Here is a 105,488-nt window from a genome sequence, read left to right on the forward strand (position 1 = left end):
AATAATCATTTTTTAAGTGTTGTAGAGAAAATAGGTTCCAGCTATTCATTAGAAAATGCAAGGCAGTATATGGAAGAGACAATACCTATGCAATTTGATAAAACTGAAATTCAACCCGCCTCTACTACTGAAATTAGGAAAATAATAAATTCACTCAAAAGTAAAAGCTCACATGGAATTGATGGCATTTCCAACAGAGTACTAAAAGCTTGTTCCCAACAAATAAGTAGGATTCTCAGCTCACTAAAACAGGAAATTTTTCCAGATAGACTGAAATATGCTATTGTTAAATTATTGCATAAAAAAGGGGATACATATGATGCTAACAACTGCCGCCCGGTTCACTTCTGACAGCTTTATCCAAAATTATTGAAAAAGTAATGTATTCAATAGTGCATCATAAATTTGCAAAAATGAAGTACTAACAAAATGTCAACTTGGTTTTCAGAAAGGCTTTTCAACAGAAAATTCTATATATGCTTTCACTGATCAAATACTAAATGCAATGAATAACCGAACATCAACCATTGGGATATTTTGTGATCTCTCAAAGGCTTTTGATTGTGTGAATCATGAAATTCTTCTAGATAAGCTTAAGTATTGTGGTATGAGTGGGACAGTGCACAAATGGTTTAACTGGAAGAATGCAGAAGGTTGAAATTAACAGTACATATAGTCTACGAAAACCAGCAGAGTCCTCTAACTGGGGAGGTATCAAGAATGATGTCCCACAGGGCTCAGTCTTGGGTCCCTTATGGTTTTTAATATATATTAACGACTTGCCACTCTATATTCATGAAGATGCAAAGTTAGTTCTTATTGCTGATGATGCAAGTATAGTAATCACTCCCAAAAGCAAGAATCAGCTAGGAATTTGCAAATAATGTCTTTCAGAAAATTATTAAGTGGTTCTCTGCAAATGGACTCTCACTAAATTTTGAGAATACACAGTTTATACAATTCTGTACAGTAAATGGCATAACACCACTGATAAATATAGATTATGAATGGAAGTCTGTTGCTAGGGTAGAATACTCAAAATTTCTGGGTGTGTGCATTGATGAGAAATTGAATTGGAAGAAACACATCGATGATCTGCTGAAATGGTTAGGTTCAGTTACTTATGCTATTAGAGTTATTGCAAATTTTGGTGATAGACATATCAATAAATTAGCCTACTTTCATTCACTGCCTTCATATGGCATCATATTTTGGGGCAATTTTGTCATTAAGAGAGAAAGTATTCATTGCACAACAGCATGTAATCAGAATAATAGCTGGAGCCCACCCAAAATCACCTTGCAGACATTTATTTAAGGAACTTGGGATATTCACAGTATCTTCGCAATACATATATTCACTTACAAAATTTGTCATTAATAACCCATCCCAATTAAAAAAATAACAGTGAAGTGCATAGCTATAACACTAGAAGAAAGGATGATATTCACTATTCTGGATTAAATCTCACTTTGGCACAGAAAGGGATGAATTATGCTGCCACAAAAATCTTCGGTCATTTGCCAAATAGTATTAAAAGTCTGACAGATAGCCAACCAACATTTAAAAGCAAATTAAAAGAATTTCTGAATGACAACTCCTTCTACTCAATAGATGAATTATTAATATGAAGTAGTAACTGTAAAAAATAATATAAAATAAATAAATAAATGATAAATAAAAATTAATTAATTATTTTGTTAAATAAAACTTATGTTACAAAGTGACACATTCCACATCATTACAAAATGTCGTATTCATAATGTATGGAACAAGGATTAGTGTGTGTGTGTGTGTGTGTGTGTGTGTGTGTGTGTGTGTGTGTGTGTGTGTGTGCGCGCGCGCGCGCACGGCACGAGAGTCATTCATATGAGTGCTAAACGGAATACATTAAATTTTGGTTACATGGTAAATCAATGAATTCGAAATGCCGTTAAGTTCAACTAAATACCTATGAATTACAACTTTAATTAGAAAGAACACACGAAAAATGTTGTGGGGAAGGCAAACCAAGGACTGTATTTCATTGGTGGAATACATAGAAGAGGCAACAGATGTACTAAAGAGACTGCGTGTCCTACACTTGTCTAAACTCTTTTGGAGTACTGCTGCATGGTGTGGATTCCTTACCAGATAGGATTAATGCAGTACATCGAGAAAGTTCAGAAAAGGGCAGCATATTTTGTATTATCGAGAAATAAGGGAGAGTGTGGCAGACACAATAAGGGATTTGGGGTGGTGTTTCTCGTTGGGGTGGGATCTTCTCATGAAATTTCAGTCACCAACTTTCTGCTCTGAATGTGAAAGTATTTTGTTGACTTCAACCTACACATGGAGCAACGATCATCATAATAAAATAAGGGAAATCAGAGCTTGCACAGAAGGTGTTAATTTTTTCCGCGCGTTCGAGAGTGGAGCAAATAGAGAACTATTGTGAAGGTGTTTCAATGAACCACTTAAGTGTGAATTGCACAGTATCCACGCAGATGTAGATTGAAATCTGCAAAGGCTAAAAATATATTTAATCTTGCCCAGTACCTCAAAAACAGTGCAAGCAAAGAGCATTACTCAAGAATGTTTGGCACGGATGCATAAGTGGATTCACCTACAACCAGTTGGGACTATGAAACAGACAATGATGAAAATAGTGATGGATATAAAGACTGATGTTTTGATTATATTGTAAGCTATATATTATATTTTTCATCCTCTTTTTTTAAAATATACAATTGTTTAACCAAGTCTTAAGATTTACTTCAACCTGACAATAACATCCACTCACCATGTGGTGGCAGGAGAATACACATATAAAGAAAGGTTTTACGTATGCAAGCTTTCAGAGCCAGTGGCTCTTTCTTCTGGCAGAAAGGTTGATGGGGAAGGGAGATGGGTAAAGGAAAAGGACTGGAAAGGCGTAGGAAAAAGGTTAAAGTCTGGAGAGGTCACCCAGAAACCCGAGTCAAGGAAGACTTACCGTTAGGGATGGGAAGGAAAGACTGATTATTGGGGACTGTACCTGACGAGATTTGAAAACCTGAGAGCTTAAAGGTGGAACACAAGGTAATATGGAAGATTACTGTTATAACATCATGCAAGAGTTAATAATACTGACGAGCTAAGTGCACTGTATGTAACAGAGGTGGGAAGGGCACGGCAAAAAATAGACAGGTAAGAAAATGAAAGATGTAATTATTGTGAAGAAATGCTGAGCAGAAGAAATAAACGTAAATTAAAGCCAGGTGGGTGGTGAGAACGGAGGACATGTGCTAGTTCCTACCTGCAGAGCAGATGTCTGGTGTCAGAGGAAAGATTCCAGATAGTGCATGTGGTGAAACAGACACCTAGGTCACAATTGTCTTGTTGCCATGTTGTAGAGCATGCTCTTTTGCCAGTTACAGGGCTGGTATATGTGGTGATAGGGGGATACATAGGACAAGTCTTGCAATGGGGACTGTCACAGGGGTAGGAGCCATGGTGTAGGGAGACAGGTGCAGAAGAAGCATAGGGTCTGACAAGGATATTGTGGAGATTGGGAGGGGCAACAAAAAGCTATTCTAAGTGTGGTGGGCAAGATCTCAGACAGAATGGATCGCATTTCAGGGTATGATTTTACGAAATCATGGCCTTGTCGAGATATCTGATTAATACATTTAAGACCAGGATAATACTTAGTGAGACAAGTTGTGTGCTGTGAAGTTGTTTTTTGGACAGATCAGAAGCAGCAGGATTGGCTGAGGTGACCCCGGAAATCTGCTTTCGAACTAGGCTGTTGGGATAATTATGTCCAGTGATGGATGAGGTGAGAATGGTGGTGTAGTGCTGTAAGTAGTCTGCATCTGAACAAATAATTTTGCCTCGAATGCCCAGGGTGTATGGGAGGAAATGTTTGATGTGTAAAAGAATGGCAACTGTCAGAATTTAAGTACTGTTGTTTGTTAGCACATTTAATATGGACAGAAGTATGTAGCTGGCTTTCAGTGAGGATGAGATTGAGATCAAGGGATTTGGAATAGGACCTTGTGAAATTTAACTGGGAGAAGGTATTTAGAGATTTCAGGAATTTTGACTGGTCAGCCTCAACTCTCAACTGTGAGTCCATATGGCAAAGACGTCCCTTAGCAGTAACCTCTGTCTTGCCTATTACCCTGTCTTTCACGTTTAAGCTCTCTGGTTTTCAAATCTCATCCGCTGCAGTCTTTCCCCCTCACCCCGTCCTGTAATTCTCCATTGACCTAGGGTTATGGATGACTTTTCCAAACTGTAACCCTTTTCCTAAACCTCTCCAGTCCTTTTCCTTCACTGCTCTTCCTTCCCCTTAAACCCATCTGCAGGAACAAGCCATTGGCTCCAAAAGCTCGCATACATAAAACCTTTCTTTACATGGGTTCTCCTGCCAGCACTTGGGGAGTAGATTTTTCATCTACCTAATTACATTATAATGTCAAAAACTGATTATTTTTGTTATGCCAATAATGTCTGTAAGGTATACAACTAAAATATTGTTACGGCATTTTTATTGAATTCCCACTCTTCTAAACCATTGTCCTCCTTCACACCCAGAGAATATAATTTGGTATTACTCAGTTCTGATAACGTTCCTTATGTCTAGAGGAGATTTAGACGAAACAAAAACAAATTAGCTTCTTATGTGAAAGAAGATATACAGTTTTTTTTGTTTTCACAAAACTGTGATTTTCTGGCTAGTGGGGTTTTTGCACATCACCTCAGTTGTATTTCATCTTTCAATGAATTATTCTATGACCTCTCTCTTTTCTCAACTTTGTACTCAAAATCATAAATGACAAGTCTGGGAGGTAAACTGCGAAGATGAACAGAACAGCAGAACAGTCTTTATTGTATGGTCAGTAAGTAATAAGCTCTTAATGGAAGAAATATAATTATTTTCTACACCGAGATATTATTTAACACATTGACTGCCATGATGAAATTTGGACCATGCATTGCTATGTCACATTGAAATCATGAATATTACTTCTAAAGCCAAATTGATTTTTTGCATCACATCATCTTTTGAACATGTAGAATTAAGTTACTTGATAAAATGGTAATATATGAATGAACTGGACTGATAACAGGTGTGAGCCATATATGGCTAACGTAGCCCAACAACAACAACAACAACAACAACATTTTAACACAATTATAATCTGTGGCCACATGTGACTCAAATTATTTGAAACCACAATAGGCATAAAAAAATCGTTTTTCAAGAAACGATTCAAACACTTAGTTTATTTGATTATATTAGCTACATACAAATATAATATTGTTCCATAAAAACACGGGAGAACTGCCGGATATCAGTAACTTCCTGCCACGATATTTCGGCGCAGAGTCTTCCGGCCATCTTCAGGTGAATGCCACTGTAGTGGTACTGGCGAGTACGCGCTGAGCTCCGCTATTTAAAGCCTTCTGAGGTGACATTGCGCATGCGCCGCTCAGTGCGCGCGTTCATAACGGCTCCGTGCGCTGCGCCTCGCGCCCTCCACCGTGAAAGCCTGGCGTATCGGTGTCAGGTCGATTTCCATCTTTATGCAGATAACTACGTCGACTACGAAGTTTCTCTATAACAGGATTCCAAGCAGAGTTCAGCTGATAACCGCTATCTCGATTGATGAGAGTCTCGTTGTCAGACAATCTTATTTCCACAGCTTCATTGATAATCGAGCTCCAAAAGTTGGATGTATGGGCTAAAATTTTTGTGTCGTTGTAATTCATGGAATGGTCTGTGGAAATACAATGTTCGGCGATTGCGGACTTGGTGGGTTGGAGAAGGCGAGTATGCCGTTGGTGTTCCACAATGCGTTCCTGCACAGTTCGTGTTGTTTGCCCTATATATGATTTGCCGCATTCACACGGAATTTTGTAGACACCTGGTTTACGCAGGCCCAGGTCGTCTTTAACGGATCCCACCAGTGACGAAATTTTGGAAGGAGGGCGAAAGATGACTCTCACTTGATACTTTCTCAATATTCTCCCTATCTGTGAAGAAATATTCCCAATAAATGGTAGATAAACAGTCGACCTGAAGGCCTCTTCCTCTTCCTTGTTCCGTCGTTTGTAGGTCTTCATCACTCTGTTCACTTGCCTAGGTGAAAAGCCATTCTTCAAAAATACTTTTTGCAGGTGTTCCAGTTCCGCTTGAAGACTGTCGGCGTCAGAGATAGTATGGGCACGGTGGACAAAGGTTTTGAGAACGCCCATTGTTTATGCTGGATGGTGGCAACTAGTAGCTTGTAGATACAGGTCTGTATGAGTGGGCTTTCTGTACACCGAGTGACCAAGTGTGCCATCACTCTTCCGTCGCACCAAGACGTCTAAAAATGGCAGACAACCATCTCTCTCTATCTCCATGGTAAACTTTATGTTTTCATGTATGGAGTTCATGTGACGTAAAAATTCTTGGAGACGGTCCAGACCATGAGGCCACACTATAAAAGTGTCGTCAACGTACCGCCAAAATACTGTCGGTTTAAAAGTGGCAGAGTCGAGTGCTCTCTCCTCAAAATCCTCCATAAAAAGATTGGCTACCAGGGGAGACAAAGGACTCCCCATGGCGACACCATCAGATTGTTCGTAAAATTCGTTGTTAAATATAAAATATGTAGAGAGAGTGTGCTCAAACAACGCTGTAATGTCTGCACCAAACATATTGCCAATGAGGTGTAGTGAGTCCACCAAAGGCACCTTTGTGAACAGTGAAACCACATCAAAACTGACCAATAAATCACTACTTTGCAGTTGTAGTGACTGAAGTCGACTGATAAAATCACCAGAATTCTTTATGTGATGTGCACACTTGCCTATCATTGGTTTGAGCAAAGATGCCAAGAATTTTGCTAGGTCGTAGGTGGCTGCTCCAATGTTACTCACAATTGGACGTAATGGCACATTTTCCTTGTGGATCTTAGGCAGTCCATATAGCCTAGGTGGAACTGAACTGTTTGGTTTCAGTCTCTTGATGACCTCCTTCGGTAGAGAACTATTTGATAAAAGTTCTGCTGTTTTTCGCACTACTCGACTCGTGGGATCCCTATCGATTTTGCGATACGTTGAATCACATAATAAAACATTGATTTTATTAATATAGTCATCCCTTGGTATGAGGACAGTAGCGTTTCCTTTGTCAGATTTCAAGACTACTGTATCCACATCTGCTCGTAAGTTACGGAGGGCTATCCTCTCCGTGGGCGAGATGTTATTATCTGCATAAAGATGGAAATCGACCGACACCGATACGCCAGGCTTTCACAGTGGAGGGCGCGAGGCGCAGCGCACGGAGCCGTTATGAACGCGCGCACTGAGCGGCGCATGCGCAATGTCACCTCAGAAGGCTTTAAATAGCGGAGCTCAGCGCGTACTCGCCAGTACCACTACAGTGGCATTCACCTGAAGATGGCCGGAAGACTCTGCGCCGAAATATCGTGGCAGGAAGTTACTGATATCCGGCAGTTCTCCCGTGTTTTTTATGGAACAATCAGTACGCCGGGAAAGCTTTAAACATCACATCAAATATAATATTACTTACAATTGTTTTACTTGGTCTGACAATGTTCATGAATAAAGATCTTAGAATATTCTACTTTTTCAACACAAAATTGCGAATGTCACTAAAACACTCGTTGCACATAAAACTATCACATTTATTGGATTTAATGCACACCCTCTTCACTTTCTTAGCAGCATCCTTTGGTTCTTCACGGGTGCTTATAACAGCCCGATCATCATCACTGACTGCACTACTTTGGTCTCTCTACTGTCACAGGGCGATAGCTGTTATCTTCGTGGAATGGTTGTAGAGTTGCTCATGGTTGTGGATCTTTGGCATTCAATAGCAGTAGAGTCACACACTACCTGAAAGGAATTATTTGTATGCAAGACTTGGATCCTTTGTTTTCCAAGTTGTACAGCACTTGAGCATTTACAACAGATGTTCAAAAATGGATTCAGAAAATGATCTTTCTTTACCATTTAACCATACGTCGAAGCGCTGTTGAGTATGAACTCATATTATCGGTTACATCAATAAATGATTTGGCAGCATTGTAGTCCATGACTGCTTTGTGTTTCAAAACTTCCATGCCATTTTTACATTTTACAGGCACCATATCATCGTTATGTTTGGTAGAAATCATCAAAACATCCCGTTTATCTTTTCATTTGATCACAGAGATTTTTGTGTTGCTCTGTGAACACAGTGTTTGCCCTTTTTTCAGTTTAGCAAATATTACAGTTTGTGGGTTACCTTTTCTGTTACTACTATGAGTGCCAGCAAGGTGGGTAGAGGTATTCATTAGTTCTGTACTCAATGATACATTACTGTACCAATTGTCACAATACAGGGTCCTCCCATTGTGCAACAAAGGGTCAAGTAACTCCATAACTACTTTTCGTGGAACACAAACACCTGTAGTTGCTTCCTTAGCAGCACAGACTTTTTGAGGTTCCACGTATGGCCAGATGGAAGGCAAAGTTTTAAGACTATTACCCCATACCTATGCCTTTTGTTTGGTACATATTGCTGAAATGACAGACGTCCTCTAAATGGGATAATAGTCTCATCAATACACATTTCCTCTCAAGGACAAATTGTGTCCTTGAATTTTGGTACTATCAAGTCTAAGACAGGTTGGATTGTGGAGTCTATCCCTTCATGTCTGGTTACTAGAAGCATGAAATAATCTGAGTATTTCAAACCAATTATGTGACATAATGGAGCTAACTCTGTTAGAGTAAAGCATCGACTTGTTCCAATAGGAAGCTCAATTTGCCATTTTTACCAAGCCCATCCACATTATAATGCCACAGAAATGTTTCATCTCTGCTATACTTGTTTCTTTCCATTCCGTTAGTGTGGAATTACAACTGAGTTGAGAATCAATTTTTTGTTTTGCATATTGGTTTGTTTCAGCCACAAGAAACTCAAACACGTCATTATCAATGAAATGAAAATATGCTTCCTCTGGTGAACAACTGCTCAACATATCCAAAACATCATTTGATAAAGCAGGGGGAAAGCATGTAGGAAATATCTTTGGCTCCTCAGTAGCATCTGCCCATATTAGATCTGTGGCATTTACTGTAAATTAAAATTTTTCTTTAAATTCAAGTTCAAAGTTATCATACATCCACGGAACACTTCCCATGGCCTGTGTGGCAGAATTTCAAGCCAGAAGTGGTTAGCACCAGTTAGGGTTGCTGACCGCACTCTCCATGGGCAGTGACTGAGGCAACTAATGTGTGCGCCTTGGAGAATGTGAGCAGTGTGTGTGCTGCTCACTTTCAGCCTCCTGACCGACAACACATACCTTTCCCCCCACTCTCATTTCCTATTCTGTGGACTTTGGCTTATCTCAGCTCAGCCATAATAGCTCCTGGCATGTACACTGCCCCGTGTAATATTCCCCTCTGGTGTTTCATTGGTGGCATTTTCGGAATTATAGCCGTCATGTATAACACTCACATCCACATTATTTTGCAACAATGGATGTTTTCAATAATTATGGTCAGCAGAGCAGGAAGGGTCTTGTGGGCCTAGTGTATATTGCGAAGAGCTAGACCTGATAAGAAAAGTATTACCTGGATTAGACGTATTACAGATATTCAGTTCCTCAAAGTGACTCTCTTCGTCATCACTTTCAATAAACTTCTGTTGCTTTGTACGGTCTCTAACACAACATTTATTATCAGGCTCGTAATCAGGGTTGCTGTCTGTGTTATCAACAATGTAACTTTCACAACTTGATAAGCTATCTTGCGTAGCTGTTCAAGTTCTTCAAAAGTTTGTCTTCTTTTGGCCATAATAATAAACTAGAAAACTAATCAAATACACAAACGTAACCTCAATTAACATACATGACCAGTCAGGAAAATTAACGAAAGACTACTATAGTTGAGTCGTCATTAAGTGTATCTCTGACGGTTTCAGTTAGGAATCACCATGGCTACCAACTGCAAAAATATGAGAGTGTTCAGCGGAGCCACCACTTTTACACTCATAGTTGAAATGCATTATCTGTGAGCCCTATGAAGCTCAGGAGACCTCTAAACACAACTCTGCGTGTGAGCCAGTAATAGCTCACGTGGCCCACAGTACAATGTATATGTGAACCAAATATGGCTCACGTGGCAACACCACCCGTGTAACTGTGAACCAACATGGCTCAAATGGCAGTCAATGTGTTAACAATGGTAACATAGTGTCCTCCATGGAATATAAAAAAGGCAAGGAGGAAAGGTAACAACTCCCCTAATAATTGAGGTGCTGAGTCACTGAAAGGACGGACACACACACACACACACACACACACACACACACACACCAGCACTGCAGTGTGACTGAGTGGAAGGTGGATGCATGAGTTGTGTTAGATGAAGTGCGCGAGGGGAGAAAGGAGCAGGAAGAAGGGACAAGGATGGCTAACAGCTAGTAGGAAGCAGCAGCAGGTGCACAGGATAGGAATGCAAAAATGGTAAGTTTGCTCAGACCTCGAGCAGAGAGCGTTGAGTGCAGTGTCCAGTGATGGGGAGGAGTAGGTTGGGGATAGGGTCGGGGGTATGGGACAGAGGAAGAGGAAGAGGAATACTGCAAAGGAGGAGGAGATGAGTGCAGTGTGAGTTAACCCTTTACTGGGCAATGTTGCCCACAAGCAACATCAAAATTGCATATAATTTTTTTGCAACCTGTTTCAAATTTCGTCCTGGATGAGTAAAGATGCTTCAACCAATGTTTAAACACTCTGATCCAGTGACATTTTCTTCCCTTCAGTCAAATGTTTCTGAATACTGTGCATCTTAGGCAACAGCGAGCTAGGTTATGTGAACATCAGTTACCTGTAGCAGTTTCTTTTGATTTTATGACGCCGTTTTACATTTTGTGATGAAAAATGATTATAAACAGACACAGGAAGTCTTGGAAATGACTTATTTCACTAATATGACAGCAACTTCTTACCTGAAGGTTATAAAAATGAAATGCGAAAAAAATGTTGCCGGTACGCAACAATGCCCCTATATTGAACTTTGTGAACACGTGTTTTAATACTGATATGAATTTTACAGTGAATGGAAGACCCCGAAGGGGGTGATAGAATACTAGAAAAAAATTAATAACGAGGAGTAATAGATAAGAGTGTCATATATTATAAGTGATGCAATATATGAGGTGGACCACGGGCCAGTGTACACCCCAGGAGCTATTGCGGCTGAGCTAAGATAAGCCAAAGACCACAGAATAGGAAATGAGAGTGGAGGAAAGGTGTGTAGATGGTCAGGAGGCTGAAAGTGAGCAGCCTATTAAAGTCACACACTACTCACATACCCCAGAACGCACACATTAGTTACCTCAGTCACAGCTCACGAAGCATGCTGTCAGCATCCCTAACTGGTGCTAACCATTTCTGGCTTGAAATTCTGCTACATAGGCCATGGGAAGTGTTCCGTGGGTGTATGACAACTCTGAACTTGAATTTTAAAGCAAAATTTTAATTTACAGCAAATTATCAGTAAATCACTTCTGGTATGCTGTCCGAACAGGTGACAGCCTGCACAGAATACTCATTTACAGGATACTGGAGACAGAAGCAGAGACATTTTATAGAAGAAATAAAAACCCTGCATTATCTTACCACCAAAAGACTGTTGCCTCTGATTGTGATGGTGACTGTATAAAGTATATTTGCTATCTTTTTCTTCACATTGGACTTAATACACTCCTGGAAATTGAAATAAGAACACCGTGAATTCATTGTCCCTGGAAGGGGAAACTTTATTGACACATTCCTGGGGTCAGATACATCACATGATCACACTGACAGAACCACAGGCACATACACACAGGCAACAGAACATGCACAATGTCGGCACTAGTACAGTGTATATCCACCTTTTGCAGCAATGCAGGCTGCTATTCTCCCATGGAGACGATCGTAGAGATGCTGGATGTAGTCCTGTGGAATGGCTTGCCATGCCATTTCCACCTGGCGCCTCAGTTGGACCAGCGTTCGTGCTGGATGTGCAGACCGCGTGAGACGACGCTTCATCCAGTCCCAAACATGCTCAATGGGGGACAGATCCGGAGATCTTGCTGGCCAGGGTAGTTGACTTACACCTTCTAGAGCACGTTGGGTGGCACGGGATACATGCGGACGTGCATTGTCCTGTTGGAACAGCAAGTTCCCTTGCCGGTCTAGGAATGGTAGAACGATGGGTTTGATGACGGTTTGGATGTACCGTGCACTATTCAGTGTCCCCTCGACGATCACCAGTGGTGTACGGCCAGTGTAGGAGATCGCTCCCCACACCATGATGCCGGGTGTTGGCCCTGTGTGCCTCGGTCGTATGCAGTCCTGATTGTGGCGCTCACCTGCACGGCGCAAAACACGCATACGACCATCATTGGCACCAAGGCACAAGCGACTCTCATCACTGAAGACGACACGTCTCCATTCGTCCCTCCATTCACGCCTGTCGCGACACCACTGGAGTCGGGCTGCACGATGTTGGGGCGTGAGCGGAAGACGGCCTAACGGTGTGCGGGACCGTAGCCCAGCTTCATGGAGACGGTTGCGAATGGTCCTCGCCGATACCCCAGGAGCAACAGTGTCCCTAATTTGCTGGGAAGTGGCGGTGCGGTCCCCTACGGCACTGCGTAGGATCCTACGGTCTTGGCGTGCATCCGTGCGTCGCTGCGGTCCGGTCCCAGGTCGACGGGCACGTGCACCTTCCGCCGACCACTGGCGACAACATCGATGTACTGTGGAGACCTCACGCCCCACATGTTGAGCAATTCGGCGGTACGTCCACCCGGCCTCCCGCATGCCCACTATACGCCCTCGCTCAAAGTCCGTCAACTGCACATACGGTTCACGTCCACGCTGTCGCGGCATGCTACCAGTGTTAAAGACTGCGATGGAGCTCCGTATGCCACGGCAAACTGGCTGACACTGACGGCGGCGGTGCACAAATGCTGCGCAGCTAGCGCCATTCGACGGCCAACACCGCGGTTCCTGGTGTGTCCGCTGTGCTGTGCGTGTGATCATTGCTTGTACAGCCCTCTCGCAGTGTCCGGAGCAAGTATGGTGGGTCTGACACACCGGTGTCAATGTGTTCTTTTTTCCATTTCCAGGAGTGTAATTCATATGAAACAGTTACAAATCAGATCAAAAATCTGTCTTTCCGACAACGAGAAAACACTCTAGAAGCATGCTCATGTGGCAGTTTTTACTACACAAAGGACAGAAATTCTGGGATCATAATTGTACGGTGGGCAGACAAAAATGTGCGTCTGGCAAGCTCTTTCTGTGGTATTCATCCTCTTACAACCATAAAGAGACAGAATATGGAGGAGGAGAAAAAGACAGAAGTGCCTTGCCCCAACACTGAAAAGCAGTACAACAAGCATGGGAGGGGGAGAGCTGTAGTGATTTGAGAATTTCTGTGTAAATTCTATAACCACTCAGCCTTCTACCGTCTCGAACACACAATATTCTGGATATGGGTGTGAGATGGTAGAATCCCACCTACTGCACGTCACATGTTTGTGTGTGCAGGCTTAAAATCAGCTGCAGGAAGAAAGAAGATGCAGCAGATGAACAGCACCGACAAGTACCTGACAGGCAATCCATAGATGTTCTAGTGAGTGTGTAAGGAAGAGCAATGGAGTTTATATGCAGCTCTGTGCTTATTGGGTCACTGGCCATTGTTATTAAAACAAAGACAGTTGAAAAAGAACTCTTGACGTAACCTTGCTATAGGCAAGACTTATTTTCTGATTTATATAAAGAAAAGTTATGGCATCAAAGCCAACTTTCTTTTAACTATAATTTAATTTGTTTCTGATATTCAACTGTATGAGGGACTTACCGGAAGTTATATATTTATGTTGAAAGTGCGAGTTTTGTTGTGTATGAAAGTCAAATACATCGTTAATTGACAAAAAGCAAAGTTTGTATGTGTGCTTATTTCATAAGTGGACAGAGTCTAAAAATTCCTGTACCTAGCGTTATTCGACAGAGAAGAAGTCAAGAGGGTTTCCAGCAGCCAGTTATCCAGTAAAGAAGAGTGGCTGTAAATTCCCAGTAAGTCACCTCATAAAGAAGTGGGAGGTGGTTTGGGGGAATAAACCGAAATAACCCAGATTCACACACACACTTTAAGTCAGTAGCATTAGAGGGCGAAGGGAGGAGTGGACTTGGCAGGAATGGTTACTGGACTGTCCAGGAGATCACTGAACTGAAAATGATGGTATCTTTATCTATTTGGATTCTCTTTAGATTCCTGTGTTGTGAATGCATAGCACTTATATCACTGAGACACAAATGACAGCAAAATCTCACTGAAACAGTTCAATGGGTGCACAGCAAATGGACTGATGTTTTCTGAGAAGAGGAAGCCTAGCAGGCCATCACAGGACACACAACCACTACAGAAGAAGGAGAATATGAGGAATAATAAGAAGAAGATGCTTTTGTTCCAGTGAATGATTTACAGCATGGTTATAATTAAACTTTTGCTACTTGAGCCGGTGCAGGCAGAAAACTATTTACTTTATAGGAATGATGTTCAGACTGTGAGCTGCAGGGCTGTGTTGTTTGTAGTGTGTGTCATAACTTGCTGTTAGACGCCAGGACTGTATGGCGACATGAGATTGAGACACAAGCATTTGCAGAGTCAACATGGGCCTGGACAAGGCAAACAAAGCTTTACTCGTAAAGCTGTTTTATCAAAATAACAGCAATAGTGATGCCACTCTTCATGAATATCAGCATATTAAAGGAGCACAGGGAGGTCCTTTTCCCTCACTGTAATAATAATAATTGATAATAATTAAATAAATAATCAATCAAAAGGAAATGTACTAAATGAAAAGCAAAATGAACCTAAATATCTCACAAGCACACATACATCACATTCTTAGTCTCTATAACGTAAATTATTTTTTGTCTGAAAATGCATTCAATATTATCAACTATGTAAAAAAAATCACTCCTTAGTTAATACTGTTCCTTTTTTACCTTTTTTATTGTTTGAAGTGTAGCTCGGTAGACTCGTGGCATGCTGAAAAATGTTTAATTTGGGTTTCTATAAACTCAGGGAAATTACTAACTGTCTTCTCGCCTCGCGAGAAAATTCAGAATATTTAATTTAATTTCGTGGGCATTGCGTTGGCAACGTAAGAAAAAATGTAGCAGAGTAAAATCTTTAACATTTATAAATTGGGGATTGATGATCGTTACTATGAAATGAAAGCAGAAATGCCAAATTAAACAATTATTATTTAACAAAAGAAGCTTTTTATACAGACATCTGACATCTCATGCATTAATCTCACAGTTTTGAACAAAACAAAGAATTTTTTGCTGTATTCCGGCTAAATACGTGGAAATTACAATAATCTTAGCCGAACTCTGGAGCGAAAGAAAAAAGTATTCATAGTAAAGTCATAACAGTAATCGCAACTGGCGATAATAATGGCACAATTAAACAAATTCCTAACAGGAATACAATTTCAGTTCATTTGAACAAAATAAAAGAAAATAAGAGTCTGTTAGTGTAAGATGCTGTCAGATAGGCGTGTGACTAAAGACGAAGAGAGAGAAAAGACGAGTGCGCATTCTTATATAGAACAAAATACAGATGATAATATAACGACGCTCTCATTATCCTGGGCATACATATTCACTGACTTGCAGCGCAGTTCATTGACTAAGTGGTTAAATTATAATTTTAACTCTTGGTATTTTGATAGGAAATGAAAATAGTATGTTATTACGTCACGGGCGGAGTACAATATTACACTGTGATGGAATAACAAAATTCAGAAGTTCAAAAATTAACTGGTGATTTTGGAAGTGCTACTGGGAGAAGCCGATGGCCAATTACGTCACAAATTGTTAAAGAAGTGACCGTTTCGATGGCTGGGAATTCGGGACACAATGTGCAATCTTCAGGCAGTGCACAGGTTGTTGAAGATGAGCATAGCCAGGGAGGTATCCAACATCCCACTTGAGATGTTTCAGGCAGCAGAAGAGCAAATTCCAGTGCGCATCCAGGCTGTTGTGGATGCATTGAGCAATGTTTGTAATCTTGAACGTAAACATGGCATGCAATTACACACTACCTTCTCACCTGGAAACTGAAATGGGTTTCTTTCAATGGTTTATTCATTATTTCTCTTTAGCATGTCCTTACAAATGTCTCCTCAATGTTTATTGTCCTTCGATCACTCACTATTCATGGGCAGACACTCACGCAGTGAAATTTAATCGTAACCACCCCCTGCCCTCGCGGTTATTATACTGTAAAATGTGGAACTGTTCTTTGCTTTATTCCTCCATTAAGACTCACAAGGAGAGATCCTCGTGGTGGGATCAACTTTTTGAAACCATATGCTTAAGGTCAAAGGTGTCACACCCTACAGCCATTCACTCCGGTGGGCCATCACCGAAAAAAAAAAATCTGGAATTTCAAGTGATGCTTTAAAAATAGAACATTAAATATACCGATTGCTTAGCAAAGGTTTGTTGTTTAGAATCTTGTCAGGTGCTTGACAGGCTTATTTTTATTCCATTAATTGGTTTAAGTGTAATTTTTTATCTCTGTTCATTTGTCATGTCATTTTAATCATCGTGTTTACGATTTCAATTACTCTCATTTTTTTCTCCATATTACTCTGTTTCCACTTGTAATCTTTGTGCATGTGAATTAATTATTTTTATTTACCTACTACAATATTTAAACATTTGGAATGACAAGCTGTCAGTTAAAAAGCAAAAGATGAAATAATCTTTATACTGACTGTACAATGGTGCCAAAAATGCATTTTTCATTACAAGAGGTACTTTTTTGTATGGTAATTGTCATACAAACATAAAAAAAATTATTACTGCACTATCTACAAAATAATACAGAAGAAGATTTAAATGAAGGTAGGAATTATAAATAAAATGAAATTCCTCTTCCTTATGAAAAGGAACCAAAAAGATCAAAATCAACTGTCTTGCATTTGCAGGTGATTTTGCTATACTTTCCGAAAATGTGGCGTCTGCTATAACACAAATAAATCTCCTGGAAGAAACAGCCAGCAGAACTGGTTTAAGAATTTCTGCAGAAGAAACAATATTTGTAACAAATGTTAAGCATGCTCCAAAATTTCTGAAAACGATATTGGCCAAATAGAGAGGGTCAGAAAATTCAAACATCTAGAAGAGATAATACAAGAAAATGCATTGGAAAAATCTGCAATAGGCAGAAGGTTGCATAAAATAGAGAGAGCATATGGTATCACCAAACATCTACACAGTAAAAAGTGTCTATCCAAAAATGCAAAAATAAGGCATTACAACACAGTTGTGAAGCCAGAATGTCTATATGTCAGCAAATGCCTAGCATTAAACTATAATTTAGTTGTAAATTACAAAGTAATGCTGAAACATGTCAAAATATAGAAAACATTTCAAATGTAATGAGAAAAAGAAGACTCATGTTTCTTGGACATCTATTTCAAATGCAAGACAGTAGATTAACTAATAAGATTTTCAAATATTTGTGGGACAAGAAGTCCACCACAAGCTGGGTCAACGAAGCTAAAAAGGACTTAGAAAGAAACAATACAAAAAATAGAAGATATAAACAACAGAGAAGCCTTTCGGGAAAAAGTACTGAAAATGGAAGGATTCCAAGGCTGTGTAGCTAAAAAGACTGGTTCAAAAGTCTGAAAACAGAAAGAAGAAACATAGTGAACAGATGAAGGCATACAGGAAGAAAAAAAAACTAAAGAATGAGGAATTGAAATTGGAATGTGGTCACCAGATGGCCTATTAGCGGTAAAAAAATTCCAGCAAAGTGAGTAGTAGTGTAAAGAAAGCAATAACATGGACAAAAATATATGGCAATAAAATGGAAGAATTATATCAAAGTTAATACATAACTGGTTATAATAGAGGGAAACATTCCACGTAGGAAAAATATATCTAAAAACAAAGATGATGTGACTTACCAAATGAAAGTGCTGGCAGGTCGACAGACACGTTTGTGTTCGTTTGTGTGTCTGTCGACCTGCCAGCACTTTCATTTGTTAATACATAACTGAAATCACATGAAGAAAGATTCCAAGTGGAAAAATGATAGAAGAAATGAAAACAAATGAAAAAGTTAATGGAAATTAAAAGAAATACATTTAAACCAACTGACTGAATAAAAATATGATCAAAGTAATTTTGATAAATATTTAAAAATAAGAAATTTCAAAGCATCTGATGAGATTGCATTTGAGGACTGCACCTTAACCATTATGCTACACCACCAGTCTGTTTAACATTTCTATTTTCAAAGCTGCAGAGCATCACGTGAAATTTTGATTTTTTTTTTTTTTTTTTGTCATTTACTTGCAAACCAGGGACCACCAGGGTGAACAGTGGCATGGTGTTATACCTTGGACCTTAACCTACATAACCGTATAGATGGTTTCAAAAAGTTGATCCCACCACTTGGGCCCTCTCTCAACATGATGGCTCATTCCGCAAGTGTCTGAGCCTGTTATGGAACCATGATGCTAGTGCATGTTCATATTCCCAAGTTTTTCATGAGATCTTTATTGAAAAGTTTTTGAGTATCTTGAGAAAGGCACTTTCACTCCCCATCCCTAATAACACATACACCATGATGTATGTCATGGATGAATGCTGCCAACTCCACCCCTTAGCCCTTTTAATACCTGTATCATTCTTCCTGTTGCTGGTATAGCCTTTAAACCCATGGATGTACAGAGTTTTGAAATACATCTCTTGTACACATATGCCCAATGACCTCTCCTTTTTTAAAGCCTTACTTCCTCCACTTATGTTCCTAATCTGTTTTCAGTCCACTGCAGTACAGAAGCCATTAATCAAAAGCGGATTTCTTTGGATATATCTGTTTTGGTGGTACATTTTGGCCAATGAGTGAATTAGTAGGACAACTTGCCTATTCTTCACCATATACTTCCAGTTTCACTCCAGAGTTATCAACTGTTATTACAGACCTCTTTGATACTTTCATGGCAGGTTTCTTTGCATTTTGTCTTTTGTTGTGATGCACGCTGTATAGTACATGTTGAACTACTGTTCACCTCTAACTCTTTAACTGAGATCAGTATCTTCAGCTGCTACCAACCTCTGCTAGAACTGGTTTCGAAGCAGCAGTAGGATTATTACCACGATTCTTGTTGCAAATACTTATGTTTAGCAAACTCTATTACCTGTGTTTGTGTGGCAGTGCTGATTTTTACTACAGCTTTCCCAATGTGAGAGCAAAGAAGTTGGGAAGAGAGAGGTTTTTTGCCCTGGTATATAAAATTCCAATTGCCATTTTAACTCTTGTTTCTTCTAAAAATACAAGGCAAATACAGCTCCAAGGAGGGTGATTACCTGAGCAGTTTACAGAGAACCTGGAATTGAACACAATGACACTGCTTCTTGGGCACATTTCCTGTATGTTGCCTTGTCATTACACCCCAATACATTGTGACCACATCTGTGGCACTTGCAGCACTGCATCAGATTACATTAAAACAGTTTTTTTCTTTCTCTTCCTTCTTCTTCATTTTTCCCCCATGATGAAGACATCAGTATTTTACAGTTCACTACCCACATTCCTCCTCATACTTTGACTTCTGTTACACCTTCCATTTCCCATTTATTTCGTAGTTCAGCAGAGTCAATATCAACGATGTATTTACAACTTATGGAACATTCACAGAAGTTAAAGAGTATTGTGTTTTTCTAGTGTTACAGCATACTGACCACAACCACTTCCAATCATAGTTCTCAAATTTTTAATCCTCCAGAGAGAGGTACTTTCTTGAAAGACGTGAAAGACGTCTGTTCTCTCTTTATCACATAAATAGCATGCTGTGCCTCGTAGAATAACTAAGGTTTGATTTCCCTGACACAGTTCCAAGGAGAATTCCACCTCACTAAAGTGGAGAGAGAGAGAAAGAGAGAGAGAGAGAGATAGAATAACATTTTTTAAATAATTATTCTTAACTGAAAAATTCAGTTATCTTGAAATGATATGTAACACCAACTCTGGTCTCAAGCTGATTACAAATTTTATTTTTTCATCTTCATACTGTACCACACATTTATTTTTCAATCATTACAAAAAAATGTTATGTTTATAAAAAATGCTGTGATAATCATTATCAAGAAAAACAAACTAAATCATGAACATGTAAAACTTTTTGGGATGTTTTACTGCATATTCTAAAAATGTACTACCAACTTATATATTTTATAAAATAACTTAGCTACATCTTAAGTCAACAGCTTTAAATACTTTTCTACAATTCTGTATCACATAAAAATAGCAAAAAAGATAAAAAAGTGAAAGTCTACAGACTTCAATTACCTGCGCAACTCTGAGCTATCACTACCTTCAGATTGTAGTCATTGTGATAATCTCTGTGATTATGTACAAAACTTATTGTCACAAACCTTGTCACACATGTCTGATAACAACAATACAGAAACAATTTACCAGTACAGATAACTTTCAAAATCCTGGAATAATTCTTCCTTTCTTTGCAGCTTTTTTCAGTTTTGTAAGTTTGTTTTGTTTCTTCCTTGCTTGGATATTTTCCATTCTCTTATTCTGTTTTTCTTGCTGTTGCTGTTTCATTTTCTCATTTCTTGCATCCCACTTCTTTTTGCTCTTGCGCTTTTTCTCAAGTTCTTTACGCACTGACTTTTTGAGTAAGTTTGGATCATCTTTGACCTTGACTCCTTCAGCTTTTTGCAGTGCTGTTTTCCAAGCTGTCCTTTCTTTTATAACTTTTGCCTTTTCAGTCTCACCTTCTGATTCCAAATGTTTAAGCTTCTCATTCTGTTTCTCTAGTTTGTGTAGTATTTTCCTCGGGTCTTTCGGCTCTTTAGCCTTCTTAGAAACAGCGGCAGGTGCTGATGCAGACTCTGAGAAATCAAATTTATTAAAAACAAGCTTTCCTTCTTCATTATAAATTTGTTTTACTGGCTTTGATGTACTCCCCACTTCATTCTTAAGGACAGCTTTGTTCAAGTTCCTCTTTAACAACTTCTTCTTGAGGGTATTCTCTTCTTTCTTTCTTTTCTTGTTGAGTCTATTCTTCAATCCCTTCTTAATGAGTTTGTCCTTGTACACAAGGCGTTTGCCTGAAAAAGCCCATTACAAAAGATTTATTTTAATGAAAGTGTTAATGAAAGTTTCAGGCTTACTTTTCAATTCAAATGCTGAAACAACAGAGTTATAAAACAGTACATCAAAAACACACATCAATTACATTCTTGTCACCGTGCAGAGTAGCCCCGCGGTTTGAGATGCCATATCACGGAGTGTGTAAGTCTAGGGACCGATGACTTCAGCAGTTTGGTCCTTTAGGAATTCATACACATTTGAACATTTGAATATTCTTGTCAGGTGGTTCAGCAAAATGAAATTTCAAGTGAAGATGGTGGCCAGATGGACTGCTGAAATACTGTGTCAAAATGACTAGGATCCAGCTGCAGACCTGACAAGAATACAATGAATCAATGTACGGTACCAGAAAGTTCACACAATCATAAATATACAAGGTCATTGTTAAGCACTTTAACCTTGAATGGATTAATCCATAAAATCCAGACTGAGTTAATATTAACTATGAGGTTCTTTGCAGAAATCTGTCATTTTTTTAAATATAAAAACCAAGCAATTAAGTTGATAAAAGCCAGAAGGTTCTCATGGGCAGTATCAAAAACTTGAATAAAACCTTTTTGGGGTATTAGGTTTTGAAAAACAACAGGATTTTATTAAAAACCATCCAAGTATATTCAATGGATAACTTGGATGGAACAACAAATGCTATCACTTGATCATGAAAGAACACAGAAATAATTCACTTACAAAAGTGTTCAACATCTTAGGGTTAGTGAAGTAAAAAAAGAGAAAGAGTGTGTCAGTTTGAGTAAGTTCAGAGAAAGAAACTTCCTATGGTCAAATGTTCATATGGGACAACCATGATAATCTGAAATCTGTCTGTCTGGATCAGGATTGAACAACAGCCCTTTCTGATCACAAGCACAGCTTATTATCACACTCCCACTCTATGCATAGCTACATACAAGGTGACTTTGCTAAATTGGGATGAATTGCTGGAAATGATCCCTAAGAGGATAAGGAGTAAAACAGGTCATAGGAACATACAGCCAGAGATGTATTCCAAAAGAGAAAAACCCACTTGAAGGTGAAAATAAAAGATCTTTGACAGCATAGGCTTCAATGACTGAAAGTACACACGAGAACATATCACGGAAGAGGGAATGTTTCGTCGGTACTAATATTTTATCTCCACACTCTTAAGAGGGCAGTAATGTTGATCATGATCACTACCACAATGGTATCACTTACAATACAAGCAGATCTTATTACCTATTGACTTGCCTCTGTGGCGACTCTGTGGCATAGGCACCATGCGTGTCTGAGTGTGGATTTCAACTTGGGGCAGAAAACGCTGGATAGCATATTGAACACATTTTATGTCAAGTCTCATGACAATCAGAAATCAATGTCATTTTACTTTTTTGCTGGTTTCAGCCTCCAAACAGTTAAAAACAGACTTTTCCCAACCAATGTGGTACGACCTCGGTGTGGTGGATGGGCTTAACTTACTAACAGTGCCACAACTGTTGACTGCCAAACTTGTGCAGTCATGCACAATGAACAGTATGGATGGCATAATGTGCAACTCAAACCATAGCCATCAGATTGTGATTCATCTGTCATTTATAGCCACCCTCATTTACCTTACGACATTTACATCATCATCTTTTGGTAAAATTTTCATTAAATTTCTTTATTATAAGGAAGGATAGGAATACAGCAATCAGTCAAAATCTCATTGATTTTTTTTTTTTATTTTTCTTGTATATCCAGATTCCAGCTATAAATAGCCATCTTCAGTACATGTCACTGAGTTATAATCCAACAAACTCCCGGCAGTACATGTCATCATACAAATTTATTGGTGTACAGACACTGAACTTCCTCCTGCCTGTACAACAATAAAGTCATATATATGGTGACATGTATTGATGGGTGTTTGTTGAATTATATCTCACTCAAATGAACTGAAGATGGCTATTTTTAGCTAAAATCTAGATATGCAAGAATAATAAAGAGAATCTTAGGGATTGCGACTGATTACTGTATTGCACAGCGTGTGTGCACAACAATTCCATATAGAGTCAAAGTCGGTAGAAATTTTGTTTTTGTTCCACAACATTTTCTCTCTCTCTCTCTCTCTCTCTCTCTCTCTCTCTCTCTCTCTCTCACACACACACACACACACACACACACACACACACTAGCTTGTGGAGCCAGTAGTGGCTACTTCCTCTGGCTTCTGGCAGAAAGGTTAAAAGAAAGGAAGAGGGATGAAGAGGTGTGTGTGTGTGTGTGTGTGTGTGTGTGTGTGTGTGTGTGTGTGTGTTTGTTTAGAGTATATGGGCACTCAACACCAAGGTTATCAGTGGCCTTACACATATTAAAAGAAATGAATTTGGGTAAAATGACTAAAATTGTTGTCACACAGTAAGGAGAACACCTATAAAATGACTCTTATTCACTCACTCCCACCTCACTCTCATTAACCCACACAATTACTGCAAGTTGGACAGATCACAAAACCTTAAAACTCTAACCACATTTGTTTTAATGTCACTTAAAACAGAGGGCAGATCTGCTGGTAAATCTGCTGCTCACCTCTTGTCCAAAACTAAAACACAGTCTTGTGGCACACCATGATCTCAATGCAACAAGCACCACATATTGTAAGGTTGTCACAATGGAGCAAGAAGCCATGCATCAGAGGACTGTTGCCTATGCGAAGATGAATAAGAAAGACCTCATTTGGGTGAAAGGAGGTACATCATGGATGCATAGTGGGCTTTACTAGATGCAGCTTATTGTTAATCATTTCAAGCCACTTGTCTTCCATTAATTCATAACTCTATACCTCAACAGCGAGGTGATTGCATGCACGGGGTAGCACACTGAAATGACTGAGGATCACTACATGCCTCCTTGGCTGCTACATCCACCCTTTCATTTCCTGCAATACCCATGCGCTCTGGTAGCAAGCAGAAAGACACCATCCTCTTTCCCAGTCATTGTAGTTGGAGAAGGGCATCTTGGATATTCTGGACTACTTTCTCTGCTAGGTACAAATGTTGCAGAGAATGAAGGGTAATCAGAGAATCTCAACAGACAAGGAATTTAGCACTCTAAGGATGTATCATTTGCTCCAGTTCTCACAAAATCAAATACAGTTCTGTGTCGAAGACAGTAAAGTCCCGAGGCAATCAGACCCTGAAGACAAGATCAGGGAAAACAATAGAGCAACCAACAGAGGCCCCTGTTTTGACCCATCTGTAAAGACAGCTGTAGAGCTGTAGTGCTCAGTTAAAATGCCAAAATGTAATGTATTAAAAACATATGCAAGAGTGCAGTCTCTGCTGTACTGCAACAAATCTAAAATTACTCAGGGCCTCTGCAGTATCAGGTTGGCAGACAGTTAAAATCCTGGCTTTGGGGTTGTACATGCTCCACACCAACAGACTGCAGCACATGCTGTACGCGGATCCCAAATGGACTTGCTGCTTGTGGATGATTGGAGAAAAGGCATTCCTTAAACAGACGAGCAACAGTAAGATATGCAGGTGGAGCCGGAGCTGCAAGGCATGAGGAGCTGCCGCCGGATGGTGAGTGGTGGTTCCCCAGCCACAGCACAGAAATGCATGTGGGGCTGGTCCTGCAATCACCTATGGCCATCCTAATCCCCGCATTGTGGATACTATCTATGATCTTCAGGAGGGAGGGCCTCACCGACCCAAACACTGTGTACCTATAGTTTAATACACAATAGCCTTATAAAACTGAAGCAGATGTGCCCTGTCTGCTGCCCAAAACCTGTTGCCACAACACTTTAAGACAATCAGTGTCTTCTGGCTTTCAGGTCTCTCAGGTGTGGTAACAACAGTTTGGAGTCACAAATGAGGCCCAGAAATGTCACTTGAGTCTTTAAAATGTGGAATGATATCCCTCATATGCAAGACAGTTCGTCCAGAAATAAGAAGTTTTGTACAATAATCCTTACAGTAGATGGGATACTGTTTATGGCTATGGCTATGGCAAAGAGGGTCGCACTTCAAACATTGCCTTGAGGGATGCCATTCTCCTGCTCAAATTAAACTGACAGTGTCACCAACTCAGGACGTAAAATTTAACCATTTAGACAGGAAAGACTGTATGAAAATGGGGAGGTGGCCACAAGAGTTTCACGGATGCAGTTTGCATGAGAACACAGTGTCTGCAAGTAGTATCGTAAACCTTACTGATATCAAAGAAAGAATATACCAATACAGTGATACTTATGTAAGAAAGCCTGCTGAATAGCTGCCTCTAGCAGGGTTACATTATTGATGGTGGACTGATACTTCTGGAATCCACTTTGAGAGTGGCTAAGGAGTTTCCTGGTCTCTAACAAGCAGACCAGACAACGGTTAACCATTCGCTGCAAGGTCTTTCCTACACAGCTCATCGTGGCAATACTCTGGCAACTACTGGGACATGCACAGTCTTCTCCTAGTTTGAGGAGAGGTATCAGAATTGCCTCTCTCCTCGAGTTGGGGAAGTGACCTGCCTGCCCTATCAAATTAAAACACATGAGGAGTATTTCTTTTGGCACTCCTGATGCATGCAGTACTGGATTTGGTCATGTTCAGGTGCAGTATCACGAATCTCAGACAGTGCCAATTCCAGCTCCCACACGGAGAAAGGGTAGTTGTAAGAGAGAGAATTTTGGGATCAGAAGTCAAACTTGCCCCTGTCTACAGTCACACGGTAGCGACGAAATGCCAGATCCTGGCTGGTATTGGCAGTAGTTTTTGCAAAATGCTTGCCAGCATCTGACCAATGTCTCCTGGTGCTTTATGGAGACATCCCTGTTTCACTTCTGCTACTATTGGTTAACAACCATGGTTAACAACTGTGTTAACCAGATATCTTTCTGATGGCTTCCTGTACTTTTGTAGAACAAGTGGAATAGTTGATGAAAACCAGGAATGCTTGCCATGACCTTTTCTTGCTCTCCTTAACTACCTGTTGAGCCTTGGCTTTGCGACCCAAAATGCTGTGAAGTGGGCTGCCTTTAGGCAGTCCTTGAATCATCAAAGAGCCACATGCCTGGCCCAGGTTGCTGAGTGGCGCTCACCAGTCGTCCAAGGTACAGGTTGCCTCCTAAGGTAACCAGATGACTTTGTAATGGGTAAGTCACCAGCATGATAGATCACTCGTGTGATGTTGTCCACCCATTCCTGGATGACATCATGGTGTTCAAACACAGCCAGCTGGTTGAACAGCATTCAGTTAGTCCTGCTGGTCATCCATTTTGGTGGCTTCTGTTCAAGTAATGCTAAATCCAGTAGGTGAATGCAGAGGGGGAAATGGTCATGGGAATGAAGTTGTCCATAACTTTCCACTGAACAGGATCCACAAGGGCTGGAAAGCAGAAAGAAAGGTTGATAGCTGGAAATGACCCAGTAGTAACAAAGAAAAGAGTGGGAGTACCTGTGTTGAGGATGCACAGTTCATGAGATGTTATGAGGCTCCCCAAAACCTGACCCTGAAGGCAAGTAGAGGTTCAGTCCCACAATACATGATGGGCACTGCAGTCTCCCAGTAGGAGAAATGGCAGGGGAGTTGTTCCAGAAGATTTGTGAGGGTCTCAGAGTCTATTGCATCTTTCAGAGTAGATACACTGAGCAAACTGTGATCCTCTGACACAGAAGAATTTCAATGGCAACTGCTTGGATGTCAGTCACTAGGGGGAGAGAAGAGGGGTTGCGTGCGTTATTGGCAAACACAGCGACTCCACCATTGGCCTTTTCCCCAATCAGGTTATCCTGGCGATAGAATGTATAGCCCCACAGTACAAGGGCATCAAAACTTTAAAATCCATTTCCTGCAAACACAAGCACAGGGGACATTCCTGTGCTAGGAGTTTCATTTCCTCCATGTGTCCTGAACTCATTAATGTTCCACTGTAGTATAGGAGCCACCTATCACAGGGGTAGCACTTCCATCCTGACTTTTTTGTTGGGGAGGGGAGCCTGCAATGGATGGAGGCTCAGTCTTGGAGCGAGATGAATGCCCCAGTCAGACATGAAAGTCCATCACCTGCGAAGAAGATTTGAGAGAGACGTCAGAGAGGATGACACTGACATCAGTCTGACTGTGTACTTTCCATACCTGCCAGTGGGATATTCTTTGTCTTCGACACTGATTTTTTGTTTGTTTGGGGCAGCTTCAGAGCCACAACTCTGGAAGTGATAGTGGCAGTGCTGACAGTGGACAAGACTTGACCTTTGAAGGGGCAGGGAGTCCCACAAGGTCAGCAACTATAGACTTTTCTGAAAGGGAGAGGAAAGGCAAGCTTTGAAATGCCTGAAGCAGCACAAGTGCATAGATAAATGCTGGTACTAGTATTGATACTAGCAACCTCTGTTTGTGTAGCAGCACTGGCTTTCTGTACTCGTTGTTTAACTAAAGTAGAGGATTTGGCAAACGTTCAGGGCAGCACAGCTTTATACACCTTTTTTGTTTCATTATACGGGATGTGCTTTATAGTCTTAAGCTCTTGTAGCTTTCAGTCTTCAAGACACAAGCTGTAGTCCCAACTACAGGCTGGATGAGCACCAAAGCAATTCACACACTTTAAGGGAGGTGAAGAAGTGACTCCTCCTTGAGAATAGTAGGCTCAAACCATTGGCATTTTAAACAGTGCATTGGGTTGGGTAGATAAGACCACTTGTTGAGGCAAAGGAAACCTGCTCTAATGTGCTATTGAAGTTTCGTGCTGCTGAATATCAGGATTAAGGAGTTGGATTTGACAAGACTGCCATCCACTCATTTTGTGATATTCTGCACATTGACTATTTCTTCTTGGGCTCACTCAACTTTCAGTTTTTCTTTGGGTATGTCCACCAGATCTTTGCATATCACAACATCTTTGCTATAATTCAAAGTGGTGTGGAGCTCAGTTACCATGCCATACTCTCCAAGGCATTTGACTTTCTACAGGTCATTGCTTGCTGGGAATCAGAAGTTTTGTCCAATAGTTTCCCACTTCATAATCACTTGATTGATTTTAATGTCCCTGCGATGCCCTCTAAACCCTTTGGAATGTAAAACGGGGAGACTTTCCAAGGGTTTCCCTATCAATAATACCTTCTGTCCTGCAGCATGCATTCTGTTACTAAATACCAAACTACTTTTAACAGCTCCAGAATCTGGAGGGCTTGTCATAGGAGGCCTCTTTTGCGATTGTGTGTTGGTACCTCCAAGCAGTCTACCCATTCCACTGGGAGGAGGAAAAGATTTCAAGGGGCCCATCTTGGTCCCATGAGCAGCTATGGTAATACAAGTCCACCTAAACACAGCCCTGTGTGCCTCGCAATCTGGGTGTTCAACCCAAGACCCCTGTTCCCTGTGGCACACACAACTTTAATTTACTAAATAAGCAATAGAGTGGAAAGCTAAAACCATTATATAGGGTGTAACAGAAATATATGGCCAAACTTTCAGGAAACATTCCTCACATACAGAGGAATTAAGTGTGTTACATGGACATGGGTCCATAAATGCTTTAGTTTGATGATACTGCTCATTCTCTACTTGTTCTCATAATCACATTAATCTTGGGAAACATGCAGAAACAGAATATACCAGCATTACACGAAACATTTTCTTACATGAAATGTTCAAAATATCTCTCGGTTATTTTTTGTTAGAATGTACAGTAAGTTGTAATTCTTAGTTTCACCACCAGTGTTTGTTATTCCAATGGAACAAACGTTATTTTTACATGTGGTGCACTTCATTGTTCATGTTGTCATGCAGCTAACCGCACTGCTCTACTCACTTGCATCTAGCATGTAGCATCAACTGTTTAGTGTTCATCACTGACTTGGTTTCTGGTACAGTGCAATTGAACTGTAATCAAATGCAGAGTTGGCAGATGCTGATTTCAATATAGATTAGCAGGTGGTAATAGCCATGATACTTAATGTTTGTATCGGGAGAAATTTCCAGAATGACAGTGACCTGACAGGAGGACATTTGAAGCAACTGACCATTGTCTTTGGGAGCATGGGACATTTAAGCCTGCCACTTGCAACTGGGGGAGGCCTTGAAGGATGAGGACACATCAACTGGAGGGGAAACTTCTTCACTCAGTTGACAATAGCCCCAGTGTCAGTGTAAGACAATTAGCTGCAACAGGAAATGCTGATACCATGACTGGAGAGTACTATACGAGAACCTGTTGTACCTGTACCATGAACAGCGAGTGCAGGCACTATCAACAGCTGATTTTCCCACACAGGTACACTTCTGCAAATGGTTCATTCAGCAATGCATCAACTCTCACTTTAATGCAAATGTGTCATCCACTGATGACACTTTGTTCCAGTGTGATCATATTGTAAATTTTCACAATCGGCACGTACAGGCTATCAAGAATCGCCATGAAATTGTGCAAATCGGCATGTACAGGCTATCAAGAATCACCATGAAATTGTGCAATCATGTTATTAAGAAAGATTTTCTGTCAAGGTTGGGGTCACATTTGTAGGCAAATGTATGAGAGGACCTCATGTTCTCCCAGCCAGACTCAGTGGAGTAACTTACCATGCTTTCTTACAGAACACACTGTGTGTTCTGCTAGATGTGCCTTTACAAGTGCAGCAAAATGTACTTCATGCAAGATGGAAGAACTCCCAATTTCAGTGTTAATGTTCATAAGTTTCTAAATAACAACTCCATAACAACAATCATACAATGGAAATTCCAGGAACGAATACAACAGTGTAGGAAAAGACACATTGCTACTTACCGTAATGAAGACATGTCTAGTTGCAGACAAGCACAATTAAAAGACACTTACCTAAATCTTTCAGCTTACATAGAGCTTTCATCAGTAAGAGAGAGAGACACACACCATTCGCATACACAAGCAAGCACACCTCACGCACACACGATCACCAACTCCAGCGTCTCGGGGCGGAATGCAACATCATGTGGGATGCAAGCAGCAAACTGGAGGGTGCATGGAAGAGAAAGGTATGGTGTACAGGTAGGGACAGAGACAAACACTGTCTGGTGGAACGTGCAGGGACTAGAATGCCAACAGGTGCAGCATCAGGAAGTTATGGGGCAGGGAGGTGGGGAAAAAAATGGAGCAAAAAAGAAGAGGAGCAGGGGAAGACAGGCGGCTGCATTAGCAGAGGGTTGCAAATAGATGGGAGATAAGAATGGGGAGGAGATGGTAGGACAGAGGGGTGGAAACTGTAAGACAGATGGTGTGGGGACAGTATGTTACCATAGGTTGATGCTGGGATAATTACAGGAGCAGAGAATGTACTGTAGAGATAACTCCCGTCTGCACAGTTCAGAAAAGCTGGTGTCATTCCTTTCACACCAAAAAGTCTCTCCCATAAAGCCTGGCCACCCAGGGATGGTGTATCTTTAGTGACAAAAACTCCCTTGCTCAATATGCTGAGGGTCTCACCAAGGTCTTCACAAACAGGCACTAGCCCCAAGACCTCATCTGCAGACAGATCTCCCATGCCATCCCCCCCCCCCCCCCCCGAATCCTCCCACCATCTCCAAGAACCAACCCTGAACGAATGTTCCCTTTATCACCCAGTACCATCCCAGACTGGAACAGTGAAAAGACTGGAACAGTGAACAGCAGTGTGTAGCTGACTCTTGGTGAGCACGAGGTCAACATAAGGCGTAAGATACAAAACAGGATCATACGAAATTTAGTTTAAGGAATGTGTTTACAGATTTCAAAATTTCAATTGGTCATCCTCACAATGAGCCCATATGGCAAAAATGTCATCAATGTATCTAAACCAACAAGTGGCTGAAGGCTTAGAGATTCTATGCAAGTCCTTCTAAGTGATCCACGAAAACATCGGGATACAGAGGAGCCATCCTTGTTCCCAGGCTGTGCCCTTGATCTGTTTGTATGCCTGTCTCTCAAAGGTAAAGTAGTTGTTTGTCAGTTATGAACTTGATGATGGTGAGCAGGAAGGATGTCATAGATTTGGAATCATGAGAGTGTCGGTTAGGATTCTGTTCAATAGCAGACAGACCATGTACAGGGGTAATGTTGTACAGAAAGAGGTGGCATCAATAGTGACAAGTAAGATGTGTACTGGGAGTGGGATGGGCACACATTTCAGAGGTCTAGGAAATTGTTAATGTCTTTAATGTAGGAGGGGAGTCTTTGTAATATTGATTGCTAATATTGACCAACCAAGCCAGAGATATGCCTCCTCACCTGTCTACCTTGTATAATGGAGTTATCTTTCCACTTTTATTGGCTCTTTTATGATGTTTTTTTCAGTAACCTCTGCCTTGCTTATCTTCCACTTTTAAGTTCTCAGTTTTTCAAATCTTGTCTGTTGCAGGTACCAAAATCAGTCTTTCCTTCTCATCCTGTGCAGAAAGTCTCCCCTGACCTGGGATTCTGGGTGCGTTTTCCGTAACGCTTCCCATCGCCGAAATCTCACCAGTCCTCCTCTTTTACCCTTTTTCTTTCCATTAGACCTTTCTGCCACAAGGAGCCACTGGCTTCAAGAGCTAATATGTTTTCACATCTTTTGCATGTGCTCTCCTGCCACCATTTGGTGATAAGATGGTATCTATCCATATACATATATAACAAAGCAATTAACATTGCTACTTCCAAACACAGCAAGTGTTGAGTGTAGCAATCTACTGTAGTTATTCCATTGTGGATTTTCCACCTCTACAAACACTGGTGTGTGTGTGTGTGTGTGTGTGTGTGTGAGTGTGTGTGTGTGTGTGTGTGTGTGTGTGTGTGTGTCACATCATCCAACCACCTCCTTACAGGTACACCACTCTTAACATCAATCTATAGGTTATCACTAGTATACCAAATAGCTCCAAAGATATTTCAATTGCTCATGATAAGGTAAAATAGTTACAAATACAAAGTAGGAGTGCTATAAGAATGAAAATACTACACTATACCATACTGGAGGCAACTAGTTCGTAATTTGTACTGATATGCATATTTTCAATAACATTGTAACACAAGACATTTGGTTTATAACAAAATTCTGTTAAGAAAACAGCGTTACGTTAGTGGCACGATTTGTGATATGGTAGACATGGACCCCTTAAATCAGTGATCACCTGACAGTTTAGTGGTTGTGGCAGTGCCCTGCATTATAATATCAGATAACAATTCCGTTAGCTATCTTTTTCTCAGGCATTAAGGTGCATGTCATGCTTTAAGTATCCAGAGTTTCAAAACACAGAAATCTGCATACTATTAATCTCTCTCTGAAATAAGTAGTAGCTTATTCAGTTATTATTTAATTCCACAGGCTTTGTTCAACAATGAAATTATGTCAATGCATGATCAAAATCTATACTATTCTTCCTTACCAGCTGCAATGTAATCGAGAAATAAAAGGTTGTATTTGATGAAGCTGTAAAATGCTGCAGGAAATTAAGTGTATTAGGATTTTCTAATATTTTTCAGGATGTGCTACTAATCATATCAAAGTTTCTTTATAATTCAGTTTTCCATCTCAGCACAAATTTTAACAAAACTGTTTATAATTACATTAGATATCATTGGTATTTCTCTATGGTTATGAAAGAAATTTAGATGTCTTCTTGCACATAATTTTCATGCGTCTATTTTTTCTTCAGAGCTGTTTTTACAAATCTTATAAGAATCTTGATGCAACTCAGAAGCACTTTTATTCTCATTTGTGATAAAGGTGAACTTCTAGGGTCCATTGTTTTCTATTTCTTGCTTTTCAATGAAAACCTACACTCCTGGAAATGGAAAAAAGAACACATTGACACCGGTGTGTCAGACCCACCATACTTGCTCAGGACACTGCGAGAGGGCTGTACAAGCAATGATCACACGCACGGCACAGCGGACACACCAGGAACCGTGGTGTTGGCCGTCGAATGGCGCTAGCTGCGCAGCATTTGTGCACCGCCGCCGTCAGTGTCACCCAGTTTGCCGTGGCATACGGAGCTCCATCGCAGTCTTTAACACTGGTAGCATGCCGCGACAGCGTTGACGTGAACCGTATGTGCAGTTGACGGACTTTGAGCGAGGGCGTATAGTGGGCATGCGGGAGGCCGGGTGGACGTACCGCCGAATTGCTCAACACGTGGGGCGTGAGGTCTCCACAGTACATCGATGTTGTCGCCAGTGGTCGGCGGAAGGTGCACGTGCCCGTCGACCTGGGACCGGACCGCAGCGACGCACGGATGCACGCCAAGACCGTAGGATCCTACACAGTGCCGTAGGGGACCACACCGCCACTTCCCAGCAAATTAGGGACACTGTTGCTCCTGGGGTATCGGCGAGGACCATTCGCAACCGTCTCCATGAAGCTGGGCTACGGTCCCACACACCGTTAGGCCGTCTTCCGCTCACGCCCCAACATTGTGCAGCCCGCCTCCAGTGGTGTCGCGACAGGCGTGAATGGAGGGACGAATGGAGACGTGTCGTCTTCAGCGATGAGAGTCGCTTCTGCCTTGGTGCCAATGATGGTCGTATGCGTGTTTGGCGCCGTGCAGGTGAGCGCCACAATCAGGACTGCATACGACCGAGGCACACAGGGCCAACACCCGGCATCATGGTGTGGGGAGCGATCTCCTACACTGGCCGTACACCACTGGTGATCGTCGAGGAGACACTGAATAGTGCACGGTACATCCAAACCGTCATCGAACCCATCGTTCTACCATTCCTAGACTGGCAAGGGAACTTGCTGTTCCAACAGGACAATGCACGTCCGCATGTATCCCGTGCCACCCAACGTGCTCTAGAAGCTGTAAGTCAACTACCCTGGCCAGCAAGATCTCCAGATCTGTCCCCCATTGAGCATGTTTGGGACCGGATGAAGCGTCGTCTCATGCGGTCTGCACGTCCAGCACGAACGCTGGTCCAACTGAGGCGCCAGGTGGAAATGGCATGGCAAGCCGTTCCACAGGACTACATCCAGCATCTCTACGATCGTCTCCATGGGAGAATAGCAGCCTGCATTGCTGCGAAAGGTGGATATACACTGTACTAGTGCCGACATTGTGCATGCTCTGTTGCCTGTGTCTATGTGCCTGTGGTTCTGTCAGTGTGATCATGTGATGTATCTGACCCCAGGAATGTGTCAATAAAGTTTCCCCTTCCTGGGACAATGAATTCACGGTGTTCTTATTTCAATTTCCAGGAGTGTATATGTATAGTTACTTAAATGGTCACTTATTAGCGTGGGTCAATGTTCATCTGCCCTTACACTACCATTAATAACACCACCATCAAGTAGCGTTCACAAAGGCATATAACAGAAAGACCAAAGATAAGAAACAGACAAAATTAAGAAATTTTAAGATATATAAGAACATATTTCTTAATGCAGGGACTGACAAGGAAGATAACATTATTATTTAACCAATAATGATATAAGCCACTGAAACAAATGGATAAAAAAGTGTCTTGCTTTTAGCAATTATTGTATTTACCATTTATAAGATGAGCATTTTTCCCCAAATTCATCATTCAAAAAATACGGGCTTGTCTCACATTCTCAGATTGAAGTACTGCTGCTGAGGTCAATGTTTTTATGCTGTGTTATAAATGAATAGAAGGGTGTTCCTATGTTTGTGGATGAAGCTTTGGCAGTTGAGATCAAATGCAGATTTATTTTGAAGAATTCAGAAGGGATGGAGGGGGAACAGTGACACCAACTGGGTTGAGAACTGTGATGAACATAGGGACGGGAGTGGTTGGTGGCCAATAAATTTTATCATGCTCCAATAGTAGGAACGTATACCACCTACCTTGGATTTTTATGAACATCTATAGCATTTAAACTGCAGCTTGCCTGAAGCCATCTTAAGTCTGAATTGAATACTTTAAAATTGGACAAATACTCAACAACAGTGGATGTTTCTGCAGGAGACAGTAATAGTCTAGATAGTGGCAACTAGCATACTTATATGTTTTGTGCAGCTATGGTGTCAACATCCACCATGTGGTATGACGGGAACAAAAGAGGGTGTATCAGTTGCTGGATCCCTGCAGCCAATGGGACAGCCACAGACAGACAAAAAGTCTGGAAGCTTAAGATGAAGGAATATTGTTGCATTTTCATACCAAAATAGATGTGAAATCCACTATGTATTTTGGAAGAAAACAGCTGTGTTCTCAGGTCTCACTTTAACCATAACCTCAGAAATAGCAGCATATTTGGAGTAAACTGTCAAATATTGGTGACAACCATGATTATAAATTTCATTGCTCTATGTATATAGAAATATGTTGCCTCGTTTCTTGCCTCTCATTGGTTAGGTTAAACTATCATTTCAGATAATGACGGCGACAATGATGTTGATACAAGAGACAACTGACTTATTATGCAAGAAAGGAAATGAAGATAAATATTAATGTAAACTATTTCTTTTACTTCTCCTTGTATTATCAAAATAAAGAACATCAATAAATGACATATGTTTAGAATAGGTATACTGTGAACTTTTTCAGATAGATATTTTCTACCAATAAAACAAGATTGTAATTTTGATTAATTAGAATATGTTAAAAATAAAATTTTCTCAAAAAGCCTCTTAAGGAAATAAAATTGGTGTGGGGGGGGGGGGGGGCGGCATCTAAAACCAGGATAAATACAATATATGTATGACCATATTATGGAATACTAAGAGATTTAAAACATTTTATAAGGCAGTGGGTATGGGCATTTGGGGCAGGGGGTAGTGTGAAGCAAACGTAAATAATGAGCAAGTTTTACTTTGTTCATCAAAATGCAAAATTACTCAATAATGACAGATAATAAGGAATGATATTGCAAGATACTAAAACAGAAGCACAAACATTCAAGCTGATATTTCTCAATACTGGTCAGATCACAAAGAAAACTGCTTGGTATATAACATGTGAAACATTACATTTAACCAAAAACAGCTGTATGTTACCTTTCAGGCTATCCAGTTTCTCATGGAGTTCTTGCAAACTTCTTGCACGTGTTGTTTGTTCACCAAATGTAGCAAATTTCACTGGAATAAAGCAGACTATTTAGAAAAAAATGCCTTTAATCATAATAATTGCAAATAAAGGGATGTTACTAATTTTTTTTTAACAGAAAGTTATCTTTTCTAATCTGTAAGCAATGTGCCCAACTCCATTACAAATCATTACTATGGTCTCAGAAAGCTATTGAAGAAGGTAACAATACTATAATTAGTCTCTCATTCAAAACAGAACCTTCCTAATATTAAAATTTCACTTTTAAGAATATATTTTTTTATTATAACTGACTAAATCAAAGTATTGGGTGCTTGGATAATAGTGTTGCAATGTGTTTATACCATCCACCCATAAGAGTATGGATGGTGCTCTGAAGGTTGTTTCTTCCTGATCCTACACTACAACTAAGAAAATTGAGCTCAATTTTGTAGCTCATAATACGTGACTACCCCTACCCCATTCAAATAAAACTCTAAAATGACATTAAAATTTCCATCATTTTCCATTTTCTTATTTCAGTATAAAAAGAATTTTCAAAAAATCAAAAGCTTGTGCAGACTTTTTTTTCCTCCAATGTTCTTACTCATGAAAAATTCTGAACAGCACTTGTGATACAAGCAAATGTAGCCTAACATTATTTCCTCAACGTCAGTATTTCAAGTACCCAACAAAAAAATTTCTCATTGATTAGTTTTCTTCTTCCATGTTCTGGCAACAAGAAAACCATTTTGTACATATGTTGGAGGAAATAAAACATTTCTTCACTTCTCTAGGAACATGGGCTCTAAAAATGTTAGGAGTAAGATCTTTTTAGGATTCCGTACCTCAATTGGTAAAAACTGAACTCTTATCGGATTGCTTTGTTGTCGGTATATCTGTCTATCTGCCTACCTAATTATTTAACACACTTTCTCAGGAATTAGTAGTGCATATCAAGTTGAAATTTAAGTCACATACTGAGATCTACAGCTCTTGGCAGTGTAATACATTGAAGCTTCTAAGTCAAAGCAATCAAAATGTAAGGCCATCAATCAAAAGGTAAGGCTGTTTATGTCATATATTGTAATACTTGCAAACTCACTTGTTAAAACCTATACAGTACTTCCTGTTGGCCTAGAATTAAGCAATTTGGCAAGAATCAAGGAATCACAGTACAATCAAAGGAAAAAATCCAAAATCTATAAATGTAATTACATGTGGAAAAAAGAAATTGTCATTTGTTGTCAGACTGACTGACTGTCCCGTTCGTCTGTCTGTCAACGCCCCTTTTCCTCAACAATGGGACGATGTATCAAGTTGAAATTTATGTCACATACTAAGGTCTATAGTGCATTGGTGGTATAATGAACATTAGCTTTTAAGTCAATGCAATCAAAAGCTAATACCATTTATGTCACTTATTTGATACTCGCAAACTTACTCATCAAAATCAAGACTAAGAAGTATGCAATTTGGCAAGAAGCAAGGTTTCAAAGTACAAGTAAAGGAAAAAATCTGAACATTGTTAATTTGTAATTACATCAAACAAAAAAATATTTCTTCTGTCATTTGTTATCCAATGCCAAACATGAAATTAAAACAAGAAGTTCCGCATTCTGTCTGATTCAGTTGCAATGGTAAAAGTCAAATATCAGACAAGGAATGACTTTATTGCTCATATTTTGCATGCAGTTTGAAAAGTATATTTTGCATACAGCTTGAAATGTCACATCTACATGTAATAATTGCTCTGGATATCTGATGATGGATAAATTCCAAGCCACATCATAAGAGCAATAAAGCCACTCCTTGCTTTATGTTTGACTTTCATCATTGTAACCCAGTCAGCCTGAATGGAGAAATGCTGATTACTATAAAAATGATCGCCTGCCTCCTGCATTTGTTATCCAATGCCAAACGTGAAATTAAAACAAGTAGTTCCGCATTCTGTCTGATTCAGTTGCAATGGTACAAGTCAAATATCAGGCAAGGAATGACTTTATATTACTGAAATTAAAACATACTCGAAAATCTTGGAATCCCTGGGACCAATATCTTGCCAGTATCAATGCTGGTAACAGACAAAAATTATTGAGGTTCTCAATTCCCGGAATGAATGAACTATCTATATACATAATGGGTGAGTCCTACTCAGTTCTGGACAATTTTTTTAGTAATGTGCTCATTGTGAGGGGTAATCAAAGTTTTAATAACCACCAAGAAAAAATAAAGTTACATAATTTGTTGTTTGTCTGCAGGTACAGTTTGTAAGTTGTTTTGTACGTGAATTACATTTTCTTATGATCTTGTAACTAAATTCATGCAGTTTTTCCACCTTAAATCGCTCTGGACAGATACTCCTACAGACTTCATGGATTTCTGATTTCAGTGACTGACTGCTATTCACATTATTGGTTGGTTAGTTATTTCCATATGCAAGTATCAAAATTCTGATCTTTTGCTATGATATCAAACAACATACTTTTCTGTTTATACACATTAAATTACATTTATCGTGGTCAATCTTCACATAAGAAACTGATAACTGCACATCATTCTACATTCTTTAACCTCTATACGCCCTAGTGCATTACCTGCAGACAGTCGCTTAGAGCTACAGACCTGCTAGGTCATAGTAAGCAGTGGCAGTACCAGGCAGGCCTCTTTTCTTCTATTTTCAGGGTTTAATGTCCCATCATTGAGTGTCATTAAAGACAAGAGTATGTGATCAACAGGAGAAGATGGTGGTGAAAATTTTCTGTGTTCTTTTGAAAGGAAACATTACAGCATTTGCCTTAAGATGTACAGAGAAACCACAGAAATCCTAAATATGAATGGCTGGAAGGGGTAACTGAACCTTCAATCTTCAAAATCAAAGTCAAGTGTCTTAATCACTGTATCACCTCATTCAAGTTTGTATAGGTTGGCAATGGACCCATTTTATGTAACCAATGGAGAGGGAAATTTTTGGGAACTAAAGAGAGATTATGACTGCCAAAACAAACAATTAAATGATAGATTAGCTCAATGGTAGATTAGCTAGATGTGTACTAGGCAGGTGTTATCATTCTTGCTTCTAGTGCACTTCTAGCTTATCAACACTAGTAATTCACACTTGTTTTACTAATTCTCATTTTAAAATGACTTTCTCTCAGACTCAATTTTACATTGTGAATATTCTTAATCATATATTTGTGATTTAAGAATTGTCAACTTTATATTATAATGTAGTCAACAGTAGTCTTCAGTTCAAACACTCAAGAGTGCACACATGTTTACAATGTAAGGGAGTGCCCAAAAATAACCAAAATTGAACTGTTGCGAGTCCACACTTTGTTGTTATGTGTTGTGCCACTAGGTGGTGTTAACTTGTGGCCTCCCACATCACATTAAAGCTGGTGTCAGTCAGAGTTCAGTGGTTTGTTTGTGGTGCTCTGTTGTTTATATTCCTATTTCAACACTTCGGGATTTAATGACATGGCCAACAACAATGAGCAAACAGTCTGTGTGAAATTTTGTTTTCTGTTACGGAAAACTGAAGCCAAGACTACTGGGATGCTTTGCAAGCCTATAATGATGATGTTTGGGGGAAATCACAGGTCAATGGGTGGTTGTCTCATTTCAAATCTGGCAACATGCCAAGTGAAGATATACCATGCCCTAGTTGCCCCTTGACAGGAAGAAATGACGAAAACATTGCCACAATCAAATGTGCAACTGATGGGGATTGTTAATGGGCAACTGACTACATTTCTGAGGAAATGAAAATGTTGTTGAGTATGGTCTAGTGAACTCCAACCAAAGATCTGTACCTGCGACAGCTGTCAGCAAAATTTGTTCCTCGCTTGCTCACAGGTGCCCATATTAAAAAAACGCACGAATGTTTGCTGCGACTTGAACAGTGAAGGACAGAACAATCCAAATTTTATTAACAGGATTGCGACTGGTGATGAAAGTTGGTGCTACTGGTACAATCCAGAGTCAAAGCAAGTGTTGAGGCAGTGGAAAACTCAAATGTCACCACGACCCACGAAAGCATGTCAGGTGCAATCCAATGTGAAAATAATGTTGATTAGTTTTTTCTGATGCCAATCGTGTGTCCATAAGGAGTTCGTTCCTCCAGGACAAATCAACATTTTTGCCTGGATGTGTTATGAAGATTACAAGAAAATGTGTAACGGAAATGACCAGAAATGTAGAGAAATGGGAACTGACTGCTGCACCATGACAATGCTCCAGCCCACACAGCTCTGAGAGACTAAGAGTTTGTGGCAAAAGACTACAGGTGCTTGTGCCTCTTCCACCCTACTCACCCGATTCAGTGACACAGATGATATCAAAGAAAACATGCTAACAACTTTGAACAGTATCCTGCCTCAAGACGTCCAGAACTGTTTTCAGAAGTGGTAGAAGTACTGCAACAAGTGCATTAATTTACATGGACAATACTTTGAATGGGACCAGTACTGTGAATATAGTGTTCCATAAAAATGCAAAACAACAAAAGTTCGTTATTTTTGTGGCCTCCCGTCCATGAGGAGCTTTCCAGGCCTTTTCAGTTGAGTTACTGAGCAACATTTTATTAAAAACAGTTCATCTGATGATGACTAGGTTGGCTAGGTGATAAGTTGAAACCATTTCTGCTGAATTTTACTATGTTTTTCTACAATTTTTATTTGTATCTATTGTGTTACATTGGCACTAACTGGAATTTTTGAGTGTTTCTAACTTAATTCATACATAGTTTGGAAGGAAATTCTTTCATGTATCATTGTATTCAGTTATAGAAGGTTTTTCCTCATAAATCCATTAATCTTCAGTGATAAGGAGTCTGTCTGCAATTAGAAATGCACCACAGGCCTGCCTTATTTTTGAGTCGTCAGTCTTCCGATTGGTTTGATGTGACCTATCACTAATTCCACTTGTGTGATGACCTCTTCATCTCAGAGCAGCACTTGTACCCAACACTTTTTCTAGGTTGACAAATTGTAATAGCAAGTCTTAATTTTTCCTTCAGTCTTGCTTCCATTACCAAGTGTAATGTCTGAACCATCTCTCTGGTGCCTTTACCTTTCCTAAAACAAAACTGATCACCACCTAACAGATCGTCAATTTTCTTTTGCAGTCTCCTGTATATTACACTTATCACCAGCTTGGTTGCATAAGCAGTTACGGAGACTGTGCAATAGTTCTCACACGTATCTGCCTTTGCTATCTTTGGATTTATGCAGATGAGGTTTTCTAAAAATCTGATCGTACATCACCAGTCTCATATATTCTGCACACCGACTTAAATAGTCATTTGGTTGCCTCTTCACCAATGATTTTAGAAATTCTGATGGAATGTTATCTATCCCTTCTGCCTTATTTGATCTCAAGTCTTCCAGAGCTTTTTTAAATTCTGTCCCTAATATAATATCCCTGTCTCCCATATTGACTCCAATTTCTTTTTCTATCATGCTGTCAAACAATTGCTCCGCCTTACAGACATTTTCAATGTCTTCTTTCCACCGATGTGCTCTCTCCTTTGTGTTCAACAGTGGAATTCACATTGCACACTCAATGTTACACCCTTGCTTTTAATTCCCACCAAAGGTACTTTTGACTTTTTTATATGATGAGTCCTCCTTTTTGACAATCACTCGATTTTTTCACATTTTTCCTGCAGCCACTTAGCCATGGCTTCCCTGCATTTTCTATTTATTTAATTTTTTAGTGATTTACATTGCTGTAGTCCTGTTTTACCCCAAGAATTTGAGTACTTCTTTCTTTTATCAATCAACTGAAGTATTTCTTCTGTTACTCAAGGTTTCTTTGTAATTACCTTCCTTGTTCCTATGTTTGTCTGTCCAATGTCTGTGATTGCTTGTTTTTATAGATGTCCACTCCTCTTTAACTGAACTGCCTACTCTGGTATTCCTTATCGCAGTACCCATATCCTTAGCAAACTTCAAATGCGTCTCTTCATTAATCAGTACTTTAGTGTTCCCTTTCCTTCCATACTGATAATTCCAGACAATTCTCTTAAACTTCAGTCTACTCTTCATCATTACTAAATTGTGATCCGAGTCTATACCTACTTATGGGTGCGTCTTACAATCCAGTATCTGATATCAAAATCTCTGTCCGACCATGATGTAATCCTGTTGGAATCTTCTCGGGTATTTGCCATGTATACCACCTCCTCTTGTGATTCCTGAACACAGTATTGACTATTATCACCTGAAATTTATAACAGTACTCAATTAGTCTTTTTCCTTTCTCATTCCTACTGCCAAAACCACAATTTCTTGCAATCCTTTCTTCTATTCATTACCCTACAAACATGTTACAATCCCCCGTGAGTATTTGATTATCAACTCCCTTTACATACAGAATTGCAGAACTCAATTAGTTTTTTCCTCTCTCATTCCTATTGCCAAGCCCACATTCTCCTGATATCCTTTCTTTTATTCCTTTCCCTATAAAAATCTTGCAATCCCTCATAATTATTAGATCAACATCTCCCCTTAAATACTGAATTATACATTCAGTATCCTCAAGTACTTTCTCAGTCTCTCTATTTTCTGCTCGCTACATTACATACATACCTGAAATATTGTTGTCAGTGCTGGTTTGCTGTCTAATCTGATGAGAACATTCCTTTCACTGAATTTTTCCCAGTAGCTCACGCTCTGCCCTATTTTCCTATTGATTACAAATTCTACTTCCATTATACAATTTTCTGCAGCTGTTGATATTACCCTATATTTATCAGATCAGAAATCCTTATCTTCCTCCCAATTCACTTCAGTGACTCCCCCTATATCTAAACTGAGCCTTAGCATTTCCCTTTTCAGATTTTCTAGCTTTCCTGTTATGTTCAAACTTCTGACATTCCATACTCTGAGTCATAGAATGTTATCCCTTCATTCAATATTCCATCTTTTACTGACGATCACCTCTTGGCACTTTTCAGTTACAGGCCACATGTCCTGTGGATACTTACTACATGCCTTCTGCAGCCTCATGCCATTGATCACTGTAGATTCTTCCACCTTTCAGCAGCAGTTTCACATGCTAAGGGCAAGATAGTGCCCTGAACCTCTGTTTGCTCCTCCTCCTTAGACAAGGCCGCTGGAAGAACAAGCATGACTTCATATGCTTGGAAGTCTTCGGTCACCATTGCTGATGATTTTTATTCAAAATTTAAGCAGTTGCTGGGTTTGAAGCCAGGACCCAGGACTTTTGATTACTAGTCAAAGACACTACCCCTCGGCCACAGAAGAGGCCTATTTAGTAGTGCAATTAACATTAATGTGTTTGTGTTTGTCTGGTCTATAGATATTAGTGGCATTGGCAGTTTGTTTCTAGTCTGAACTCTGTGTGTAGTGTACAGAAATTATGGATTATGTTCTAAGGCTATATTTAGCAATTGTATTTTGCACTTCCCGTGCTAACCATACATAAATGAACAGAGTCATTCCAGTCTCTGTCAATAAATTCATTTTCCTGTCTTAAATCATTGCATTTCTGGTAATTATGATATGCAGTGGTTGGACAAAAATGTGGAAACACTGCAAGATATGCATACTCTAACAGAAACGCAGATGCTAGCCAAGCCTGCAAGCTGCGCTGTTGTATTTGAACATGAACAGCACCTGTGCAATGTCCTCAATAAGTTGCACATGTCAGTCAGTCAGAAAAGTATCCTGCATAGCTGTGAGTGCATTATGTCAGAGCCAAGTGAATTCAAAAGAGGGCAAATTGTTGGTGCTCATATGGGCTTTTTCCCATAACCAAGGTAGCTGAATAGTTTAAGTGTTTGGTGTTTCAAGAGGTACCATGTCAAAGACTTACACTATGTGCAAGGAAAGCTAAAACACATTGTCTGCCATGTTACAATGCAGACAAAGTGTATGCTGAGTAATAATGATGGACCGTCACTGAAGAGGATTGTGAGTTTCACTGCAGAACTGGATGTTGCATTTGTGAACTATGGCAGCACCGAACAACGCAGCAAACTGCAGGAGGATGAGCTGGAATTCGAAAACCACTCATCAACAATGCAAAATGTAGTACCAAAGCCATGAAACCTGGACTATGGAGAAATGGAAGGAGGTCATTTAGTTGGATGGGTCTTGTTTCACTCCGTTTCCAACTTCTGGCCGATTTTACCTGGCAGTGGTTTGGTGATTTTGGCTGCCATATCACAGTATTCCATTTGCCTCATGGCTACTCTGCAAGGTCACATTACTGCTCTCTAAGGTCACATAACTGCCAAGGATTACATACTACTTTGGCTGACCAGGTCCATCCCATTGGTACCATGTTTGTTCCCCAATGGTGGTGCTGTGTTCCAAGACGACAGAGCCCCTGTTCACAGCTCATATCAGCCAAGACAAGTTTGGTGAGAACGAGGAAGAGCTGTCACATCTCCCTTGGCCACCACAGTCACCAGTCACAGTGTAAGATTCCCTCTAAAACCATACAGGACCCCTGTTTATCCCTTCCAAGATGACTGGAAGCTGTTTTGAACGCCAATGATTAACAACACCATATTAGGTATGGTGATGTGTTCCGCTTGTGTTGTTTGCATATTTTTGTCCACATCACAGTATCATTACATTTAACACTGCACTCATACACACAACATTACTTATGTTTAACAAAGGACATTTGCTTTGTTGTAAATTATTGACTTATTTAATCTTTTGAAAGAAGTTTCGCACTATTTTGGTTTGTCATATGGACCACTTCAATGTCATTAGCAGCAATTTCAGATCTGGCAAGAATAAAACTTGTCATTATTTGTTATAACCTCAGTTCACCCTAGTAACTACAGAACTCATAAAAGTACTTTCACATGTTATAGGTACAGATGAGTCAACCACTGTAACTGTGGTGTCTTCTGAAGAACGAGGTATCATGACAAAATTGTTACCTCATGACAGAACTGTAAGAAAGCACAGTCATTACCAGATGCAACAATGAACAGGAAATGTCAGCTTAGAAACATCCTCAAGCCTTTCTATTCACTGGCACTGCTGAAGAACTGCTTACATCAGAGCAGAGTGCTGTTCATCCTACTTCGCCAACATCACAAAGAAGACAGCAGTGCCTCACTCCAGAGCTAGCAGTGTGAGAGTTTTATTACACAAAACTATATAGCAAAGTTTATAATCGATTGTAAAGTATGAGAAGTGACTATTATTCTGTTCTGTATCAAGTGATGTGTTAGTGTTCAGTTACAGAATATAGCATAGCCTCCGGAAAAAAGAAGGGGTGCAAAATTAACTTATTGATATTCAACAATAAAGAAGCACTATATGCGCTCTTAGAATTGTATTAATTGTAATCTTTGTCTCGTAGTATAAAAGAAAAGCACATTTTTGTTTCATTGTCTTCTGTGTGTTCTTGGTTCTGATGTCCTAGCTGACAGACACGAGTAAATCACGGTCTGTAATTAATACAATTATCTGTAGCATTATTATAATTTTTCTTGAACATATATCCAAATAATTACTGTAGAGTGTGTTTTTGTTAGTAGCAAGAAAGCACCTTCCCTATCCACGATTTAGTTATGTAATAATTAAATGTTGCCCTGGCCATTTTGTGTAAGTAAATTGTTGAAGCAATGCCACTAATGATAAAATGATGAAAACCTGTTTAATAGTCATTTAACTCTGAAAGTACTGAAGTGATTAATCTCAATAAATACAAAACAGCATCTTGTAATATTTTCCAATTCAATTTCTAGGCCAGAGGTACAGTTTTATTAAAAAATATTTTCTATAAATGTATATGCTGGCATTGCACATAGGCAGCTATACTGGAGCATCAAGCCTCACAAAAAAGGAATTAATTAGCATTGTATTTAATTGGCTTATCGCGTAACAATAAACAATTTTTTTTTTCATTCATCATGAGTAACATGGATGTCTTCATGTTGGAATACGTATGATATTTTTGGCGATAGCGCCATGAGAAAAATTTGTCGTGGCTTTTAACAAACATAAAAGAGAATTTTTAACAAAATATTTTATTCCAAATTTAACAGAATAATTTATTTCATTCACTTTTCAAAAAGTTACCGATAAGAAACAATCCTGTGGACATGGATTACGTCAAAGTTAAGTATTTCATCCATTTCAAGTTACAATAAAGTGATGTAATATTTTGTGTAAGTTGTAGTCTAATTCGCCTCCTCCAGAAGTAAATCTGAGAACCCACCACAATGTCGATGAGTGTTTCCCCCTCCAACCAGCGCAACAAATGCAACCAGCACAACAAATGACAAGTCTGGTCCCTTGCACGATTACGAAGTTGGTATTGATAAGCACACACTATTCCGATGATGAGCCCACCATGGTTTGCCTTACGGTTATCTCTAGAGTTCTATTAGTCAGTGGCCAAATATTCCTAGTGTATTCTGATTCTTACTGTGTATCCTATAAAATGTTTAACCATGTCTGAGCCACCATGGGAAAAGTCTCTTAAATGAAGTCTTTCAGTTTCAGGTGCAGCAAACTGAACAACTGCTGCTCAGTGAACAATAGATGGCTACATTACTATCACAACGAGCTGCACCACTGCCAGATGCTGCACTCAAGCTTTGTCAGTTTAAAAGTAATGAAGAAAATTGGTCAGAATATTGTGCGCAACTGGACGTTCACATCACCACTTACAACAGTTACAGGTATGGCGGGTATTGCTTTTTTTCTGTTAACAGTCAAAGCCAAAGTGTACCATCTATGTTTAAAACTGTGACCCAATTCTCATCCAGAAGATGTTGCTTATGATGAGATAGTTTGTATGCTTGGTGAACATTTTGAGATTCAGTTTCACATCACTGCAGTGAGGTTTAAATTTTTTTGTCACAAGAAGAAGACGGAATAGACTTTAAAACAGTGGATAACTGAACTTAGAGGGATTACAAGACACTGCACGTTCAAGTTTTCTTGTGGACTCAATTACAGTGATGTTATGTTATGTGATAGAATCATGCGAAATGTGATGGATGCATGCATTCACTCTTTTTTTTAAAAAAAAAAAAAAAATCTGCCAGATCCCAGTCTGCCTATTGTGGTATCCGGAAGTATTGTGGCACAACTGAAGTCAATTTTGAGGCTCCATCGAAGTCTCTTGTTAATAGTGCACAAGACACTCAGTCTGAAGTTCATGATAATATTAAAGTGAAGTTAAAAAGGCCTCAGATTAACAGTACACATAAAAGTAAAAACTTTCAGTCCCATGGTAAATGATGTGTACTACAGAATAGGATGAGGAAGTCTTATCGTTAGTGATTTTCAGACAATGACAGGAAAACTTGAGCTTGTTGTAACGTAACATGTTTCCAGTGTGGTAGGCAAGGTCATATCAAAACAGCCTGTTTACAAGGCAGTTAGCACAAGCACAGGTCTGACACACGGCTTCAGTGATGCTTTCAGGAAATGCATGTCCTGTCGGCAATACCACTGGAAGCAACACATATGAAGGCCACATTTTCATCTCACGGAAACCTTCTACTCTCATCCATGGACAGAAGAACAAAAATTTTCTCCAATTAAGAGTGGCTAAAAAACCAAATTTTAGTTACAAAAGGTGTATCTATTTCCCTTATACATGAATACGCATATGAAAGGATCTGTAGCCCATGACTACAGAAGCGTACTTCTGTTTTTTCTGCATACAATGGACATGAAATACCAGTACTTTGTGCGTGGAGTATGCCAGCAACTTTTTGTGATGTTACAAAATATGTTTCATTTCATATAAACAGTTCAAGGAACAGTGCAACATTTTTTATTTATACGTCTTCATTTGTTTAACCTGTGCATCCACAACAATATGTTACTAAATCAGTGCCTCATACTAATGTTTTTGACTTGTCTAATAAGCACAGTGAACTGTGTGAAACAGGTTTAGGATGGCCTAAGGACTGCAGTATTTGATGAATACGCATAGCGCACTGCTGACGTCAGAGACTGCATGAAGGCAGAGGGGAGGGTTGTGGGTTGCTGTTGGCAAGAATCATGCAAGGCTATCAAAACAAATAAGGTATAACAGTATGGAAATATGAAACAGATACATTATTACTGTCATGGAGTAAGTTGCTCTCCATCACTTTTGGCAAGTAATCTATATGCTATGTAAAAGCACTAGCAGGTATTTATTAATATCATTAACTTATTTTTATATTTTATTGTTAGAAACGTGAACCGAACTATGTTTTGAAGCGGTAGAAACTTTGACAAAATTCTAGTGATTCACTTCCATCTGTATCAGATGCATGAGGAATGTTAAATGGGATTCAGATGAACCTAATGATATTACTACTTATTCAGATGAAGAATCAAATAGAAATATCTCTGATTCACAATGTATTATTATTATTATTATTACTACTACTATTTCTTTTCTTTTCTCCCTCGTTCTTTTCTTTTCATACATATAAGATCACATAAAATAATAATAATTTTGTACCACAGATAACATTAGCATAGAAACGAAACAAGTAGAGATATGCTCTTCAATTTTTTGATTTCTTTACATTCATCTGTTCGTCTCGATAAGTGATAGCAGGTGGATGTATTGCGAGCTCCACGGAGTTAATATTGCTAAAAAAAAATCTGTTTGTCTCTATTGGTGGTAGCAGGCGGACATATGAAGAGTTCCGCCGCATTAATATTGTTCAAAAATGTGTATTCTACTTGGACATTAAAGCAGTGTTATAAGCGTTATTTGGGACACAAAGTTTATTAAAAAAAACCATCTGTTCATCATTTCGCCGACGGCGAGAATCCTGCAGCAAGAGGATTGAAGCAGACAAGAAGAATTTGCGGGAGCAGAGGACGGGCGATCCAGAACCATTATTGTCATACCAAGCTCTATGCACAACACAAGCAACAAGAAAAAGAAGTACGTAAAGTCAAATGCTGAATATATGTTTTAGTGCCTCAAGAATTTCGGGGTAAATTCTAGAGACACTTGGTCTTCCACCATCTCGAACACTCGATATTTTACGTATGAGTGTGGGAGAGTGGAGATGTTTATACCACACCATCAGTCTTTTGTGTGTGCAGGATGGAAGTGAATCGAGAGAATACCGCAATTGTAGCGGTCGATCAGTACAGACAAGTGTTTGCTGCTTGTGCCATAGAAGCTGTATGTGACGTACAAGGAGCAAGCACACATTATTTTTTGACAGAGTAATGATTGTAATCGTTATGAGCAAAGGAAATATGATTTGACTAGACACTTTTAATTCGGGTGTTAGACTTGCTAGAAGAATGAACTGTCTTTGAATTTCTGGTGGTTATTAAACTCACCACATTGTAAATATACTTAATTTTATCTGACGGTTAAAGATGCAATTGACTTGCAAGAATTTGGATACTTATGTGAGACTTGTGGAAATATACCAGAACTGAACTGCGAGTATTATGAGAGTACCTAGTTATTTCAAGAGCAGAGACAGACAGAGAGAGAGAGAGAGAGAGAGAGAGAGAGAGAGAGTTTTTTTATTTAATCACTCTAACCAGCATTATTTCGTCGGAGAAGTTGTGGAGATTGATGCAGCCGTGTATCCAGAGAAGGGGATCTGCTGAATGTTTGAAGTAAGTCAATTGTAATAAGAGAAAAGGAAAGTGCGCAATCCAGTTTTGTTCTGCTTCTCTTGTTACCAAACCGTTAGAATGTATTGAATATTGAAGGTCTGTTGATATTAGTGGCAGTTACAGTCCACTCAGGATATATGTACTTTCCAATTTCTTTCAATTATTCTTTCCCTTTCCCTTTTCATTATTTAAGCAGCAAAATTTTAATCAGTTTTACAATATATATTACATCTTATCTCTCCTCTCCCCTCCCCTCCCCCACCACTATTCAACAAATAAAAGAACATTTGAAACATATTTACTTTAAATGCACAAAAGATGTTGTTGTTGTTGTTGTTGTTGTGGTCTTCAGTCCTGAAACTGGTTTGATGCAGCTTTCCATGCTACTCTATCCTGTGCAAGTTTCTTCATTTCCCAGTACCTACTGCAACCTACATCCTTCTGAATCTGCTTAGTGTATTCATCTCTTGGTCTCCCTCTACAATTTTTACCCTCCACGCTGCCCTCCAACACTAAATTGGTGATCCCTTGATGACTCAGAACATGTCCTACCAACCGATCCCTTCTTCTCATCAAGTTGTGCCACAAACTTCTCTTCTCCAAAATCCTATTCAATACCTCCTCATTAGTTATGTGATCTACCCATCTAATCTTCAGCATTCTTCTGTAGCACCACATTTCGAAAGCTTCTATTCTCTTCTTGTCTAAACTATTTATCGTCCACGTTTCACTACCATACATGGCTACACTCCATACAAATACTTTCAGAAACTACTTCCTGACACTTAAATCTATACTCGATGTTAACAAATTTCTCTTCTTCAGAAAGGCTTTCTTTGCCATTGCCAGTCTGCATTTTATATCCTCTCTACTTCGACCATCATCAGTTATTTTGCTCCCCAAATAGCAAAACTCCTTTACTACTTTAAGTGTCTCATTTCCTAATCTAATTCCCTCAGCATCACCCGAATTAATTTGACTACATTCCATTGTCCTCGTTTTGCTTTTGTTGATGTTCATCTTATATCCTCCTTTCAAGACACTGTCCATTCCGTTCAACTGCTCTTCCAAGTCCTTTGCTGTCTCTTGACCTGATGTATTTTGTCTTGAATTAACGTGACCTAAACATGATTTTAATTCATGCATTCGTAAAGTTATTGGACACACAACTGATGATATGTAAACTAACAATAATAGTTTCCAATGGGCTTTTGACTGGAAATTAAAAGAATTCAGTACGTAATATTGGAAAATGACATGTTTTTTGTAATTTTCACAAGAGTAATATTTCTAAACCACAATTATTATAAGCACTATGTTCTGAATGTTACATAAATGAAATTGTTAATAGGAAAGCTAATAATGTATTGAATGAAATAACTATGTACACACACACGTCAGTATCAGACCTTCTATCCAGTCAACTTATTCTCCAAGTTAAGATCATTATACTTTTCAAACAATTGAAATTAGATGTAAAAATGTTAATAATATGTTTGAAATAATGTTGGAAATGAGTTCAATTCTTTTTTGCAATGTATGTTTAAAAGCAACATTTGGAGAAAGAATACATGTAACATTTGTTAACAAATGTATTTATAATATATCTAAAAACAAAGATGATGTAACTTACCAAATGAAAGTGTTGGTATGTTGATAGACACACAAACACAAACACAAAATTCAAGCTTTCGCAACCCACGGTTGCTTCATCAGGAAAGAGGGAAGGAGAGGGAAAGATGAAAGGCTGTGGATTTTAAGGGAGAGAGTAAGGAGTCATTCCAATCCCGGGAGCGGAAAGACTTACCTTAGGGGGGAAAAAAGGACAGGTATACACTCGCGCACACATATCCATCCGCACACATACAGACACAAGCAGAAAATGTAGGAATTATAACTCTACTAATTAAAATTGTTAATCAGAACAAGAAAGTACAGATTCCTTGCATGGTTATATATCCACATTATCAAAAAATATACGAACTCACTATTCAAAATAGAGAATTTTATACAAGGCAAATAGAACCACTCCAAAAAACCAGAATATTTCATTAATTTCTGCACTGTGTTCAAATTCCAAAGCAATTGGACACACATCTTCTGGCAAGATAAATATCAACACCATTATAAAATCATTACAGTTTTTTTATAGAAAATTCACAAAAAAACAAAAAAGATGGTAAATTCATCTTTGTCTTTCTCAACAAGGCAGGAAGTAATAGTGAACACATCCACTTCATTCACAACTGCAAACAATGTAATGGATCATGCAGATGTGTCTTCCAATACAGCATCGCTTCTATCTTTGGTCAGGTCGAATTTACAAGGGTCATTGGGCTGACACCGATGGAGAAATCAATCTCCTCAAGTATTTCTTTGCAAAACCAAGATGGATAGGTTTCTTTGTCAAGGTCAGACAAACCAGAAAATGTATTCATGATTTGTCAGTTTTACAATGGACAGAGAATCAAAATGTTACCACACAATGTTTGGTGTGAAGCTAATTTAAGGGAAATACAATTGTATGTGAATTTGGAGAATCCCAATTCGAAAGTGACTCAAGCAGTCCAGAAAATCAAACAATGGAAAACCCAGGATGGAATGTAACATAATTATGAAAAGGAAAGTTGATACCATGTAGCAGAGACGCTGAGTCGCAAACAGGCACAACAAAAAGACCTGTCACAGATAAATAAAGCTTTCGGCCATTAGGCCTTCATCAACAATAGATATAGGCGCGCACGTGCCCACACACACACACACACACACACACACACACACACACACACACAAACGTGACTCACGCACAATGTGGTCTCAGTTGTGTGTGCGTGTGTGTGTGTTTTATTTGTTTGCGACAAGCAGCCTGGATTATTATTTATTTTATTATTACAGGCAACCAGACTATCCATAGGATCTCCTGGGAATGACATATCAACTAAATAGCAGTCCGGTATTTGATAACCAGTACACGAATTTAGCTGGACAATATAAACCCAGATCAAATTACCAAAAATACACGTTTTCAGGACTAGTTAATATTGCAGAAAATCAAGTTACTGTTCTAATTAACAAGATACAAAGTACATTATTTCGGAGGAATAATATTTCTTTACATACTTGAAATGTTAATATTTTTTCAAATGTTACAAAACATATTCAAATTATGTCAAGTGACTTTTCTGAAGGGCAATTTTATAATTATCTTTTGAATGCAAAGGTAGTACATTTAGTATATATTCAAGCATATACACAATTTGATTCCTATTACTTCAATGAAAGAGAATCTTTAGATATAATTAAACATTTACTAGAATCAATTTGGAAGTGACTGGGTTGTTGTTGTTGTGGTGGTCTTCAGTCCTGAGACTGGTTTGATGCAGCTCTCCATGCTACTCTATCCTGTGCAAGCTTCTTCATCTCCCAGTACCTACTGCAACCTACATCCTTCTGAATCTGCTTAGTGTATTGATCTCTTGGTCTCCCTCTACGATTTTTACCCTCCACGCTGCCCTCCAATGCTAAATTTGTGATCCCTTGATGCCTCAAAACATGTCCTACCAACCGATCCCTTCTTCTAGTCAAGTTGTGCCACAAACTTCTCTTCTCCCCAATCCTATTCAATACCTCCTCATTAGTTACGTGATCTACCCACCTTATCTTCAGCATTCTTCTGTAGCACCACATTTCGAAAGCTTCTATTCTCTTCTTGTCTAAACTATTTATCGTCCATGTTTCACTTCCATACATGGCTACACTTCATACAAATACTTTCAGAAACTACTTCCTGACACTTAAATCTATACTCGATGTTAACAAATTTCTCTTCTTCAGAAACGATTTCCTTGCCATTGCCAGTTTACATTTTATATCCTCTCTACTTCGACCATCATCAGTTATCTTACTCCCTAAATAGCAAAACTCCTTTACTACTTTAAGTGTCTCATTTCCTAATCTAATCCCCTCAGCATCACCCGATTTAATTTGACTACATTCCATTATCCTCGTTTTGCTTTTGTTGATGTTCATCTTATATCCTCCTTTCAAGACACTGCCCATTCCGTTCAACTGCTCTTCCAAGTCCCTTGCTGTCTCTGACAGAATTACAATGTCATCGGCGAACATCAAAGTTTTTACTTCTTCTCCATCAATTTTAAATACCTACTCCGAATTTTTCTTTTGTTTCCTTTACTGCTTGCTCAATATACAGATTGAATAACATCGGGGAGAGGCTACAACCCTGTCTCACTCCCTTCCCAACCACTGCTTCCCTTTCATGCCCCTCGACTATTATAACTGCCATCTGGTTTCTGTACAAATTGTAAATAGCCTTTCGCTCCTTGTATTTTACCCCTGCCACCTTCAGAATTTGAAAGAGAGTATTCCAGTTAACATTGTCAAAAGCTTTCTCTAAGTATACAAATGCTAGAAACGTAGGTTTGCCTTTTCTTAATCTTTCTTCTAAGATAAGTCGTAAGGTTAGTATTGCCTCACGTGTTCCAACATTTCTACGGAATCCAAACTGATCTTCCCCGAGGTCCGCTTCTACCAGTTTTTCCATTCGTCTGTAAAGAATTCGCGTTAGTATTTTGCAGCTGTGACTTATTAAACTGATAGTTTGGTAATTTTGACATCTGTCAACACCTGCTTTCTTTGGGATTGGAATTATTATATTCTTCTTGAAGTCTGTGGGTATTTCGCCTGTCTCATACATCTTGCTCACCAGATGGTAGAGTTTTGTCATGACTGGTTCTCCCAAGGCCATCAGTAGTTATAATGGAATGTTGTCTACTCCCGGGGCCTTGTTTCGACTCAGGTCTTTCAGTGCTCTGTCAAACTCTTCACGCAGTATTGTATCTCCCATTTCATCTACATCCTCTTCCATTTCCATAATATTGTCCTCAAGTACATCGCCCTTGTATAAACCCTCTATATACTCCTTCCACCTTTCTGACTTCCTTTCTTTGCTTAGAACTGGGTTGCCATCTGAGCTCTTGATATTAATACAAGTGGTTCTCTTCTCTCCAAAGGTCTCTTTAATTTTCCTGTAGGCAGTATCTATCTTACCCCTAGTGAGACAAGCCTCTACATCCTTACATTTGTCCTCTAGCCATCCCTGCTTAGCCATTTTGCACTTCCTGTCGATCTCATTTTTGAGACGTTTGTATTCCTTTTTGCCTGCTTCATTTATTGCATTTTTATATTTTCTCCTTTCATCAATTAAATTCAATATTTCTTCTGTTACCCAAGGATTTCTATTAGCCCTCGTCTTTTTACCTACTTGATCCTCTGCTGCCTTCACTACTTCATCCCTCAGAGCTACCCATTCTTCTTATACTGTATTTCTTTCCCCCATTCCTGTCAATTGTTCCCTTATGCTCTCCCTGAAACTCTCTACAACCTCTGGTTCTTTCAGTTCATCCAGGTCCCATCTCCTTAAATTCCCACCTTTTTGCAGTTTCTTCAGTTTCAATCTGCAGTTCATAACCAATAGATTGTGGTCAGAATCCACATCTGGCCCTGGAAATGTCTTACAATTTATAACCTGGTTCCTAAATCTCTGTCTTACCATTATATAATCTATCTGATACCTTTTAGTATCTCCAGGATTCTTCCAGGTATACAACCTTCTTTTATGATTCTTGAACCAAGTGTTAGCTATGATTAAGTTATGCTCTGTGCAAAATTCTACAAGGCGGCTTCCTCTTTCATTTCTTCCCCCCAATCCATATTCACCTACTATGTTTCCTTCTCTCCCTTTTCCTACTGACGAATTCCAGTCACCCATGACTATTAAATTTTCGTCTCCCTTCACTACCTGAATAATTTCTTTTATCTCGTCATACATTTCATCAATTTCTTCATCATCTGCAGAGCTAGTTGGCATATAAACTTGTACTACTGTAGTAGGCATGGGCTTTGTGTCTATCTTGGCCACAATAATGCGTTCACTATGCTGTTTGTAGTAGCTAACCCGCACTCCTATTTTTTTATTCATTATTAAACCTACTCCTGCATTACCCCTATTTGATTTTGTATTTATAAATCTGTAATCACCTGAGCAAACGTCTTGTACCTCCTGCCACCGAACTTCACTAATTCCCACTATATCTAACTTCAACCTATCCATTTCCCTTTTTAAATTTTCTAACCTACCTGCCCGATTAAGGGATCTGACATTCCACGCTCCGATCACTAGAACGCCAGTTTTCTTTCTCCTGATAACGACGTCCTCTTGAGTAGTCCCCACCCGGAGATTCGAATGGGGGACTATTTTACCTCCGGAATATTTTACCCAAGAGGACGCCATCGTCATTTAATCATACAGTAAAGCTGCATGTCCTCAGGAAAAATTACGGCTGTAGTTTCCCCTTGCTTTCAGCTGTTCGCAGTACCAGCACAGCAAGGCCGTTTTGGTTAATGTTACAAGGCCAGATCAGTCAATCATCCAGACTGTTGCCCCTGCAACTACTGAAAAGGCTGCTGCCCCTCTTCAGGAACCACATGTTTGTCTGGCCTTTCAACAGATACCCCTCCGTTGTGGTTGCACCTACGGTACGGCCATCTGTATCGCTGAGGCACGCAAGCCTCCCCACCAACGGCAAGGTCCATGGTTCATGGGTTATTTTTATGATTTTATATGTACACCGTATAATGTATTAAACAAAACAAATGGAAAATGGAATTGCACTCAGTTAATAGGTCAACCAAATAGTTTCAAATCTATATTTGCCCATTTAATACCAAGTGCTATGATTAATACTGGTTGGTGTAATTAAAGATAATAAACATTTTACTTTTGGGTTGATTGAATGTGCAGTTAAATGTTTAATATGTATGGATAAGTTTCCTTTACTTCATGTCTATTTTTGTCGTAAGACTACCGGTTTTGATCTATAATGATCATCTTCAGATTTGTTTTATAAAAACATGTCCTAATATACTGGAGCCATAGTGGCATCATCAAATGTTAAACACAAAGTCAGCATTAACATTTTACAATGCAACTATGGCTCCAGTATATTAGGACATGTTTTTATAAAACAGATCTGAAGATGGTCATTACTGACCAAAACTGGTAGTCTGATGACAAGAATGTGTGACCATAGACATGAAGTAAAAGAAATTTATTCTATATTTGGGTCACTGTTTAATTCACGACCATGCCGCAGCTTGTGAAAATATGTATGGATGATCCTAATTTTGACCCTGGATCATTTAGACAATGAAAATGTATTTTTAGTGGTGATTGTACTAATATTCAAATAAAATGTTTTAAAATTGCGCATAGAGCACTGCTGACATCAGGGTTGACATGGAGGGAGGGTTCATGGGCTGCTGTTCGCAAGTGACGAGTCAAGGCTATCCAAACAAATATGGGTATAAAAGGATGGAAATATGAAGCAGGTGTTCAGTTGTATTTCAGTGACAATGGGGACATAATGCCTAAGTCGAAAACATGGAAAGACAAAAAGACAGGTGCAACTTGTTCTTCGTGGACTGTAATAGGAAGAATTCATATTACAAGATCAGCTACATCTGCTACTCATGCTACTGCTGGTGGTGTTTGTGAGAATTCTATTGCAGATAAAGTACTTGACACCATGGTCAATCTGTTTACTAATTAAGATGATGAACCACAAGAACCATGAGATATTATTTAAGAAGCATATGACAGTGGTGAATTATATGCTCCACCTGTTGAGGAAACAGATAAACATTTTGGATTAAAATGGAAAGCTGAAGAAGATCCTCAGCCTGGTCTGGTAGAATATAAGCAACCATGTAAAGATACTTCAGGTAACAGAGTAGAAATGGCTGAAGAACATTCTACACAAATTTGTTCTTCTGGAAATAATAATAGTGGTACTGATGGTGGTGCTGACAGCATGGATCAATTATTACACTTTTACGTGGAAAAGTACAGAGGCTATTAAAAATGGTGATATACATTTTATTAATACTCATCTATTTCAAGTGTGAGGTTATGGACACAGGTGGCAAGATGTTAAAGATGCTCAAGGTAATGTTTATGGTAAACATTATATTACATCTGCATCCCAAAGGTATTCTAAGCAATTACGTCAATTTTTATCTAAAGCTCAATTTCACAATCCACCAGATTATTGTTATGTTAAATTTATTTCTACTGATTTAATACCGGTTGGATTAGAAGCTTCTTTTACCACAAGTAGTACATTAAGTGGATTAGGAACTATAGCACATGAACCATTTGTAATTTATAATAAAGGTGGAAATTTAGCTATTGTTCATGAAATAGTGAAATAAATAGTACAGATACTAATCCCAGGTGATATCTTTCTTATACAACAGTAGTACGTAACTGGCCTAATTATGATTCATGGATTATACCATTTGATAATAGTGGTTCGGATGGGGCGGGGGAGAATAAAATATATTCACAAGGTAGAGCAAGCCGTGCACTCCCAATCGCCCCACATAATTTTATCTAAATCTTTTTTCTATTAACACTACTAATTACCATTGGATTTGTACTTTTACTATTTATTTTAACTGTTCCTGGAACAATTAACAGCAAAATTCCCCTCATGCACAAACTATTTGGACACTACTGTTGTCGCAAGTTGTACACTGCAAATTTGAACTACTTCCTTGAAGTTCTTTGCGGGTAGCTTACAGTGCAACAAGGAAAACCACACCTTGAATACTACGGACACACATGCACTGGGTGTTCATCCCGCTAATTCACACTTTTCAGGTAGTAATGAAGTGCTGGTACCACGTAACATTAACGAGCTCCAAGCTGTCATTGGAAAGCTTAAATATTACATTAAGTTCATTGCAAACATTGCACACTGCTCCACTGAACCATCTGCACTGGAATGGTGTTCCCACTGTATAGTCTCAAGAATGTCAGGATGCATTTCAGCAGTTAGAGGACATGTTATTAAGTCATCATTGTCTGATTCATTCTGATCCAGCTATGCCTCCTGAGTTAGCTGTGAATGCATCTTACCAAATCTGAGCTTGCTCTCCAACTGAATTAGTTCATCTGATAGGCCAATTCTTTTTGCCTTGAAAACTCTCAACAAAAGATAGTACAATTACAGTCAACTTGAAAAAGAGGTACTCACCATTATCTGCAGTGTTACCAAGTTCCACAAATATTTGTATGGTCAGAAGCTCTATTTGATCATATATAATCAACCTTTAACAGCTTTTTTGAATCATTCCAAGCCCATCCCACCACAGACAGCACAAAAACTTCAATATTGGGCTATGACGTCTGATTATCAACAGAGTTGCTGTACAGGACCACTGCCCAACTCTGAAGCTGACCTCTTGATTCTGTTACCAATCTGTACCAACATGGCATTTGATTCATCTGAGGAATCATATTATCAAGTTAATATTCAGGGTTTTGAAATTCTTCAAAATTTTCCTCTCAATTTTTGCCATGCTGCTGCACCAACTACTTTTGACCCAGCTCTTCAGATAGTTTTGCAATAAGTGTGCCATGGGTGGCTCTGTAGTTCAAACTAAATTCTTCCTGAGTGGAGCATCACTATTTTTCGCATTGCCACACACAGGTGTTCTGCTGTTGCATACAAAGTATGACGATTCATGAGTTGTGATTTCTCACTCCCACCAGCACAAAGTTTTGTCCTTGTTGCACCTATGTCACGGCATGTAGTTCCCACAAAGCAACTCACGTGGTGTCATTGTACTTGGCTGTGTGTAGATGCCCAGATTGAGCAAACGACCTCTTATTATAATGTTTGTGTGGAACATTGACCAGCTCCACTAAAATGTTTTTTTGTGAGGTCACTTTCGTCTAGATAATGGCAACTCAACCACATTGATTTTGCGGGGCCATTCTGGAACACACGATGGTTGTTCCTGGTAGATTCATACGATACATTTTCTTTTATTGTTACCATGACATTGAAGGTCTTCCATGGTCCTTTTCTCAGACAACAGACTGCCATTAACGTCAGCCAATTTTCAACAGTTCTGTACCACCAACGGCATACAACATGTTACAACTGCTCCTTTTTTTCGTCCTCAGTCTATCGGTAAAGCTAAATGGTTCTTTTGAACATTCGAAAGTCATATGGAGAAACTCCGTTCCTACCATACATGGAAAAAAGCCTCATGACTTTTCTTTCCTCCTACCTCTCCTTGCCATGTGACGGGAAGTCATCGCCAGAATTATTACATGGCTGTCATCACCATTACATCTTCTGCACCAAATCCAGAATCAATTTGTTCTGCTGGGTCAGACAAAGTCTTCTTTAAACATTTTGGCAAGAAACAGAGTTGGAAGCATTGTGGCATCACAAAGGTCTTGGCGCGTTCTTTTTACATCGTTTACGGTTTTGCTGGAATGCAATGGTGTCACCAGAAACAGTTGCACTGCTCTTATGTCAGTGATTCTGTTGCAGAATTTTTACCCACAACCCAGCATGCCACTGGGGTTCGCACAGCAGACCTCTCCACGTCTCTTGGCCAGCAACCATTCAACATGATGCCAATGGATACTGACACTGTGCCACTGCTGTCATCGTCCATCCTGCAGACTAAGCTACTGTCTATGGAGATGCTGCCCGAGACAGCCATCACACTGGCCAAGAAGTTCCAATTGCTTCAACTTGATCAAAGCATCCTTGTCACTGGATGTGGGTGTTCAACCTATGCCCATTTTTTTGGCCGCAGATTGGGAGCTGCCATTGGCTGTCGTTCCCCTCTCTGTCTCCTTATCTACATCTGCATTCAGGAGTCTCCCCCACCCCACTACCCCTCCCTGCAACTGTCACATGATGCAGCACTACACCATGATGGTGTGGAGGTTTGAGCAGGGGGAGGGGGGAGGGAAAGAATGTGGTGGCATTATCTGAACAATAAGGTACCATGACAAAGATGGTCCCCACAACGAAACCACAAGAACACACAGTGATGAATGAGAGACAAGAGTACCGTATTTACTCGAATCTAAGCCGCACTCGAATCTAAGCCGCACCTGAAAAATGAGACTCGAAATCAAGGAAAAAAATTTTTCCGAATCTAAGCCGCACCTGAAGTTTGAGACTCGAAGCAGAGAGAAAAGTTTTAGGCTACACCTCCAACTCGAAACAAAGTTGGTCAATTGTAATATGAGACACAATTTAGGTCGAATAAATGACGATACAGCTACAGTAGTTTGGTTGTCGTAAGCTTAGCAGTTAAGCTTTACCAGGTAGGCATTGCTATGCGTCAGGCGCTCCGTCCGTATTTATACGGGTACCCTTCCTTTTTCACGTGCTTCGTCTGGTTTGAATTGATTGCTTATTTTTCTTTCATCTGATAAGTGCCGTTCTCTTTGTTATAGGAGTTTACGTCACTCGAAGCTGAAAATGCATTACTGTACTGTGTCACGCATTGTTCGTCGCATTCTGATAATGAGTGTTTACGGCCTGTCGCCGCTCGCGGCATGGGTTGCGTTTGTGCGCGCTACCGCCGCTTACGATTTAAAAAAAAGAAGAGAGAGGAATCGTCTCATTAGCGAAACAATGGCAAGAGACTGCTATTTTTTGTTACTTACACTGCTGCTTTCTTTGATAATGATCAACAAGAACCAAATAATAGGCTGCGTATGATGCAAGATGTTCTGAACGAGAGTTTAGTGAAAACTTTTCTCCGTTTGAAAATCTTTGCAGACGCCTCTTTAGTAATTATATTCTGCACAGAAATTAGAGTCATCTTAGATTTAAAAATCTAGTCAATTCCCGTGCTTCAATTCTGACTGTATCACTATTAGGCATAAGAATAATACGAATATAAACATGACATGATATGTATATTCTTCCGCGTTTGCTGTTGTCGCACTCTAGTTTCGTAGTTTATTGGGCAGAAAGGATTTAAATAACATAGCAGCAAATACGAAAGAATACATGGCAAAATGCTTATATTCGTATTATTCTTATGGTGAAGAGAATACTGCGTGTGATTCACAATTCATAAAAGTTCCTATTAGCAACCATCCCTTCTCACAGGTAGGAAAAAATTCAGAACGTAGAGTTGGCCATGTTGACAAACATCCCAAACGGTCTAGCCAGTCGGATTTTCGTAGTACATTAAAATGTTGCTACATTCGAAGATGAACAATACGGAATTTGTATTTACTTCGTTGGATTATGTATGAAAATGAAGTGGTCGAAACTCGGGGCGGAGAAAAAAGCTCGTCTTCCACCTTTTTTTAATTTTTTTTTACTGACGCAGAGGTTTTGCCTCCAGTATTTATCTGCATGCCTGTGTAGCGCTACATATATTCGACGGCAGAAGTTAGTTGTGGCGGCACCTACCAACATTTTTCAGAACTTCCGCTTACTTTGCACTCGATTCTAAGCCGCAGGCAGTTTTTTTGGTTACAAAAACCGGAAAAAAGGTGCGGCTTGGATTCGAGTAAATACGGTATAGACACGACCTCAAAAGTTTTCATACACTGCTGCTGCTGCTGCTGCTGCTGCTGCTGCAGACCTACTTGCATCAGAGTGGAGTGCATCTTAGTCTACTCTGCAATCATTGTGCGAAGACAACATCATTGTCTCACTGCAGAGCCAGCAGCATGAGAGTTTTATTAGACAGAACTATGTAGCAAAGTTTGTACCTTGAGTGAAGACACCATTATTCTGTACTGTATAAAGTGACAAGTTAGTGTTCTGTGAGAAGAACAAATATACATAAACTGTTTTGTGGACATGAGTTGTTTCAAAGTTAAATATTTCATCTTGTTCAGGTTATAATAATGTGAGCTAACATTTTGTATGTGTTGTTGTATAAACTATGCCTCCTCCAGAAGTTAATCCAAGAACCCACCACTGTGCTAATGAGTGTTTTTTCCATCTGGCACAATAATAAAGTAAATAAAAGGCAACATATATTACTACAAAACTCTGAGTTACCAATAAATATCAGAATTCACATTAATATTACTTAATTTCTGATTAGTGATGTATGATACATTATCCAGAATTAGCTAAACACTGAGAAAAGCTCATCCTTTAAATGCATAAATAGCATATGTGACTCATGGCAACTGTTAAAGATATACTAGATAAAAGTACTTACTCTTTTTCTTAGGATGGGCAGCCATGGGCCTCTCTGTACCTTCATCTTCTGAAATGAACAAATAATTCCTTTATGCATAAAAGAAAGGACAATAAGTTCTCTAGGCACGTATATGAAACAAGCATTCTGAATGAAAGCTTGAGTTATATTGACAATAAATAAACTCTCTTGTATTTTCCATTTTCTACCTAATATATTGCAAAAAATTATACAATACATCAAAGAAAGAATATGAATTTACAGATGCTGTCTCATTCTACCAAATCTCTCCCTCCCCCATGCTTTGAATAAAATACAACACAGATGAGCTTACTGAAGACTGTATAAGAAGGGTGACAAACAGTATGTACAGCGAAAGAATCACCATCACTGTCATTACAAACATTACAAAGTCCATTTACAATACAAGAAGACACATTTAGACTTGAGCTTCTTAGGGGGCTTATCTAAATTTAGGTCACTTGACATGGAAAGACCCATTAAGTAATGACCAGAGTTATGTGGCAGGAATAAATCAAACCATTTTAAACAACACAAAAATTTAAAGCAATAAAATGCAGGCATAAGAGCAGTGTGGACGAGACACACTAACAAGGGGAGGCCGCCAATTGTGAAATTCAGATTCGATTCATACTGCGCATAATAAAAGCTCATGCCCAGAGGTGTAATGTGGCAAAGCAAAAAGATACACTTCTCAGCCGTTGTCGAGAAAATCGACAGTTAGAAGAAACCGTTGTGGTGAAATACACTCTACGATTAATAATGTTCTACAGCGTCGTGGCGCAGCGGTAAGCACTCGGGTTCGTAATCCGTAGGTCGCCGGATCGAATCTCGCGTTATGCAACATTTTTTTAGAGGGAAACTTCCACGTGGGAAAAAATATATCTAAAAACAAAGATGATGTGACTTACCAAACGAAAGCGCTGGCACGTCGATAGACACACAAACAAACACAAACATACACACAAAATTCTAGCTTTCGCAACCAACGGTTGCCTCGTCAGGAAAGAGGGAAGGAGAGGGAAAGATGAAAGGATTTGGGTTTTAAGGGGGAGGGTAAGGAGTCATTCCAATCCCGGGAGCGGAAAGACTTACCTTAGGGGGAAAAAAGGACGGGTATACACTCGCGCGCGCGCGCACGCGCGCACACACACACACACACACACACACACACACACACACACACACACACACAGAGGCAAAGAGGTTGGGCAGAGATGTCAGTCGAGGTGGAAGTGCAGAGGCAAAGATGTTGTTGAATGACAGGTGAGGTATGTGTGGCGGCAACTTGAAATTAGCGGAGATTGAGGCCTGGTGGATAACGGGAAGAGAGGATATATTGAAGAGCAAGTTCCCATCTCCGGAGTTCAGATAGGTTGGTGTTAGTGGGAAGTATCCAGATAATCCGGACGGTGTAACACTCTGCCAAGATGTGCTGGACGTGCACCAAGGCATGCTTAGCCACAGGGTGATCCTCATTACCAACAAACACTGTCTGCCTGTGTCCATTCATGCGAATGGACAGTTTGTTGCTGGTCATTCCCACATAGAATGCGTCACAGTGTAGGCAGGTCAGTTGGTAGATCACGTGGGTGCTTTCACACGTGGCTCTGCCTTTGATCGTGTACACCTTCCGGGTTACAGGACTGGAGTAGGTGGTGGTGGGAGGGTGCATGGGACAGGTTTTACACCGGGTGTGATTACAAGGGTAGGAACCAGAGGGTAGGGAAGGTGGTTTGGGGATTTCATAGGGATGAAGTAAGAGGTTACGAAGGTTAGGTGGACGGCGGAAAGACACTCTTGGTGGAGTGGGGAGGATTTCATGAAGGATGGATCTCATTTCAGGGCAGGATTTGAGGAAGTCATATCCCTGCTGGAGAGCCACATTCAGAGTCTGGTCCAGTCCCGGAAAGTATCCTGTCACAAGTGGGGCACTTTTGGGGTTCTTCTGTGGGGGATTCTGGGTTCGAGGGGATGAGGAAGTGGCTCTGGTTATTTGCTTCTGTACCAGGTCGGGAGGGTAGTTGCGAGATGCGAAAGCTGTTGTCAGGTTGTTGGTGTAATGCTTCAGGGATTCCGGACTGGAGCAGATTCATTTGCCACAAAGACCTAGGCTGTAGGGAAGGGACCGTTTGATGTGGAATGGGTGGCAGCTGTCATAATGCAGGTACTGTTGCTTGTTGGTGGGTTTGATGTGGACGGACGTGTGAAGCTGGCCATTGGACAGGTGGAGGTCAACGTCAAGGAAAGTGGCATGGGATTTGGAGTAGGACCAGGTGAATCTGATGGAACCAAAGGAGTTGAGGTTGGAGAGGAAATTCTGGAGTTCTTCTTCACTGTGAGTCCAGATCATGAAGATGTCATCAATAAATCTGTACCAAACTTTGGGTTGGCAGGCCTGGGTAACCAAGAAGGCTTCCTCTAAGCGATCCATGAATAGGTTGGCATACGAGGGGGCCATCCTGGTACCCATGACTGTTCCCTTTAATTGTTGGTATGTCCGGTCTTCAAAAGTGAAGAAGTTGTGGGTCAGGATGAAGCTGGCTAAGGTAATGAGGAAAGAGGTTTTAGGTAGGGTGGCAGGTGATCGGCGTGAAAGGAAGTGCTCCATCGCAGCGAGGCCCTGGACGTGCGGGATATTTGTGTATAAGGAAGTGGCATCAATGGTTACACGGATGGTTTCCAGGGGTAATGGATTGGGTAAGGATTCCAGGCGTTCGAGAAAGTGGTTGGTGTCTTTGATGAAGGATGGGAGACTGCATGTAATGGGTTGAAGGTGTTGATCTACATAGGCAGAGATACGTTCTGTGGGGGCTTGGTAACCAGCTACAATGGGGCGGCCGGGATGATTGGGTTTGTGAATTTTAGGAAGAAGGTAGAAGGTAGGGGTGCGGGGTGTCGGTGGGGTCAGGAGGTTGATGGAGTCAGGTGAAAGGTTTTGTAGGGGGCCTAAGGTTCTGAGGATTCCTTGAAGCTCCGCCTGGACATCAGGAATGGGATTACCTTGGCAAACTTTGTATGTGGTGTTGTCTGAAAGCTGACGCAGTCCCTCAGCCACATACTACCGACGATCAAGTACCACGGTCGTGGAACCCTTGTCCACCGGAAGAATGACGATGGACCGGTCAGCCTTCAGATCACGGATAGCCTGGGCTTCAGCAGTGGTGATGTTGGGAGTAGGATTGAGGTTTTTTAAGAAGGATTGAGAGGCAAGGCTGGAAGTCAGAAATTCCTGGAAGGTTTGGAGAGGGTGATTTTGAGGAAGAGGAGGTGGGTCCCGCTGTGACGGAGGATGGAACTGTTCCAGGCAGGGTTCAATTTGGATAGTGTCTTGGGGAGTTGGATCATTAGGGGTAGGATTAGGATCATTTTCTTCGTGGCAAAGTGATACTTCCAGCAGAGAGTACGAGTGTAGGACAGTAAATCTTTGACGAGGGCTGTTTGGTTGAATCTGGGAGTGGGGCTGAAGGTGAGGCCTTTGGATAGGACAGAGGTTTCGGATTGGGAGAGAGGTTTGGAGGAAAGGTTAACTACTGAATTAGGGTGTTGTGGTACCAGATTGTGTTGATTGGAATTTTGAGGTTTTGGAGGGAGTGGAGCTGGAAGTGGGAGATTGAGTAGACGGGAGAGACTGGGTTTGTGTGCAATGAGAGGAGGTTGAGGTTTGCTGGAAAGGTTGTGAAGGGTGAATGAGTTGCCTTTCCGGAGGTGGGAAACCAGAAGATTGGATAGTTTTTTGAGGTGAAGGGTGGCATGCTGTTCTAATTTGCGGTTGGCCTGTAGAAGGATGCTCTGAACAGCCGGTGTGGATGTGGGAGAGGAAAGATTGAGGACTTTTATTAGGGATAGGAGTTGACGGGTGTGTTCATTGGCTGAGTTGATGTGTAGGTGAAGGATTAGGTGGGTGAGGGCAATGGATTGTTCAGTTTGGAACTGGTATAGGGACTGATGGAAAGAAGGGTTGCAGCCAGAGATGGGAACTTTAAGTGTGAGGCCTTTGGGGGTAATGCCAAATGTCAGACAAGCCTGAGAAAATAAAATATGCGAGCGTAATCTGGCTAGGGTGAAGGCATGTTTGCGGAGGGAATGTAAATAAAACTTAATGGGGTCGTTGTGGGCGTGTTGTGAGGGTGACATGGTATTAGAAGGTGGAAAGTGTAACATGAGGTTGAAATGAAAATGAAAATAACTGGAGAAAGTAACTGGAGATCTGTTGTGAAAAAAGGCGAGAAAGTGTTGTTTAAGCTGGGCTATGTTGATCCTGTGGTGAACTTGGGTTCGTAGACAACGATGTGCACAAAGGTTAGGTGGTTGTGTTGCCGCCAAAACACGTTAAAGGATCGAGAAATTCGGGAAAATTATGTATAAATGTATTAAAGGAGTGGTTTTGTGATGGCAGATTATGAAAATGAGGCTAACAATTGTCTGGCGAAGAAATAATGACGTTAAAACCTGTGGGAAGCGGCTAAAAATTATCAGTGATGTGCGAAAAACAGAAATGGAAATAAAGCGAAAGTTATCAGAACTAGACGAAATGGTTGTTTAATAGGTGAAAGGAACTGTTTGTGGACTAGAAACGGTGGATTTTATAGCAGCGGTAGTGTTGAAAGCGGAAAAAAAATTTTTTTGGTTATGGTTTTAGAAGTGGGTGACGTATTATTGAGTATATATAGGCGGGATAAGATTGTATAGTAGATTACGGTAAAAAGGAGAAGGTGAATACAAAGTGAAACTACAAAAAACAGAAAGAGAAAATAAGACGACAGAAAAGATTTCGAAATGCAACAGTGACAATAACAAACGTAATTGTTGGGTTCAAATTAATGATATGAATATAATAGAGGGAAACTTCCACGTGGGAAAAAATATATCTAAAAACAAAGATGATGTGACTTACCAAACGAAAGCGCTGGCACGTCGATAGACACACAAACAAACATACACACAAAATTCTAGCTTTCGCAACCAACGGTTGCCTCGTCAGGAAAGAGGGAAGGAGAGGGAAAGACGGAAGGATTTGGGTTTTAAGGGGGAGGGTAAGGAGTCATTCCAATCCCGGGAGCGGAAAGACTTACCTTAGGGGGAAAAAAAGGACGGGTATACACTCGCGCACACACACACACACACACACACACACACACACACACACACACACACACACACACACAAGCAGACATATACAGAGGCAAAGAGGTTGGGCAGAGATGTCAGTTGAGGCGGAAGTGCAGAGGCAAAGATGTTGTTGAATGACAGGTGAGGTATGAGTCGCGGCAACTTGAAATTAGCGGAGATTGAGGCCTGGTGGATAACGGGAAGAGAGGATATATTGAAGAGCAAGTTCCCATCTTCGGAGTTCGGATGGGTTGGTGTTAGTTTGTTTAACAGGGTGTACCAAAGCTCTCACGTCCGCACTGATTTTCGACGATGTTATAAGTTGCGCTAGGGACCGCATCTACCTTCTTGCAAAGTTAACAGGTAACTACGCTGTTATGCGGCGGCTCGTTTCGGCCCATTCAACATTTGTCCTTCAAGTGTAACGAGCGAGTAACAGAGTTTATGTTTCATACCTGCCATAGCAAATTTGTGTTCGTGGGGTTTCTATTCTAATTCGAAAGTTTGACTTAACGCTATACGTATTCGTTTCGGAATATCGTTTCTACATCTTCTGTTAACTATAAGTGGTTAACATTATGAAGACAATTAATAACATTTGTGAAATACAACTTTGTTTGCGGAAAACATAATGATGTTCGAAGACGCCAGTTTTTCCACGACAAACAACTTTCAACAACTTATTATATGCATAATTGTTGCAACTAATTGCCGGGAAATATATATATATGTGTGTGTGTGTGTGTGTGTGTTTATACACACATTTGAATTAAAAAAAAAAAAAAGGTTGCATGGGGCGAGATTCGATCCGCCGACCTTTGGATTACGAACCCGAGCGCTTACTGCAGCGCCACGACGCTGTAGAAAATTATTAATCGTAGAGAGTATTTCACCGCAACGGTTTCTTCTAACTGTCGATTTTCTCGACAACGGCTGAGAAGTGCATCTTGGTGCTTTGCCACATTACACCTCTGGTCATGAGCTGTTATTATGCGCAGTATGAATCGAATCTGAATTTCACAATTGGCGGCCTCCCCTTGTAAGTATAAGCTCTACAACAATCCTTGTTATCAACTTACACAGCTGCTCTAGATCCACGTAACAATGAAATTTACACCACAAACATCCAACAGCACATCCAATAACCAGTAAAACATCAAAATGCCATCCTGTCTACAAATGCAACAAGGTACCCTAATAGAAGGCTACAGTTCATCGATGAGTAAACGATACAGAACTTCAAGAATAAGTTGAACATAAAACCATGCATAAAATCTGATGCATGCTTTTTTAATGAAGTGATGACAAAACGCAGATGAGCTGATATTGCACTGGTTTCTGGAAAAAGGTGGCTGCCTTCTTAACCACAGCTGGACACCTGAGGCATGTATCATTATAATGTGGGCGCAATTGTGCATCATTTGTAGGATAAATCACACAAGCCATTTTACCAACCTGCTGTCTGACAATGTGTTATCATCAGGCAAGGATACTAAAAATTAGTCACACACTGAAATCACCTGCACCAAAATCAAGCAAGCCTTCTCGTTAAAATGTTGCCATATTTTACAAGGCAGGACTTTTATCCATATGGAAAGTTGAATAGGATATCTAAATACCGAGGAAATCAATTTAATGAGTTTAAGTGTTATTCTATCCCTCCAGATATTTTCCTACTGACATATGTTCTCCCCCTTTCCCCCTCCCCCAATAGAGAAAAGACAAGGTAACTGAATGCATGGGAATTTCACAGTAGACACCTTTACTTCCCTTTTTGATTATTGTGTCAGGTTCCATATTTCCCTCGATTCAGATAAGTCCTGGTGCTCATCAACAACATTATTGTCGCTTATCCACCATACGAGAAGAAAAATGTCTGGCAATATGGTTGGCTACTTGGAACTCTCAAGGGAGTGGATTTTCATAAAGCACAGAAAAAACTTGGCATCAGAAGTGGATGTATCATGATCGCCCAATTGGAACTCACAAATGAAATTACAGAACAGAGCAACAAGTATGGATTGCCTCTTTGTATAGAATTGACAGATTTTGAAAAACCACTGGCTCAGTTTCAACAAAATCTACTCTAACAGCTCTTAAGAAGCAATGCACCGATTCAAACTATTAGAATACTGAAGAATATATATGTCAGAGCTACAGTTTCCAATAGACTTAATCATCAGAATGATGGAAGACTTAGTCATCAATATGATGGAAAATTCAAAATTGAAAGAGGAGATTGGCAAGCAGATTACATATCAACAAAAATTCCGCAGCAGTCCTAGAGGTTGTTCCCAGATTCTTAAACTGGGTAAACAAAGAAGGAAGATGTATTAAGGAACATATCTAATCAACACTTGTTTTCCTGATGACATGTTTGTTTCTTAAGTAGATAAACTTGACAATGAATGGAAGAGCATAAAAAGCAAATCTGGAAGTAAGCTCAAAAATCAATTAACATAAGACTAAAATAATGTGTAACCAACACACTTAAAAGCAAATAGTGTGAATGTCAAAAGAAGTCAGAGAACTGTCTGAAGAATTTCTGTATTTATGACAACTGATGATAGTGACATGGAAAGAAAAAGAATTAAACGGAATTCTAAAAATGGTTTGGACTGTTTTTGATAAACTAAATCAGATTGAAAAATTAAGTTTCTAATATGCTTGAAAAGGAAAGTTAAACATCTGTGTGTATTAGCAGTTTTGACTTGTGGCATAAAGACATGGGCTTTCTTTATAAACAGCCACTGAACAACTGAGGGTTGAAAAGAGAGCAATGGAGAGATGAGTGTCAGGGATAATTACTAGAGAGAGGCAAACAAACAAATGGGTCATGAAACAGACTGAATTGGAAGGTGTAATTAAGACTGCTATGATAGTGAAATGTAGGTCATAGGGCATGCAGTAGGACAAATGTGAAATGTAGGTGAGAGGGAATGCAGTAGGACAAATGGATAGCATGTGGACCTAGGCTATTGTCTCACGAATTCCAAGGGATAAGGAAAGACTGGAATAAAACCCTAATGGAAGATGGTTTTGGATATGGGGCACTCAACAACATGGTCTCAGCACCACTACAGTCAGCTGTACCCACAAGCAGAGCTGTTTATACTGCATTAAAGTCCATATCTCCTCTCCAGTACTTTAGGGGGATGAGGCCCAACAGTTCACTAGCTGGATACTGCCCAAGGAGGAATCCACGTGTTAAAGGCCTATGCGCAGTGTGGAGAGAAGCACTTCCTTCCACCTTTGGGGCTGGCAAGAAGCCCACCATGTCTACGTTGTTGATTTGAGTGATTGCTGTTTGTTGTCCACTATCTCCAATCATTCAGTCTCCCTCTGTGGCACATGGCCCTTCTGTCAGATGTGAAGATGGTGGGCAAGGGGACTGCACACTGATGTACAACAGCAACCGGAGATGCTTCTTTGGCTGCATTGTTAGCTATGTTGCTTCCCTGTATCCCGATACCTCCTTGCCTTGGTGTTGGAATCGCTGACATATGTCATGAATGACCTGAATCAACTGGTCTACCAAGTACATATGCTGGACGGCTTGTAGCACACTGAGCGAATAAGAACAGGTGAGAAATCTTTTGCTGTGATGCCTCTGAATTGCCTCCTGGGCCATCAAAATGCCATATAACTCCGCATCATAACCTGCAAATTGTTTAGAAAATCTAAACAGGAAAAACCACTAAACAACCAAGGGCATTGCCTTGATGGAATCCATCCACATAAACAACTGTGACACTGACTTAAAATTATTGAAGACTGGTAGATCAGAGGTAGCCTACCACACAAAACCCAGGAGAAGAAAGCCGTAAGGGCTACCAATGTGAGTGAAGCTGAGACAAGTGAGAAAAAGAAGAAAGGGAGAAAGAAGAAGAAAAGCATGCAAGGTGTCCCATCTAGGGAGCAGCTGGAAGCCCTTGAAAGCAGAGTGTAATGAGGGGACATATGTACCCCTGCCCCCGCCACTTACCAGAGGTACTCTACTCCGAGACTGCATTGGAAAAACTAGCAACACAGACAGGGCAAGAGAAGCACAGAGAGACAAAAGATTAACAAACCTAACAGACCACACAAGAGGAGAGGAAGGGAGGGGGAGAAGAGTAAAAGAGCAGGTAGGGTGAGGACTAGGCTGGACCACCAAGCCCAGAGACAGTTGCAGTCTGGTCTAGGCAGAGGAGGCAACAGAGTGTTCTGCCAACCCCTCAATGGACCAAGAAGATTAAGTGGTCCTCCCTCAAAGAGGGTAGCAAAAGTCTGCTTCATGAATAAAACTTAAAACTAAGTCAGCTGTAGGGGCATCATTTCCTAACACCAGGGGTAGTGAGTTAGGGAGATTAGGAGTCTAACACAGGGAGGAGGTGGAAAAGGACAATAAAGTCCTTGCAAGAGACTGCACAGATTCATAGTCTCCTTTATCACCCATAGTTAGTTTGATGAAGTAAGAGCAAGCCATTCCATATTCTAGGCACCTACATCTGGCCAGTTTGGCCACGCTATCAGTGAGTTCATTCCCCAAGATCCCAATGTGGTCCATACAAAGGTTACCGAGTGTCCACACTGTTCAAGGGCATACAGGGAATCCTGGATAGGAATGACTGTGAGGGATGGCGAGGGTAGCACTAGTAGACAGATTGCAGAAAGGACCCACCAGTGCACGAACAGATATGTTCAAGAGCCCGAGAGATGGCTATCAACTCTGTAATGGAAACACTACAGCCATCTGTAACGAGTATAAGCAAAGCCTACATGACCAGCAACCATCGAGCCAACAGTTAAGACTAATACTGAATCCTGGGATGCACCAAGGTTGGAGCAAAATTGGCGGCGGAGGGCCTTGGGATGAACCAAGTCTTTCGGACTTTGTGATAGGTCAACACAAAGCTGTGCCCAAGGGACGCACATGGAGGTGTATGGGAGTGTGTCCGAGGAGAGGTGGAAGAGTAACAACTGAAGTGCAGACAGGAGAGACCGGATGTGGATTGCGATTGTAATCCCTGATAGAGTCCGTCATATGGGAGATGGGTTACTGTCTTTGAAAAGAAGATATGGTAGTTCAGATGCTTAGGAGAGCTGCGAACGTGGGTAGCATAACCGACAAGCTGCTGTTGGCACCTGATCCACAGAGGAGGGACCTCAGCCTCCACAAGTAAGTTATTCACAGGGATAGTCTGAAGGGCTCCTGTCACAATGGAAACCTCGCAGTGGTGTATTGGATCCAGTTTCTGCAATGCTGAGGGTGATGCCAAAAATTGAGGTGGGATGGTGTCAGGACTTTGTAAAGCTTCAAAAGAGTAGTGCAATCTGCATCCCAGCTGATGTTACTCAGGCAGCAAAATGTATTATGGTGCGGCCAGAACTTTCACTTAAGCTGGCGAAGATGGGGAATCCATGTTGACCGAGAATCGAAGAGCAATCCTAAAAAGTGATAAGCCTCCACCACATAAGGGAAAGTTATGGTTGAATGTGTGAGTGGTACGACAGTGACAGAAGTGCATGACGTGAGTCTTTGTGGCGAAAAATCGAAAGCTATGGGCGAGGGCGCAGTCCAGCGCCTTTTGTATGGTGCCTTGCAGTCGACGTTCAGCGACACCCACACTATAGGAGCAATAGTAGATGCAAAAGTCATCAGCATACAAGGAGGGTGATATTGGGGACACCATAGTTACTACTAGACCATTGATGGCTACCAGAAAGAGAGGGACACTCAATACAGAGCCCTGCAGGACTCCATTCTCTTGGCTATGGGAGTAACTGTGGGAAGCACCAACACAAACCTGGAATGTAGAGTGCGACAGGAAGTTATGAAAATCAGTGGCGGACACCGGAGACCCTATTTCTGTTAGGTAACAAGGATGTGGTGTCATAAGCCTTTTGCATGTCAAAGACAGCCATAAGGTGTTGACATCAGGCAAAAGCTGTTCGGATGGCAGACTCGAAGTAAACCTGATTATCAGTACTGCAAAGACGTTGGCGAAAACCACCCTCAAGGAGGCAACATAGTTGCCAGCTCACCATGCATTCAAGCAACATACAGAGAACATTGGTGAGACCTACTGGGTGATAACTGTGCATCTCTAGTGGGTACCTACCAACTTTTAGTACTGGGACAATGCTGCTTTCTTGTCATTGCGATGGGAACTGACCCTCGCTCCAGAGGCATTTAAGAACGGCTAAGATATGACTCTTGACAGTCCACTGGTAGGTGCTTGAACATTTGGCTATGGATGCAGTCTGGCACTGGGGCTGTATCAGGGCAGTGGACTAGGACACTGACGAATTTCCACTCGCTGATGGAGCATTATATGGCTCCAGGTGGCATTTAGTAAGAGGTAGACATCCAGGGGAGTGACACTGAGGGAGGGACAGAAATACCAGGAAATAGTCACTACCACACAGGTCATCATGGACCATTCAGTGGATGGATGAAAGATGACAAGGGCTGCAAATTGAAAGGTCAATGGTCGAGAAGGTCCATGTGCCACACTAAAGTGTGTAGGGGTACCAGTACTCAAGAATCAAAAGTCAAGTTGTGCCAGTAAATTTTTGAGGTCTTTACCAATGTCAATGGCCATGGTTCCACCCCTCAAAAAGTTCTGGGCGTTGAAATCGCCCAAGATTAGGAAAGGTGGGGGAGCTGAGAAATCAATGCAAACAGTATGTTCTGAGACAATTCACCATTGGGAGTGAGATAAACATTGCATTTATAATACCTCGAAATGCTCTTAACTGAACAGCTGCAGCCTCCAAAGGTGTATTAAGAAGTATGAATCTGCTACATAGAGAGTCTAGAACATATGTGCAAACTCTATCCAACACCCTGTCATAGGCAGCAAGATTCTTATAATATCCCCAGTATCCACGAAGGGCTGGGGTCTGCATAGCTGAAAACCGGGTCTCCCGACGGGCAATACAGAAGGCAGGTGAAATGCTTAAAAGATGTCGTACCTCAGGCAGGTGATGGAAAAATCCACTACAATTCCATTGGAGAGTAAAGTTGTTGATGTACAGTGAGGCCACGAAGGGACCAAGGGGGCAGGTTATGCCTTAGGTCACCTGCTGTCACTGGTTGAGGTATTATGGCAACAATATACATAGGCTCCAGGTTCCATTGCTTGGTGCGAACTGGGGCCTCAGGGGCTGCTGTAATCTCTACCTCAGCCACAGGAGTGGATCAGGAGGGATCTGGTAATGTCAGGGGGTCAATGGAATGCCCTTCTTGGAGGACATTTTCTTCTCTTTCCTCTTCTTAGAGGATTTTGATGATTGCCACGGCTTCTCTGAATCAGTTTCAGGTAAATATGATGATCGCAAAGCCCTGCAACTAGCAGTCTGTGGCTCCTTCAGCCACTGGCTGGTGTCCAGTTGTAGACTAGGGAAACCTTGGAAGAAAGTGTCCCAAGCGATCCCTTCCTGGCAAGAGAAGCCAAAGGAAGGTGATTTGTCTCTGGCTGGGAGGTGAGGACCAATGTCCCTGGTGGCCGGAAAGCCATGATCCCAAAGTAGATGTGGGTGAAGCAGCAAGAGGGGACATCACAACCATCATGGAGGCAGGCATGACTGAGTAGCCCTCAGAACCCACTGAAGGAGGTGTAATGGGCAGGAGTACCGTCACCGAAGGGGGCGACATCATCGTAGCTGCAGCATACGACACTGTTTGACATGCTGGGTGCAACTGCTCATACTTCTTCTTGGCCTCTCGGTAACTGAGTCTTGTATTCTGGTTTTTTTTTTTTCTCTCTCTGGGAAACCAAGCAATCTAGTGGGCAGACAGAATGGTGCTTTCCACAGTTGACACAGATGCGCAGGGAGCACTCACATGCAGCACTTGTCCACAATCTATATAGATGGGGCTTTGCAACGGAAGACATGTGGCTAAATTTCAAGCACTTGAAGCACCACATAGGGGAGGGAACATATGGTTTCACACCACATTGGTATACCATCACTTTGACCTTCTCAGGCAATAAATCACCCTCAAAGGCAGGATGAAGGCACTGGTAGCAACCACACTGTCTTTTGGCCCCCTACATATACCATGGAAAATGTGTACAATCCCTTCACTCCAAGTTGCCTAGTAGCTCATCATCAGATTTTAATTGCAGATCTCTGTGGAAAATGAGCCTCTGAATTAAATTTAGTCTCTTGTGGGGAGTGACAGTCACTGGTATGTCACCCAGCTTGTTACAAGCGATCAGTGCCCGTGTCTGGGCAGGGGATACCATTTTGATCAAACTTGATCCACTTTTCATTTTATAGATGGCTGCCACTTTCCCAGACTTGTCTTCTAAGTTCTCCATTTATGGCCGAGACGGAATCACCACCTGTCCTTGTACTAACCAAGTACTGCAGAGAGTATTGCTCTGCTTGCTGCTTAGCTGTATGTTCCTCCCACAGCGTAGCAGGGAGGGAACATTTTATGGTCATATCTCTCTCCTTTGAAAGAGGACTGTCCTATCATAGAGACTGCTGGGGCTGTAAGGTCACCAGCAGGAGATAACTTGATCCGCTTCATTTGCAGCTGATCTGCCATGGTGCCAACCACTCCAAATGGAGGCTCTCCCCATGAGTGCCACCCAGCCTCAGCAACGGCTACCTGGCAAATAATCTGTTGCCCGAAGTCCCTGTGCCCCAGTCAAGGCGGGCACATACTCCTTGGCATAAATGGGGAGGTTTTAGCTCAAGCACCAACAATGCAATCACTGTGTGGTCAGGCAGCTACCATTGTGCAGGTACTTGACAACCCCCCCCCCCCCCCTCCCAATGGGATCACTACTGTGCTGGGTTCAGGGTGTATTACCGTATTAAAGGGAAGGGTGCACAGATGGAAAGGCACAAAGATGGAGCAAACACCACAGTGGGTGACCTTCCCTGGATGATTTTTGGTGAATTTTAAAAAAATTGGTGTCATGCCAAACCTAACAAAGGGGGACCATGTGTTGTAGAATGCACAAGAAGTGGAAACTCTAAGCCTCATCATAAACCAAGTCCAAGCAGGGTCAGCATCAAGAAAACCATTCAATGGAGAGGCAGAGAGGGAAAGCATTAGTAGAAGTATCAGAACGCAGCATGCAAAGGAAGTAATGCTCCAAAGGTTGGGGCCCTGTGGTAGCTAACCAAGTACTCACAAAACACTTGTGAGCCACAGGGTTACAAGTTTTTTCATAGTGTATCACAAAACAGTTGTGAGCTGCTGGGGAGGGGGGTTAAGTTTTCTCATAGTGTGTCAGGCTTAAAACCACTTTGGGTCTCTGAAGTCATCACAGTGGAAATTTGTTGAGCTGGTAACCTTTATGTTCCGAGGAACCAAATGTTACATCCTCGCTGCTAATGATTAGTGAGTGGAAAGTGACCAAAGGATCTGTCACTGTAGGAATCTGGAAAGGCAAGCAAAATATTAGTTGACACAAGTGCACTTTACATAAATATATTGCATTCAACTTGTGGATGAAGAAATGCTACACTGTTGACAACTTGTGGCAGCCATGGCTAAATATAATCAGAGGTCCAACATGGTCATGTGTCTATGTACACAGAATGTTTAAAAGCAAAGCTATCTACCAACAACTTGGTTTAATGCCTGGCACCAACTAACTAGCAGACTAGTGCCCAGATGCCTGCCACCAACAACACCATCCTGGTGGTCTTCATTGGTAGGCCACTTGGACGTTCTTCATTGGTGGTGATGTTCAAAGTGCCATACGTGGTGCCCGCAGAAATCTTCGAGGCACTGGCTCCGATCCAACAATGGAAATTCCAGGTTGTAATATCAACAATACAAGGGAAAGATAGATTGCTACTTACTGTCAAGATGTTGCATTGAGTTGCAGACAAGCACAATGAAAAGACAGTTACAGATTTAGCTTTCAGCCAAAGCCTTCTTCAGAAAAGGAAATGTACACACATTCATTCACACAAGCAAGCACATCTCACTCACACATGCCTGCCACATCCATCAGCTTGGACCGGAATGCCAGGTCCATGAGACAGTCAATAGTATGTATCCCCAATGGCTTGGTCACATGAAGCCAACTTCCGAACAGCTTCTCAAAGCTGGGGTGGAGCACCACAAAAAAATATCACAAAGATTGTAACAGTCTGTCAAACCAGGAGGTGGTGATGAATGCTGAGTGGTGGTTCACCATCCTCTGTATATAAATTCTGAATTGAACTGGTCCAAAAGACTCCATTTGATATGTGAATGGCTTCATGCTGGACAGCATCTAACATCTTGAGATATGAAATATGGGCAGATCCATAAACCATGCCACCATAATCTAACTGTGATCTAACAAATGAACTATAAAACTGCACAACGCAAGACCTGTCAGCTCCTCACACCTTTCCACTAAGGCATTCCAAAATATACAATGATTTTAAGCCCTTTGTTTGAAGGTCTTTCAGGTGCAAGAGCCAGGTTAATTTCAAGTCAAGCAGTGGGTACAAAAAGCACACCTTGTCCTTAAAATTTAAAACAGTGTCCCCAGTCCTTGGCTCCAGAGGGTGAAAACTGCGATAAACATAGTGAAAATTGACACAAATAGTATTCCTATGTGAGAACCTAAATTCCTAGTTTCCAGTCTCCTTATGGTCCGCTGAAGTTGCCTTGTCATCTCCATCACAAGATTGGAAGAAGAATAGAAGATTGCAATGTCATCCACACACAAAGAACTTTTAAGGTCTTCTTGCTGCAGAAGCGAGGCCGTTTGTAGTGGCTGCGAACAGTATGATACTGAATGCACTGCCTTGGGGGTCCACATTCTCCTGAACGAAGCCGTCAAACAGGGAATTACCAAATATAGCAAAGGCACCTCTCATCGAGAAGGGATTGAATACGAGGCAGCAGATGTCTGCATTGTCCCCATTTTTGAAGTTAGCAAAGGATTTTGTATCTCCAAGTGGTGTCGTGAACTCTTCCACGACCAAAAAACATACCAACTAAATGGCTGCAGCATAAAAAAAAGAGACTCCTGTGTTACGGTCTCCAGCAGAATTAAGTTGTCCCACAGGTAACTTTTTAGGCAGGCACAATACCTGCCTGGTTTCCAAAAGGGAATTAATACTGCTTCCTTCCAAGTGATGGGGTACTGTCCATCAAAGCAGATCTAGTTGAAACATGACAGGAGTTTGTCTTTGGCTCCAAGGCACAGATGACACAGCATGACATAAAGAATCTGATCTGGTGGAGCAGTGCCTCTAGCTGCAGACAGAAATGATTCCAGTTCCCACACTGAGAAGGGAAGATTGGTGACCACCTCAGTACAGGAGAAGTAGTGAAGCTACCGAATCTCCACAGTCCTATGGAACTTATGAAGTTTAGGAATTTTCCTGGATGTGTTCAGCTAAAGCCTGGCCCTTGTCTTTAGGTGCATCTACAATGACTCCATTTCTCAACAAGGCCATAAGGGGAGGTGTACTGCCCTTTCCTGAAATCCATTTTATTGAATACCTCGACTGCTTAATGGAAGTTATAAATTCTTTCCCAGAGTTCTTCCATTCGCATAGGAGTTGTCTCACTCTTGCTCTCAAAGGTGTGAAAGCGCGAATTTTTTTTAGAGTTGGATGGTGTCTGAATTGCCATAAAACTGCACATCTGTGTCTGATTGGCAAGTGTCGTTCTTCATTCTACCAAGGGACATGCCATTGTCTGAGGTGATTGTTAGTCTGGGGAATGGAATTGGCGGCAGCTCATTGGATCATCCAGGTGACATGGTCCACCAGCTCCTGTGGACATTCTGTTGTTTGAAGATGGCCTGCTAACAATATCACAACCAGTTTGCCTTCTGAAGCATCCATCTTTGCAGTCTGAGTCAGCAGGTGTATCCATACTGGAAAAATGTCACTGGAGTGCACATCTGTGGTCACTTCCCACTGAGCTGAGTTTACAATAGCTGGGTAGCAAGAATGAAGGTCAATGGCTGAAAATTATACTGTAGCTCTAGGACAGGCAGATACACTCTAAATGGATGGGTGCTCAATAATTCGACACTCAGAGGTAGTGGTCGCTGAGTCCCACAGTGAATTGTGTGCAATGTTGTCACTCTTGAGGAGGAATGGGCAGGGGAGTGCCACAAGAGCACAGGTCAGAGAGTGGAAGATGTAAAGAACACACAGTATTTTAATTCCACTGCAACTATTTGTATGTTCATGGTAACAGGGACACAAGAGCAATGGCATCTGTCATCGACTAAAACAGCTACCCCACTCTTAGCCCCATTTGAGGAAGGTCGCCCTTCCTGCAGGAATGGAAGCTCCTTAACTCAGATGCCATGGTGACTTTAAAATGAGCTTCTTGTAAACAGATACAAAATTGTCTCTCCTGGGCCAGGAACTACAATTCTTCCAAATGCGATTGGTATCCATTTATGTTCCACTGCAATACAGAGGTCCCTGTGGGAGTGACCGATGGTCCTTGCCCTTGGCGTTGATGATTTACTAGAGAGGTCACGGGGACCTTTAGTTGGTATCCAGCTCTCCAGTTCCTCCATGAAGATATCACTATTCCTTAGTGTAAATACACTACCACAAAGGAAGAGTGCTCACTGGTCCAATAGTTTGGCTGCCACTTTCTTCCATTTACTTTTTGTGCAATGTTTTTCCTTCCTTACAAGAGGAGTTGGCTGTATGGCTAGAGAGGATAGCTTAGTGGGCATCTGATGTGCAGTGGTATGTGTTCGAGCTTAGCTCCTCACTGAGGACTTCTGAATGGCTTCAGGATCAAATGTAGCTTTTCTCCATGTGTACTGTGACAAGAGCATGTACTTGAACTTGAATCTGTGGTCTGGGTCTGTGTGGAGGCAACATGCTTGGGAACTGGCTTTTTGAGGGCTGATGCAAAATAGGTAGCAGACATCAGAGGCTGCATAGCTTTGAAAACTTTTTTGTAGTTTCATCATAGGGTATGCATCTCAACTTTCAACTCCTCAATTTTTCTTTCCTTGTTATAAACCCTGTACTTCCAGCTCCATACTGGATGATCCCCAGAGCCGTTTATACATTTCAGGAGTAGTATACAAGAGTTGCCCAGTTCATAAACTGAGCCTCCACATTTCCACATGCAGCCCTTCCGTTACATGACATAGTGGTATGACCATACCTTTTGACATTTGAAGCTCACACTGAATGTGGACCAAACAGTAGAACCTTCAGACGGATATTATCTGCAAGAATAAGTTCAGGTAATTACAGGGTGTTGAAGGTAAGAACAAACATTGCAGTTTTTTCCCATGTGGCACTGACTCTCCTCATGTAACTCTGCACTTCCACAACAGCCAGATTTTCCATTCTTCATGTAACTCCCCAGGGTGTATCTCCATTATATCGAAGCAGCTAACCATGGTTGGTTGGTTTAAAGCAAGGGGGGGAAGGGACCAAACTGCGAGGTCATCGGTCCCTTGTTCCTGGTAAAATAGTTACACAATGGAAAGAAGAAAAGAAAGGAGATGTACAGCACAATAATAGGACAATGGAAGAACTAGAAGAATGATAGAAGGACAACCAACACTACTATGGACAAAACAGGAAAAGAAAACCACAGAAACAAGAAACTGGTAGAAGGGATAAAAACAAGATAGCAGATGACCGTGGCTGGCCGACCACAAGAATAAAAAGGAAAAGCCAGCCACTCTGCAACACATTAAAACATCCAGCCTAAAAGCATTAGAGTGGAGAACGCAAAGGGACAAAGGACATACACAAAAACTTATATAGAATGATAAAACCCACCGTCACGTATAAAACGTAAAAGTAAATTAGCCAATGAAGTGTTGTCAGATAAAATTAATGGCAACGATTCCGGTAACTGAAGAGTCCATCTCAGGGCAGCCAAACAAGGGCAGCTCACCAAGATATGGGCCACTGTCAGCCGGGCACCGCACTGACACTCAGGTGGGTCATTATAGCGCAGGAGGTAGCCATGTGTCACCCAAGTGTGGCCAATGCGGAGCTGACAGAGAACCACAGAGTCCCTGCAAGAGGCCCACATGAAGGTCTTCCACACATTCGTAGTCTCCTTAATGGTACACAGTTTGTTGTGCGTACTAAGGTTGCGCCATTCTGTCTCCCAAAGTGACAAAACTTTCCAGCTTAGTACTGAACGCAAGTCAGTTGCAGAGAAGCAGATCTCCATAAGTGGTTTCCGTGTAGCCTGTTTGGCCAGATTGTCAGCTAGTTCGTTGCCTGGGATTCCAACATGACCTGGGGTCCAGCCAAACACCATTGAACGACTGGACCATTCCAGGGAATAGATGGACTCCTGGATGGTCGCTACCAAAGGATGACGAGGGTAGCACTGGTCGATAGCTTGTAGGCTGCTCAAGGAGGCAGTACACAGAAGAAACGACTCCCCAGGGCATGAACAGATCTGCTCAAGAGCATGAGATATAGCCACCAGCTTGGCAGTGAAAACACTGGTACCATCGGGCAAGGAATGCTGTTCAATATGTCTTCCATGGACATACGCAAAGCCGATGTGAACATTAGCCATCGACTTCATGGCCTCGGTACATGTCAAGAATCGAGGGGAAGTGGCAGTGGAGAGCCGCGGGGTTAACTGAGTTCTTAGGGCCATGTGAAAGGTCCATGTGAAGCTGTGGCCTAGGTGTATACCATGGAGGTGTACATGAATGGACCTCAAGTATAGGTGGTAAAGGCAAGGAGTCCAGTTCGGAAAGAAGGGATCGGACACGAACTGCAATTGGAAGCCCTGACCTGGGCCACCAATGTGGGAGATGAACTGCCTGGGTGGGAAAAAGAGACAATAATTCGGATGCACAGGAGAATTATGTACATGTGCAACGTAACTGGCCAGCAGTTGTGCACGCCTAAACTGCAATGGAGGAACTCCAGCTTCCACCAGGATGCTGGTCACCGGGACTTGTCATAAAAGCTTCTGTTGCTAGGCAAACACCACAGTGGTGCACTGGGTCGAGTAAATGCAACGCTTAGGGCCCCACTGAACCACAAATCAGACTCCAACAGTCAAGGCGGGATTGAACAAGGGCTCTGTAGAGCTGCAGCAGTGTAGAGCTATCTGCACACCAGTTGGTGTTGCTCAGGCACCGGAGGGCATTAAGCTGCTGACAGCACTTCTGCTTAAGCTGACGAAGGTGAGAAAGCCAAGTCAATCCGGCATCTAAAATCAGACCTAAGAATTGATATGTTTCCACTACAGTGAGTCGATCACCATTAAGGTAAATTTCTGGTTCCGGATAACGATGCGACACCGACAGAAGTGCATAGCACACGACTAAGCGACACAAAACAGGAAACCATGGGCTAGAGCTCATGACTGCACCTAGTAGATGGCTCCCTGTAGGCACTGCTCAGCAACACCAGTACTGGTGGAGCAGTGTGAAACGCAGAAGTTGTCTGCATACAGAGAAGGTGAGACCGGCGGCCCTACAGCTGCCGCTAGACCATTAATGGCCACTAAAAATAGAGATACATTCAATACATAACCCTACAGGATTCCATCCTCCTGGATATGGGGGAACTATGGGAGGCACCAACTTGGACATGGAAAGTACTACATGACAGGAAGTTTTGGATAAAAATCGGGAGCGGGCCTCTGAGATCCCACTCATATAATGTGGCAAGGATATGACGTCGCCAGGTCAAGTCATATACTTTTCGTAAATCAAAAAGGACAGCAACCAGGTGTTGGCGTCTGGAAAAGGCTGTTCGGATGGCAGACTCGAGGGACACAAGATTATCAGTGGTAGAGCAACCCTGGCAGAAGCTGCACTGTCATGGAGTCAGTAGGCCATGAGACTCCAAAACCCAACCCAACCCAACTGCCGACGACACACCATACATTCCAGCAGCTTGCAAAGAACGTTGGTGAGGATGATGGGCCAACAGCTATCCACATCAAGTGGTTTATACCGGGTTTAAGCACCGGAATGATGGTGCTCTCCCGCCATTGCGATGGAAAGACGCCATTGCACCAGATCCGGTTGAAGACGACGAGGAGATATCGTTTATAGTTAGATGAGAGATGTTTAATCATCTGACTGTGGATCCAATCTGGTCAAGGAGCTGTATCAGGGCAATGTGCAGTGGCATTGAGAAGCTCCCACTCTGTAAATGGGGTGTTATAGGATTCACTGTTGTTTATAGTGAACGACAGGACTTTCCCTTCCAGCCACCGTTTGAAAGTGCAAAAGGCTGTGGGGTAATTCTCTGATGCAGAGGCTTGAACATAGTGCTCAGCAAAGCACTCAGATTATTGCGTTTGCATCAGTAGATAACAAGCCATTTATGTTAACACCGGGAACACCTGTTGGGGGTCTGGTACCCGAAAACACGTTTGATCCTAGCTCAGACTTGGAAAGGTAATGTATGGCACCATATGGTCAAGACATATATCTTGCAACACTCCTGCTTCCGTCGTTTGATAAGTCGGCGAACGTGAGCAAGAAGCCGTTTAAATGCTATGGAGGTGCTCCTCCAGGGAAGGGCGCCGCTTATGCCGCTGTAGAGCTCACCAACACAATTGCTTCAGTGACTTCTGGTGACCACCAGGGGACTGCCTGTCACCGGGGGCACCCTAAAGAGCGAGGGATCACGTTTTCTGCCGCAGAAAGGATTGTTTTAGTCACCTGCTTACCCACCGCATCGATGTTCCCGCGTGGGGGAAATTCAATGGCGACATCAGAGGTGAAAGTTTCCCAGTCCACCTTGTTTATAGCCCATCTGGGGAGGCATACTCGGGCCTGATGCCGGGGCATTGTCAGGAAATGGGGAAGTGGTCACTACCACACAGGTCGTCATGTGCCCTCCAGTGGATAGATGGGAGAAGTTGTGTGCTGCAAATTGATAAATCAATGGCCAAGTAACTACCTTGAGCCACACTGAAATGTGTGGCATCCCCAGTATTTAAGAGGCAGAGGTTGAACTGAGACAGTAAAGTTTTGACATCTTTGCCTCAGCCAGTAAGCACGGTGTCACCCCACAAGGGTTTATGGGCATTAAAATCTCCCAAAAGTAGGAAAGGTTTAGGGAGTTGATCAGTGCAGCTAATAGATTCAGCGATACTGCACCATCTGGAGGAAGATATGAATTGCAAACAGTTATTTCCTGCGCCATCCGTATTCTGACAGCCACAGCTTCAAGAGAGGTTTGAAGGGGCACAGGTTCACTACAGACTGAGTTTAGGACATGACGCAAACTCCACCTGACTCTCGATTATATTTACTATGGTTCCTGTAATATCCCTTATAGCCGCAGAGGGCAGGGGTTTGCATTGACGGGAACCAGGTTTCCTGGAGGGCAAGGCAGAAAGCAGGTGTAAAGCTTAACAGTTGCCATAGCTCAGCCAGGCAGTAGAAAAAACCGCCGCAATTCCACTGGACGATGACATCATCGTGAGACTGGGAAGGCATGGAACATTCAATGAGGCACTTTACACCTCAAGGTCACCTGCTGCCGCCGACTTTTTGCTTGAGCAGTCTATATCCACTGTGTCTGAGGGTCCGGCGAGATCTAGGTCCTCAGCGGACGCCAGAATCTCCACCCCATCCTCAGACACAGAACTTGTAGATAGCGGTGGTGTGGGTGCCACCACAAGTCCCTTGTTCTTAGGGGCCTACTTATTCGATTTCTTGCACTGTTCCTTGGGTTTCCCTGGCTGGGAGGCCTTCACTGAATCAGTCTCCGGGACTGAGGGTGAGCATGAAGCTCTACGAACAGCTGCTATTTGGCTCTTCAGCCGCTTACAGGTATCATCTTTTCCACTAGCAGAAACCTGCGAAGGGAGTGACCCAAGAGACCCCTTCCTAGTGAGAGGAGCCAAAGACGTCTTATGCTTCTCTAGCTCAGAAGTGGGGACTGAAATCCCCAATGGTTGGGGAGGTGTTGCTCCCAAAGTAGGTGGTGCGGGAGCAACACGAAGGGAAGTGCCCCCCACCATCAAGGGAGCAGGTGTAGTCTCTTGGTTCTGAGAGACAACAGGAATTCGAGGAACTGATGGGGTTAGAACTGTTCTCGTAGCAGCAGCGTATGAGGTGGTCATAGCCACAGGTTGTAGGCACTCAAATTTCCTCCTAGCCTCAGTGTTGGTCAGTCGGTCCAGGGTCTTATATTCCATGATTTGCCTCTCTTTCTGTACAATCCTGCAGACTGGTGAGCAAGGTGAATGACGCTCTCCGCAGTTGACACAGATGGGAGGTGGGGCGCATGGAGTATTGGGATGCGATGGACATCCACAATCTTGACATGTGGGGCTGGAAGTACAGCAGGAAGACATATGGCGTAACTTCTAGCACTTAAAGCACTGCATCGGGAGAGGGATAAATGCCTTGACCTTCTCAGGCAATGTGTCACCCTAGAAGGCCATGATGAAGGCATCAGTGGCAACCTGGTTACCCCTTGGACCCTGAAGGACGCACCAGATGAAATGAACACCTCGCCGCTCTAAATTGGCGTGCAGCTCATTGTCAGACTGCCAAAGTAGGTCCCTGTGGAATATAACACTCTGGACCATATTTAAGCTCTTATGGGGCATGCTGGTGACAGAAACATCCCCCAACTTGCCACAAGTGAGTAATGTCCGTGACTGGGCAGAGGATGCTGTTTTTATCAAAACTGACCCAGAGCGCATTTTGGACAAGCCCTCCACCTCCCCAAATTTGTTCTCCAAATACTCCACAAAAAATGAGGCTTCATGGACATGAAACATTCCCCATCAACTCTCGTAAGTACCAGGTACCGGGGTGAATAAGCTTCATTACCATCGTTAGCCTGACATTCCTCCCATGGTGTGGCCAGAGAGGGGAACAACTTGGGGTCATATTTCTTAGCATTAAAGTCAAACTTTGCCTGCTTAGAGACTGCTGGCGCTGTCATCTGCCCTGATGCCACCCACAATGACCAGGAGCCCTCTCCAAGGGCCCCACCCAGCCGCAGCAAAGGCCACCTAGCAGGATGGCCATTGCTGGGAGTCCTGATGTCCCAGGGTGAAAGGCATCTACTCCTTTGCATATGTGGGGAGTTAATGGCGCAGGCATCAGCAGAGCGATCACTGTGTTGTCAGGGGCCTACAACCAACAGGGTACATGGCAGCCACACCATAAAGGACTGGCTACTGTGCTGGATATGAGGTACAAAGAAGTCAATGGTCATCCTGGACACAGAAAGTGACACTGAATGGTGGAAAACGCGCTCAGGAAGGTGTCCAAGCCCAAGAGATGGAGAATGGGCAAGACTGCAATGCAATGAGGAGAAAGTGGGCTACAAATCTCAATGCACGATGCACAATGTAAGGCACCCTTCCCCAATTGGCTCAATCTTTGGGAAAATTTTGAAAAATGGAGGTCAAACCCTACAGGGGGCCACCACATAAAGGCCAAAACGTGTGAGACTCCTTTTAGTCGCATCTTACGACATGCAGGAATACCTCGGGCCTATTCTTACCCCCGGACCTGCTGGGCTGGGGTGGGGTGGGGGGAGGTGAAATGGGGGGGGGGGGGGGGCAGATGCACCAGAGGCTGCCAGCTTCAGACTGTTTTACCTTAACACCTAATCACCTCATCAACATGCAGCACATCTTGAAGTTGTTGTTTTTGAGGTGTATATATCCCTTGTGGTTCAGGTGATTTTTGGCAGACACACAGCAAGCTCATGCAGTGGTTACAACACCAGACATTTTTATAAGAGGTTGGGTTTCTAGAGAGGTAAGCTGTTGGATTATGTTCAATTGAAAGTAGTGTTTTTCACAATCTCAAATAGTGCAATTGGGTATACACTGTCCAAGACAGACAAAGGGTTGCACACCAACATAGCTATTGCTTGCAAAAGATTTTCATGTGAATAATGTATGTAAAATCTCAACAACAGAAGAGTGGGAACAAACCACATTAATTTTGTATGTGGCAAAAATCAGAAGTTCCTTATATCTCTTTAACCACCTTTCAAATATAGTTTCTAGACAAATGTGAGAATAGTATAATATTGAAGAATTTACCCCTTTGTTAACTGTGAGGCAAACTATAGAACTGCAAAACTGATGTCCATTTCAAAAGAATATAGCTGTTACAGAAAAGAGCAACAAGACTTATCCACGAGATAGAGATTCCTGTTGTCAATTGTTCGTGCAGCACAAATACCTAATAACATATCCTTTATATGTATTTAAATTTGTTACTTTTTTATGAAACAACCAACAAATTTATGAAGTGCAGTGATGTACATGATCACAAGACCAGGACAAAATTTAACGATTTCCAATTTCCAGAAAACAACAACATTAAAACTGAGAGGCAGAAGCCCTTGTATTAATGGTTTGATTTGGTTTAACATACTATGAAATTCTCTAAGAAAATCTAAAGAGACTGTTTGTAACACAAAATTAAAATCTTTCCTGACAGAAAATTCTTTATATTTAACAAATTTTTAAGACATTGATTCTAATATGAAACAGTAGCATATCGGCTGTAAAGCAATAACTAGAGACGCAACAATTGCAGTATATAACACATTTTCTAAGTACAATTATTGTCATACTATTTTTTTATGTTTGAAAAAGATTAAAAGATAATCAGCAGGGTTCATTTAAAGTTATTTTTTCACTGTCCTATGATAAATTGCACCAGCCAAAATGCAACCCCACTGTGACTGCTGTTCTTGAACCTGGGATGGGGTGGTTGACATTTGTAAGTAGCTGGAAATCACCCTGACTACTGTCAAATGATTGGCAGCTGTTGTGAATCAGTGTGTTGGACGAACTCCTGAGAGTCATGTATCTGTGACACCGGCACCAGAGGCACCTCAAGTACGATCCTCTCCTGTGGAACCTGTCTCCTCTGTGGAAAGTACAGGATATGTCATTAAACAATCACTTGACTGTGAGTGGCATGTCAATGGTAGATCTCGGCATTTGTACAGGGAGGATGGGGACCATAGAGGACTCAGGGTGGTGTACTGATCGCCCTAACAAACAAGTTTGAGATGCTGTCTTTCACTGAAACTGAGCCAGTGGGTCTCACTTCACCTGTTTTGGGGAAACCTGTGTTGTCCAGTGTCAAGAGGAAGCAAAGGTAGGGTAGGGGTCTATTAATTGTCAGCAGTTCAAATGTATGGCAAATGATGGTGCACCTTAGGGAAATGGCAGCAAGGGAAGGTAAAGGACACCAGGTGCACTCAGTGTGCATGCCTGGGGGCCTCATTCAATTGTTGAAGAGGTTATTCCAGCAGCCACTGAGGGAACAAGGTGCAACCAACTGCAGACTGCGGTGCATGTTAAAAAATATGATGCCCATCATCTGGGCTCCATGGTAATACCTGGATCATTCCAGTGACTGGCAGAGGAGGTTCAAGACCACCTCTGTGCATGGAGTTTCAACAAAGCTCACAATTTGCAGCGTTGTTTCCAGAAACGATTGTGGCCCTTTTGTTCTTTAAGTCAAATGGAAGGACTGAACCAGGGGCCTTGAAAGTTCTGCGGCAAGCTAGGCTGCAACTTCTTGGACTTACGTGACAAGGATAAGGACTGTGGGGTCCCCCTAAATGGGTCAGATATACACTACATGTCATAGGCTGCTACTCAGATAGCTGATAGTGTGTGGGGTGCAAACAAGGGCTTTTTAGATTAAATGTCTATTCATCAAATCCAGATTATTTTAGCTGTAGGAAACTGAGAAGTATCAGTGTAAGATCAACAGAAATGTCTCCCACAGTTCAGATAGTTAAAAGGCCAATGGTTAACTGTCAAAGCATTTGCAACAAAGTGCCCGAGTTTGAAGTGCTCATGAAAACCAGTGAAGCCCCACTTAATACTAGGTGCAGGAAGCTGCTGGTTGAAACCTTACATTGATAGCAGTGAGATTTTTGGGGAAAATTTAAGTGTATATAGAAAGGATACGCAAATGGAAATGGAGATGGTGTATTTGTTGCAGTAGAAAAGAAACACTCAAACTGAAGCTGCATGTGAGGTTGTTTGGGCAAGACTTGAGTATCAGGGGTGTGCATAAAATGGTAATTGGATCCTTCTATCGACCACCAGACTCATCTCTTGATGCAACTAAAAACTTCAGACAAAACTTCAGTTCACTTGTACGTGAGTTCCACAATTATACTGCAATCATCAATGGAAACTTTAATAAACCAATGATTAATTGGAAAAATTACCTTTTGTTAGTGGTGGGCATGATAAGACATCCTGTGAAACATTATTAATGCCTTCTCTGAAAACTACCTAGACCAGATAGTTCAGAACCCCACTCATGATGGTAATACACTGGATCTAATGGCACCAAATAGCACTGACCTCTTTGATTATGCCCACGTTGAAACTGGAATCAGTGCCCATGGTGAGGATGTGACAACAATGATTAACACAGAGAACAACTAAAACAAGCATAAAGGTATATATGTTTAGTAAACTGGATTTAAAAAATCAATATTATCATATCTCAATGAGGAACTTGAATCTTTCATGTCAAGGAACTAATGGCTGAAGTTTAAAAGAATAGTTGAGCATGCACTGGATTGATATATATCCAGTAGAACAGTTCACAATGGGAGGAAACCTGCATGGTAGACAGTCAATGTTAAGAAACTTCTGACAGAATGGAGATTACAGCATAACATGTATAAAACAGAGCGTATGTGTATAGATAGAGAGATGCTGAATGAAATGCATTTGGCTATTAAGAGACAATATCATGAAAATGAAAGTTGCTTGCACTATATAGCGGAGATGCTGAGTCGCAGATAGGCACAACAAAAAGACTCTCACAATTAAAACTTTCGGCCACTAACACATTCATCAACAACACACACACACACACACACACACACACACACACACACACACACACACACACACACACGCACGCACACACACACAGGAGCACGTGCGCACGCACGACTGCAGTCTCAGGCAACTGTAACCACACTGCGAGCAGCAGCACCAGTGCAAGATGGAAGTGGTGACTGGGTAGGGGTAAGGAAGAGGCTGGGGCGGGGAGAGGGAGGGATAGTATGGTGGGGATGGCGGGCAGTGAAGCACTGCAGGTTAGACAGAGGGCAAGGGAGAGGTGGGGAGGAGGGGAAGTAGCAGAAAAGGAGCGAAATAAAGTCTGGGTGTAATGGTGGAATAATGGCTATGTACCGCTGGAATGGGAACAGGGAAGGGGCTGGATGGCTAAGCACAGTGATTAACAAAGGTTGATGCCAGGAGGGTTACAGGAACATAGGATGTATTGCAGTGAAAGTTCGCACTTGCACAATTAAGAAAAGCTGGTGTTGGTGGGAAGGATCCATAAGTTAAGGGATTGGGAGCTGGTGTTGTGTAAGGATGGATGAGTATATTGTGTGGGTTCGGGTCATTGAAATGAATGATATGTTTGGCAGCATGTTTAGTGACAGGGTGGTCCACTTGTTTCTTGACCGCAGTTTGGCGGTGGCCATTCCTGTGGACAGACAGCTTGTTGGTTGTGATGCCTACACAGAATGCAGCACAGCGGCTGCAGCTTAGCTTGTAGATTACATGCCTGGTTTCACAGGTAGCCCTGCCTTTGATGGGATAGGTGATGTTAGTGACCAGGCTGGAGTAGGTGGTGGTAGTGGGAGGGTGTATGGGACAGGTCATGTAACTAGGTCTATTACAGGGGTAGGAGCCACGAGGTAAGGGATTGGGAGCAGGTGTTGTGTAAGGATAGACGAGTATATTGTGTGAGTTCGATAGACGGCAGAATACCACTGTGGGAGGGGTGGGAAGGATAGTGGGCATGACATTTCTCATTTCAGGGACAATGAGAGTTAATCAAAACCCTGGAAGAGAATGTAATTCAGCTGCTCTAGTCCTGGGTGGTACTGAGTTATGAGGGAAATGCTCCTCTGTGGCCGGACAGTGAGACTTTGGGAGGTGTTTGGAGACTGGAAGGGTAAGGCACGGGAGCCTTGTTTTTGTACAAGGTTGGGAGGATAGTTACGATCAGTGAAGGCTTTAGTGAGACCCTCGGTATATTTCAAGAGGGACTGCTTGTCACTGCAGATGTGACGACCAAGGGTGGATAGGCTGTATGGAAGGGACTTTTTGGTATGGAATGGGTAGCAGCTGTCAAAGTGGAGGTATTGCTGGTGGTTAGTAGGTTTGATACGGACAGAGGTACTGATGCAGCCATATTTGAGGTGGAGGTCAAGATCTAGGAAGGTGGCTTGTTGGGTTGAGTAGGAACAAGTGAAACAAATGGGGAGAAGTTGATGACATCCTAGAGGAATGTGTCCTCACCTTCGATCCCGATAGCAAATATGTCATCAGTGAATCTAAACCAGGTGAAGGGTTTAGGATTCTGGGTTTTCAGGAAGATTCCTCTAGACGGCCCACGAATAGGTTGGCATAGGATGGTGCCATACGAGTGCCAGCCGTACTACGGATTTGTTCATAGGTAATGCTTCCACACGAGTGCCCATAGCCGTACTACGGATTTGTTTGTAGGTAATGCTTTCGAAGGAGAAGTAATTGTGGGTGATGATATGGTCATGGTGACTAGGAAGGAGGTTGTTCTTTTGGAATCAGTCGGGAATTGGGAAAGGTAGTGTTCAATAACAGTAGGACCAATGCCATTAGGAATGTTAGTGTACAGGTAGGTGCCATCAATAGTAACGAGCAGGGCACCGTGTGGTAAAGGGACAGGAACTGTGGAGAGTCGGTGGAGGAAATGATTGGTATCCTTTATATAGAAGGTTAGGTTCTGGGTAATAGGTTGAAGGTTTTGGTCTCTGACAGCAAAGATTCTCTCAGTGGGGGTACAGTAACTGGCCACAATGGAGCATCCTGGGTGGTTAGGTTTATGGACTTTAGGAAAGCATGTAGAAGGTAGGAGTGCGGGCAGTGGTAAGGGTGTGCAGAGAGATGGATTCTGGGGAGAGATTCTGGGATGGGCCTAAGGATTTGAATACTGGCTATCCAGTCTTGCTGGATTTCTGGAATGGGGTCACTGTGGCAATGTTTGGAGATGGAATTAACTGACAGCCAGGAGATTCCTCTTGGTTTTTCCATTGTTTGATTTTTGGCTATTATAGAGAAATTCGTGATGTCTTCAACTATCGTAGCAGAGTATTGTCAAATGAAATTTCATGAAAACCAACCACAATTCTGGTCATATGTAAAGGCTGTCAGTGACAGCAAAGTTAGTGTGCAGTCCCTGGTGAACAAGACAGAAACTGAAATTGAGGGCAGCAAATCAAAATCTGAAACTGTTAACTCCATTTTCAAATGTTTCTTTACAAGGGGAAACCCAGGAGAATTTCCCAATTTAATGCTTGTACCACTGAAAAGATGAATGACATAAGTATTAGGTTCAGTGGTGTCAAGAAACAGCTGAAATCATTAAAACTGAACAAAATTCCTGGGGCTGACGAAATCCCTATCAGATTCTATACTGAATTTGTGGCCGAGTTAGCCCCTCTTCTAATTATAATCTATCATAGAACCCTCGAACAAAAAACTGTGCCCAGTAGCTGGAAGAAGGCACAGGTAACACCGGTCTACAAGAATAGTATCAAAGTGATCCACAGAAATACCATACAATATCCTTGACATCAATTTGTTGTAGTATCTTGGAACATATTCTGAGCTCAAACAAAGTGAGCTATCTTGAACGGAATGACCTCTTCCATGCCAACCAGCATGGATTCTGATAACGATCATGCAAAATCCAACTCCTACTTTTCTCACATGTCATACTGTAAGCTTTGGATGAAGGCAGTCAGATAGATGTATTTCTTGATTTTCAAAAAGCATTTGATTCAGCACCACACCTATGTTTACTGTCAAAAGTTCTATTATACTGTACCTCAAGTGAAATTTGCGATTGGATTGAGGACTTTTTGTTAGGGAGGACACAGCATGTCATCCTGGATGAACAGTCATCATGAGATGTAGAAATAACTTTGGGTGTGCCCCAGGAAATTGTGTTGGGACCCTTGCTGTTCATGCTGTATATTGATGACCTTGCAGACAATATTAACAGTAACCTCAGACTTTCTGCAGATGATGTAGTTGTCTATAGTTAAGTAATATCTGAAAGAAGCTGCATAAACATTCAGTCAAATCCTGATAACATTTCAAAGTGGTGCAGAGATTGGCAACTTGGTTTAAATGTTTCAAAATGTACACTGAAGAGCCAAAGAAACTGGTACACCTACCTCCACGAACACACAGAAGAGCCAGAGCACGACATGGCATGGACTCGACTGATGTCTCAAGTAGTGCTGGAGGGAACTGACACCATGAATCCTGCAGGGCTGTCCATAAATCCATAAGAGTATGAGGGGGTGGAGATAGCTTTTGAACACAATGTTGCAAGGCATCCCAGATATGCTCAATAATGTTCACGTCTGGGGAGTTTTGTGGCAGCAGAAGTGTTTAAACTCAGAAGAGTGTTCCTGGAGCCACTCTGTAGCAATTCTGGATGTGGGGTGTCGCATTGTCCTGCTGAAATTGTCCAAGTCCATTGGAATTCACAATGAACATAAATGGATGCAGGTGATCAGACAGGAAGTTTACGTATGTGTCGCCTGTCAGAGTTGTATCTAGATGTATCAGGAGTCCCATATCACTCCAACTGCACATGCCCCACACCATTACAGAACCTCCACCAGCTCGAACAGTCCCCTGCTGACACACAGGGTCCATGGGTTCATAAGGTTGTGTCCATACCCGTACACATCTATCCGCTCGATACAATTTGAAATGAGACTCGTCCAACCCGGCAACATGTTTCCAGTCATCAACATTCCAATGTCAGTTTGTGGTTTGATTTGGTTTTGCTTTGCTTTAGGGCACAAAAAACAACTGGGGTCATACGCAGCCAAGTCAAACCTATAAGAGATGAGTTAAAAAACAACTATAGGTCAGTCCCAATGAACATAATAGAAGACGGCTAAAAACAGGCACATGGAAAAGGGCTAAAAAAAAAGACACCATACAGAAACAGAGGTCCAGAATTAAAAATTAAATTGCCTTCACCACATTCCTTTGGCCGATAATAAGTAAAACGTGGCCAACAGCCCGCACGTCATTTGCTAAAAGGGCCGAGAACTCAGATGGCAAACCAAAGCGGGAATGTAAGGCAAACCAAAGCGGGAATGTTAACAGTTAAAAACTGGGTAGTCCATCAGGAAGTGGCGGACAGTTAAAACTTGGGCGCAATCAAAGTGGTGGGGTAGCACCACTTGCTAAAAAGGCATTGCTCAATAGGCAAGAGGCGGTCACGGCCAAGATGAGGAGGTCATCCAAGCCACTGGAACAGACTTAATAAGCCGGAACTTATTCCCATGAAGCAAGGACAATGCCAAAGGGACACCACCTTCTGACAGATGGCAACACAGAGATCATCGGAGGGAATATAGAAACTCGCCAGTGAGGACTGCAGCCGTGGCAGCAGCATCAGCAGCCTCATTTCCTGGCAGACCGACATGACCAGGAACCCACAGAAACATCACACTGGCACCACCAAGAGTGAGCAAGTGACAGTTTTCCTGGACCCACTGCACTAAGGGATGGGTGGTGTGCAGTGCACATAGACTCTGAAGGGCACTGAGTGAGTCTAAGCAAAGGATACAATCTAAAACGCTGTGTCGCTGGATGTACTCCATGGCCTGATACAGGGCGAAGACCTCAGCTGTAAATACTGAGCAGTGTTCCAGAAGCCGATATCGAAAGACACGGGTGCCAATGACGAAGGCACACCTGACCCCATGGTCAGTCCGAGAGCCATCAGTGTATACAAAGGTACTATCATGAAGTTCCATGTGAAGGTCGTGAAACTGAAGGCGATAGACCGAGGATGGAGTAGCGTCCTTAGGAAGCTAATGAAGGCCAAGGTTAACATGGGCTGCTACACAAAGCCAAGGTGGTGAAGGGTTCACACTCACTGGAAAAGGTGCAGGTAGTGTGAAGTTAAGCCACCGTAGAAAGTGACGAAAGCAGACTCCAAGAGATAACAGTGAAGATGGATGTGCCCCATAATGGCAATCAAAGGAATCATCTAAATAGGAGGCATAGGATGGGTGGCCACGCATGGCACACAAACGGCATGCATACCTGCTGAAAAGAAAGTCACGGCGGTAGGACAGTGATAGTTCAGCAGTTTCAGCACACAGAATCTCAACCGGGCTACTGTAAAAGGTGCCCGTGACCAAACGGATGCCATGATGGTGGATAGTGTTGAGATGGCGTAAGATGGATGGACATGCAGAAGCATAAACAAAGCACCTGTAGTCGAGTTTCGAAAGGACAAGGGACCGGTAACAAACAGAATAGGGTGGTTTGACTGGAACCCCAGGAAGTACCATTGAGGACACGTAGGACATTGAGGAACCGTATACAGCAGGCTGCCAGGAAAGACGCATGGGAGGACGACGAGAGTTTCCTATCAATCATGGTCCCCCATAATTTCGTAGTTTTACGAATGGACGGGCAAAAGGCTCAAGATGCAAAGGTGGTGGGAGAAACCAATTGCATCACCGGAAATTTATAGACAGTTTTGTCAGTGGAAAAGCGAAAGCCATTGTCAATGCTCTAGGAGTAAAGACAATCAAGACATCACTGAAGACGCCACTCAGTGAGACAGGTCTGTGGAGAAATGCAATAGATGGAAAAATAATCAAGAAAAATGAAGCCGAAGATGCTCGGTGGGGGACAGGCCAGTATAGGGTTAATGGCGATAGCAAAGAGGACTACACTCAAGACAGAACCCTGAGGCACACTGTTTTCCTGGATAAAGGTGCCGACAAGGCAGAACCCACACGCACCTTGAAAATGCGGTTTTTTAAAAATGCCTGAAGGAAACAGGGCTGATGGCCACAGAAGTCCCACATGTACAGAGTACGGATACCAGTTCTCCAGCAGGTGTCGCAGGCCTTCTCCAAATTGAAAAACATAGCCACAGTCTGGGAGTTCCGCAGAAAACCATTCATGACATGGGTGGACAAAGTAAAGAGATAGTCAGCTGCAGAATGCTGTGCTCAAAATCCACACTGTGCATTCGTCAGTAAATTGCAAGACTCGAGCCACCATACCAGCCGTCCATGAATCGTACATTCCATCACCTTGCAAATGCAGCTGCTAATAGAGATGAGGTGGTAGCTAGAAGGAAGGTTTTTGTCCTAACCAGGCTTAGGTATGGGTATGACGGTGGCTTCATGCCAGCGTCCGGGAAATGTGCCCTCTGCCCAGATGCGATTGTACATGTTAAACAGAAAGTGCTTGCCCGGAGAGAAAGGTGCCGCAACATCTGAATGTGGATGGCGTCTGGCCCTGGGGCAGAGGATCGGGATGAACTGAGAGCATGATCTAGCTCCCTCACAGTAAAGACGGCATTGTAGCACTCAGGATTCGGAGAAGAGAAGGGTATCGCTCAAGCCTCCTCTGCTCGTTTCCAATGGAGGAAACAGGGTGATAGTGGGAAGAGTTCTAAAACTTCTGCAAAATGGCAGCCCAAGGTGTTGGAGATAGCAATAGGTCCATGAGGACAACGTCTGCACTGTCAGGTCGGAAACTGGGGGATGGGTCTTGGTCGCAGAGAGCAGTCAGAGGTTGGCCCACATGACAGAGGAAGGGGGGGGGGGGTCAGGGGGGGGGGGGGACTGTTAAAAGAACTAGTGAATGAGATCCAGCTAGCTTTTTTGCTGCCTTGAAGAACACGATGACACTTTGTACGCATCTGTTTATAATGAATGCAGTTCACCACCGTAGGATGATGGTTAAAAACGCGGAGAGCACATCTCTGTGTGCAAACTGCACCACGGCATGCCTCAGTCCACCAAGGGATTGGGGCACAACATGGTAAAGAGGAAGTGCGAGGAATGGAACGTTCTGCAGCAGTAAGGATAACTTTTGTGAGATATTCTACCTGGTCATCACAAGTGGGAAAATCTTGTTCTTTGAAGGTCGCCAGGGAAGAGTAAAGCTGTCAGTCAGCCTCAGTAAGTTGCCATTTGGGTGTGCACGCGGATGGAGTAGGAGTCAGCAAACAGATAGCACATGGGAAATGGTCGCTCGAGTAGGGTCAGAAAGAACGGACTACTCAAGACGATGGGCAAGCTGGGCAGTGCAGAAGGATAGGTCCAAATGGGAACAGATGAGCGAGGAGTCAGAAAGAAATGTGGGTGCTCCAGTGTTAAGGCAGAAAAGGTCGAGTTATCTAAGACGATCAGCCAAGAGGGCACCTCTTTGACAGGCTCTGGGAGAATCCCAAAGGGGATGACGTGCATTAAAGTCACCGAGTAGAAAAAATGGGGGAGGTAGCTGCCCAATAAGCTGAAGCAAGTGTGCTCTGGTGACATCAAATGACTGAGGGACATAATGGTACAGAGGGTACAGGTGGGGAAGGAAAAGGCGAACTGTAACAGCTTGAAGATACATAGTCAGGGAGATGGGTTGACTATGAATGCCATCCTGTAAAAGCAGCATGACACCCCCATGAGACGGAATGCCAACCTCAGGCGGGGGTGGGGGGTGGGGGAAGGTCAAAACGAATCATTAGGAAATGTGAAAGCTCAAAGTGGTCATGCGGGCGCAATTTCGTTCTCTGAAGGCAGAGTACAAGCGGATGCTGTGAAACTAAAAGCAGGTGCCGAGTGACAGCTGGTGAAGAGTCACTACTACAGGGCACAGGAGGAGGATCCTGCTCCATGGTGTCCACCGCTGAGAAATGGTTCGTGGTGTGATCTGGTGACACAGAGGCTGGCCAGGCTAACGTTATCACGTAGCAACACCGTTGAAGACAATCTTCGAGTTGGCGAAGGAGAAGACCGTTTGCCTTTGGTGGACTTCTTCGAGCCTTTCTGGTTGGAGGAATATTCCGGTGTTGTTTGGCCGGAGGGACAGAGAAAGTCTTCATGGGAATACTACTCCTGTCCTATCCAGCCTACTGGTAGCTTTGCCCCTTGAGGCAAGAGTTTGACGGCTTGTTGCACAGCTGGACATTGTGATGGTACCTTGACACTGGGCAGTTTCACAACCTCAGAGCTGAATTGGAGGATGCACATCCGCGTGGCCATGTCCTTCATGTAGCGAGAACTATAGGTGCCGGACGGGAGAATGCAGGATTTGCAACTAGCCAGCGACCTACTGGGTAAGGAACTTTTTCATTTATCTGGATCTTCTGGACAGCCCACTCATCAAGATACATGGGACAATCTCGAGAGGAGACGTCATGGCCGCCATTGCAGTTGATACAGAAGGGAGGAGGAGGTGGACAATTGCCCTTGTGCGCATCCGTACAACAGATGACACATTTGGCTGGGTGTCGACAAGATGTTCTAGTGTGGTTGAAACGATGACACTGGTAGCAGCACATAATATCATAGCCTGCTTTGATCTAGTACGGAAGCACCACTTTATCAAAGGTGAGAAAAAGAGTGCGGGTGGGCACTAAGGAGGGATCTACCCTTTTGCATTACATGATGGATGGCTATGATGCCCTGATCAGAGAGGTAAGATTGGATTCCGGCCTCTGTTGGACCTTTGAGCAGCCTGGTGTAAATTACACGAAGGGAAGAATTCAAAGTTCTATGGGCCTCGACACGAACAGGGTAGTCATGGAGAAGCGAGGGAGCAAGCAGTTCTTGTGCTTGAGAACCAGAAGTAGTCTCCAAAAGCAAAGTACCATTCCATAAAAAAGAGAAGGATTTCACAGGGCTGGCAATTGCATCAACACCTTTCTGAATAACAATTGGATTTACCGTGGCGAAGGACTGACCGTCTTCAGTATGTGAGACCATGAGGAACCGTGGTGCGGTGGGAAGGGTCTTTGAATCATTAGCCTCATTACATTTACGTTTCGTAGACGTTGATTGGGAAGATGATTAACTCACTGCGAGAGAATCCCCCACGATTGCCACTGCCTCTGATGGCACACTCCTTCCAACTGGGGGGGCCCTTCACAACAGCGCACACCCACCTTACGTGATTGTTCACACCTCCATAACACCTGACAGAGGGACCAATCGGTAATTTAGAAGGTTGCAGCTCTGGCAATCATCCATCTGTGGGTCTGGCCTGTACCTGGAGTACGTGCAAACCCTATCTGTCAACCTGGGGCTCGGAATCATGCGTTGCCCAGTCACCTGTTACACATCAGACAATTGAGCCGGCCTTCAGGAGCGCACAGAGAGGAATAAGAAAAAGAGGAACCTCAAACTGAGAAGTGGAGAAATAAGAGGAGAAGGGAAACAAAGAAAGGAAAAGGGAGCGAAAAACAAAGGTGAGACTGTTCTTATGTCAGCAACAGACAATGCAGAACATTCTCAGTAACGTCCCAGACATGTTCCCCAAGTGAGGGGAAAAGCATAGCAAGAGGATAGACATGCAGCACAGAAGGGAAAAAATGCTGCAAAGGCTGGGGCCCTGTGGTAGCCAAGCACGAACCCGCCAAAGAGTGGTGAGCCCACTTGGGAAGATCGGAGGATGTCGGTGTTGACAGGCTCAGGCGAGGCATAAAGCTTTGTGTCATGCAGTCATCAAGGGTACACCAGTGGGCCTTCAGCTCTGTAAGCCCATAGCAATGTTGTTTCATTGAATGGTTTACACACTGACACTTATTAAGGGTCCAGCACTGAAATTTGCAGAAGTGTTGCATTTCTGTAATATTGAACAATTCTGTTCAGTCATCACTGGTCCCGTTCTTGCAGGATCTTTTTCTAGCTGCAGCGATGTTGGAGATCTGAAGCTGCAGCGATGTTGGAGATCTGATGTTTTACTGGATTCCTGATATTCACGGCACACTTGTGAAATGGTCATACAGGAAAATCTCCACTTCATCACCACTTCAGAAATTCGGTGTCCCTTCGCTCATGTGCTGACTATAACACCACATTCAAACTCACTCACATCTTGATAACTTGCGACTGTAGCAGCAGTAACCAATTTAACAACTGCACCAGACATTTGTTGTCTTATACAGGTGTTGCTGACTGCACTGCTGTATTCTGCCTGTTTACATACCTCTGTATTTGAATATGCATGCCTATACCAGTTTCTTTGGCACTTCAATGTAAAACTGTGCACTTCATACAACAAAAGAATGTACTATCGTATGACTATAATATCAACTGGTCACTGTTGGAATTGGCAATGCATACAAATAATTGGGTGTAACACTTTCTAGGGATATGAAATGGAATGATAAGATTGTAAAGATAAGGTTAGAATAATTATTACATGCACAGAGGCATTCAAATAATCATCCTTCCCACACTCCATACGTGAATGGAACATGAAGAAACCATAATAACTAGCACAATGGGACATCCCCTCTGCCACGCGTCTCTCAGTGGTTTGCAGAGTATAGATGTACATGCAGATGATGGCTCCATTGAAAGAAAATGCAAATAAATAAATGAACAGCCTGGGCAACAGAAGTGTTCTCTGCAAAGTCTACCATCATTATACAGTAGTCTTGTACAGACTGTGACAGAAGCCCAAACAAAAGGGGACTGATGTACTAGGACATGCATTGATACTATGATATAATGGTATAATGGTTGCTGTGACATCACATTTTAGAGCATATATTCACAATTTTGTTGTTTGCTGGCAAAGATAACAAATGTAAAACTAAAAAAAAACTGGTTGTTGTGACAGACTGATCTGCAGCTTGAACTGTTTCAAAACATCATTACTTATCACATTGTAGCCACTCCATACTTTGTGACATTGGCCCCTTACTTAGCCTGTAGTTTTCATGAATCTCTCACCCAGTGAAAAGTCCACGTGAATGGAAAATAGCACAGGAGACTCCTTTAGATAATAAAGGTAATAGAATTGACTCACATAATTACAGAACAATTTCCTCAGCATTGGTGTGCAGCAGAATTCTTGAACACACTACAAGTTTGATTATAATACTACAAATCATGGATGGAGGGAAACAGGGAGATTCCAAATCCCCAGAATTCTGGATAGTATTTGACATGGACCTCACTGCAGACTGTACACAAAGGTCCAAAAATATTGTTTAGGTTCCTAGATATGTGAATGGCTCGAAGTCTTTTTAAGTAATAGAACCAAGTAAGTAGTTGTCAACGGCAAATATTCACCAGAGACATGGGTATCATCAAAGTGCTCCAGAGAAGTGGGATACGTCTCATTTTATTCTCTACATACATAAATGACCGTACTGACAGGGTGCATAGCAGTTTGCAGCTGTTTACTGATGACACTGTGGCGTACACAAAGGTGCCGTCATCAAGTGACTAGAAATATACAAAATGACTTCGACAAAATTTCTAGTTGGTTTAATGAATGGCAGCTTGCTCTAAATCTAGAAAAATGTAAGTTAACAAGATGAGCAGAAGAAACAGTCCCATACAATTTAAATACAGCAGTAGTAGAGTGCAGCTTGATGCAGGTACTTTGATTAAATATCTAGGCATAATGTTGCAAACCGATACGAGCTGGAATGAGCACATCAGGTTGCTAGTAGGGAAAGGTTGATCTTTGTCTTGTTAGAAGAATTTTGGGAGTGTGTAGCTCATCCATAATGGATGCAGCATATAAAACCCTAGTGCGACCCATTCTTGGTACTGTTCAATATTTGGGAAACCCACTAAGTCTAATTAAAGCAAGACATCGAAGCAATTCAGAGGTGTACTGCTTGATTTGTTACCGGTAGGTTCAATTAGCATGCAAGCTTTATGAAAATGCTTTGTGAACTTTGGAGGGAAATTCCTGGCAGGATCTTTCTGCAAGGCACTACTTTATTGCACAAATTTAGAGAACATGCATTTGAGGCTGACTGCAGAATGTTTATAGCTACTGCTATCAATGAACATTTCATGTTAAGAACCATGAAGATAAAATATGAGAACTTAGGGGCTCGTACAGAGGTTCTTATACAGTTATTTTTCCCTCACTCTATTTGTGAGTGGAACCGTAAAGGAAATGGTTAGTAGTGGTGCTAGCTACTCTCTTCAAAGCACCATATGGAGGTCTGCCAAATAAAGATGTAGATATAGACATTATTTATGGCATTTGTTGTATGTTTCCTAGGTCATTGGTTAAAGCCAACATCTTGTATTGAATATTCCTTTATACCCAGTTTGGTTGCAAGTTGATTAGGTCAACAAATGTACTGTGACAATCTTTTTTGATATGCACTATGTATTCTGAAGTGAAACCCTCACTGAAAATTCCTATTTTCCCACAGTGGTCAGATCTTTTCAATATAGGTTTGAAAGTGTTAATCACATGAATAATCTATTGATTCAAAACTTCTTATTCCCACTGGGGTCCTGATATCTACATAAGTGGTAGTCTTATTTGCATCACTGTATAACAACATAGTGACCACACTGATTGTTAACAATACCACTAAGTGAATGGCTTCATCAAAGTTTTCAATACTTCCTAACTCCTAAATCTGTAATTCTCTTTGTTAGTAAACACGTTCAACCATGCGTTATTTTGTTTTGACAACTAGGTTCCATAGTGCTTTCTCCAGCAGCTTAACTGGTAGTCCACTACAGCAGATTCAGAAATGTCCACCCGAGTCATTTATGACAATAAAACATGCAAAACAAGGAGCCTCTATTTTTAGTAGCTGAATGTTTCCTCTGCTGTTTTTACAGCCTTTTTATAATCTTCTTCCCCCATCAAAGATGGAAAAAAACGACTTGAATGTAGTCTCTCTTCTCAGACTTTAGCTTCCAGTTAAACTATAGGTTTTAGTTTTTTTATAAAAAAGAAAAATTAGTGTTTAATATTTCATCAACACTGAAGTTATTAGTGATGGAGCAAAAGCGCAGACTGGAGAAAGATATACACTGTGCCCCTTTAAAGGATCTATCCTAGTGTCCATCATGAACTATTTAAGCAAGCTGTGGAAAACTTCACCCTGTATGGCAGAACAGGGATTAAAAATATTACTCTCACGAATATGATTACAGGTCTCGTCAAGCTGCACCACGTCACTAGGTCTCAGACTTTTCAGTCAAGTGTAACTTTCTCTGCTGATTATTTTTTTCTTGTGAGAAATACTTTTTGTTGTTTTCCAGCCACACAGGACCTGCAATGGATCAACATCATGACTTCCCCAAACCAACTTCTAAGGATTATAGTCTGTACTTCTTACACACTTCATATTTCTTCTACAAATTATTTACTTTAACTACAAAATTTATGTTGAGATTAACTGGAAACGGGAAGCTCATAAGGGTAAAGGAGACAATGGGCTGTGTTTTTGACGGGCTGTGTCACACAGTTCGGTCTGTCGCCCCAAACAAGATTTCAAGATCAGACTCTAGCGTAAGCAATATTCGGGTGAACGAACGGAAAGGTTTTGTACATTATTCATAAATAATGTTATTACTGTACCCTGTAATATCAAACCTAGTGTGCAGTTCAGACATTAAACGTAAGGAAATCTTCTCTGTTGCACAATCTGAACTACGTTAAAGTTTCTAATCAATGTACAAAAGCTAATGAAGTAACCTGCTTCAATTCCTTAAAACCTTTAGGTTAGCTTGTTAATGTTTGTTATTGTTCGTCCCCCTGTAACTTCTCACAGTCTACTCGCGTAGACTGAAATGTTCTCGGGCTTTGAGCAGGATGATCGTGTCTGAGGAGCAAAAAGTCTTTAAATCTGTCAGTCATCCTATTGAATATATAGTAAGAGACTACTAATGAATTTTGGAGTTAACTTGTAGCTTTCTGAAGTTTAAAGATTCCTGCGAAAACTCTCGTCATCTCAAATTTCTTACCTTGTACGTACTGTCCCGGAATAGGCAGGCATTTCCATAAATCTATTACGACTTTGTTTTCGGCCGCAAGCAGTTTTCGTAGAGCTGGGACATCAAGTCGTTTTACCTTCATATTCAACAACTATGCAATGCATGCACATATCCTCTACATAAACACAAACACTACATGGATGAGTAGAAATATCTCTGGAGTTGGCATTGCGTGCTGCCACAGACATACATTGCTGCATGTCTGTGCGTTCTGCGTATGTTATCATCTGGAGGGATTTTTGGTTAGAAACCGAGTACATATGATTGCAATAGCTAAACACCCATTTTTTGCCAAAAAAGCAGGAAAAATGTGACTGGGACACATACAAGTTACTCTTCTTTCAACGTACACGGTAAGAAAATATTCTCTACTATTAACTCAGTGTGACTGTACTATCAAATTTCTGTTGCACCAGAAGAGATACACAGAACGGCTGTAACAGCGCCTTTCGATCTTTTTGGGTTTGTGAGAATGGCTTTCCGACAGTGTAATGTGGCCCAGACATTTCAACGCTTTATGGTTGAAATCACATCTGATCTGGATTTCTGTTGTCTACGTAAACGGCATTTTATTGATGTCTGCATCGAAAGCGGAACATCTACAACATTTAGCCAAGATATTTGATCATTTGCGTATGCAAGGTCTAGTTATTAGCCCTGCAAAAATGGACCTTTGTGGAGGTCCAATTTCTTGGATATACAATCGATTCCCATGGTATCCGACCTCCTAAAGATAAGGTGGATGTCGTAGTCAAGTATTTCCGTTCTGTTACATT

The 105,488-nt window shown here is 41.7% G+C and overlaps 1 protein-coding gene across 1 annotated transcript; it reads right to left on the bottom strand.

Annotated features, from left to right (window-relative positions):
• Positions 1-20,086: 20,086 nt before the first annotated feature.
• Positions 20,087-104,860, bottom strand: LOC126251526 (surfeit locus protein 6 homolog). The gene is made up of 4 exons (XM_049952017.1): positions 104,683-104,860; positions 62,848-62,895; positions 36,130-36,210; positions 20,087-21,188 (listed from the first exon to the last, which is right to left on the bottom strand). Exons 1-4 carry the CDS (start codon positions 104,792-104,794, stop codon positions 20,554-20,556), a joined length of 876 nt encoding a protein of 291 aa, XP_049807974.1. The 5' UTR covers positions 104,795-104,860; the 3' UTR covers positions 20,087-20,553.
• Between the last annotated feature and the right edge of the window lie 628 nt (positions 104,861-105,488).

This window comes from Schistocerca nitens, chromosome 4 (assembly GCF_023898315.1).
Source record: "Schistocerca nitens isolate TAMUIC-IGC-003100 chromosome 4, iqSchNite1.1, whole genome shotgun sequence".
NCBI lineage: Eukaryota > Metazoa > Arthropoda > Insecta > Orthoptera > Acrididae > Schistocerca > Schistocerca nitens.

What these genes read in the sequence shown, in the direction of transcription:
- LOC126251526 (XM_049952017.1), bottom strand. Translation starts at nt 104,794, where the DNA reads ATGAAGGTAAAACGACTTGATGTCCCAGCTCTACGAAAACTGCTTGCG. An exon ending in TCCGGGACAGTACGTACAAG is followed by an intron (nt 62,896 to 104,682) that starts GTAAGAAATTTG and finishes TGTTCATTTCAG; the next exon opens with AAGATGAAGGTACAGAGAGG. An exon ending in GAAACTGGATAGCCTGAAAG is followed by an intron (nt 21,189 to 36,129) that starts GTAACATACAGC and finishes GGGCTTTTTCAG; the next exon opens with GCAAACGCCTTGTGTACAAG.